At 39.8% G+C, this 144,179-nt stretch overlaps 1 protein-coding gene across 3 annotated transcripts; it reads left to right on the forward strand.

Annotated features, from left to right (window-relative positions):
- The first annotated feature begins 4,016 nt into the window (after positions 1 to 4,016).
- SLC39A8 (solute carrier family 39 member 8) lies at positions 4,017 to 84,204 on the forward strand. Of its 3 annotated transcripts, none has more exons than XM_047857093.1 (9): positions 4,017 to 4,186; positions 4,932 to 5,410; positions 30,912 to 31,074; positions 39,365 to 39,534; positions 40,622 to 40,744; positions 41,218 to 41,385; positions 79,307 to 79,514; positions 79,936 to 80,120; positions 82,538 to 84,204. In XM_047857093.1, exons 2-9 carry the CDS (start codon positions 5,192 to 5,194, stop codon positions 82,685 to 82,687), a joined length of 1,386 nt encoding a protein of 461 aa, XP_047713049.1. In that variant the 5' UTR covers positions 4,017 to 4,186; positions 4,932 to 5,191; the 3' UTR covers positions 82,688 to 84,204. The 3 variants fall into 3 exon arrangements, with proteins under 3 accessions (XP_047713049.1, XP_047713050.1, XP_047713051.1); XM_047857094.1 differs by lacking the exon at positions 4,017 to 4,186 and adding an exon at positions 4,370 to 4,504; XM_047857095.1 differs by lacking the exon at positions 4,017 to 4,186 and adding an exon at positions 4,571 to 4,685.
- Positions 84,205 to 144,179: the final 59,975 nt, after the last annotated feature.

A 144,179-nucleotide genomic window follows, 5' to 3' on the forward strand; every position in this document is an offset into this window, starting at 1 on the left:
TGCTACTTTCTTTAATATATTCACTTGTTCAATGAATCTTTTTATGTCTAGCTAATATTTTATTTCTGCTACTATTTTCTTCTCCCCAGTTCTCTCCTTCTCCTGCTTGGGTTCAACACCCTATGATTCTGCACCCAAAATTCAGTATGAGAGGGATTTCCACCCATATCTGAGCAAATCTCAGCCACCAGCTGGGCGTCCTACAATTCAACTCAGTTTTGACATTATCTATCTGGAGATAGCACCAGATCCCATAGTTTAAGGGCTCAGTCCTATAAGATTACCCCCTGCCTCCGGCAGTTACAAAGTCCAGGTTGATACCTGTGCACTGACCTACTGACTAGATTTGAGGGTCCAATGACTCACAGATCTCCTAGAATCACTTTACTTACTAGATCAGGGATAGCCAGATGGAAGAGATGTGCAGGACAAGTTATTAAAAAAAGGACTGGAGCCTCCACACCTTCTCCAGGGGCAGTCTGTCTCTACTTTCCATCAATGTCCATGAATTCACCAACCCAGAAGCTCTCTAAACTTAGTCCTTTTAGTTGTTGTTGTTCTTTTATGTTTATTTTTTATTTCTGAGAGTGGGAGAATGAGAAGGGAAGGGCAGAGAGAGAGGGAGACAGAGAATCTGAAGTGGGCTCCATGCTGACAGCAGTGAGCTCAATGCGGGGCTCAAACTCATGAACTGTGAGATCAGAACCTGAGTCAAAGTTGGACGTTCAACCGACTAAGACCCCCAGATGCCCCTGTCCTTTTGGGTTTTTATGGAAACTTCATTACATGGGTATGGTTGATTAAATCATTGGTTTTTGGCGATTGAGTCAATGTCCCTGACCCTAGGGGTCAGGGAATGGGATGGAAAGTTGTAGTCTTCTAATCACATGGTTGATACTCCTGGCAAACAGCCCCATCCTCTGGTGGGGGTCCAAAAGTCACCTCAGTAACATAACAAGAGACACCTTTGTCACTCTCATAACTTAGGAAATTCCAAGGTTTTAGGAGCTGTGTGCCAGAAACGGGAATGAAGACCAAGAACATATTTCTTATTTTAAATGACACTATCAATCTAGTCTTGAAGCCAAGACTACACTGTATGTTAGCTAACTGGGAGAATAAAAAAAAAATCATTATCACACGTGCCATGTGAGGCAGCTCTCTGCTCACCACAGAGTCTGGTACCTAATGCTACTGTTCAGCAGGGTTTCTCTCCTCACCATCAAGCACAGATGACTTTATCACCCATCCAGACTCTGACTCTCCACACTCAGCTGCCTCTCTGTCCCTCAACCCGTGTATTCCCTCCTGTCTTTGCTCTGGCTCTGAGACACCACACTAAGCCACCGTGGATGCAATTAGTCTTCTAGACTGGGCTCTGACAAACTGTACTGGGACGAATGCTCCCCTCATCATACCTGGGTGCTGACATTCTGTGCTGGGGTGCATGCACATATTCTTGCCGCATTAGGGATGCATCTTCTGATTTTCCACGTTCCCTTCACCATCTGGATGCGTGTGTCAGCCTGCGTGGGCTCTAACTGCTCACACTAAGTTTCCCTCCTTCTTGGATATCCTTCTTCTCTTGTTCAGGTTCCAACACCCCTCTCTGGGCCACTGTGACTGCCCTCCACACAGATACTATTTACCAATGCTATGCTCCACCTCATGGCTTTAAGACTGGAGGGAGCAGAAGAGAAGGGACTGGGAAGAGGGGAAAGGGTTGTGCTATCGCTTCAATTTGCTTATTCGTCCTTCCACGGGGAAATGAATGCACGAGAAAGTTTAAAAGATGCCCATTTGCTCCTTATTTGCAAAAGTAACAAAAGATGTGGACTGAGAAAAATTTGAAGCTATTAGAAAAAGTAAGACTTGACTTTAAATATCGTTTCCACTGGAGAATTGAACTTGTATTTCTCTTATAGGTGTTTCATGTTTCGTTCTGATAGATGACTCCTAAATTAGACATTTATAAATAAGGCTGGAATGGATACTTGTTCTTCTGTCCTAACTTTCTTGTTTCATAGATGAGGGAATTGAACCTATCACCAAGTTTCTCAGGTGACATTGTCTGGAAGAGAAAGCATCGTTCAAGATCCTGGCTGGTGTTCCCAGCATTCTCCCCTAAACATTATCATTTAAAATTATTTAAACTTTAAGGCAAATTTCTGAAAGAAATTATAGCTTATAGCATTCCATTTTATATTTTAAACTGGAAGTCCTTTTTTCAGTAATGATATGGCTGATACAATGTCATATTTTGGTCCCCAAAACATTATCTGAGTAGTACTTTGGTGATTATGTTTCATTAGAGTGGAAAATCTAGAAATTAGCCTTACCAATTTGGTAGTTAGTAACTCGTAATTTTCTGAATGTCCTGTCTTAATTGCATGCCTAAATTATGTTAGCTGTATTTGGTAAAGTTGCCAAGCAAGTTGATTATTATTTTTTTAATTTATTGTCTTTCGGGGTTGATGGGTAGGTAAAATATACGTACAGAGACATGAATGACTAATGCAAAAATTTCATTTAAAAAATCCATAATACAAAATTTGTATTATTATTATTTTAGAGAGAGAGAAAGAGAGGGAGAGAGAGAGAGAGAATGTGCATGTGTAAGTAGGGGAGGGGCTGAAGGAAAAGGAGAGAGAATCTTAAGCAGGCCTCATGCTTAGCATAGAGCCCACCTGGGGTTTGATCCCATGACCTTGGGATCATGACCTGAGTTGAAATCAAGGGTTGGACGCTTAACCAACTAAGCCACTCAGGCACCCCTAAATTTTATGTTACTTAAAGCCCATTTATATTTATGGAAAATCCAACATCTTATCAATGTTGCAGTTCAAGCTGGGAATGAACAACGTGGGTATGGATAAATGATCTAGAGCATTCATTAATTTCTAAGAATCACCTTGAGTCATTGAGGCCAAAGGGAAAAATAGGCAGCAAACTACACTTAAGAACCCAATAAAAATTGAGCACCTGAGTGGCTCAGTCAGTTAAGCCTCTGACCCTTGATTGTGGCTTAGGTCGTGGGCTTGTGAGTTTGAGCCCCACATAAGGCTTCATGCTGAGAGTGAGGACCCTCCTTGAGATTCTCTCTTTCTCTCTCTCTGCCCCTCCCCACTCTCTCTCTGAATAAATAAACTTTTTTTTTTTTTTTTTAAGAATCCGATAAAAATCTTGAAGAATCCCATCATCTGTGTAATTTAAGAGTTTAACTATGACATGAATTTACTTCTGGCCCTTGGGTGAAATATTTGCCCTTCTGTAATTTCACAAATTATTACTAACAAATGTTAGATTTTTATAATGGAAAGGGACACAGCATCAGGATCATTTTGCTGATATTCCTCTGAGGCAGGAATCTGTCTACCACTTACCTGTGCGTTTGAAACACCTTCAATTGTGGAGCAATCACTACCCCCCAAGCATTTGTGCTTTATATTTCACAGAAACCGTCCTCCTGGTAATTTTGCCCTGTTACTGCTGCCTTCTGCTCTCTGTAGTTAGAATACAGTTAAACATTTTCCATATGATAGCTCTTCAGTTATGTCCACCCAAATCCTCATCCTTCTGGAATTTTCTCTCTGTGTCTCTGTTTTTCTCATTCACCTCTAAGTTTCTCATGGGAGAGGAGATTTTGTCCCATTCCTCATCTCCTTGCCTTTTTCTGCCCTTAGGGTCTCCTAAGATCTGATTTAGGAGGCTGTGCACTCTCCCGGTGAAAGGCAAGAACACTATGAATTCTTCCTATTGTATTTAGCCATGTAGCAGGGAATCAAGGTTTACTTTATTTCTGGACAGTTATATCCACCAGACACAACCTTTGTCCCCAAACACCGCCTTCACTTTGCACAAACTTGTTGACCTCACACCTAAGTCAGCTTTTCTTGAACCCTCATTTGAACAAACAAACATTCATTCTGATCTGCGGATATCCTGTGCGGCGTCAGGAAGGGCCGGCTTGGGCAGTGCAAGCTCAGTTAGCCTGCCACCACGCTGGAGATTTGGTTTCCTTTTTTCCTCCGGAGTTTACGAAGTGAGACAAAAAAGCAATTCCTGCTAACCTCTTAGACAATGCATGGGGCTCTTGACTCTATTCCAGGAAGTCGGTTTCATCAAGGTAACAGATCACCGAGACCAGAAAGGAGGCTGGGGACGCCGACAGGGACGTGGCATTCAGGTAACCCCCCAGGGTGCGGGTGGGGAGCCTGGTCGGACGAGGAATGCGCAGTGCACACGAAGAGGAAAGGCCAGCGGCCCTGCGCCCCGGCGTGGACGAGCGCGGGAGTTCAGGCTAGGGGAGGGTGTGTGTGTGTCACCACGTGCTAGAGAGGAGGGGACAGGGCCCGCCTCTTATCTGTCTGTAAAGGGCGCAGGGCCGATCTCGGAGTTTCAGAGCTGACTAGCCAGAGACAGTGTTGAGAGAGAAAGAGAGAAAGAAAGAGACAGACTCACGTGGACACACACAGAGACGCAGATACAGAAACAGACAGGCGAGGTGAGAGGTTAGCAGGCTAGTTTGCCAAGCCCAGAGAAGAGATCTGGGAGAGGGAGGGTCCCGTTTAGACGCAAAGCCCAGGACTTCGAAGGGGCTGTTTCCTGCAGCTCCTTGGGGACTGCCCGTCTCACCCCTTCCAAGTTTCCTCTACGGGAATTTAGCAGCAAGACAGGAAGAGGAGGTGGGGTTCTACCGTGCGAGTGGTTTTAGTTCTTCCTAAGCAATTGCTTGGTTTGGGGCTTTATATCCGGGAGGAGCGTGTCACCACACTATGCAAATCCTGGGACATTTGCAAACCCGGCTCCGGGGCAGTTGGCCCCACGCCCGGCCGGGCCTTCGAGGGCTCGGGCCACGCAGTGCTCCCGGGGCTGGCCGGCGTTGGCCCGCTGGCCTTTATCTCTGTCCCCCTTTGTCCTCTTTATCTTAGGCTCTCCAGGAGGCCCGGGGGCCCGCTGTGCCTATCGCTCCCCGCCCCCCGGCTGCACCGCCACTTCAATGCCCCGCAGGTCGCGGGCTGCGGCTCTTCCCAAGGCGGCGGAGGACCAGGGGCGCCCGCGTCACGGCTGACTCGGACCCGCGCCGACAACTGAACCGCGCGCGGGCTCTTGGGCACCCGCGCAGGTGCGCCCAGCGCGTCCCGGTGCGCTCCAGCCCGTTTCAGGCCTTCGAAAGGCAGCCCCGGCCAGGATGGCCCCGGGCCGGGCGGTGGCTGGGCTCCTGCTGCTGGCGGCCGCGGGCATCGGAGGGACGGCGGCGGGGCCCGGGCTCGCCTTCAGCGAGGATGTACTGAGCCTGTTCGGCGCGAATCGCAGCCTGTCGGCGGCGCAGCTCGCGCGCCTGCTGGAGCAGCTGGGAGCCGCCCCCGCGGAAGGTGTCGCGGAGCCCGGGCAGCTGCACTTCAATCAGGTACGGCCCTTCCAGTGTCCGCGGACACCCATGGACTTCCATTTGTGTAGGAACGCTATTTATTTGGGAAGAGCAAGGGAGGAAGACTTTCGGGGCATTTTTCAAGTGCGGGGCGGTATCTGATTGGCGGCACTTAATTTTCACCCCACTGGGCTTCTTGAACCAGGGTTAAAGGGCTGGTGTTGTTGAGGGAGCCAGAAATTGCAGTTTTACGCCTGATGAGCTGCGAGGTCAGACGCTTGTGGTCATAACATTTTATAGAAAAGTTTATGAAGTAGTCGAGGGCGGGAAGCACCTTTATGAGATGCTTTTTAGATTGGAACGGCGTACTTAAGTCTTCCCAGCAAAGATACTGGCTCACCTGGCACCCTCATTAACAGTTGCTTGGTGCACCCTCCTCATCTAACAGCTAAGAACTGCTGACGAGATACTTTGTAGTTGTCTTTCCTATGTAGGTTTCATGAGGCCTCCAGAGCTGACGGGTCTGTTGTACAGAGATAGGGAAACCAATGAGAGCTTGACCAAGATCGTATACCCAGTTGGTGCCGGAACCGGATTGAGTCTTAGTTTTCAGTCATTTGTCAGGTCAAACGTTTGATTCTAATATTCGTTCAAAATAAAAAATATATATATTTCTTAGTACATATACAGTATTAGCTGAGCATTTGGTAATGTCTTCGATTTAAGGACAGCTATGAGCTACCTAGGAGAATTTTAAGATCATACCTATTAGTAAATTTCAAAAAGGATGCTGTTGTAGATTCCTAGTCACTTCCATGATAAATATTCTATGATTATTTCTTAAAACCGTCAGGTAGGCAAAGGGTGCTTTTAGCATCCTCCCCAAACTCCTCCCCACTTCTAAAAATTCAGTTAACTCAGTGCCTTGATTTTTTTCCCCTTCTGCTCTTGTTCCACTAACAACTGAGGATGAATAGCAGTGTGCAGTATTTTGCCTAGTGTTTGTCACTTGTGGGCAGTGTTAGTTTGTGTTACAAAAAGTTTTTGTGTTCTGAGATGTTTAGGAAATACTGCATACTATGTATTCTCCACTCTTGGGAATTTAGCATTTTCCAATGTATCTAATCTTGGATGTCAGATAGGGAAACTTTAATCAAGTAAAATCCTTGCTAATACCACTATAGGTAGGTTTGCATTCTTTTTTATTAGATATATCTTTCCTCAATTAAAACATACAATATTCAAGAAGTAGAACTTTCTGGTGCCATGGGGTATCAGAGGGCGGCCTGCCTTTGACCATGAAGCGTTTTGTGGTCCGTTTACCTATGTTCTTTAGTAAACTGTATATAGTTCCATTTCTGGCATGACATTACATTTGGTTTAGTGTCTGAGAACTTACATGTTAGAAAACTGAAATGCCTCCATAGTATATAGATATTTCAGAAAATAAAGCAAACACCTTCCTCAGTACTTTTTGTCTAGTTGCAGTCTCTTCTTTTCAATTAGGGGAAACAGCTGACTAAAGTATTTCTAGGTAGGAGTAGGAGTGGTGGGTCATATGCTTAGAAAGAAGCTTCAGGATTTCACTTGCAGCTGCATATCTGTGGCCCACACATTGTTTTGATTTAAATTATCTCCTTATCTTGTAGTGTCTGGAGGTGTAGATGAATTATAAAGTGACAAAAGACCCCTGAGCCATCTGTTGGCAAAGACACTGGAAAATATGCCTAGATTATTTAGGAAAATCAGTTAACTTTATTAGCAGTATGATCCCAGTTTATGAGTAAGTCGGATGCCTCAATAAGTAAATTATATGTACATTGACACCTTGTTTCTTGTTTCCATGTTTGCATATTTAACTACCTTCATTATGGCCTTCGTGGGCATCAAAAAGAGACATGAAGAAGCCCGTGATTACTTTGGAAACAAAGGGAAGCTGAGGAAGGTTTATCATGTAGTCAGGCCTAACACACATCAACTTGATGTTCTAAAAAGTCCTAAAGAAAACAATAGTCATCCGTTAAATGGTGACAGATGAAAGGCCATTCCTGAGAATCTGTTAATCTGCTGGCATTCATATCCATTCTAGCAGGACACCATCCAGTCTGGAACAAAAGTTAGAGCCATTAATATCTCTGTCTTAAAGAATGTATCTTCAGTTTCCTCACCTACAATGAAGTAGAATAAATAATACATGAACCTGTTGTGAGAAGCTTGACTTTCTGACTTTGAAAAAGGCTGAGAAAATAGAATTTATTTTGATGAGCCAGGGATTTATTCGGTCTTCTAAGAGATTTATTTACAAATGGCATTGCTCTTTGGATGGGGGCTGTGATGTTTCTTAGGTAGGCTTTTCTCAAGTCATAGACTACTGTATGCTGGAGGTTGGTTAGACAATTTTGGAAGGTTTTCTAATATTTTTTCCCACATCCTTAAGAACTATTAAATTAAGTTGTTGCTTTGGGAGACCAAAGTGATCTGAGTTTAAACTGGAGACAATGGAACAATTGAGTTTCTCCTTCTGCTGCTTATGGTTACTGGGGGTATAAAGAGCAGGTGGAATAGGCAACCCAGACAGCGAAGGGAGGGACCTGGGACATGAATGAGTCTCTGGGGCGCCATGACTGGGTGTAAGTCTGATCTATCTCGGGGAGTTCCTATAATAAACAAGGGCACCCCAAGGGGCGCCTGGGTGGCTTAGTCGGTTAAGTGTCCGACCCTTGATTTCGGCTCAGGTCATGATCTCACAGTTGGTGAGATCCAGCCCCATATCTGGCCCCATGCGGGGTGTGGAGCCTGCTTGGGATTTTCTCTCTCTTCTCTTTCTCTCTCTCTTCCTCTCCCTTCTACCCTTCCTCCACTCTCTCTCACTTTCTCTCTCTCAAAAAAAAAAAATACACAAAACTATCCCCCCCCCAAAAAAAAAGCAGAGGCACCCCAACTGAATGAATATCCTGGGTGATTTGATTTAGGGGATTTAAGAATGGCCTTAGTGGGACCTTTTCTTTGTTCCAGTGTTCACTCTCATTCTCCAGGTGTTCTTTTCTTTTAATTTTCTCTTCAAAAAAACCTCACCTCCTAGTTCTTAGCTGTAGATACTACCTAAACAGCATGATAAAAAGGAAGACTCTCATCCTCCAAATGATAACACTAAGCTTCAGGAAATGACTCTTTTCAGATAAATCAGTCACCCAGGGAGGGATAGTTGGAAACGAGGGAGTGGGTGTGGGACTTTGGCATGTGAGGTGAACTTGTTTCATCCATCACTCAACCTTATGTTTCACTTCTCTCTCTTAACTTTTTGTTTTTTTCTCACGGAAAACTCCCACTTTTATGTTTCCTTTCACATTCCTACACCTAGTTGCCTGAACCTTGTTTGTTTTTGTATTTAAAAAAATATTTTTTAATGTCTTATTTATTTTTGAGGAAGAGAGAGAGACAGAGTACGAGCAGGGGAGGGGCAGAGAGAGAGGGAGACACAGAATCTGAAGCAGGTTACAGGCTCCGAGCTGTTAGCACAGAGCCCCATTCGGGGCTCGAATTCATAACCAGAGTGGAAATCAGACGCTTAACAGACTGAGCCATCCAGAAGCCCCTTGTTTTTTATTTTAGATGTTTATTTATTTATTTTGAGAGAGAGAGGGCGAGCTCCAGCATGCAAGCGGGGAGGGGGGGGACAGAGAGTGAAGGGGAGAGAATCCCAAGCAGGCTTCATTCCTAGCAGTGGTTAGATTCTGCAAACTTCGAGATCATGACCTGAGATGAAATCAAGAGTCAGATGCTTAACCCACTGAACCACCCAGATGCCCCCCTGAACTTTGTTTTTAAACCTCTTCCAATTCGTATACAATCTTCCTAATGCAACACTTGGAGTATGCATCTCTCCTTTCAAAACTTAGCCATGAGCCTTCTCTTTGCTGGTGAAGTTTAAATCCTGAGCCTGGCATTCAAGGCCCTGTGCCTCTAGGTTGACCCTGAGATGTCATCCTACCTCTCCAGACCTGGCACTCACTTAACTAAACTAGTCACTCTTCTGTGAATTCACCTGAAACTTTTGCACAGCCACTTCCTAGCTAATTATCTTCCTTGTACCCTTCCTGTTTCCAAGTAGGAAGTCCTTCTTTTCCTTGAATTACCCTATCAAAATCATATGTTCTTAAAAGCCTAGCTGAACTCCTCCATAAAACCTCTCTGGGGCATCATAGCCAGCACTGATTCACTGATTTCTGTCTTTTTTGAATTCCTGAAATAGTTTTTTTTATGCTAATTACATTTAATTCTTCATGTGTTTAACAGATGTCTTGAATGACTACTATAATTAGGGTGGTCATTTTTAAAGTAGAAATCTGATCATATCACTCATCTTACTAAAACAATTAAATTCCTTCAAGATAAACTTCAAACACTTTAATGTGGCTTAACCCCTTTTATGATCTGGTTCCTGTGTATTTCTCAAGGCTTGTCCTTTGCCACTATTCTCATCTTAATGGATCTCCCTTAGTTCCTCGCTCTCCCTATATACCTGCTGATGCTTCAGGTATCCGTGTAGGCGTTACTGCTTCTGAGAAGCCTTTCTTGATCTGCTCAAGCATTTAGTAGGAACCTTTCTATAATCCTATGTTAATCGGTGCCTATGCAATCATAATATATTCTATGTTGCAATTATAATATAATATGTAAATAACATCATGAGTTGCAATACACACATGATTGTAAACAAATTGAAAGGAAGGACCTGACTCATCTCTAGGGGCTAGTGTAGTGCTTGGTACGTAACACATACGTATTACCTATTTTTTGAGTGAATGAGTGAAGATTGTTTAATATAGGTAAAATAGTTTGGGCTTTCCCATGACGTTACAGTTTATTGAGGGAGGTATGAGATATGCATACATAACCACAATGCACTGCAGCATGACATGTGTAATTAAAGAATTGCAAACAAAAGTGTAACAGGATCAGCCTTGTGTTTTCAGAAGATTCTTCCACATGAGAGTGTGGAATGTATTGGGTCGGGCCAAGACAGAATGAAGGAGGAGTCTGTGGTGGTTTGCAAGAGATGTAATGACTGTGTGGGCCTGGAGACAGTCGGGAGGTAGCATAAAGACCCTACGTCTTGGAGAAAAGCAGGCAATAAAAGTGCCCCCAAATAAATATCTTCTACTTCAATCTTTTGCCTGTTGTGTCATTTAACTATTGTTAAATCTTTTCCTTCATTAGTTTCTGGCCTAATGATGCCAGAGGGAGAAGCAGTGAGGTAACTGTAGGCCTTTTATTTCAGTGGATGGCCTGGCTAGTGGTGTGTGGTGTGTGTGTGTGTGTGTGTGTGTGTGTGTGTTCATGACATATGTATTGTATGCATAGTTTGTTCTATTGTACTTTTTCCTGGGGTGGGGGTCATGGTAGGTTAGATGAGGGAGGTTGTGGGAACCGCTGACATGAATGGAGGAGAGAAAGAGCATCTGTTCTTTTGGCTTTTGTGTTCTGAGAAATGGCTGGGGTAAGTCTTCTAGGAATGCCTTCCAGCCTGCTCGTTCAGGTGAGAAATGAAGGGCGGGACAGAGGGCGAGGTTGCATTTAGGTCTCTGGTTGCTTTTCCTTTAAGACAATGTACCTATTCTGATCTATTACATCACTCTCATTTAAGTTGACAGAGTACAGTTAAATCATTGTTTCCTAGAGGTTTTGGGAAAACGAAGGACACTCGTAATTCATTTGACTGTGATGTCAAGAATTTAGTTTGCTTCTTTGCCAGGTATGATTGGAATCTGTCCAGGAAAATGCCCTTCATTCTTTCCATATTTAACTACTCTAAGAGTCACACGAACCCTTTTGTACAAAACACAAATAATTGTGTCTAGGAATTTATTTGTCTTGTACTATGTTCCATAACTCTTAGCCAGTTTATTTGTATTATCACATTTCATACTCCCAACCCTACGATAATGGCACCATTATTATCTTCATTGTCCACATGAGAAAAACGTGGTACAGAAAGATTAAGTAACTCACCTGGTGTCACATGGGAGGGGGTAGAACCTCAGGCAATCCTCAACGCTATAGGATAGTGGATTTTTTGAATTATGGTCTTGGAAATCATACTCTCTCTACCCTGGGCCACTATTACCTCAGATTTTGAATTGTGAGTAGAAGTTACTCATCATTGATCGCTTATCAGCTTATCCATTGCTTAGCCACTTGAAGGGAACTGTGCCAAGAGTATAGAAACTACAGTGGTGATAATGAGTCCTTTTCCTCAGAGAGCTTATAATCTAAATAAATAAGATGTGAAAGGTATACAAGGCAAACTGCGTAGTTAAGTAATCGCTAAGGCAAATATGGTGAGAGATATCACTAGGCTGTCTGTGGTTAACTGTCATATGAAGACTGGTGATAGCATGTGCTACTAGTTTATTTTTCTTATTTTTAATTTTTGAGAGAGAGAGAGAGAGAGAGAGAGAGAGAGTGAGAATGGGCGGGGGAGGGGCAGAGAGAGAGGTGAGAGGGAATCTTAAGCAGGCCCCATGCCCCGTGTGAAGCCTGATGCAGGGCTCAATCCCACTATGTGAGATCATGACTTAAACTGAACTCAAGAGCCGGGTGCGTAGGTGACTGAGCCACCCAGGCGCCCCAGCATGTGCTACTAGTTTCAAAGGGTGAAGGGGGTGCCTGGGTGGCTCAGTTGGTTGAGTGACCGACTTCGGCTCAGGTCATGATCTCACCGTTCGTGAATTCAAGCCCTGCATTGGGCTCTGTGCTGACAGCTCAGAGCCTGGAGCCTGCTTCGGATTCTGTGTCTCCCTCCCTATCTGCCCCTCCCCTGCTCATGCACTGTCTGTCTGTCTCTCAAAGAATAAATAAACAATAACAAAAATTTAAAAAAAAAGAAAGGGTGAAAGATCGTCATTTTGGGAAACGTTTCAGGGAGGAGTTACAAATCAGTAAATTCTCCTTTTGGATAAGTTTGCATATCTGGTTCAGTTTCTAAAATATTTGTTGATTGAACATCTGCTTGTATCAAATGTGTCTCGTACTATTAACCACAGAATGGACTTTCCTGTGGGCAACATGAATTCTTTTATAGAATGAAATTGCCCTTGATTCTTTCTTATATGATGAATTTTTCTTGGAGAAAATATTTTGGCAGCAATAGTTTTCCTAATTCTGAGTTTTAAGTCTTCCCTCTGAAAGGCATATTAATCAACTTGTGTTTTCCTATAGGGATAGACTCCGAGTAGGAGAGAAACACCTATGCCTCCTGTTAAAACTTTCAGTGCTGTTTTCACTTTTACTCCAGAAGGATTCTGGCAATGAATTTACTCTCTCTTCTGGCAGTTGAGAGGGTAGATCCTCCTTTAGGTGCCTGTGAAGCAACTGCCTTGCTGGCTGCACAGCGCTGCAGAAAGTGGTTTGTGCCAAGGTGCTAGGAAGGATTTGAAGCAATGAGGGAAGAGTAGGTGAGCAGAATGATTAACTCTGGCTGTAGGCAGGTCAATGCTGCAGTTAGCAGGAGAGGGCAGAGGTAAACTTTTTTCCTTACTGGGGATAGATCTTTATTCCTTGCTCACAGTAGAGTAGCTGGGTGGGGAGATTTGCAGTTTTTATGCTTGCCAGGATTCATGCCATATCCTGCTTCCTGATCATACCTATCTTGGGATATGCTGAGGTGCAGGGACTTCATTTCCCTGTCATAAAAACCCATTGCTGGGGTGCCTGGGTGGCTCAGTCAGTTAAGCATCTGACTTCAGCTCAGGTCATGATCTCACGGTTCCTGGGTTCGAACCCTGCATCTGGCTCTGTGCTGACAGCTCAGAGTCTGGAGCCTGCTTCAGATTCTGTGTCTCCCTCTGTCTCTGCCCCTCCCTCGCTCGTGTACTCTCTCTCTCTCTCAAAAATAAATAAACATTAAAAAAAAACATTGTTTTTCAACTATGACTGTTTTAAGTTTTCTAAACTTAAGGGTTTTAAATTTAATGTACACTAAATTTCATGTACATTTGAGTCCTCTATGTGATCAGTTTCTTTTGGTTGTAGTAGTAGAGATTGGGGGAGAAAAATAGGAATATAAATAGGAATGGAAAATAAGGCCTGAGGTTGAGAGGGATTGATATTCCTCAGGGAAAAGAGAAGCAGCACTATATAAAGGGAGCTTATTGAGGTTGGTAATAAGAGTTTGTAAGTCACTTATATTCAGAGTGGCACTTCCTCAAGGGACTATCCATATTGCTAAGGGCAAACAGTTAATATTGGGGTCACTTACAGTGCAATTTATTTAAAAAAAGAATGTTACTAAGCTGTAGACCACCAAAGAAACTATAGTTTTCAGAAAGTTTTCCCATTCCCAACTCTAGATAACAGTAGGTTCCTGCTTGTAATTGAAGCTAATTAATTTATTCTCAAACTATTCCCAGTTGTCTATTTCAGGGGCAAATGAGTTTGCCGAGTCTTGAGATTTATAAAGAAATGAAACTATCATTGAATTACCTTTGTGATGGAGGGATTTGGGAGCATAGAAAATCTCCAGAATGGAGCCTTGTTTCAGTTGGTTTCTGTCTCCTTCCAAAGATCCTCTGTTGTTTTTCTTGGCCTGGAGTTTAAGGAGAATAAAAACAAAAATCTGTGAATCTAGATCAAAGGTGTTAACCTGAAAAGTAGTATTATGCCTTGCAAGTCCAAGTATTTAATACCTTGACTTTTTTTATGACTAACTGAATGGCTAGAGAACAAAAAACAGGTGTGCCTTGATAAGGCCTCTAAGGCTTTAGTTCTATGAACCTAGCTCAAAAATAATCCAGAGTTGTCATCGATTTATTTGGTGAGCTTCTTAGATCTCTAACTATAGTAGAGAATACAACATAATGGTTAACAATTTGGCCTCTGGAATCAAACAGACCTGGGCTGAAATTCTAATTTGTCACTTATTACCTGGGGAATCACAGGAAAGTCCTTAACCTCCTTAATCCTTAGTTTTTACATCTGTGAACTGAAAAAAAAAAAAATGAACTGTACTCATAGGATGGTTGTTTGAACTAAAATATAAAAACAATAATAACATTTATTGAGCAATTACTATATTTTAGGCACTTCTATCTTCAGCGCATTATATGTAGTAACTCAAATAAAATTTTTTTCCCATTACCTATGTTACTCCAAATAATGAATAACAAATAAAGAAATACATGTAGAACATTTAGCGTCATGCCTGGCTCGAACATATGCTCAATGCATACTTTATAATACTGTGTTACTTGATATAGTGATAACTGTTCTTAACAAAATTGTCTTTCGCTGGAGGCCTGAGCACCCTAGTGTCGGTCAACTTACAGAGGAAAGCACTGCTATAAAAAGACAGTAAGGATTAATGAAATGAAAAGTTCAATGAGAAATATGCCAGTCCTAAAAGCTCAGTAGGAAGTATGTCAGTCCATTGACTTTGGTTTCAGTGTTAGTTTCCATGACAGCTCTTACCTTGAGAAAGTCTTTGACTGTTTGCTTCTGCTTCCCTTTTATCAAACACTGGGGATAAATTCCAAAAAATGTAAGCCTTTGGTGTATAGGCTAAAGAAATAATATTGAGTGTTTCAATGTGCGTTGAAGTTAATGAATATTTCTTCTCCTCCAGAGTTCTGCTGAGGCTGTGTTGTATTGTTTTTATCCAGCATTTACATCATACTGAAATGTGAATGGTTGGGAGTGCATGGTGTATTTCTAGAAATTGATCTAATTGCGGTTTTAAGTGTAGATTTACTTCAGGATCTCTGTATGGGTTTTATAAGCGGACAGAATCCAGGGTCCTTCACGTCTAGCTGGCCTTGTTAGTTGGAAAGCAGGTAAGAGAACAGGGGCTACTTTGATCTCCCTGGGATAAGTTTGGCACGAGAGTTAGCTCAAACTTCGTATGAAAGGGAATGATAAAAAAGTAGGCTGATTCTAAGTTGGGTCACAGATCCTGCTTCGTGCGAATGTTGAACACGTGTGCTAGAAAACACACAGCCTCTTTTGTTAAAAAATGCATGCTATTGATGATACCAGGCAATTGAATTTATATATCAAATCATGATGCTCTACCATTTTCTTTAGGAGCAGAGATCTCAGAATTTAGGGATAGTCTTTGCTTACTTCACCTACACACCTTAATAAGAAAAGCTACACATTGGCTCTATTTAAAAAAAAAATTTTTTTTAACGTTTATTTGTTATTGAGAGACAGAGACAGAGCACAAGCATGGGAGGGGCAGAGAGAGGAGGAGACACAGAATCTGAAACAGGCTCCAGACTCTGAGCTGTCAGCACAGAGCCCGACGCGGGGCTTGAAGTCACAAACTGCAATATCATGACCTGAGCTGAAGTAGGACGCCCAACCGACTGAGCCACCCAGGCACCCCGGCTCTATTCTTAATCGTGGGATGAATGCCAGTTAAAGAAATATTCTGGGTAGGACCTTCACTCTAGGAGAGGAAGTAGGTTGTGTTCTAAAAGGAATGAGGTTAACATTTATGGAGTACTTATCATGTGCCAGGCACTGTGCTCGGTACTTCCTTATACGTCATCCCATTAACCCTCCTAATCTCACAGGATAAGAGTTCTAGGTATTCCCATGAGGAAAGCCAGTCTTAGCTAGGATAAATACGTCACTCAGAGTCAGAGCTCAGAAGTGGCAGAGTGAGGATTCTTTTCCAGAGGCACTGGACTTCAAAACCTATGCTCTTTCCATTTTGTTCCTCGTGCTGAAGAATATCATCCCACGGATGAGCTGCTTGATTTTCCGAAATGTCAAGTGTCCCCTACTTTCATCTATGTGCCTGGATGTCAAGGTAGAATTGATGCGAGCTTCTTGAAGTCACTGGGAACTGTACAATCATTTGAAGCAGGAAGGTGTTCTCTGCTGATATTACTCTTGTTCAGAAAACAAGAAAAAAGTTATTATTATTATTTTTCCCCGCTGAAGTTGTCTCTGCAACAGTCAGGGCTAGCTCTAAAACCTGATGTTAATTCCTTCACAGCTATTTTTCAACCTTGCAATGTTATTTTCTGATTATTGGCATTAGACACTCAAAACAGTATTGGGGGAGAATTAAGACATACCAGTTTGCCCAGAAACTGAGACACAAATAAGTCATTTGGCAAAAGTCACCAAGTATCCAGATTTGTCTTGGAGAACAGACATTCCAAGTCTGAATGCCTGTTTCTTCTCCACTGTGCTGGTTTTGGGCAGATGCTATGTTACTGGGGCCCCTGTGCTGTGAATTCCCTGAATATCTCACGGTGTTTATGCACTGCTTTCTGTATATAATGGGCCAGTGGAAATATTTGAATTGCCATTCCGTTTTCTCACCTTCCAGTCACTCCACAGCACACTGTGGGCTCTGTCCCTAATGCTTTCATGAAATTACTCTGCAGGACATCACCCAGAACCTTCTTACTGCTAAATACAATGGGCGCTTCCCAGGTGAAACACACCCTTTCCTTGCCTGTGACTATGTGTGCTTTGATTTTCTTACCTCTCTTTCTGCTTCTTTTCAATTTCAGTGTTCTTTGCTCGTCTTTTAAGTATTAATGTTCCTCAGGGTTCTACCTCAAGTCCTCTTCCTTTTGATTTTACACACTCCCTCCACATAATGTCCATCTGTCCTCCGACTGAAGTTTTCACCTGTTCATAGATGCTCCCTAAGGGGGTTGGCTGGGTCCAGATTTCTCTCTTGAGGTTTAGCCTGGCACATCCTGTTGCCGATTGATGTGCAGTCCTCTCCCGTCCCCAGCTCAGCAGGTCTAAACCTAATCCAGATGGAGCTCATCAACTCTATCCTTTCTCCATCACAGCCTCCTGGTAATTCCATTCTGCCAGTCTCAGTGATCAGCTTGGTTGGTTGACTAAGTTGAAAAACTGGATGTTATTCCTGAAACCCCTCCCCCCTTATTGCAAATGCACATAAGTCCTGTCACAGTAAGGTCAACATGGTTCTGACTCAATCTTTCTAAACTCCAGGGTTCTCTTTAGTCTGATAGGGATAATTTTACCTATTTTATGGGATTGTTGTGGAGATTAAATGAGTTATTGTATCTTGCCATTCTGTCATGTGCCTGGCATGCTGCAAGTGCTCAATACATGTCTGCCCTGTTTCTCTTGCTGCCACTGCATCCAGTCCTGTCCTGTGTCCCTTCCTATGCTCCACAGTCCTGCCAGATTTCATCTCTAATATGCAAATTTGATCATTGCACCCTCCTTAAATGGCTTCTCATTACTGTTAGAATAAAATCTAATTCGCTTGATATTCAAGACCCTGCAGTATATATTCCTACCCCTGTATTTCTCCAACCTTATTTCTCCTTTTTCCTTCACATCTCAACTTAGATAATTGCTTTCTCTTGGAAGCCTCTGACAATCCCAATACTTTCGGGTGGGTTAATTATCCTTTCTCCACACCCTAACACTTACCAGGCCATACTATAGTTATTTATATCTAAGCCCTGCAATAGTCTGTAAGACCTCGGAGTTTAGGAATCGGGTTCATTTCAATCACTTTCTCTCTTTCTATAACTAGCATAGTATCCGGCATTTAGTAGGTATTCAGAAAATATTTGTTGAATGAATGAATAGCTCCAACATTTTAACACCAAATTTTATACTAACATACTAAAATAACTTTTTAAAAAAATTTTTGTGTTTTATTTATTCTTGAGTCAAAGAGAGAGAGAGAGAGAGAGAGAGAGAGAGAGAGAGAGAGTCTATGAGTGGGGGAGGAGCAGAGCAAGAGAGGGACACAGAATATGCTGCAGGCTCCAGGCTTTGAGCTGTCAGCACAGAGCCTGACGTGGGGCTCGAACTCACAGACCATGAGATCATGACCTGAGCTGAAGTCTGATGCCCAACCAACTGAGCCACCCAGGCGCCCCTAAAATAACTTCTTAAATCAACCTAAATGTCTCATTTGATTCGAGGCAAACTAGCAATTCCTTTATTTGGTGCAGACAAATTTTTAAAATAGTATAAAAGAAATAGCATGTTAAAGTGTAACCTGTATAGCATCAGAGAAGGAAATAATAAAGCTTTTATTTCTTCTAATTTCTGAATTTTGTAAAAAAAATTTTTTTTCTCATTTAGACTTGGATTTTCTCCGTGGCTTATAGTTATAGTTCTTAGGGCAAGTTGGAAAAGTTGGTGTTAGTACAGCTTATTTGTAGTATCAGGGCCACACCGAACTGTTCCGGAAAAGTTTCATGGCATAGCAGAGAAACTTATGATTGGAAAATTTGGCTTTTCAGAGGTGAATAACTGGTAAATGACTTTCAGGTTATTGAGTTGTATTTCTCAGAATTATACTCAGATACTATGTGCGAGTAGTTTCCAATTTTTTAAATCCATCCTCCCTTTCTTTAATCTGTCAAATATGTGATTGTTATGAATTGAGTGTCTTAGATGGTCCAAAGCCTTATTAGGTGTTGAAGAAGATATAAAAGGACTACATCTATCCTTTCGAGATCTTCATGTGATCTTACTAAAGAGATATCCATTTTCATGAACAGATGATAATACAAAGAAGCACACTGTAAGTGCTAACCAAAAAATACCACGGGCGTTAAGAGTCTGGTGAGCATGCAGTATTAATCAGCGGAGGTGGGGGCCAAAGGTCAGGACAGATAGGAGTTGGATACTTTGAAGGGATATGTATCAGAATTCTAGGTAGGGATCATGGGGCATGCAAAGTCCCAATACAAGACTTGTTAAAACTTTTTATTTAGAATAAAGAGTTTGGGGCACCTGAGTGGCTCAGTCAGTTAAGTGTCTGCCTCCGGCTCAGGCCATGATCTCACGGTTTGTGGGTTCAAGCCCTGCATCAGACTCTGTGCTGACAGCTCGGAGCCCCTTGGGGTCCTCTGTCTCCCTCTCTCTCTGCCCCTCCCCTGCTCATGTGCTCTCTCTTCTCTCTCCGTCTCTCTTTCTCTTTCTCAAGAAATAAATAAAAACATTAAAAAATAATAAAAATAAAATAAAATAAATCGGAATAGAGAGTTCCAGTATGCTTCTGGAGGATGGTAAAGGCAGTAGGAAGATTGGAGACAGGCAATTGAAGTTCTTCCGTGTTAGGACTTTAGATGCTTGGCAGAAGGAAAGTTTTTTATTTTTGTGTGGGGAGCTGTTTGAGTAGAAGAGTGACAGTGGCAGTGTTTCAATAGAAGCAATCTTATGGGGATGTAGGATAAATAGGGTGAGAGGTATATTAGGTAAGATCAATTAGAAGCTCCCAGCTTGTCAGTTAAGTGGTCTCTGGAGGCCTATGTGTCAGTCTTATGTGCCAGACTCACGTTTGTACTCTTTTGTACTCTTAAAAATTATTGAGAACACCAAAGACCTTCAGTATATGTGGTTTATATCTATTGATATATACCATTATAGAAATTAATGTTGAGAAGAATTTTAAATATTTAACATATTAAAAATAACATTAATAAGCCCAGACTATATTAGCAGTTTTTAATGAAAACATAATTGTATTTTTCATGATAAAAAATTAGTGAGAAGAATGGCATTGTTTTACATTTTTGTAAATCTCTTTAACATGTGGCTTAGAAGACAGGTATATTCTGATATATGCTCCTGTATTCAATTTGTTGTGACATATGTCACATAGCTTCTGGAATAGCCATTGTTCACTCATAAAAAAAATGCAAATGCAGTCTTGATATTATTATAAAAATAAGTTTTACCTTACACATTCTCTGAAAGGGTTTCGGTAATCTGTAGGGGTGCCTGGATGACGTCTTGAGACCTACTGTCCTAAAGATTTTTCATAATATTGGGGCTGGGGTGGATTAAGTCATTCCTTGTATGCAGAGGTGAGATGACTTTGAAGGATGAGCTCACCCTTGTGACATTTGCCCCAGTCCTGACTGGAGAGCAGTCATATCTTCTACACCTTATCTCTGAAGGGGCCGAGTGGAAGGCCCTTGGTGAGCAGCAAGACCCAAAGACCTTTTGATCCTGGCAGCAAATGGGAGAAGGCTGTCCTCACAGGTGATGGAAAGTAGGGGGGGTTCCTGCTAGCTGGAGGCAGGTCAGGGTCAGAAAGTCAAGAATCCACACTGAGTGTCTGTGCTCTGATACCATGCCAGCTTTCAGGGGCAAGGACGCCTTGAGAAACTGAATGTGGATGGGACAGGTCTGAGACATGTGTCAACAGCTATGGTAAAATCAGAAAAGTCTTTAAACCTCTTTTAAAAAGTGTATCATAGCTTTTAAAGTTTCTTTTTCTCTAGTAAAATAAAAAAATTCCAGCTTGTCTTAATTGTGTTTGGAGGAACCTAGAAAAAGAGATTGAAGAAACTCCCCATGATTTAACTTTATTTTTCTAATTGGAACAGGAATACACATACATTGTCTAAAACTTGGCAAATATAGAGAAGCAGAGAGGAAAAAATAAAAATCACCCATAATTTCATCACCGAGAGAGAAACACTGTTAATATTTGAAGCATACATTTCCAGATTGGATTGAACCTTATTTATAGAGTGATGTCATTCGATACATACCGTTTCACGATAATATTATTTCCCCGAACAATGTATCACAAAGCAAGCTATTTTCTTTAAATAATATACCTAAGGCCCTTTATGTCTCTTCTTTAGGAGCAGTTTTGAGAGTGAATGTGAACGCGTGTGCGCACATGTGTTTGTGTGTGTGTGTATGTGTGTATTCTGCTTGGAAATGCATCAGCACTCTAGTGGCTTCAGTAAGAGGTGTGAGAAGAGTTGAGGGAATGATGGAAAAATGAATCAGGAAAACAGAGCTGGGATTGCTCAATTAGCCACCTCTTGAACCTAGAGATCACGTGTCTAGAATGTTCTTTGTGCAAACCTTAGAAAAAAATCCCTTTTATCTTGGTAAAATTGTATTGAGAAGATGTTGAAGAGGAAATGAAGAGGGAAAAAGTTCAAGAGAATGTTGCTTAGTGTGACTCAGTGCCATATATATATTGAGCAATACCAAGGGGGTTTGGAAGAGGTACTCAACGCTCCTTGTGACTAAGGCTTGGTAGTTCCATTATTGCATCAGCAGCAACTCTGGAAGTGGTGCTTTCAGTCATTCTGACTTTGAACACGCCTGCTGCCAGGGTGGAGCATCGAAATCCCTGGTTCCATGACATTGTGCAGTTACCCCTGAAAGGATGAACAGGTACTGTCCACTTGTTTCATGGTCAGAAAGGGCCTCCCAGTTGTTAAACTCAAACCACCTTTTCAACATTTCAGTATTTAAGTTGTTCTTTTGGGAGCTTTGGCTAGTCGCCACTTGGAACCACTCTAATGTATACCACACTTTCTGGGCTTGTTTGTTTTTTCATAATTTTCTTTAGGTTACTACTGTGAACTTAAAATGTTTTGCAGTTGTCTTTTAAAAATACTGTGAAGACAAGTGAGGGGTTCATGTATTCATTTACTCATCCATTCATTCCACAAGTATTTACTGAACCCTACTGTGTGCCAGGCGCACAATTTTATATATATATATATATATATATATATATATATATATATATGTGTATATATATATATATGTGTATATATATATATATATACACATATATATATAAAATAGCAAAATTGTTTATATATATATATATATAAAATAGCAAAATTGTTAGTATTAGCATTCGTAAATACTGTGGTAAATGTGATCTCAAGGATTCCAGAGGTTTTGTTCCCATTAAATAATTATTTTGGATCTTCACCTTTTCCTCCTCTCAATACATTCCTAACAATCTATGGCCAGTCGTGCTGGTCTCACAGTCATATGGTTATGTGATGGTAGCTCAGGTGGATGAACCAACCTGGTGACTCCTCTGCTTGAGCTGCAAAAACATGGAATTGAAAATAGTAACACGGATGCAAAGCATTCAAAATGGCACACATACAGGTATTCCAGATTTGATGATCCTGTTACAAGAGTAGCTCATGGCAATGTAGCAACCATGGATGTGTGGCTGAGGGTATGGTATCAGGTTCTGGGCTGTCTGCTGTGTGAGTGTGCCCAACATTCTTGTTTGGGTGACCGATAGAAGGGCTATTTGAGGGGCAAAGAATCACAGCCATCTTGCATTTCTTCCTTAATTCTCACCGTGGTGAGAAAACCTGGTTGAAGTTTGATTATTCGCGAGGTTTCTCCTTGGGTAGAACGCTAAAAATGATCTAAGAGTAATTTAACTCTATGACTCATGTGACTTTAGGGGCAACAAATATACTCCTTGCCAGGGTCTAAGTGGTTCTCTCTTTCATTATTTGTGTTCTTCTCATTCTCAGTGTTCAGCCAAAAAACATAGGGTTATTGCAGCAAGAGTATTGGCTTAGAAGTCAGAAAATGCAATAAGACATTGGTTTGAATTCTGTCTTTAACATTTATGAGTTGTTTCATCTTGGACAGCTTACTTTTCTAAGATATCATTTCTTTATCCCAGATTTCTCCTATAGCCTACTTTAGTAATTGATCTGGGAATTAAAAGAAATGGTATAGATTGAGCATGTATCTTTTATGTGCTTCTCAGTACTCCTATAATAACTGTTGCTTATAAAATTCATTTGCAACTAATCACATACTTACTTGTGTTACTGATTTCTGCCGACGGAAGTTTTTGTGGCTCATATCTCTCCAGCCAACAAACGCACTGACTTAGCATTTCAGACTCAGCACATGTATCTAGTCTTCCAAGAAGCCTTCCCAGACCTCTTTCCTCATAATACCTTGCATGTATCTTTACTATTCCCCTTCCCACGTTGTACTATAGCTATATCATTTGTATATATATGTTTTATCTACTGAATGATGAGCTTATTGAAGATGGAACCATGTCTTTTTCTCAGCATCCATCAGAACACCTGGCCCAGAGAAAATGTTATCGACCTGTATTTGGTGAATGAATATTCACCAGTGGCAGTGAGGGAAAAGTAGGATTGGCTTTGATGAGAGTAGAAGTGATGAAGATTTTGGATGGATTCTTATTCAGACTCTTACCTGTCACATCTCTTCAAAGAATGGGAGATGAGTCATTCACTTGGGATAAAGGGAAGGAGGAGTTGTTTGGTTTTCATCTCAGCTACATACACGGCAAATTCCAGAAGGTAGCCGTAGTTCCTGCTGTAAAACAACAGGTGTGGCAGTGCAGGGCAGGGTAGAGAAGTCACTAAAAGAAAAAGAGGTAGACAGGGTTCTTTTTCAGACTTGGATTCTTTTTTTTTTTTTTTTTTTTTTAATTTTATTTTAGAGAGGGAGAGAGAGTGAGTGTGCATGCATGTGAGTTGGGAAGAGGGGCAGAGGGCGAGAGGGAGAGAGAGAATCCCAAGCAGGCTTTATGTTCAATGCAGAGCCTGATGCAGGGGCTCGATCCCACAACTCTGGGTCAAGACCTGAGCCAAAATCAATAGTTGGACGTTCAACTGACTGAGCCACACAGGCTCCTCAGACTTGGATTCTAATCCCAGTTCTACCTCGGGCTCCCTTGGGGCTTGGTAATGAAATTTAAAGTTTGTGTGGCTCAGTTACTTGACATCCTAAAAAACTGACTGGACTAGATGTTTCATTCTAACTTTGACTGTCATTGAGTCTAAATGAATCACAAAGTGCTGCCTCTTCCTATGTTTACTAACTTCATAAGAGAAAACGTGGCACAACTAGCAGTGTCCTGATTGGGTTCGTGAACCGTTCAGTTTCCACAGAAGCACAGTTCATGGAAAAGCAGAATCTGAAATAATCTTTGGGGTGACTTTTGAATAGAATGATATTTCACTTTCAGTGTGGTGTGAAAGCCTTGGCATAGTGGGCACAGGATCCGATGTTCCTATTGTTCTTTATTGTTTAATCTGTGCCATTTGATGAGACAGCCAAGTAGAGAGAGCTGCCTATGTGTTGAGAAAAGGAAGAATGGAGAAGGTTTAAGGAGTGGAAAAGCTTATCGTTTTGTTTTCCCATATGTTCTGGACATAGCTTCATTTCCTAGCTTTTTTAAATTTTATTTTTATTTTTTTCCTTTTTTTTTAACGTTTATTTTATTTTTGAGACAGAGAGAGACAGAGCATGAACGGGGGAGGGCCAGAGAGAGAGGGAGACACAGAATCTGAAACAGGCTCCAGGCTCCGAGCTGTCAGCACAGAGCCTGACGCGGGGCTTGAACTCACGGACCGCGAGATCATGACCTGAGCCAAAGTCGGACGCTTAACCAACTGAGCCACCCAGGAGCCCCTTCATTTCCTAGCTTTAAAAATGTCTTTTAGGATGATTACTTTATAGATCAATCAGTAGTCTTTCATTTGTAAGTGAAAAAAACTTAATTTTAATTAGCTTAAGTCACAAAGGGAATTCATTGTCTCAGGTCACTGAAGAGTCAAGGGGCAGAACCAGCTTTAGGCACAGCTCTAACCAGGGGATTAGCAACTGTGTTGGAAACCTGTCATCTCTACGCATTAGTTCACCTTCTTTCACATGCTGGAAACGTGGCCTAAGGGAACCCCAGGCTCATAGCAATCCTAGTCAAAAAAGATTTTTTTCAATAGCTCTAGGAGACAGTGGACTGGTCTGGGTCACGTGTTCTCTGATCAGCCCCAACTACATCACATAGAAGGAGGCTCCCGTGGCAGGAAGATGGGCTGTTACTGGATGATGGGGATCTCAGGCAGGCAAAAACAACAGGCATTCACTACATTTTACTGGCCTAGAGGACTTCTTATGTTTTGGGCTTTTCTCGCTCTTTCTTGTTCTCTGGTTTCTCCTGCTGCTTTTGCACAAATTATATATGTGTTCCTAAACTCCAAAGCTTTTCTCTTCTTTCTGAACTCTGTCGATCCCCCCCTCCTCCACTCTCCCCCCCCCCCCTCCCCCCCCCCCCCCATGCTTTTATCTCCTCACGGAAGACAGTCACGTCCTTATCTCTGGCCTCTACCTTTCTTGGAAAAAGCTCACTCATCATTTCCATCTGGTATTTCACAGGCCTTATAACTTAAAATGTCTCAAACCAAACTGGCCACCACCCTCCCAAATGTATTTCTTTTCCTACGTCCCCCAGTCACATCTGTGGCAACAGCCGCTGTCTACTTTCTCAAAGGCCTAACCTCAGAGTTGTTTTTGACTGTTTCCTCTGCCTATCATTTCTCCCTTACGGGAACATTCCTAGCTCTTTATCATTGTGTCTCATGAATTTATCACTTTTTCTCAGGTTTTGTAAACATTGGTGTGTGATTTATTTCTGCCACAATTATTAGATTTCTTAATGGAGGGTGTTAGGACTTACCTTTGTGTTATTTCTTTCTTGGTTGTCAAACTTCAACTTCCCCCACCTTCCTCTTCTCCCATCGGTATTATACCCAGACTTCTAGGATTCTAGAAATTTTGTTAAATGAAGAAAATAATTTATGCAACATGTAGTACAATTACATGGTTATTATACTTGTAATATAGTACAACAGTAGTTGAAGCTATAAAAACAGATTGTATTCAAGAACTGTTGCAATAGGGCAGAAGGGACCTCAGTGTAGAACTGGGCTCATTTCCAAATACATCATGGACAAGTGGTGATTTATAACCAAGGAGCAAGGTGGGGTCAAGGAATGGAAAATTACTAAGAGGGAACATTAGGGATTTGGGGAGGAGGAGGATCCTAGGGATTTGGGGAGGAGGAGGATCCTACTTAATAGGATCCTTACTGAAGGCAGGCAGGAGTGATCAGATCCCAAGGATTTTAGCAGGATTCTTGCTAAAATGGGACAATGCAGACCCTGTGAGAATGGATGCAAGGCAGAGGCCTCAAAGGATTAGAGGAGCCTGACCAAAGTTTAGCCAAGTACAGGGCCTGTGTCATTATCTATGCTGTGTGATTTCAAATCTTGCCTAACTCGTTGGCATTTATTATTAGCAAGTTTTAACTGTACAAAATGTTGGGGAGGAAGTGCCCTAATCATTCAACCCTGTCCCTGTCCCTCCCTGCATCAGCATTTCCACAAAGATGTGTCCTGAAAAAGATGCAAAAACAAAACAAAACAAAACAAAGAAACGAACAACCCCCCCCCGCCAAAAAAAAAAAAACCCACAAAAAAACACACCAACAAAAAGAAACCAAACCCAAAAATTTCTGTCTAGCCAGAATTGGTGAGGAAGAAGGAGTAGGGGAAATAGAAGAAGAAATGCATGGAACTATTTGGTTAAATGATTCTGGATATAATTTGAGATCTCGTTTATGATATGCATCTAACCCCCTTTAGCTCTATATCTTCCTTACTTGGGTGCTTCATCTGAATAAGACCCGTTTGGGATCGCCTTCATGTGGCCAAGAGACCAAAGGAGTTAAAAAAAAAATTGGAGAAAATGCTTTGAGAAAACAAGTCAACCCACTGAACATTAGGGTGGCAGGTGGTTGGAGTTTGCCTCTGATAGCACAAAGCTCAAAGGGCCGGCGAGCTTCCGGTGCTACCCTTGACAATAGCGGTGTTGTAAAAACAAATAGATGCCAAGGAGGAAAGCTCAGTGCATAAATGTAAAGCAAGATGGCAAAAAAGCTCAGGAAGTTTTATCCAGACGGGTACGATTCAGGCTCATCATCCGGGATTGTTCTATGAAGAGCCCTGGTGCCTCCCGCTGCTTTCATAATTTATTCATTGTTTGTTTTGCAGGTGAAGGGGTGTGTTTGAGAGGATGTTTGACCTTCCTTAACGGTTCAACCAGTTCTGTTGTCACCTCACTGCTCTGGCATTGGGCTCTCATCCTGTTTATCCCTGCTCTGGGAAACACCGCCCTTTCTTAGACAACTGCTTTCTTTGTTTCAGGTTCAACTTTGTTAAATCAAAGCATTATGGAAATCTAGATTGTAAAGCCAAATAGGCGGTTGTGTAAAGTTATTTGCATCCTACTTGCCGGTAGATAGCTATTTTAAATAAATCAGGCCTGCCATTAATTCAGTTTTGCCACACTGCTAGGGTTCTGCTAGTACTCTGTCCTCGTTCTCATTATAAGGCAAGGCCTAGAGTTGTGGTTTTTTTTTTTTTTTTATTTAAGTTTTTCTTTAAATTTCCGTTAGTTAACATACAGTGTGATAATTAGTTTCAGGTTTACAATTTAGTGATTCAACCCTTCCATGCAACACTCAGTACTCATCACAACAGGTCCACTCCTTAATCCCCATCGCCCATTTCACCCCCCACCCCCCACCCTCACCCCTCTGGTAACTATCAGTGTGTTGTCTATAGTGAAGAGTGTTTCTTGGTTAGGCAAGGCCTAGAGTTTTGTTATCTCTCCACCTCCTCGTTCTTTCGGGGATTGAGTAGTTGCTACTGTCAAAGTGTGATTATCCGTGACCACCTGCCCCCCAAATTTCTACACAGACACTGCACAGACCAGCAAGACTTTAAGCTGTCTTACACTATTGTAGTCCTTCGGCTGCGCTATTTTTTTCTAACTGTATGTAGGAGAGTGTCTTTAATGATGCACGGTGGGCAATTAACGCATTTTTTTAAAATTTTTTTTTTCAACGTTTTTTATTTATTTTTGGGACAGAGAGAGACAAAGCATGAACGGGGGAGGAGCAGAGAGAGAGGGAGACACAGAATCGGAAACAGGCTCCAGGCTCCGAGCCATCAGCCCAGAGCCTGACGTGGGGCTCGAACTCCCGGACCGCGAGATCGTGACCTGGCTGAAGTCGGCCGCTTAACCGACTGCGCCACCCAGGCGCCCCAGTTAATGCATTTTTGAGGGTAGTGATTTTCAAACTGTTAACTGCCATTTACTGTAAGAAAGTGAATGTGACATTGTGATCCAGTGTATGTATACATGGTTTGTATGATGTGTAACTGAAGCAAAAGTGTCACTAAATGATATCTTGTTATGAGTGATACACTCCATAGTTTCTATTATAGTTTTTGCCTGCTTACAAAATGCTGACTGTGACCTTGTAAGTGGATTTTCTGACCCACTAATGAGTCACAATTTGAGCCTGAAAAGAACTGCCTAACAGTCATCAAGTTTTAGGAAGTCTAGGATGCTAATTCTGAGAAGACTTTGGAAATTATCTATGGGCGGCTTCCCTTTTCATCCTATTTCATACTTAGAGGAACTTGAAGTCCAAGTAGGTGAAGACTTCTTGTGGGGAAACAGTGCTGTCTTAGCTGCTATTTATGCTATTACCCACATTTAGTCCTGGAATCATGCAGTTTAACCACAGGAAATCTAATTTTTGAGGCTAGGAATTTTGCTCCTGGGTGGTTTCATGGTAACGAACAATGTATTCCCACTTTCCTTCCTCCTATGGAGCTATTTTCTCCCTGCATTAGTTTATTACCCCCCTCATCTCTGCCTAAGGGAAGACTGCTAACACAACGTTGCATTGGTACCCCCTGTTCTAGGGATGGCACACAGCTATCATTGTCATGAAGCCAAACCCATTGTCATGGGTTGAACAAGGAACAGACTTAGGCACGTACTTAGGCAGTAAAAAAACAAAACAGAAGTCCGAATGTGCATTTTCTTTAAGGCAATTGCAGTTTTAGTTTTGACAGCTGCATACATCTTGGTATATTTGATGTTTTTTCATCATTTCTTAATACTTAGTAGTGATATCCTTATACTCACATCTTAACATTTTTAGTGGCATTATTTCTGTTGTGAAGGAAAGGGCTTCATGGTCAAACAATTCACATCAACTTTTGAGTTCTCAAATACCATTCATAGAGTGTTGATCAGTTTGGGCTGCCATAACAGACTACCATAAACTGGATAGCTTGAACAATAGAAGTTAGTTTTCTGGGGCGCTGCGTGGCTCAGTTGGTTAAATGTCTGACTTCGGCTCAGGTCTGATCTCACTGTTTATGAATTCAAGCCCTGCGCCAGGTTCTGTGCTGACAGCTCAGAGCCTGGAGCTTGCTTCAGATTCTGTGTCTCTTTCTCTCTCTGACCTTCCCCCACTCACACTCTGTGTGTCTTTCTTTCTCTCAAAAACAAATAAACATTAAAAAAATTAAAGAAAAAAAGAAGTTAGTTTTCTTACAGTTCTGGAGACGGCAAGTCCAAAACTGAGGTGTCAGAAGGGCCTCTGTCTGGTAAGGGCTCTGTCTTTGGATTGCAAATGGCTGCCTTCTGTCTGTCTACTCACATGGTGGAGAGAGGGCAAGCAAGTTCTCTGGTGTCTTTAAGACCACTAATCTAGCTGGACTAAGACACCAGGCTCATGACCTCATCTAACGTTAATTATCTCCCAAAGGCCCAACTTTCTTTCTTTCTTTCTTTCTTTCTTTCTTTCTTTCTTTCTTTCTTTCTTTCTTTTTTCCTTTCTCTTTTCTTTTCTTTTCTTTTCTCTTTCTTTCTTTCTTTCTTTCTTTCTTTTTTCTTTTCTTCTTTCTTTCTTTCTTTCTTTCTTTCTTTCTTTCTTTCTTTCAAGTTTATTTATTTTTGAGAGACAGAGAGAGACACATTGTGAGCAGGGAAGGGGCAGAGAGAGAGAGACAGAGAGAGAATCCAAAGCAGGCTCCAGGCCCTGAGCTGTCAGCACAGAGCCCAACGTGGGGCTCAAAAGCCCCAACTTTAAATATTATATTAAGAGTTAGGGCTTCAATATGTGAATTTTGGGAGAACAGAGTCTAGACTATAGTACAAAGCTAAGATCTTAGTTTGAATATTGGCTGAAGCATGTAAAGAACTTTTCTCAATTGTACGTATTAAAGATAGACTCTTCTGTTTGAGTGAATGGATATTTTTCACACTCTATAATTCTTACAACAATTATTAACAATAGTAACACATTTACTTTCTTTTATATTCCTGGTAATGCAAGTATGTGGACTATGGTTTACAGTTAAAATATGCCCAAGAGTAAAGAGTAAGTAAAATGATACCTTTAAAAAGTTATTTTCATAAAGAATTTTTTTCCTAATGCAGGTTTTATTCCTCATTGATAGTTAATGAATTTCTATGCAGCCTAGCACTATTTTTAAAACTTTATATAGTATAGAACAGCTACCCGCTATCAGTGAGAACAATACATATTTTAGCAAACTACCATATGTACTAAAGATATGCTTTAAAACAACTTTTGTGTATTGGGATTATTATTGCTGTCTAGGAGCATGGATGAGTTTCTTAACTAAGAAACTGTAGAGGAGCCAGGTGTTTGTCTACAAGAAACATTGCAGAGAGCTACCCCAATCGCCTACACAAAATATCCATTCTATCTAAAGAAAAACAGAGAGGGGAGATTGAGAATATAGAATAGTTTTAAAGCTTTTCATTTGACACCTGTTGGTCCACTTTTAATATTTTTAAAGTCCTTGGAAATCCCCAAACTAGTTCTTACCTTTTTGGCTGCTCTAGGTAGACAAGAAGAGTTTTTTCCCCCCTTGTTTTGCTATCTTTTTCTTATTTCTAGGTTTAAAGAGTTGTGGGCTGTTTTAAAATTACAGGGCTTCTGTGTAAAGTTTGGGCTGTGTATCTAGATAAAATATCCTGGGTCTCCTTAGAGTATCTTTGCTTGCATGCTTTTACTATGCTAACACATATGTTTACTTTGTTTCTCCTGTTTCAGTGTCTATCAGCTGAAGAGATCTTTTCCCTTCATGGCTTTTCAAATACTACCCAGATAAGCAGCTCCAACTTCTCTGTCATCTGTCCAGCAGTCTTACAACAACTGAACTTTCATCCTTGTGAGGATCGGCCCAAACACAAAACAAAACCAAATATTTCGGAAGGTATGTTGGAAGGTTTTTTTTTTTTTCTTCTCCTGTTTGTTTGAAAAGCCTATAGGCTAGTTTGAAATTAAATCAACATGTTTCTTTCTCTGCTTTATTGCTTTTATTTAATCTACCTAGAAGCTGTTGGTAAAATGCTTATATTCTGAAAGTGTTTAGAATAAGAATAATTAGAACTCATTTAAGCTTCATAAGTTGTGCTCTTCTATTTGTGGAGTCAAAGTTATATTTGGTACCAATTAAAAACTTTATAAAACATTTGTGGAGTCAGAGTTATACTTGGTACCACTTAAAAACTTTGTAAAACTCAATTCTTGATTTTAAACAATAGATGCCTTATACTGTACTTGTTGGATTGTATGTTAACTATTTGGCTCATAACTGATAAGGTGATATCCCTTACCTTGTGCTTATCTTATTATTTAAAAGCTTATCAATTTATCTGTAATTTTCAGTAAAGGGATAAAGGAATATCCCACTTAGATTAAATATTAAGGTTACGAGTTATGATTGTTTTAATTTTCATTAACAAAAGAAAATGCCAGTGACTCCTCTTTAAGTGCCTATAATAGTATTGCCATACGTACTGCATTTCAAAGGAACAACCTGCTGCAAAGAAATTCTAAAATCCGAGAAAACAAGTGCATACTTACTGTATAGTTCACCTACTTAACCATGTAGAAGAATTCTTTTCCAAATAAAATAAACTATTTCTTCCACGGGTCTGTTTTCCAGCTATGTGCAATTTCTTGGTACCCTCAAATCATTAACCTGACCCACATGGATATTTTAATTCTCTTTTTTTTTTACAGTGTTCATTCAATAAATGTTTTTATTTTAATTTTTTTTAATGTTTATTTATTTTTGAGAAACAGAGGGCACGAGTGGGGTAGGGGCAGAGAGAGAGAGGGAGACACAGAATCCAAAGCAGGCTCCAGGCTCCGAGCTGTCAGCACAGAGCCCGACATGGGGCCAAAACCCACAAACCGTGAGATCATGGCCTGAGCCAAAGTCGGACACTTAACTGACTGAGCCACCCAGGTGCCCCAATAAATGTTTTTTGAATGACATGCCAAATGCTGTTCTGGGCATTGAGGATTCAGTAGCAAAGAAGAAAAATTTCCTGCCCTTTCAGGGCTTACAGTATAATGGAGAAGAGAAATAATAAACATTTATACAAACAAGCAACTAAGTAATGTAATTTCGGAGTGATAAATGCCATGAAGAAATTAAGTAGGTAAGGGATAGAAGGAGATAGCGAGTGAGTGTGATTTTCAATACATCAGAGAAGGCCTTTCTGATGAGATTACATTTGAGCAGGGTCCTGACTGAAGGTAAGGAGAGGACCACAGCAAGATGTTCTCTGGAAAAAGAACATTCTTGGTCAAGGGAACAGTCACCATAAGCTTGACAATGAGCTTGGCGTATGTAAGGAACTGCAAGAAAGCCTGTGTGTCTGGAGCATAGGAAGCAAGAGGGAGACTGGAAGGAAATGATGCCCTGGGCCGTGTAGAATGCAGTAAATTGACTGGGTTTTGCTCTGAATGTGGTATGAAGACACTGTAGGGTTATAAATGGGGGAGTGACATGATTTTGTTTGGATTTGTACAAGATTATTCTACCTGCGGTTTGAAGAATAAATTGTAATGTGGTATGAGTGGATGCAAGGGGATTAGTCAGGAGGCAGTTTCCCAGGGTTGGTGCTAAGGATGATGGGGACTTGGGCTGAGATGGGAGAGGTAGAAGGGAGCGGTGATCAGATCCACGATGGATTTTGGAAACTGTGCTAAAATGGATTTGCTTCTGGATTAGATGTGGGGGTTGGGAAAGATGAGTCAAGATTTGACCCACAGAAGCTGGAGAGATGTTTGTGCCATTTCCTAGGGTAGAGAAAACCGGGAGCAGCAGTGTCTTATGGAGGAAGCAAGTGGTGAGGATTGGGTATAATTTTTCACATGATCAGTGTGAGACACTGATGTAGACCATCAAGGAAAGTTGTACAGTAGTCAGTGACATGCACACATTTGGTGTTCAGACAACAGGTCAAGGCTAGAAATTTGTCACCTTAGAGGTGGCATTTGAAGCCACTGGTCTGAGTGAGCACATCTAACTTGAGTATAAAAGAATATAAAGAGAGAGAGGATAGAGAAGAAAAGGGACACCTCAACAAAGGAAGTGCTGATTCCACTGATTTATTCCTTTGTGAATATGTATGTACTTTGATCTCTCTCTATCTTAGTAACAAGAGTGGTAACAATGGCAAAAATAATGATAATAGTCGACTGTTACACAGTATTTACTATGTGGGTGAGTACTGTTCCAAATACTTGACCTATGTTAACTCATTTAATCTTCATTCAACTATGTGATGTGGGAACTACTGCTCTCATTTTACAGCCAAGGAAACGTATGTATGGAGAGCATAAAGTCATTTGCTCAAGAGTACACAACTTGCACGTGATAGAGCCTTTTTCAAACCCAGCTGTCTCAGCTTCATGATCCATGTTCTCTTTTATATTCTGTATTTACATTCATGTAAAGGCCCCAGATATACTTTATGAATATAATTAGCAGTTTTGTGAATAACAATAATTTCACAGCGAATTGTTTAAGCAAATATTTTTTCTAGATTATATACTAAATAGGAATATGCTTGTATTTCTACAAGTTTGTCTAATATAATTTGCATTTTGTGTTCAAAAGCAAATTCAGGAATGCTTTGTATATTAACTTTTAATAATAGCGTAACATAATAAAAACATAGATTCTGAAGCCAGTCCACCTGGACTCAAATCCCAGCTCTGTAACTTTCCAGCTATTTTGGGCACATGACTATGCCTTTCTGCCTCAGTCTTCTTATCTAAAACAGTACCTTTCTTATAGTGTTGCTATAAAGATTAAATAATATTTGTAAAGCACGTAGAATATAATATAGCATTTGCTTAGGCACTATATATATATGTCTGTTAAATAAAATATATCCACCATGTACATAATTCTGGGTATAGGAGATGAAACTTCAGAAAAAGCAAGTCCTCTACTCTGCATGTTAGTGACTGCATTCAAAAGTGTTTTTAACCCTAATTCCCAGATTTCCTCTATCTTAGGAACCGGGAGGTAGGAACAGGGAATTGGGAAGCAGGAAGTGAGGGGATTCCAGGGTCAACACTACAAAGTCATAAAATGGAAAATCAATAGTTCTAAGTTACAAGAGTAGGCAGGCACCAAATATTTGGACAGAGGCCCAAGAAAGACAGAACTGGCTCTTAGGGTATACATAATCTTAGGAATTTAAATGGGGCTGGAGTGGGTGGGATGGGGTGGGAGAAGACAGAGAAAAATTTCTGGAGAATTAAGGTAACTGGTAGAGTACTCTAAGATGTTTAATTTGACAGTATATTGCCTTTATTTGGTGCACTATCTTGTTTTATTTTAGTGCAACTATGTGTGCTTCTGTGTTGAGCAATTTATTTAATATCTCTGTGCTTCAGACATCTCATCCATAAAGTGGAAATAATTATACTACCTTCCTTCTAGAATTGTTGGGGGTATCAAATGAGTTAATATATGCAAGTGCCTAGAACAGTGCCTGGCACAGAGAAGGAAGTCTGTATTCATTCCTCGTATAAATTTGTTCATAGGTTCACTCCATTCCGTGCTCCTTGTGTAAGCCTATTCTTTTAAGTAATGAAATGCACTTGATTCTTGATGTAACTGTTTACTAATGTAGAGTCAATTCTGAGCTCATTCAAAAAATGAAAAACCAAAATAAAACTAATCCAAAGGAGTCGTGATATAAGGATTTTATACACATGTTCACACTGATGTTTCAGTGGGCAGATAAAATATTCTCATTTATCAGAGACCTCGTATTTTGTGATTTTGAAATTGCCTTTCAGGTGCTTTTCTAAGCTCTTATTGATGAATACCATGAACTGATAGTAAATCAAATTCTTGAGGAGATAGATTAATTGTTTTAACAATAATTTAATGATCCAAAATTGGTGCATTTTTTTGATGAGGTCACAGGATGCTGTTTAATGCAAATAATAAGTAAGAACAATAGAATTTTACTTGCACATCCCTGGAGATCACATTGTCCAATTCTGTAGTAGAATCGGTTACATAAATTAAGCTCCAGAGATGTTGAATGGCTTCCTCCAGGTAGGATATCTGAGGAAGGATGAGAGCACAGGGCTCCTCACTCCTAGTTCTTTATATAACAATGAGCTAAGTGAACTGAAATTTATATGGTGGTCTACTAACTAATTTATCATTTTTTAAATTATAAGGACATGTACTGGAGGCTTACTATATATACTAGGGACAACATTAACTGGCTTATTTTATTTTTGTAGAAATTCTATGAAATAGGAGAATTAAATGAGTTAGAGTAGATGCAATTTTTAGAAGAATCTTAACAAATAGTGGTCTTTCAATAAATGTTAGCTATTGTTACTAATTTTCCTTGGAAATTTATCAAAATCTTTCAGAGTTCACTAAGAAGAGAGAGAAAGGATCCTCTTTGAATCAGATCATTAGAGGGAGTCCTTTGTACATGTGGAGAGGGCCAAGTAACTTTCTTATAGTAATTTATTCTTTGGTGCCCCAGTTGAGTGGATGAATGGAATTTTTTTCTTCAATAATGTCCTGACAATACAAGAAGAGGAAGTTATGTAGTATGCTTAGAAGATGATGATTCATACCCCCCAACTTCCCCAAGTAATTCTGATAAATATATACAATAGTAACTAAGGTTGGAAAGATTAAATAGGCAAATTTTTTTTTTTTTTTTTTTTTGGCAAGAGTTCTGGGCTGTATGTGAATGAATGTCATGAAATATGTATGTCATGAAATATGACATTCACTAGTTCATTCATTAAAGAATGTGTGCTATTTTCTGGGCAATACTTTAGGCACTAAGGATGAAAAAACATAGCTCATCTCCTTGAAAATGTCTTAATTTGTATCGTGTAGACAAATATAAAAGTGATAAAACTACTTTAGCACACACGATATGGTATATGGCCCAATTATCTTTAATCAAAGAGCAATGGGGACAGCTGCCTGGAGGAGCTAGGAAAGTTTCATAGAAGAGGTTTTGCAGTTGGCTTAGAGAAACTTGTGTGAGTTTCTTAGGCAATGAAAGATAGAAGGATGTTTTCAGGTAAACAACCACAAGTAAAGGTAATTCCTTACTTGGAAAGCATTGTGTTAGCATAAAGGCCATGTTGAGAAGCATGTAAATAACACTGGAGAAGTTGTGGGGGAGTCAGTTTATGAACAGCAGTTTTGAATAGGGGCACGAGATGACCAGTTCTGTTTTAGGATGTAAGTCTGGAGGCCATGTCAAGTAGGGGGAGGAAGACCAGACAGAAGACTCATAATGCATCAGAAGAGGAAGTAAGAGAGGCCGAGGGCCTCCACTCAAGGCACTGCCAATGAGGATGGAGAAGTTGGAGTGAGAGAGGCCTCAAGAAAAATTGATAGAGTTTGGTCGCCAGTCATCTATGAAATGGACTGCTTGGGGTGAGAAATTGAAATTGATCCTAACATTTGTGCTATCTATGGAAATCACAGATTTCTCAGGGGAAGGTGATGTGTTTAGCATGTGTATGTGGTTTTTGCCTTAGTTTGGTACTCAAAAACTGTGCATTTTTATTTTAGTTTCAGCATGTGTCTTTCCTGTTTACCCAATGAGATTATAAATGTTTGTTGAATGAATGCATGCATACAGGCTTGTGAAGGGTAGAAGGCTATTTGTATTAAGGGGAACCACACATCAATATACCACGGCAGGAGATATGGGACGGAGAGCTTTCTCCACGTGGAAAGTCTAAGGAGAGTAGGTAGCTTGTGTTAGGTGATAAGGTAGTAAATGGGAATGAGGTGGGCCTTTGTAGTTCCGATGAGATGACTTTGCAGGGCCTGGTCAGGGGTCTGGAACCGATAGGAAAGCATCTGGAGAAGATAAAGTCATGGTCAGTGCTGTGATGAGTCTTGTGGTAACAGTAACATTTATTTTCTGTTCATTTCATTTGGTATGCCGTACAAACTAACTTGTATTGCTTTGTGTGTGTCTGTGCCTACACCATTTCCCAGTTCCACAAGCAGAAGATCCATGTTCCTCGTTGGCAGGAACCATGGTTTGGTCTATATCGTAGGCTCCATAAACATTTGCGAAGATTGTTTGTAGGTAGAATCGCTTGAACTAGAATAATGGTGAGCAATCTTGTATTTAGGAAGCACAATGTAAAATTTTTACAGCTTTGTTCAGTTCCTTGGTCTGTTAAAAATTAGAATACCTTCACAGGAGTAAGGGAGCATATTGCTAAAATATGTTGGTCCTGGGGCCAGACTCCCTGGGCTCAAAATTCGGCTTGCCATCTGCATGACTCAGGCAGCTCATCTGAACTCCATGTGGTTTGGTTTCCTCAACTGTTTGAAGGAGGTAATAGGAGTACTTATCTCACAGGTTTTGTGAGGATTAAATTAATTAATACATGTCAGTTTCTTGGCTTAGTGCCTGGCAATGGTGAACACTCATAAGCATTAGGTGTTACTATGGTGCTCTACTGAGGGTGTCGGTGAGAAAAGAGGTCTAACATTTAAAAATGCTTTCTCCACATTTTAAAGAAGTGGCAATGCAGAGGCAGCTTTCTAACCTTTCACGTTGTCCTTTGTGCACAGCGTGTGAGGCATAGGCAAAGCCACGTGTCGCACAGTTCCAGGGGCCCATTTGTATGTCAGCCTGCACTGCCATCCGTGACTGTCCTGGGGTCACACAGCACTCTTCACCTGCACTCTGAGTGTGTCCTGAAACCAACCCCTCTAGGATAATCCGGAGGAAATTGAGGTCACATATGCCATTAGCTGATCATATTCGTTCGTTTCATCGTAAGCAACATTTATTAAGCACCTATTGGGTACCAGGCCTTAGAGATGGAGGTCAAAGACGCGTCATCTCCTTCTGTCACCAGAGTCTTCACTTTATAAGATATTTTCACCTTACTCTGAGGTTTGCAGGGCCAGTTGTGCAATGCAGCTTCTCTCTGGCTCCCATGTGCTGCCCTCCTGAGTGCTCACTGCACTTGGCTGAGTCCGGGTCCTGGAGGCCCCAGCTGGAGGGCCCAGGTGCTGTCTTTCCAAGGAGGTGCTCTCCACAGGCACCTGCAGACAAGTGATTATGACAAGCTCAGTGTCAGCAACTATGGTCACTTTGAAGCTACATGTACCCACCCATTTCCACCCCTACCCTCCACTTATCACCTTGAACCTTTTCCCTGAAAGTCACACTGCCTCTATATTCCTCTGAAAGACTCCATTTTATTTTATTTTATTTTATTTTTTTTAAAGATTCAATAGTTTTATTTATTTATTTATTGAGAGAGAGAGGGTGCAAGTGAGTGAGGGGCAGAGAGAGAGAGAGAGGGAGGGAGGGAGAATCCCATGAGGGGCAGAGAGAGAAAAGGAGAGGGAGAGGGAGAGGGAGAGAGAGAGAGAGAGAGAGAGGCAGGGCTCACCTATGGGGTGCTCACCCAATGCGGGGCTCGTGCTCACCTAAAGCAGGACTTGAACTCAGGAACTGTGAGATCATGACCTGAGCTGAAGTCAGATGCTTAACTGACTGAGCCACCCAGGTGCTCTGAAAGGGTGAATTTTAAACCAGGCTTCAAGCTACAGATGAAAGTAGGTGACTTGGAGCCTGTGGGCCTCACACGGTTTGTCGTTATTCTAGATGTTGTCCTTGTCCAGATCCCCCCCCCCCCCCCCCGCCCCCACCGCCCCCGCCGCCCCCTGCAAGCTATAACGTTCTTTGAGCCCATAAGCGTGCTTTAGGGCTGATGAAGGCTTAAGCACTGTAACTATGAATATTATTCTATAGTAATGTTGACAGCTTTCTGTATAATTTTCATTGAGAAGATCTTGTTTTAAAGAAGATATCTGATTCGAGCTTTTGAAGAAACAAGTTGTTTCAAACTTTTTTTTTTTTAACAAATTTTTTTCAACGTTTATTTATTTTTGGGACAGAGAGAGACAGAGCATGAACGGGGGAGGGTCAGAGAGAGGGAGACACAGAATCTGAAACAGGCTTCAGGCTCTGAGCCATCAGCCCAGAGCCCGACGCGGGGCTCGAACTCACGGACCGCGAGATCGTGACCTGGCTGAAGTCGGACGCTTAACCGACTGCGCCACCCAGGCGCCCCTGTTTCAAACTTAATGTACAGTAAGACTTCATTTTTGGCCCCTTTGCTTTGATTAATTGCTACTCTTTTCCTCTCATCTACAGTTTGGGGATATGGATTCCTGTCAGTGACCATCATTAATCTGGCATCTCTCCTCGGATTGGTTTTGACTCCATTGATAAAGAAATCTTATTTCCCTAAGATTTTGACATTTTTTGTGGGTCTGGCTATTGGGACTCTATTTTCAAATGCCATTTTCCAGCTTATTCCAGAGGTAAGGATGTTGGCTCTTTGTGAATAATTGTTTCTTTTAAATGTTTCAGCACTTTGTACATTTTAAGGCTCCATAATTCTCACAGCATTTTATGGTCTGGTTGATAGTGTTGGATGAGACAAAGCTGAATCACAGCAGAAGAAAAAGCTTGTCTCAAGCTACAGGAGATGTCAGTGTTGGAGATAAAATTAATATTCTAGGAGGCCAGCCACCAGGACGTGCCCAGACAGCATTGGGACACCTCTGAGGGCCTTAAAACTTTTTTTGTCTTGCATTTGGCAGCTTTAATTTTTTCCACATACTTTTATTATTTATTGATTTTTCTAAAGAGCATGCAATGTCAAACTTACTGAAGATATACCACAAAATGTCCTTATGTATTTACTATAGCTTTTACTTAAGTTTGTGTTTCTCGTCTGTTAGGAACACCTCGATTCTTTATAGTTTGAAACTCCAGCTCTTGCCCTGTGTCCTTTAGACAGTGGATTATTTCATTCTCGTGTGTGTGTGTGTGTGTGTGTGTGTGTGTGTGTGAAAATCTTTCTTGGGCTCAGCCCTTGAGTTCTTTATCTCTTTAGGACCTACCAGGACCCTCTAGGTTTAAAAAGGTCTCTCTTGGGAAAACAGTAATCCAAGTGGCTTTGCCATGTTTGCTTTAAAAATTTGAGTCTGGATATGATGGACAAATACATTACTTTTAAGAGAAAATGGATTATCAATGTCTCATTTTTTTATTACCCAGATCTAATATTATCTATAAAGATGAGAATCAGTGCTTCTTCTTTACTACTAAAAATTCCTCTCTCAAGGCAAATATTTCTGAAGGATATCGCCAAGAAACTAGAAGATATTCTGGGTCTTTAATTAACAGAACTTTGGTTATAAGACCACTGTGTGATCTCTTACAGTTTGGTTACTTAAATTTCAGAGTTTTTGTTTTGTAATTTTTGTGGGTATTTCCCAATATTACCTCATCTGAAGATGGACTTAGAACTTTGGTAAAAATTGTATACTGAAAAATTTTGGTATCATTTTCTAAAAATCAAGTTAAAGTACTTAGTTTTACCCGAACTTTTTTCTCTCTTAGGCTTTTGGATTCAATCCCAAAAGTGACAACTATGTTGAGAAGGCGGTTGCTGTGTTTGGTGGCTTTTACGTACTTTTCTTTTTCGAAAGAGTGCTTAAGATGTTATTAAAGGCGTATGGTCAGGTAAATGGACTTTATTTAAAATATATGATGTTTGACCCCCTACATCTACTTAATAGCTGTATAGGCATATAAAGGCAGGAATTTTATCCTTATGATTCTATGAACTACTCAGTTTTTAGGCTGGTGAATGTGAGGAGAAAGAAAAGAGTCCATATATTAATAAGGGTAAGAGAAACACTTGATTCATACGGTGGAATTTGGAACAACAATTAAATGTCAAAAAATGTGCACAATTTGTATTCGTTCATGTTCATCAAAATAAGGAGGCATATGTACCCTAACATGAACAAACAGAAAAAACAAAATCTAATAAATGAAGATACATTTATAAATCTAAAAAGATTACATATTGAATAGTCATACAGATTTTCTCTTACAAATAAAAAGCACTAGACTCCCTGCTTTCTTGGATGTGTGAGGTACCATGTTTCCTTCTTATAACCTCTTCTTCCTTTAAAAATTGTTTCATGTAGAATGATCATACCCACTTTTCAAATGATGATTTTGGTCCTTCTCGTGAGAAAACTCATCAACCTAAAACGTTACCTGCAATCAATGGTGTCACATGTTATGCAAATCCAGCTGTCACAGAACCTAACGGACACATCCATTTTGATAATGTCAGTGTGGTATCTCTCCAGGTATGGCATTTTCACTTTACTATATTGCATCCTTTATACAATGTGAAGACTTCTGTGAATGCAGCCAAGTCAATATTTAGACACTGAAGTGCGTCTCACTTATTCTTGTATATGTGGAAGTAAGTGGAATGTGAGTCTGTATTCTTTTTCCAATTTTCCTCCCTATATTTACTCTAAACAAGTGAGTTAAGCAAGAAATTGTGGGTTACTGGATCTGAGACTTCACTATTCCCTAAGATCATTTAACTGTATGTATGAGTAACTTGGATTTAGTGCTATGTAGCAAACTTAATCAGAGCATTTCTCTTATTTTGCAATTCTTTCAAGATCCAAAACCAAAGAATCCCTTTGGGTAATTTTGAAACTGCAAGAAACAAAATTTGTAAGCTATTAAAGTCATGTTCATTAATTAATTGATTTAGGATTTGTATCTCCATCTTCTAAATAACGTTAATAGGAATCATTTCTTGAGTGAGTATTATGTGCCAGGTAATATGCTAGGCACTTAATTGTTTTGTCTCATTTACTTTTTATAGCAATTATTCAAAGTAGGGTTTATTTTCTATGTATTAGAACTGTTTCAGTTTCAAATGATGGGAATCAAACACAAATTATGCGTGCAGAAAGGAGAGTTTATTGGAAAGACAGTGGGCTGTCTAATGGAACAGCCAGGCTGTAGGAAGAGTGAGAACCTAGGGACCATTAGGACTGTTAGAACTCCTTTGCCCTCTCCTCCTTCCTGTATCTTAGAGCCATTCTTTCACTGTGCGGTGACTCCTTCCATAGGTGGGAAACACAGCCACCAGCAACTCCTGAGATTTATGTCTTATAATTTCAGCCACTAGAAGGAAATTTAACCTGACTCTTTCAGTTCTAAATACAAAATTCCTGGCAAGTGTCTCCTTGGTCCGGCTTGCATTAGATGTCCACTTCTAGACTAATAGAGTTGGGCCCCTTGTATGACTGCCAGGGCATATGGGTGGAGTAGAGGAGTGTTTAGGAAAAAGGGGTGCTCGGGTAACAGTGTCATTTGTGTTCATAATAATTCTCATTTGACAGATGAAGAAAATGGGACTTTAGATGTGGAATAACTTCTGCAGGGTCACTCAGCTAGTAAATAGTAGATCCAGAAGCTACAAAGTTAAACATAATGTAGAAAAGAAACATTGAATCCAGGAAAGTCTGCTAAGAAAAAACAAGTAGAAAAAAGATATCTGGAAGAGGTTATTATGGCAAATGACCTGAGTTTCCTTCTGGAAAGAAAACATGATCCATCATATACTTTGCCCCACCCGATTAAGGAAAATCTCAAGTGTGTTTGAAGAGGCAGTTTTATGTTAGCACTAAACTAAGAGAGGAAATTATTTCATGCAATGTAATGAATGATGTTTTCATTCAAGATTTTGCAAAGAATATGAAATGTTCAAGTAGATAATTTCTCACAATAATTATAGCTAACATTTATTAATGCTTAGGGACTCTGCCTAGAATTTTAAGTGAATGGCCTCCTTGGACCCTCATCATAGTCTAGGAGATAGAAACTGTCATAATTCAGAGATTGTAGTTTAGAAAGGTTAAATAACCACCCCAAGGACACACAGCTCCTGCGTGGCAAAGCCTGGATCAGGATTGAGGCCATCTGATGTTGAAGCCTGCACTCTTGCTGGACTGCCTTCCTCAGGTCACAAATTCTCTACTAGAATCAAGATGATGACATTAACTCTTGACTTGATAAATATTAATTTTCTTAGAGGAAGAAGATAATTTGACCCTAGGCTGTTGCTTTCTGAGGGCAAATAAATTGAACTGCTCGAAAGTTTGATTTTAGTTTTAAAGTTTTTGGGATCCTGATTTATGATTTACTATGGCCAGAAGACATGTTTGTATAAATATTAGCACCCTGACAAAAATGGGATCCTACACATGATCCTGTTTCACATAATTTAGAAATATCAGTTGAAAAGTTATTCTTACTCTATTTCTGGTAGTGCTAGTACACAGGCTTTCATTCATTTACTCAATAAACATTTATCGAGTACCTGTTCACTGTCCTGGGCCCTGGGGTTTCAGAAGCAAATTAATTCTTGTGAAGCCATAGTTTATTTAGTAGACAATATAGAAAAGAGTAGAACAAGAAAATGTAGCAATACTTTGGTGAAAATATAGTATGGTGATGTGGGGTGACACGTGGGGGCTTCTTTGATCAACAGAGGTCCCTCCACAGATCAGCAGAGAATTGGATAATGAGAAAGAAGAACCAGCTATGCAAATATCTGAGAAAAAACTGTTCTAAAATCTTTGAGAGTGATCAAATGGGTTATATACAAGGGAACTGGAATTGAAATGGTATTGGACTTCTGATACCAATTCTAGAGACCAGTGGCACTATTCCTTTGGTATTCTAAATAGAAACAACTGTGGAATTGTAAACCAAGGTAAACTACCAATCTAGTGAGAGGGTGTAATGAAGCTAGGATTCTGGAAATATACTTCCAGGAATTAGAAGTCCAACTCCAGTCAGAGAAGATGTGTTCCAGGATGACAGCCATGCACCAGGCTTTGAGATGAGCCATGCAAATAGTCCTGACACTAATTTCTTATGGGGACTATTTTCTGGCCATCTGGTTGAAGGTATAGTCTTAAATGAAGATAGACTTAAGTACTGAGTAATGTCTATTATTTTCAATTTGCTTTTTAAAAAATGTTTATTTATTTATTTTAAGAGAGAGAGAGAGTGCCAGCATGGGTAGAGGCAGAGAGAGGTGGGGGAGGAGAGATAGAATCCCAGGCAGACTCTGCACTGACAGCTCAATTCCATGAACCATGAGATCCTGACCTGATCCGAAATCAAGAGTCAGTCACTTAACTGCTTGAGCCACCTAGGAGCCCCATTATTTTCAGTTTTCTTTTTATATTGCATTAAAAAAATCCTAGAGGGGAAAACCAGCAGCAACCGCTTTGACCTCAGCCACAGCACTTTCTTACTAGACATGTCTCTGGAGGAAAGGGAACAAAAGGAAAAATGAGCTATTGGGACTTTATTAAGATTAAAATATTCTGCACAGGGAAGGAAACAATCAACAAAACTAAAAGGCAACTGACAGAATGGGAGAAGGTATTTGCAAGACATGTTGGATAAAGTGTTACTATCCAAAATCTATGGAGAACTGATCAAACTCAACACTCAAAAAACAAATAATCCAGTGAAGAAATGGGCAGAACACATGAACAGACACTTTTCCAAAGAAGTCATAGAGATGGCTAACAGACACATGAAAAGATATTCAGCATCACTCAGCATCAGGGAAATATAAATCAAACCACAATGAGATACCACCTCACACCTGTCAGAATGGCTAAAACTAACAAGTCAGGAAACAACAGGTGCTGGCAAAGATATGGAGAAAGGGCAATACTTTTACATTGTTGGTGGGAATGCAAACTGGTGCAGCCACTCTGGAAAACAGTCTGGAGGTTCCTGAAAAAATTAAAAATAGAACTACCTTATGACCCAGCAATTGCACTACTAGGTATTTATCCAAAGGATACAAAAATGGTGATTTGAAGGGGCACATGCACTCCAGTGTCTTTGGCAGCACTCTCAACAATAGCCAAATTATAGAAAGACCCTAAATGCCAATCAACTGATGACTGGATAAAGAAGAAGTGGTGTGTGTGTGTGTGTGTGTGTGTGTGTGTGTGTGTGTGTGTGTATGTAAATGGAATATTACTTGGTGATCAAAAAGAATGCAATCTTGCCATTTGCAACAACGTGGATGGAACTAGAGTGTATTATGCTAGAGAAATAGGCCAGAGAAAGACAAATATCTTATGATTTCATTCATATGTGGAATTTAAGAAACAGAACAGATGAACATAGGGAAAGAGAAGGAAAAATAAGATAAAGACAAAGAAGTAGGCAAATCATAAGAGACTCTTTTACAAAGAGAACAAACTGAGGGTTGCTGGAGGGGAGGTGAGTGGGGGGATGGGCTAGATGGGTGATGGGGATTCAGGAGGGCACTTGTGATGACCACTGGGTGTCATATGTAAGTGAGGAATCACTAAATTCTGTTCTTGAAACCAATACTACACTATATGCTAAGTAACTTGGATTTAAATAAATAAAAATAAAATAAAGTAAAATTGCTTTTAAAACACACACACAACAGGCACCTGGGTGGCTCAGTTGGTTAAGCGTCTGACTTTGACTCAGGTCATGGTCTCGTGGTTCATGAATTCGAGCCCCGCATCGAGCTCTGTGCTGACAGTTCAGAGCCTGGAACCTGCTTTGGATTCTGTGTCTCCTTCTCTCTCTGCCCCTCCCTGGCTGGTGCTCTCTCTCTCTCTCCTTCTAAAATAAATAAAAACATTAAAAAAAATAAATTAAATAAAACACACACACACAAAATTGAAAGCAGTAGAATTTTAGAAATACCCTAAGAGCTAAGATATTGCTTTAAGAGATAATAGAGTAATATATATGATAGTGATTTTAATAATAAAATTAAAATATTTTCTAATTTGGGGCACCTGGGTGGCTCAATCAGTTAAGCAGCTGACTTCAGCTCAGGTCATGATGTCACGGTTCATGGGTTTGAGTCACAGTTCATGGGTTTGAGCCCCACGTCAAATTCTGTGCTGACACCTCAGAGCCTGAAGCCTGCTTTGGATCCTGTGTCTCCCTCTCTCTCTGTCCCTCTCACACTCACCCTTTGTTTCTGTCTCTCTCTTAAAAATAAACGTTAAAAACCTTTTTAAAACATTTTCTAACTTTTAAAAATGTTTATTTATTTTTGAGAGAGAGGAAGTGGGGAAGGGGCAGAGACAGAGAAAATCCCAAGCAGGCTCTCAGCACAGAGTCTGATGCAGGGCTGGATCCTACGATGGTGAGATCAGGAGCTGAGCTGATATCAAGAGTTGGATGCTTAACCAACTGAGCCACCCAGGTGCCCCTCTAATTTTTATATGATAAAAAGGATTTAACCTATATGACCCCATTGGAAGAACAGGACATGGAAAATTCATGGTTCATTTCTGAGTCCAGAAATGCCTTAAGAATTTTGTTGATGATTCTTGTTGCTATTGCTTCAATGAAGTTTTTTTTTTCCAAATTGAAAATAATAAGAAACTAAGAGTGAGTTATGAAAGGTAGTCTAATTTGACATTCTATCAATAGAAAGTAAATTATATGACAATCTAGATAATAGTGTGATTCTAGATTTTGCTAGAATATAGGAAGAACAAAAGCATTGTTACAGAATAATTAAAATGCATGTCTTAGGGATGTCTATAAATATTCATCCAAACAATTCTGGTCCATCATAGAATACTCAGCTGTGCAATTTAGTTGCCTTTGGTATTTTGTCTGTGTTCAGTCATATAAAAACCAGAGCTTTACACATTAAAAAAAATGTATTGGCATGAAAGTATATTTATTACAGTAAGAGGATAGAAGATATTTTATTTAACAGTTTATTAGCTTGATTATAACTTTATCTTTAAAATTTTTTAACATTTATTCACTTTTGAGAGGCAGAGAGAGACAGAGTGTGAGTGGGGGAGGGGCAGAGAGAGAGAGGGAGACACAGAATCTGAGGCAGGCTCCAGTCTCTGAGCTGTCAGCACAGAGTCCGACGTGAGGCTCGACCCCAGGAACCGTGAGATCATGACCTGAACTGAAGTTGGACGCTTAGCCGCCTGAGCCACCCCGGCTCCCCAGTAACTTTTAAATATTTAGACAAATTAGTAAGACTTCCTTAGTACCCTTGCTTCAGATCCTGTAAATGTTAGGCACCATAATGCATGTAATGCACAGGTGTATGTGTGTGTGCCTTATTCAGTTATTGCCATTAGGTGATGTTTCACAGCTCTCCCAGTGACACTTGTTGCTTTCTTCTTTTCTCTTTCTATTATATAACCCTGTGAAATCATGTAAGTATCTGTACAGCCAGATGAGTCTTTTCCCTGGGAATCTATAGCTTTAGAAGGACTGTATTTGTTAGGTGTTGACTTCCTAGAAATGTCAGGTACTCTGGAGAGTGTTAGCTTTTTCTGGGCCACTAGAGGGACCATGTGACTTATTTCTCCTGTAGTCTGTAATCAGTCTTTTTTCTAAAGGAAACCTTTTGTGCTTCCATTGGGGAATTGATGCCAATAAAGACAAAGGGATGAGTCACCTTTTTTTCCCCTAATAAAAGAACAATTATTATCAGCCATTTTTAGAAGTTAACTATGGTGAATTTTATGTTTAAAATTGAGGTGCAAAAGGGCTGCCTGGGTGGCTCAGTCAGTTAAGCATCTGACTCTTGATTTCAGCTCAGGTCATGATTCGTGAGTGTGAGCCCCACATTGGGCTCTGTGCTGGTAGTGCAGAGCCTGCTTGGGATTCTCTCTCCCTCTCTCTGTTCCTCCCCACTTGCGCTGTCTCTGTCATTCTCTTTCTGTAAATAAGTAAATAAATAAATACTTTAAAAAACTGAGGTGCAATGAAGTAGAATTTAGCTGCAAAATGTGGTGATGTTAGAGGCACTCACTTTGTCAATAACTGACATGAAGCGATAATCTCCAAATTGAGAGATTACATTTTTGAGGTGCTTGGGTCTTCATGTGAGTCCAGTAGATGTTAAATACACTTAATTCATTCATCAAGTATTTACTGAGTACCTAATATGTGCTTGGCACTATTCTAAGTACTGAGTATACATCAATAGGATAGAATAAACTTTCTTCCCTTTCATAACCTAACTGAAATATACCAGAGTGTGGAAAGCATTCTTCTTTTTAAAAGTAAACTCCAGGGGCGCCTGGGTGGCTCAGTCGGTTGAGCGTCCGACTTCAGCTCAGGTCATGATCTCACGGTTCGTGAGTTCGAGCCCCGCGTCAGGCTCTGGGCTGACAGCTCAGAGCCTGGAGCCTGCTTCCGATTCTGTGTCCCCCTCTCTCTCTGCCCCTCCCCCATTCATGCTCTGTCTCTCTCTGTCTCAAAAATAAACATTAAAAAAAAAAGTAAACTCCACACTACACGTGGGGCTCGAACTCACAACCCCAAGATCAAGAGTTGTGTGCTCTACTGACTGAGCCAGCCAGCACCCCTACGTTCTTTTTTTTAAAGTATGAGATAGAAAAAAAAAAAAAACTGATGAGAAGCCCTGTCTATATGTGTGGGGCTTATATAGGTCTTTTCTCTTGGGTTCTTGGTTTTTCCCCATTCCTGCCCAGAGGTGGGAAGGCAGGTGTGCATTCCTGGCTGTCCATGTTGGGAGTCGTGTGGGAACAGAAGGGGACTGGGTACTGGGCCTATCTGACTTCATACCCCTGTCTTCAGCACCACACTTCATTTCAGCTTTCAGTTTTCTTTGGGTCCTTAAAGGAAAGGTCTCTCTGCTTCAATTTTCTCAAAGTCTGAGTCTCTAGTCATCATTTGGGGTGGTTGCCTTGATGCATGGTCTTGGGAGCAAAGATCTGGGGTTCTGATTGCTCCCTTAATAAACTTACAGTGAATTCTCTTCTTTTCCCTTTTAATGTTTATTTATTTGAGAGACAGAAAGAGAGAGAGAGAATCCCAAGCAGGTTCTATGCTGTCAGCACAGAGCCTGGCTCAGGGCTCTATCCCATGAACCGTGAGATCATGACCTGAGCTGAAATTCAGAGCTGGGCGCTTAACCAACTGAGCCACCCAGGTGCCCCTGAATTCTCTTATTTTTAGTTCCACTCTTCTTCCATCACCTTGAGAAGTACTTGGTGCCTCCATTCCCTAAAGTTCTCTGAGATTCTTGGTCCCACATCACCTTGTTTCTTGTTGACTTTTTTCTTGTATGAAGTCAGTTAGAACGATCCTCCACTTTTCATCTTCCAAAATAAATATCTCAATGTTGTCATATCATCTGCCATGCTTTCTGTCCTGTGACATTATGACCCTTTTATTTCTTTATTTTAAGGAGTTTCAGGAGGGACTACAGATAAATATATATATATATATCCATTCTGCTGTATTTCACTCAAAGCCTACTGATTGTTTAAAATCACAATATTTGAAGTCATACAGAGAAATATAGGTACCATATGTTTTCACTCTTATGTGGATCCTCAGAAACTTAACAGAAGACCATGAGGGAGGGGAAGGAATTAAAAAAAAAAGTTAGAGAGAGAGGGAGCCAAACCATAAGAGACTCTTAAAAACTGAGAACAAACTGAGGGTTGATGGGGGGTGGGAGGGAGGGGAGGGTGGGTGATGGGTATTGAGGAGGGCACCTGTTGGGATGAGCACTGGGTGTTGTATGGAAACCAATTTGACAATAAATTTCATATTAAAAAAAATAAAATCACAATATTTGGAAAACAGAAAATGGTTTCTTTCCTATATGTGGTTATATCAGGCACTAGTTAAAACTGAAAACTGTGTAAGTAATAAGATTATGTAAGAAGTTATATTCATATTTCTTGATTGACTGGTATTTATGGAAAAGCAGATGATGTCCCTGGACAGTAGTGAAGAGGAGTTCTGGGTAGGGATCCAACATCAGGAGAATTTGCTCTCACTGGATCTCAACGCTTCCTTGCCCTGCAGTCCATTTTATTTGGCTCTAGTCTTTGTGCTAGAAAGTCACAAAACTTGATACCTGATTCCTCTCTGAATTTAGCCCACTTATCTAATACTAACTACATTTTTATTCATTTCTAGTGAACCTTTTCAAATTTTTAGGAATATCTGTTCTAAAATCTTCTCATTACTCTGCAAAATACCCACTCCTACCTTTGCTTCTTTAGTGAGATGGAGATAGTTATTTGGAATCTGTGAACTTGGCTGTCTCATGTCATCTCTTATGTCCTGAAAACTGCTCTGTTTCCTTATCTGCTCTCCACCTTCATATTTGTGTCAGGACTTGTATCCTTTCTCTCTCTGTCTTTTTTTTTTTTTCTTTAAGTTTTTTTTTTTTTTTAAGTTTATTTTGAGAGAGAGAGGGAGGGAGAGAGAGAATTCCAAGCGGGCTCTGGGCTGTCAGCGCAGAGCCTGACATGGGGCTCAGTCTCACGAACCATGAGATCATGACCTGAGCTGAAATCAAGAGTCCGATGTGGACGCTTAACCGACCAGGCCACCCACCCAGACATCCCTCCTTTCTCTTTTTAAAGCAAGTTCCTCCAAATGTGATCATCTTTCCCATGGCTTTTTCCTGTTTCCATTTATCTTTCCTGAATCTCTACTTCTCCCCATGTCTACAAACATGGGTTCAGGTCTTTTTACCTTATTCTTTCTTCCTGACTCTGCTACTCCCCAAGAGTTTTCAACCCTCCCTCTTCCCACACTGTCCAGCCTCTTGAAAAACTAATACCGAAGACTCTGTGTCAGATACTTTCTTAAGTACTTTATGTATATTAATTCATTTATTCCTTATAGAAACAACCCTATGAGGTCCGTACAGTTATTATCTCCATGTTAACAATGTGGGAACTGATGTACAGAGACGTTAAGTAACTTAACCTAAGTCACACAGGTATTAGGTTAGGATTAAACCCAGAAACCCTGATCCTAGGCCCATCTGTTAACCCTTACCCTGTGCTACCCTGCCCATTATTTTCACTTGCTAACTAGTCTTTATGTGTGCCTTCCTCTTTTTAATCATTTCCTCAAATATTTAATCATGTCTGATTTAAAAAAAATTACTACCTGTTCTCTGAAATTTCTTATTGGGTGATACAAGTGATTTTTCTAAGTGGCACACTATATTCTTTTTTTATAAATGTTTATTTTTAGGGAGAGAGAGAGAGAGAGTGAGAGCAGGGGTGGTGCAGAGAGAGGGAGAGAGAGAGAGAATTCCAAGCAGGCTCCGGTCTGTCAGCGCAGAGCTTGATGCGGGGCTCGAACTCATGAACTGTGAGATCATGACCTGAGCCGAAATCCAGAGTTAAACGCTTAACCGACTAAGCCACTCAGGGGACCCCACACGCCATATTCTTAACATGCATTCTCATTCTTTTTGAGACATACCTGTAGTTTAGCACATACTTGAGTACTTCTTATTGGCTGGATGCTAGGAATATAAAGGCAGGTTCTTCACCGAAAGCCATTCCTTCCCTCTTGGAATGGCTTCTTAGGTGGCTTCTGTGATGCTGTAATAACCTTCACCTGTCACGTTAGCTACTACTTCCCTGGTGTTGTCTCTGAATCTCCTTTCCCTTGCAGGGCGACTGGATGTGGAGGAGGAAACAAGGGTTGTGGCGTTACACAGGGCCTATGTTCACGTCTCAGCAGTAAAATGTTAGTTGTATGATTTGGGGAAAATCAATTAATGTCTCAGAGCCTTTGTTTGCTCTTCTGTTAAATGATGAGCAAAAATCCTTAAGCTAATGATTTTTTTTTTTTTTTTTTGCAAAATTAAATAATTTGTTGCGGGTTACTTATGTAATGGTGTGTCTGATACATTGTATGCATATGATAAATACATATTTCTCTTCTTCCATTTGCCAGTTTTTATCTTTCTTTAGTTTTTAATCATAGCGATCTCATCAAATCCTATCAACTGAATCTTCATTCCTCCAGGAATAACTTCTAAATCTATATGCTTAATTATTTACACAACATCCTTTACAAGAGGGCTTTTTGTACTAAGCCACAAAGGCTTTTGAGTCTCTTTGTATTTTTCCACTGGGAAATGCAGTGAAACAGAGAGTAACACATTGAGAGGATAAAATACAAAATTTCACGGTTCCTTATCTCCTTTATTTACCTTTTTTACAATTTGAGCACTTTTCCTAAAAACTAAAGTTTGATTTTTAAAACTTGAAGGCCATCTGGTAATAAAGACAACCTTCTGAATGTAAATGCTTGCGAGTCTGACATTGACTTTCTGTTAAATAGACTAAAAGAATTTGAAACATTTACTCTTACTTAATGAAACAAAACTTTAAAGGCTAATTTAATTTTCCATTTGAATGATATTATCAGTTTTTGTGGCCCAGATTCTCTATCAGAGTTGTTCAGCTATGCACTTCTAAGTGCATTTCTGTCACACTCTGACACATTCAGTTCAGTTGAAAAGACATTCCTAAAGATGTTCCTAAGGGAAATCCCTAAGGAGGGACTTAGGGTTATCTGCTATGACTCCTTAAATTAACCAATCATTTGGGCAACTAGGACATCCCTGACTTCACGCAGGGAGGCTGGCGTTACCACTGACGCATTATATCTCAACGAAAGAACTTTGGTACTACAAACTACTAGACAGCTGGGAGAATCCAATAGTTAATGTATATGAAAGTGCTTTTCAAGGTAGTCAAATCTGTACTATTCTGTCTATTTGCTTAAGGACAGACAGTTGCTTAAGGGTTTCAGTCAGGGACTGCTACGATATCCAAATGAAAGGGGAAGATATTAGCTACTCTCTTGATAAACATTATATGGTTACTATTTTTGTGGCGTTTAAAATTTTAATCAATTGGTATATACTATCAGGTCCATGCAAACACAATTAAAGTGTTATGAACTTTGACTCTTGTGTATCATTTGTAGACTTTTAGGGCATTCTTTCCCCTTTGTATATATGTACATACACATCCTATTTAATTTCTGTTGAATGAATAAATATCTGAGAGTAAAAAAGAAAAGAGAAAAGATATTCAAAGACAAGACTTCCCACGAAAAATCTTTTCAGTCTCCCTAGAAATTGACATAGATATGTTGACTAATTCCTATCCTATTATTCCTATCCAAAGAATCTTTTAAAATATCCTCAAAGGATCCTACTCAGAGCAGACAGAAGCTTTTTATGAGTTATCAGGATAAGATGCCAAAAATGTTTTGGTTTTGAACTTGATTCATAAAATGCAGAGTAAGATAAAAAAAACAATTCTGTTTGATGATGGTGGGAAAGAGGGAAAGACAAATATGATAAAAGTTCCAGTAGTATTGGTCAGTCTTGGCAAGAATTGGGTCTTCTAGGCTTGAAAGACCAAAAATGAGCATATGAGCCTGGGTTATAGAAAAAATTATTGTGTGATTGACCCAAATTAGGCAGTTAGGAAGAGATGCTTGGAAGAGAGCTGGGTGGGGGTGGGACAGCAGAAAGGAGGAAAGATGATTAAATTTTCTCTAAGTAAACATTTTTATTGAGACAAAACATACAGAAAAGTAGATAGGTCATCATTGTACAGTTCTATGAAGTTTTTAAAATTTTTTTTAATGTTTATTTATTTTTGAGGCAGAGAGAGACAGAACATGAACAGGGGAGGGGCAGAGAGAGGGGAGACACAGAATCTGAAGCAGGCTCCAGGCTCTGAGCTGTCAGCACAGAGCCTGATGCGGGGCTCGAACTCACAGACTGCGAGATCATGAGCTGAGCTGAAGTCGGAAGCTCAACCGACTGAGCCACCCAGGCGCCCCTCTGTGAAGTTTTACAAAGTAAATTTGTTCCTGGAACCACTACCTATACCATGAAACAGGATATCACTGGCAATTCAGAACCTTTTTTTTCCCTTCTCTTGTGGTTATACCTTTCCATCCAAAGGAAACTGCTCCTATGAGCTTTAATGTCATGTAGGAGTTTTTCATAGAGTATGTAATGTTTTGTATCTGGCTTCTTTTGCTCAATAGCATTTTTGTGAAGCTCATTTATATTGTTGCTTGAATAGTGGTTCATTCATTTTCACTGCTTTATAGAATTCTATCATATGCATACATGAATTGTATCAGTATCATCATGAATTTAACCTTACCATGCCTATTCATGCTCTTATATTTTTATTATGTATCTATATATCCACAAGTATTGTATTTCTCACTTTTAAAACTGAGAAAAATAGTATGCTGGACATTTCATTGTGCAACTTCCTTTTTTTTGCCCAGATTTTAGTACTTCTATTTCTACTTCATTCATTTTAACTGCGTGATGTTACCACTCCTTGTGATCCATTTCCTCTAACGTTGCCTTTTTCTCTTTTAGCTTTTTGCTATAACAACAATGCTGCAATGTGCATTCTTATCCATGTCTCATTGTGCCTGGGTGTAGAGTTTGTCTAGGGCTGAGGTGCATGCTAGTGGCATTTTGTGTAGAACAATTCTTTGTGTTAACGCACCCTGTGCATTGAAGGATATTAAACATTTAAGGCTCTCGGGGTGCTATTTGTCAGACATAGCACTCCAGTCCTTAATGACAACGGAAAAATAGTCCCCATTACCTTCACACTTCTAAATGCCCTTGGATGACATTCTGATTCAGAGTCATTGACCTAGAGCTTTCTTCAACTGCAACTTTGTGAGACAAGAAAATGATTTAAAAATGACTGTTTTCTCTCATCTTTTGAGGATGGTACAGAGTATCATTCTACATACACAGAAGAGAAAATAATTTATTAGGCATGATGGATACCTTAAGGCATTAAGACTTGATTGTCTTGCAGAACCTCTGTGAGAAAGATTGGGGTATATAGCTAAACTCAGAAGAAATGGGTCATAGGGTATGCTCACAGATAATTTTACTGAACAGCAATAAATTGGTCTCCAAACTATTATGCTTTTTACATTCTTGTCAACAGCAGAAGAGAGTTCACATTTTCTTTAGCAATACTTAAAAAAATTTATTGCTGGACCACCTGGGTGGCTCAGTAGGTTGAGCATCTGACTCTTGATTTCAGCTCAGGTCATGATCCCAGGATTGTGGGATTGAGCCCCACAACGGGCTCTGTGCTGATTGTGGAGCCTGTTTGAGATTTTCCCTTTCTACCTCTCTCTTTGTCTCACTCTGCTCTTCTTCCCTACTCATGCACCCCCCTTCTAAAAATTAACTAAGTAAAAAAAATTTATTGCCAATTTTAATGAGTTTTTTGTGATTAAAATAAATGATATCTTTTTGTGATTTTGTGATTTGCCTTTGTATATTTCTGATTACTGGTGAAGTCGAGTGTCTCTTTATCTGTTTATTGATCATAAGCTTACTTTTGTGTTTCCTGTTCATCTATTTCCCGTACTTTTAGTTGAGTTTTTTTATTGATTTATATTAAAGAAAAAATTATTCTGATGCTTGTTAAAATGGTGAAGAGAACTTTAGTCTAGACTAGGGTCGACTCTGCAGAGGACAGGGATTGGACTCAACCTGGAATACAGCAAAGGCAGCTGAGGATTTGTAACCAACAAGCAGAGTGAAAGGGTCAGTGGATAGGAAATTGTTAAGAAGAGACATCACGGGTAGGGGAGTCCTTATAAAACTGATTTGACAGGATTCCTGCTACAACTGGACCCTGCAAGAACACACACAAAAGCCTAAGATTGAGGCCTCGTTGAGAAGAGGGCTCAGAGGAGCCTGACCAAAGCCTGATCAGAGAGTCTTTGTCATTTGTAGGAGTTTTACATATATTCCAGATCCTAATCTTCTTTGAGTAAATGGGCTACAAATATATTCTTGAAGTCTGTGATTTCTTTTTTCACTTAGTTTATATTTTGTTTTTAGAAACTTTTAATTTTCATGCCAATATATTAATACTTTCTTCAGGCTTTCTACACTGAGTTTTGTTGGAGAAACTTTCCCTTTGTCAAAGTAAAGAAGATATGTTTCCATACTTTAAAAAAAGTTTATTTATTTTGAGAGAGAGACTGTGAGAGAGCATGCAAGGGAGAGGCAGAGGGAGAAAGAGAGAGAGAGAGAGAGGAAGAGAGAGAAAGAGAGAGAGAGAGAGAGAGAGAGAGAGAGAGAGAGAGAGAATCCTAAATAAGATCCATGCTGTTTGCACATAATTTGACATGGGGCTGGATCTCAGGAACTGTGAGATCATGATCTGAACAGAAATCCAGAGATAGATGCTTAACCAACTGAGCCACCCAGGTGTCCCTTTCCATACTATTTACTAAAAGTTTTAAGTTTAATTTGTCATGTGGAATTTATTTTTCTATATGATATAAGAAAAAGATCTACTTTTTTTTTCTGTATAGATAGGCATTTATCTTAGCTTCTTTTATTGAATAGATCATTTTTATCTCTGCTATATATGATGTTTCTATTTATCAACATGTCTGTATGTGGGTTTTCTATTCTTTTTTGTTTATCTGTATATTAAAAAAGTTCCTGGCTTAATACCACATTACCTTAATTGTTATAGTTTTTAGTAAGTGTTGAATTTTCTAAAATAAGACTCTGCACCCTGTTTTTTTTCATTGAAAATTATCTTTGTTCTTCCATATCAATATGGTTTTTTTGGATTTTTATTGACATTGCATTGAACTGAGAGATCAATTGAGGGACAGCTGACATCTTTATAATATTTCAGATTTTTCTTGTTTTGTGATTTTCAGATATATTTATTCCTAATTATTTTGTAGCTTTGCAGGTATTCTAAGTGGTATCTTTTTCCTACTATATTTTCTTTTTATTTTTTAAAGATTTTTATTTTATTGTTATTTTTTAATGTTTATTTATTTTGAGAGAGCGAGACAGAGAGTGCAAGTGGGGGAGGGTCAGAAAGAGAAGGAGAGAGAGAATCCCAAGCAGGCTCTGTGCTGCCCGTGCAGAGCCTGAAGTGGGGCTCAATTCCATGAACCATGAGATCATGACCTGAGCTGAAATCAGGAGTTGGACAATTAACTGACTGAGCCACCCAGCAGCCCCTAGATATTTTTATTTTTAAGTAATCTCCACACCCAACGTGGGACTCAAACTTAACAACTCCGAAAGCAAGAGTCTCATGTTCTACCGACTGATCCAGCCAGGTGTTCCTCTACTATACTTTCTACTTGGCTATTGCTTGTATGCAGAAGTGATAGATTTTGAAAAGTAACTGTATCCTGTAGCATTGCTGAATTCTCTTACTATTTTTTGAGTTTTATTTGCTTACTTTTTTTGATTTTGTATGTAAACATTGAAGAGCAAATAAGCACATTTTTTCCTTCTTTTCTAATTGTCCAAAAAACTCTTCTTTTTCTTGCCTCATTACATTGGTAAGGATTCATGAGATAATGCTGAGTAGAAATTGTGATGGTTAGTATTATGTCTTTTTTCTTTTTAATTTTTTGACAATGATGTCTTTTTTTAATAATTTTTTTTCTTTTTAACGTTTATTTATTTTTGAGACAGAGAGAGACAGAGCATGAACGGGGGAGGGTCAGAGAGAGAGGGAGACACAGAATCTGAAACAGGCTCCAGGCTCTGAGCGGTCAGCACAGAGCCCGACGCAGGGCTTGAACTCATGGACCGCGAGATCATGACCTGAGCCGAAGTCAGATGCTTAACTAACTGAGCCACCCAGACGCCCCTTATGTCTTGTTTTTGAGTTTGATGGGAATGCTTTTAAATTCAGTAGGTTGCTTGCTTTAGTTTATTTTTTTAATAGGTATTTTCAATTAGATTAAGAAAGTTCCTTCATATTCATAATTTACTAAATGTTGTTCTCAGTGTTAGATTTTATTGGATTTTTTCTTTTTCTATACTATAACCAAATATGGATTATCTATAATAGTGAATTTTTTTTTTTGCTTTTAGAATTGAGGACTGTTCAATCAGGGTGAAAGACTAAATGAATAAATAAGTTATTTTTTCTCACAAAGATTGTGTCATTTCTAGACTACAGTGTTGTTCATTAGAGGTAATTGATTAGTAACTTTAAAAACTGCCATCAAAGAACTTGAGTCGGATGGATTTGAGTTTAAATTTGGATTCTGACAACTAATCAGGTTCCTTTACTTTTCTAAAACTTACTTCCTCTGTAAATTGAAAAAATGTCTACCAGTCATGATTATTACTAGGATTAAATGAAATATTTTAGAAGTAATAAATAAGCATAGGTATGCAGTAAATATTAAATCGTATTACTACTACTACCATGCTATCAAACATCACCATATTCCTGAGAAACAATGGCGGGTTAAGTGAGGATAACAGTGGACAGGATTGTGTATGGACTCAAAGCCACAAAGTCCACTCTTTCAATGGCAGAATCGAGCCGCTCTTGACAGGGGATTTGGTAGACAGTTGTGGCATCACATGTCAGGTTTATAAGCACATGTCAACTGAAAAGAGGAGAGCATTTTATGCATATTATCTCTTGTGAAGATATGGTGGAAAACATTTTAAAGGTTTAAAAATGGATGACGTATTTCAACGCGGGGACCAATTTATAGCTAAGAGTTGTATTAATGAAGGTTTCTAGAATAATGGAGGAGAACAGAGCTTTCATGGCAGTTTGCAGAGAACAAAACCACATAGCAAGTTTGAATAAAGGATCTAATGGCAGTTGAATTGAATTGTAATGTTGATTTGCTTACTTTTCAAAAAAAATATCCTAATGTCAAGGTTCATTAGGTGGACCACTTTGGTGGTCTGTTAGGTGCACTTCGGTGGACAGAGTCCTGTACATGAGGCAATGCTATCTACAGGAACATTAAAGAGAAAAAGTGGAAGAAAATGGCCAGGGTCTGGGGGGGGAGGGGGCGGATGGGGTGGTGCTATGTTTCCAACTGTGAATAGAGGAAACCCTGTGGGTCCCCGGTATATAGTAGATTCTACTTGATATGATGTGTCTTTGTTTACATTGCCCAAGCACAGTGTAATGAATGAAAATAATAGATCAGCTTACACAATAATGAGTTTATTTGAAGATGGAAAACTGGTGTGGGGTGGGAAAGAAAATTTTGGAAGAGTTTTTAAGAAAGAGGAGATTGGGAGGATCTGGCCTGATGGCTGAAACTGTGAGGAGAAAAGACAGAGGGATATTAAAAGTGTGAGCTAGATAAATCTTTCCTCAGTGTTTCGGAAAAGGCTTTGGTAAATAATACATACGTTTTCAATGCTTCTGAAGCCAGATATGGGCTGTAAGGAGAGGAAAAGCTAGACTTGATAAGTAGAGAAAAAGACTAGGAGAATGAGCTATTTCAGTGAAGGGAAAAACAAGATTTGGGAAATCCAAGGGAGATTTCATACAAGGAGGAAATTAGAGTGGACAGGTAAAGCTTGAGGATGCAGAATAGAATGGAAGTCACGGTAAGAATGTCTGTTGGAGCAAATTCCTAGAAAAGAAACAAAGAGGGACTTCGTAAACAGATGGAGCTGTTAATTATGAAAGGAGAGTTCTAAGATGGAATTCAATGTTGGAGCGATTTATATTCTGTTAGAATTCTATTCCAAGATGGAGTGGAAGGTGGAGAACGTGTCTGTGGTTAGAGGAGAAGGAGTATGTGTCAGATGGCTTCCATCTCAGGCAAAGGGGGAGTAGCAGTGAACGAGCGTGGGGTTGGGGAACAATGGAAAGGGTTTGGATTGGACTCTGTTGATATGGGGGAGGTGACTAGAGATCATAACAGATTGCTGGGCAGAAAGGCAGAATTCTCAGCCCTGAGCTTGTGTCTTTACTTTCAGGGTTGAACATGTTGAACTTTATAGCCCAGGGCCCACAGACGTGGGCACCACTCTGCACAGATGTGAGACAGAGAGAGCAATAGTCCATCTGGGTAGAGTTCCAAACTATTGCAGACAGAGAGAATGGCATGCCTGCTATCTTTAGAGGATGGAAAGTGCAAGGAACCAGGCCATCACATATGAAAGTAGCTTGCTCCTATGCTGAAGTTCCAGAAACATGATTTTGCATTCTCCTTCCTGGAAAGCTGTTTCTGCACAGTTTCTTTTCTCTAGTCTCTAAAACATAGTCAGTGTCAAGTACATGTCAGATTTCTATTACTTGTCACTCCTGAATAATTGACAGCAGTGATGGTGATGGTGGTAGTTGGTGTGTGACGACGGCGGTACCCAGCACGTGCAGGGAATATACTCAGTACTTAACAAACACTATTCATGCACAACCTTGATTGGTAGGCGGGATTATGTCCATTTCACAGATGAGGAAACTGAGTTTCAGAGAGGTCAGGGTTAATTTGAACTTAGAGCAGTCATATGCAGAGTGCTTTTAACACAGCTAAGTTACTTCCCGATTTGCATGCTTCTCATCAGCTAAAATGAATACTTTTTTTTTCAATATATGAAATTTATTGTCGAATTGGTTTCCATACAACACCCAGTGCTCATCCCAAAAGATGCCCTTTTCAATGCCCATCACCTACCCTTCCCTCCCTCCCACCCCCCATCAACCCTCAGTTTGTTCTCAGTTTTTAAGAGTCTCTTATGCTTTGGCTCTCTCCCACTCTAACCTCTTTTGTTTTTTCCTTCCCCTCCCCCATGGGTTTCTGTTAAGTTTCTCAGGATCCACATAAGAGTGAACACATATGGTATCTGTCTTTCTCTGTATGGCTTATTTCACTTAGCATCACACTCTCCAGTTCCATCCACGTTGCTACAAAGGGCCATATTTCGTTCTTTCTCGTTGCCACGTAGTACTCCATTGTGTATATAAACCACAATTTCTTTATCCATTCATCAGTTGATGGACATTTAGGCTCTTTCCAAAATTTGGCTATTGTTGAAAGTGCTGCTATAAACATTGGGGTACAAGTGCCCCTATGCATCAGTACTCCTGTATCCCTTGGGTAAATTCCTAGCAGTGCTATTGCTGGGTCATAGGGTAGGTCTATTTTTAATTTTCTGAGGAACCTCCACACTGTTTTCCAGAGTGGCTGTACCAATTTGCATTCCCACCAACAGTGCAAGAGGGTTCCTGTTTCTCCACATCCTCTCCAGCACCTATAGTCTCCTGATTTGTTCAATTTGGCCACTCTGACTGGTGTGAGGTGATATCTGAGTGTGGTTTTGATTTGTATTTCCCTGATGAGGAGCGACGTTGAGCATCTTTTCATGTGCCTGTTGGCCATCTGGATGTCTTCTTTAGAGAAGTGTCTATTCATGTTTTCTGCCCATAAAATGAATACTTTTAATGAAATCCAAACATCACAAAAATGTGAGAAATTGAAATCACAAAAATTTGAGAAAAAAATTCTTGCCTACTTGACAAGCAAGCATCTATCATGTACTTGGTACTCCTTAAAGGTACTTATAGACATGTAAAAAAAAAATTGTAGGGGCGCCTGTGTGGCTCAGTTGGTTAAGCAGCTCAGGTCATGATCTCACGGCTCATGAGTTCAAGCCCCACATCGGGCTGTGTGCTGACAGCTCAGAGCCTGGAGCCTACTTCATGTTCTATGGCTCCCTCACTCTCTGTTCCTCCCCAGCTCATGCTGTCTCTCAAAAATAAATAAACATTAAAAAAAATTGTACTGTAGTGTGATGAGTACTGTAGTAGATGTACGCACAGTTGCCAAGAAAGATGTGGCACACATTAAGGTGGGTGGCAATCCAAGTGAAGTCGGCATGGGTACTCTCCTGAGAAGGTGATGCTTGTACCCATCTTTTTTTTAGAGTTTATTTTATTTTGAGAGACAAAATGAGAGAGAGAGCATGCACGAGGGAGGGGCAGAGAGAGAGAGGGAGAGAGAATCACAAGCAGGCTCCGTGCTGGTCAGTGTAGAGCCTGACGCAGGGGTCAATCTCATGAACCATGGGATCATGACCTGAGCTGAAATCAAGGGTCAGATGCTTAATTGACTGAGCTACCCAGGCGCCCCGATGCTTGTACCCAACTCAAAGGGTGGGTGGGAGGCTGCTAGGTAAATAAGATTTGGTGAAATGGTAACCGAGATGCAGAGGATACTTCCAATTATTATTTTTAAACATTTGGCCATTTAAAATTTTGAAAAATTTAGGGAAATGTGCCTATAGAGTATTCTTTTTTTTTTTTTTTTAATTTTTTTTTTTCAATGTTTATTTATTTTTGGGACAGAGAGAGACAGAGCATGAACGGGGGAGGGGCAGAGAGAGAGGGAGACACAGAATCGGAAACAGGCTCCAGGCTCTGAGCCATCAGCCCAGAGCCCGACGCGGGGCTCGAACTCACGGACCGCGAGATCGTGACCTGGCTGAAGTCGGACGCTTAACCGACTGCGCCACCCAGGCGCCCCTGGAGTATTCTTAATCATTCCCCTCAGGAAGCTTTTTGATGAAGCACATTAACTTTTGCAACAGAAGAATATACATGCCCACCAATTATTATGTACAATATAAAGGGGTTCATGAACCCATTGAAGTGCTTCTAGAACCTCCTAGATAATCCCTCTGATGTAGAGGGATACTTGAAAGAAGAAAAGAAATGCCTAGGGGTAAAAGTAGGTAGCACTGAATAGTAGGTACTTTACAGCTCTTATTATGTTGGATTCTTACAACAGGCCTGTGAAATAGGTATTAAATTTATTTACAGATGAGTAACTTAAGACTCTTAAGTCACTCACTCAAGTTCACCCAGATGATAAATGGCGAAGCTATGATGAAATCCCCTTCTGGGGTCCTGATTCCCAATTGCATATTCCTTTCGGTACACATGACACTAACTTCCTAAGGGCTGGGGGAACATTGCTATAATCAGTTCCGATTTCTAACAATGAATTTACAAGTGAATTTCTGAAATACAACTTGAAGTGAGTTGAGGATTGCCTGCACAGTGAAACCTCCTTAATTTTGACTCTACCAATCTGTCGTAGCTGATGAATTATGACTTGTTACATTTTGTTTATATGCTGGGCTACATGCTGGGCTGTAGAGTATCTTGGTAGTGTCTGTAAGAATTGTTTTGAATAATTCTTATAAGGCAAGGTGCTCCTAAGGTTTTTAAGTGACCTAAAGAAATAATAACTGAGTTGTGATTAGGTAATTAATACGCTACATTAGTTTTATCCCTACAATGTGGCAGGTTTTCTTCAGGACCTCTACCCACCCCCCACCACGCTTGCTGTGGGAGCCATTTGCTGGTGTGAGTTGTAGAAAGCAATAAAAGTGTATTTATCTAAACATGTTCTGTACTAAATTGCTTTCACTAATCAAGCAGGACTTATCCCTATTTAGAAGAATTAGTGAGGTTTTACCCAATTAAGCTTGATGTCAAGTTAATTTTCCCCCTATTAGTATAATGAAAAATTTCTGTGTTGCTCTGTCATGCATGCTGATTGGTAAAAAAAAAAAAAAAAAAAAGGAGAATGGATGTCAACACATTTTTCTTTTGATGAAGGAGGAAGAAATTTAAGAGGTTCAAGTAAATTATTCTGGACATCAGAAAGTTGCTTAATTCTATTGTAAAGAAAGCCCAGTTGCAAACCAGCATAAGCAATGGAAGAATTTAAATATACGTTCTATTCCTGGTGTGTCCTGATGTTAAAACATCAGTTTTTCTCAGCATTTTTAAAGATTGCATTATAAAGGATGTTCAATGTCATAAATACTGGACTGGCCAAAATAGGCCTCTGTCTTTTCTTTGACTTCTGCTATCATTTGAAAATACTTATAAAGTGCTATATTCTTTACATGCTCCATCTTGCAGTTTGGGAATAATGGATCAAGACCTGGTAAGTGATTTTTACTCAGTAGATTGCGTGATGGAAAATATGTCAAAGCTTGAGTTGTTTTATTGTAATAAATGGAATTTATGTCCCAGGGAGAAGTGCTTGGGGAGATAGAATTTATTCTATATTCGGTTATTCCGGGTTATATTTACTCCATATATTTTAAAATAAAGATCCTAAATTAGAAAGATCACAAAGTGAAAGCATCTTGCAAATGACGTGTGGACTTGCCAAGATGTTTTTTGAGTTTGATAGTACTATACTATATAGTAGAGTATTAGCAGATTGTCATACACACACACACACACACACACACACACACACACTCATCTGTAGATATTTATCTGTCTCTCTATTCATATATATTCATTTTTATGTCTCAGGCACGTGTCCAGATCAAAAATACCACTTTCAAAACAATACTTCACTGATAATCTTACTCAATAAAAAAAATAATTGAGGGTGTCTGAAGACCAAATTAGATGCTCATTTTTAAAAAAAATTTTTTTTAAGTTTATTTATTTTGAGAGAGACAGAGACAGCATGAGTGGGGGAAGGGCAGCTAGAGAGGGAGAGAGAGGATCCCAAGCAGCCTCCATGCTGGAGCCTTATGTGCTGGCCCACAAAAGCCGTGAGATCATGACCTGAGCCAAAACTGAGTTGGATGCTTAACCGACTGAGCCACCCAGGCCCCCTGTAAGAAATGTACCAACAAATTAGAGTCAGAGCATTGATTGGGTGGTGAAATTTGATTTTACAATATGCCTGCTTTTTAGGTAGGGAATTTCAGACCTTTTCTGAGGCTCTCATTCCAATTAAGTTAATAACTCATTTATTTTCGTAAAGTAGTGACTTTCTCCTGTTTTTACCTTTGCTTGCCATATTAGTCAGTGGACCAATCTATTCAGATGTATTATAAATTTTGAGTTCTTATCAGTAGAAAAGAGAGAGCCCAATGTGTGAGCCCAGTTATTTTTACAATGGTTGGGAAATTATTGCTTTTTATTTTTGTTATCAGGCATCAGAATATTAACAGTAAAAAAAGAACAAACTTTATTTCATTGAATCTTCTACTTAGGAATATTGAATTGCTTAATGAAAAAAACCTTATTGGGAGGGGGACAAAACATGAGTCTCTTAAATATGGAGAACAAACAGAGGGTTGCTGGAGGGGTTGTGGGAGGGAGGATGGGCTAAATGGGTAAGGGGCATTAACGAATCTACCCCTGAAATCATTGTTACACTGTATGCTAACCAACTTGGATGTCAATTAAAAAATAAATAAATTATAAAAAAAAGAAAATGACTTTTTTTTAACCTTTAGAGCAACTTAGTGAAAGTAGATTATAGTCGAAAAAAGTTCCATAGCTGAGAAAGCACCAATAAAGATTATCTTTGCAGGTTCAGTAAACCTTGCAGGTCTCTGGTCTGATACTTTCTAGTTCATCTGCTTTAATTAGTAGGTAATAAGGTACATATCAGAAAAACTGAAGTGAGTTTTCACTAATAGTTTTCTAGGCTGCAAAACAAACACCTAAATCTAGAGATTGTTTTACCTTTTTTTTTTCTTTAAAAATGTTTATTTATTTATTTTGAGAGAAAGAGAGAGAGAGAGAGAGAGAGAGAGAGAGAGAGAGAGAATCCCCAGCAGGCCCCATGTTGTCCATGTGGAGCCTAATGCCAGGCTCAATCTCCTGAACCATGAGGTCATGACCTGAGCCAGAACCAAGAGTCAGATGCTTAACCAACTGAGCCACTCAGGTGCCCCAGAGACCCAGAGATTGTTTTACTTTGGGGAAGTAAAATGACAAAAATCCATTACTGGAAAGAAACAGTCCACATCTTCTCTGGATTCTTTGTAGTTTTGGTGACTTTGATAAAAATTTCAGAGTCATGTAACTTGTATATTAAAACAATAATGGCAATCTTAAATTGGGACTTCTTTTGTGATAACATTTCATGTTCTGATTGACGTTCTAGTCTATAAGTCAAATCAGTGAAGCTACATTAAAAGACAAAAGGCTGACATTCATTTATTCATTCTGTCATTCACTCACTTGTCATGTATCCTGTGATAACCTGCCCAGTGCCAGGCTCTGTTCTATGTTTTTGGAAATACGTTGTGGCAAATTAGAATATGTTCCTGCTTTCTGGCACTCTTTTTGTTCCAATGGGACTCACAGCTCAGTGTCCTAGGGTTGCATATGATATTGAGGAAATTAAAAGTTGGTGATGTGATGATGTCTGAGTGGCTACTTTAGTTTGTGTGGTGAGGGACATATTTAAGCTAAAATTTGAATGATAAGAAGCAACTATCCATGCAAAGATGAGGGAGAAGAAGGTCATGGCTGAGGAAACCGCCAGTCCTAGGTCTGCAGGGTGGGAAAGAGTTTGGTGGGTTTTAGGAATAGAAAGAAGGTCAGAGTAGCTGGGGCACAGTAGATGCCGGTATAAAATGATATTGGAGAAAAATCGAGATGTAAATCTTTCTACAAAGTGTTACTGTGTTCTAATATTTAAATACATCCGTAACCTCAAATGAGCTTCTGGTCCTAAAATTACATTTTGTTAAATGTAACAAACTCAGGAAGGGGCAGTCAAGAAAGCAACTGTATTTTTCCATCCATAATGTCTGTAAACAACAGATTATATGGATTTGAAAGTCCAAGGATGGTGTCTTTTCCCCTCTATGACTGGAAGTATTTTTGGTGTGTGTCAGGTGTTGGCAAACCTCACAACATCAGCTTGGTGTATTTTACTCAAAACCAGAGATTCTTGAATCACCGCACCTAACAGGATAGAGGCTGGTGGCAGCAATAAACTAATCCATTCTTGTAATAAGGAACTACTGAACTCAGAATTTCTTGTTTGAAAAACTCAGTTCTTTTGAGCAGTCTCTGGCTTTTATTGCATGGGCCTAGGAGGCAAATCCTGTGGGTTCAAGTCCTGGCTTTTCCATTTTTAGCTGTGTGGTTTTTTTGGTCAGGGCCTTATCTCTAGTATCCTTGTTACTTTGCCTGTGATTAGGGTGTTAGAAGTACTCATCCCATGGCATTCAGGAGAGTGCCTTGGAAACAGTAAGCACTCAACAAGTGTTAGTTGTGTTTGTTGCCACTATTCTTATTTTTATGCCCCTTTCTCCAACAATCTTCTGAAAGTGTGTTGTCTCCTAAAGTTAGATGCAGGGTGGCTGCTGATAAGTCTTCTGCCCTTTAATGGTCACTGGGATGGGGGTAGGAGCACTCTGAGATCTGTCCATTACAATGTAATTTCCACATTCCACTTCTCTACTCGCTTTAGCAAAAACAAGGCCCATTTCCCCATCTTTTTTTTTTTTTTTTTTAAAGAAAACATTTATTAAGCACCTACTAATGTTAAACTCTGGGCTGAAATGAAAACAAATCCTTGTCTTCCAGGAGCTTTTGGTCTGGCTCCACAACTTTCATTCACAAAGAAATGGCAAGGAAAAAAAAAAACAAACAACAAAGGACAACAAAAACACTTCTGCACTTTTAGAGTTTTTTAATATAGATGAACCAATTTGGAATTGATTAACGAACATTCTTCTATGCACACCCTTCTCACGTTGTACGTAAGTGCCCGTATGTTTGCTCTTTGTAGAGATTGGAATAGATGCTTCATGTGACAGTGATTTGTGAGCCTGTCATGAGAGAAAATGTACTTTACTATTATTATGCCTTCATTTCTTCAGACAACAAACATTCAGAGTGCCTGCAGTACTAAATGTTGGATGAATAGGGGTGAACAAGAAAGAGAACAAAATTCCACGTCTCCTAGAGATCATGGTGTGCTTGTTTGGCATAGGCATTTAAATCCTGTCTCTGCTCCTCTCTAGAGGTAGGACTGAGCATAGTTATTTAACCTCTTTATACCTCAGTTTTCTCACCTGTAAAATGGGAATAGGAACCACATAGGGCTGTGGGGAAGATTAAATAACTTATACTATTGATGTTATCATTCTTACTGTTCTGTGCTAATGATTATGTCCTGTGCCTTCCATGCTCAATTCTCCAGTATAAAACTTCCTAAACTGGGGAACAAATCTTCAGAGGGTCATAGTGACATCGTTAAGAGGAACGAGGTCCTGGTGCCCTTATCTCCTGTACATTTGTACTCCTCACTTTCCAAATATGAAGTAGAAATGGGCTCTGATGTCTATACTGAAATATAGACCAGCCTGCTGGCTGCCCCCTCACGGAGAACAGCTTTTTATTTCTTAAAAATTTTTTTTTTTTAAATTTTTTTTTTCAACGTTTATTTATTTTTGGGACAGAGAGAGACAGAGCATGAACGGGGGAGGGGCAGAGAGAGAGGGAGACACAGAATCGGAAACAGGCTCCAGGCTCTGAGCCATCAGCCCAGAGCCCGACGCGGGGCTCGAACTCACAGACCGCGAGATCGTGACCTGGCTGAAGTCGACGCTTAACCGACTGCGCCACCCAGGCGCCCCTTAAATTTTTTTTTTAATGTTTATTTTTGAGAGAGACAGAGACAGAATGAGAGTGGGTTAGGGGCAAAGAGAGGGAGACACAGAATCCGAAGCAGGCTCCAGGCTCTGAGCTGTTAGCACAGAGCCCGACGTGGGGCTCGAACCCACGAGCTGATGACCTGAGCCGAAGTTGGATGCTCAACTGACTGAGCCACCCTGGTGTCTCAGGGTTTTTATTTCTAACTCTCTGTTGCTCATTTTGATCTATCCCAGCAGATTGTTTATTTCTTAACACCTCCCCTAGTGTCCTAGTTACCTGCTTGATCACAGTGACTGCAGTTAGTCCTTGCTCTTGTCCCTTCTGTCATCTCTCCTTGCCTCTTCTCATGTTTCCCAAGCTTCTTGCTCTAAGGGGCTTGCATTTCTAAATCTCCTCTGCCAATCAGAGAGCACTCCTTCAGCTGTCGAAGGTTGGTTAATCAATAATTTGTAGTACATTGGGTGGGATCTTCTACATTTCAGTTCTTTATTTTTTTTTAATGTTTATTTATTTCTGAGACAGAGAGAGACAGAGCATGAGTGGGGGAGGGCCAGAGAGAGAGGGAGGCACAGAATCGGAAACAGGCTCCAGGCTCTGAGCTGTCAGCACAGAGCCTGACGCAGGGCTCAAACCCACAAACTGTGAGATCATGACCTGAGGTGAAGTCGGTCGCTCAACCGACTGAGCCACCCAGGCGCCCCAACATTTCAGTTCTTTTGACGTAACTCATGTCAAATGGTAGTTACACAACAGGCAGTTGCCACATGGGGCCGGTTCCTCTACCACACCCCATCCTAACCCTCTGTCCTTGTCTGAACTATTCTGGAAGCTTTGATGCTGAGCAATGTAGATATTCATGTATTTTGGGAACACTACTTTTCAAGAGCCTAGCAACATTCTCCAGCTTACATTAAAACTTAACCAGTTTCCTGGTGCCTCCTGACTCCCTTTAAGACTTCTCAGTAACAGTTCAGTAACAGTGAGGGTTGTGCTGGCCCAGGCACACATTATGCAGGCTTTTTATAAGAATGATATCCTGCTTCCCGAACGTACCAGAGCGTTAATGCTATCTCTATCTGTAGTAGCAGTAGGCAGCCTTTTAGAGTGGTGTAAATAGTCCATTAGGATAACTGCAAATACTTAATTAGTGTATACTTTCAATTCCATTGGCAAAATAGTAGCATATTTCTTGAAAACCTGTCAGATTTCTCCTAAGTTATTTTTGTCTAAGACAGTAAAATGATATGGTCCCAAACTGAACATGAAAGGCAATTATTTCAACTCCTAAAGACCAAAACAACTTTACTCCCATTCCCCTGAAGGGATGGAGGGAAGGGAAACAATTTTCAAGGTTTCTGGAAATTGTTATTTTCCTGTTAGTGGCTATTTTCATTAGCAAGGAGAGTTTTGGAAATAGTTACGAGATTTTCCTAAAACCAAATGACTAAAGACTGAGCACATTTGAATTATATTTTGTGAAACACATTAAAGATAAAATTGATTTCTTCTTTCCAATATGAAGTTTCATTTTGGTTATAGTGATCTGAGACTGACTTTTCTGGGATGGAGGAAGGACAAAGGAATCACCAACTATGAAATACATTAAGACTACTAGAAAATACAGTCTTAAAGTAAAGCCCACTAAAGTGTGATATTTGTATGGCACTAACTCTTTATGATATATTTATATCTATTTAATCCTTTTTGTAAATTTTCCCATTAAGATATATTTCATGGTTTATGTAGAGTCTGTGAGCAGTCAGTGTAGAAAGAGCATTAGACTTTTTATATCAGTCATGTTCTTTCCAGAAAGAGGTGGCACATTCAAATAAGGATAAATAATAAGTACGAAAGGGACACTTTAGAAAACTCTGAGCAAGGTATATGTGAACCACAAAGGACAGTGCAGTAAAAGTGGGACTTGGAATCATGGAGCTATGAGTAATCTTACCAACTATGAATAATGAAAGGGAAAAGGGAAGGAAGAAGTTGGTAGAACCTAAGAGGTAGTCTTGTACAGAAAAACACTGTGTGTGGAACAGTGATCTTTACTGAGGTACGTAACCAGCTCAAGTTACCCCTCAAGGAAGGAGCCCATGGAATAAGTACCTTGGTCTCCCTCTCCTCTTTCCCTCCCATTTTATGTTAGAGCTCTCTGTTTGGAACCAGCTAGAAGCCAGGCACATGGGAGCCCTTTGATGCAGTTGGTACTGGTCTCATAGAACAAAGAACTGGAAAAAGAAGGGTAGAAAGTGGGTCTGGAGTGGGAATTGAAAGATATCTGGTATACTCCACCCCTTTTTTTTCTCTCAGCCTCCACTCTTGCCCTGCATCTGGGTGAAAAATGCATGTACCCAGCACAGAGACTGCATAAATCCCCATCAACTACTGTGTGCTGTATCATCCTTCTGTGATAACAATTCAATATGCAATCTAGAACTAAAATGTTGGCCACTGCCAGTATTCTTCATATAAAATACCAGGGGAGGGAGATGGGGGGAGAGATGCAATTAAGGAATATGAATTTATTCCTTAATTCTTAATTATTCTTTATTCCTTAATTCTTAATTCCTGACTTCTGTAGATGGTTATAAGGCCTAGGTTGGTAATTATAGCTGCCTCCTTCCACTAAACCTTCTGTCTTTACCTCACTGTCTGGCATCACCTTGACTGATGAGGTCCTTTTCCAACTGAAGTGACCCAGATCTTCATTCCTGCAAGATCTGAGTCCTGGGTGGTCTTGTCCTTACTGGGTTGTTGCTGTTCTTCCTTGACCAGGATCACTGGAAAAGGAGTATTAAGAAGTGCCCCACTGAATTTCCTGAGTTCCAAACATTATTCTTATCTTTATTTTGTAGCAGAAACTCAGGTTTTCCTGATCACGGTGTGTCATCATCTTAGGCAACTTAGTGACTTCCTCATCTACCTATTGGTTTAGGGATACAAAGAACTTTAAATTTCCTGGAGTTAATCTCTACTTCCAATGAATCAGAAAATGATGACCATGTTTCCTGGTGGAAGAATTATTCCCTTGGACATGAGGACCTTCAAACTCACCAAGTCCAAGGTGTTGGGGACAGGAAGCAAGAATTCTTCAGGTGGGTTATTAGGTGTAAACATGCAGTGGGCCACCTTAAGGTTTCTGGATCTGTGCATCCTCTATAGCAGTGATAGCCCCATATATTCGGCTGCTAGTGTCAGCCACGTATCTACAGCCTACGGGCAGAACTCCAATCTCTCAGGGTTTTTCTCTTAGCTTACATTCTAGCTGAGCCCTCAGCAGGTCATTCCATATTTCTATCCAGTTGGTTTCTTTGATGAAGAGACAAGTGATATGACTTGTGAATTCTGAGGATTGAGCCCATTGTCTCATTTCTTTTGCTACAAAATGGTTTGGAGACCATTTATGAAGGTTATCTTGGCTATTTATCAGGTGTACCATTAAGTCCATGAATGATGGTGCTAGCAGAAACACTGAAAGCAAGGAAGGCATATTATATATGCCTATATTTGTGAGTCCAAAGAGTACCCCCTGTATGATGAGGAATCATCGATGCAATCATCCTGCCTCTGTGTACAGCCAGCTGGGCTTTCCTGCCCCATTGAGCAATGATGCCTTTTTTGAGGGATTCAGCATTAATCCTGGTTTTTGACAGGTTGGACATTCTTCAGTTTTGGCAAGCCAAATCACTTTGGCTAGAGGAAGAGAATGCTGAGCTGTGAATAGTCTCCATCCCCACTATTCTGACCTTTTTGTTTATGGGCCCATTAAACAAACATTGAGATGGCTGATGAAAGATACCAGGTGAAGTTTACAGTTAGATTATTATTTTTTTTTTTTAGAGTTTACTGATTTATTTTGAGAGAGAAAGAGAGAGTGTGGGGAGGGGAGGGGTAGAGAGAGAGGGAGAGAGAGAGAATCCCAAGCAGGCTCCACACTGTCAGGGCTAAGCCCAATGTGGGGCTCAACCTCATGAACCATGAGATCGTAACCTAAACCGAAACCAAGAGTCAAATGCTTAAACGACTGAGCCACCCAGGAGCCCCTACAGTCAGATCTTCTTATTCACTTTGTTATCGAGACTACCCTTATGATAGCCCCTTATGAGATTTAACGGAATAGAATTATCTTCACACTCTGCACCTTTTACAAGAGGTCCATCTGTATGTTTCTATCCAGATCTCCTGTCTACCAATTTCCAATTTTGGTTTTTGGAAGTTTCTGGCCACCTAGCCAACTTTTTAACCCCCACTCACTAGTTAGTGTAGATCTATATCTCAGTCATTTCTTCTATGTGAAGTTTAACACTACACTCAAAAGTTCTGCCCATGTGAAGAATTCTCCTTTATCACTGTATTTTAAGTTTATTGTGAGTAAAATTGTATAGCTGGCTGGTGCCGCAGCACTTACAGATCTCTCCATAGTTAACTGGCTTTAGGGAACTCTCCATGAAGCCTATTGTTGCTGAAGGAAAAGAAATGAAGCATAAGGTTCAGATACCACGGAGTTCTAAGTCACCTGCCATTGCAATTTGTTTGTATCTTCAAGACTGGTGTGGGGCTGTTCTTATATATACAATTTAATAATGGAATGCTGATGTGAACAGCTGATTTTATGACTTACTGGCCCAGATAACACCCAGTTCAGAGAGCAGTTACTAAAATCTGCAAAGAGAGTTGTGACCTTCATTTGAGGATCATGGACAGCCTTAGATGACCAAACAAATGGGTATCAGAAAAATAAATACCCTAAATTCTCCCTCCTTTCTCCCACTGAACTCTCTCTAGAGCTACCCAATGGTCAATGTCAAATGAAAACCAGAGGACGAAGAGCCTGTAGAGATGGCTCATTCAGGACAGAGCAGGGTGAGAGGGTAGAGAGTTATTCTGGAAGGGCAGATAAGAGCTGTTTATTACAGGCCTGGAGTTTGAATCTTGGTTGTTCCTTTCTGGATTATGAATTCCAACAAGACAGAGATTCTCTGATTTATATTTCTGTCCACAGTTCTTAGCACAGTTCTCAGCACAGTTCTTGCCAGCTATAAAATAGGTGCTCAGTAATAATTAAGTAGCCTAATCCCAACGGCTCCTGTGTTGTGTGGCTTTGACTAAGTCATTTGTATTCTTGATTGTCATTTTCATTATCTTTAAGAGTACCAGTGTCTGTTCTGTTTCCCTCATGAGGATGTTGTAAAGGTCAAAAAAACAAAGACATTAACATATGGGTGCTTTGTAAACTGTTTTAGGTTCATAGCAAAATTGAGAAGAAAGTATAGAGATTTTTCATGTGCCCTCTGCCTCCACACATGCATAGCCTCCCATATTATCAACATCCCCCACCAGGTCAGTACATTTATTACAACTTATGGACCTACACTGACACATCATGATCATCCAAAGTCCATAGTATGCAGTTCACTCTTGGTGTTGTACATTCTGTGAGTTTGGACAAATGTGTGATGACATATATCCATCAATGTGGTATCATGTAGAGTATTTTCACTGCCCTGGCAACCACTGATCTTTTTACTGTCTACATAGTTTTGCCTTTTCCACACTGTCATATTGTTGTAATCATACAACAGGTAGCTTTTTCAGATTGGCTTCTTTCACTTAGTAATATGCATTTAAGATTCCTCATGTCTTTTCACAGCTTAATACTTCTATTTTCTTGATCTATTTGTCTTTCACCATTATCACACTGTTTTGATTACTGTAGCTATATTAGTAAGTCTTGAAGTCATGTAATGTGATTCCTCCAACTTTGTTCCATTCCTTCAAAGTTGTATTGGCTATTCTAGGTCTTTGGCCTTTCTGTATAAACTTTAGAATCACAAAATACCCACAAAATAACTTGCTTGGATTTTGACTGGGGTGGCATTGAATCTTTAGGTCACATTGGGAAGAACTGACATCTTGACAATAATGAATCTTCCAATCCACAAACATAGAATATCTCTCCATTTAGTTTTTCTTTGATATCTTTTATCATAGTTTTGTGCTTTTCTTCATATAGACTGTGTACATATTTTGTTAGACTTATGCCTATTTCATTTTGGGGGTGGTGCCAGTAAATGGTTTTGTGATTTTAAATTCCAACTCCACTTACTCATTGCTGGTATGTAGGAAATAACTGGCTTTTGTACATTAGTCTTGTTGTACAACCTTTCTATAATTGCTTATTAGTTCTTGGACCTTTTTTGTCTATTCTTTTGGATTTTCCATGTAAACAGTCATGTCATTTGCCAACAAGAGAGTTTTATTTATTTCTTCCCAGTATGTGTATGCCTTTTATTTCCTTTTCTTGTCTTATTGCATTAACTAAGACCCAAGTAACTTTCTACAGGACACAAAGCTATGAAGTAGCCATGCCCATTTGATGCCAAGACACAGATCTTTTAATCTTTAAGCTAGCTTGCATTCAGTGCTCCTTTCCTTAAATATCAACCCTCCCCCTTCTTTACAGCTTCTTAAAACGATATTGTATCATTTTTATTTATATTACATTAACTTTTGTTTCATGGGCACAGAGTTTATATATTTCTTTGCATATAAGTTTCATCTGTTGTTTGTTGTCATTTATACTTCCTTTTGCCATCTTCATTATGCTTTTTAGTAGGTTGTTCCTTTCCTCTTGGTTTGGTTTTATTTTTATTAGAGTGCTTCCTCTGAAAAATTCTTTCAGCATGGGATTTAGAATTTGGAATTTAACTTTTACCTGCAATAGTTGTTTACTTTTACCTTCTTATCAATGAAACATATAGACAATAAACTATAAGAACGTTTTTATTAATCATGGTTCATCTTGACTCTCCCAATGAAGAATGAGGTCTGACTGTGCTCATGCTGGACTTTGCAGCCATTAATCCAACAAAAAAGTTTCATTTTAGTGGGATAGCACATGCTTTTTTTCAATGCAGATAAAATCTGGTAGGCAGCCTGTTTTTCCAGCTTTACCTTGTTTGCTGATGATAATTCCTGAATAATGACAAGTTCACTTTTCCCTCTTGCTAGTTCTCATCCTGTGGCTTGAATGTTTTGTTTTCCAAGTATTAAAATGATATACAATAAGTGCAAAAAAGATCCAGGACACCCATAAGAGATAACAAGAAAAAGAACCCTCAAGGATTATCCATAATGGTGCTGTCTCCCAAGGATAACTGTGATTACCAATTTTGTAAATACCCTTCCAAATATGTTTGCACTTAGACCATCATGGAATTACAATAAGATGTATTTTACTTATTTATTTAATTTGTCTTGACAAAATATTTAACAAAAATATTATATTTATTTAAATTTTTATTTATTTTAATAAAAGATTGGCCATGCTGAGAAATATATATTTACCTCAACACTGTGTTTTGGGCATTTTTACATGTGGAATAGACATTCATCATCCCCACTACTCTGCATAATACTTCACTGCACACATAAGATGTATTAATATGATTCATATCCTACTGAAAGATAACTAAGTCCTTTTTTCTTTCCTCATTTTTCTCCTCCTCACCCCCTTGTTCTTCTCTGCTTCCTCCTTTTTATTCTTTTTCTCCATCCTTCATATCTTCCTCTTCCTTCTATTTGTCTTCCTCCTCTTCCCTCCTCATGCCACACCTCCGCGTCTTCTTCTTTTTCTCCCCCTTGTGCCCTCCTCCTCTTTTTGATGGCCCTTCTCTTTGCTTAAATGTAAAGGGTTCTGCAATAAGTCTACTCGATTTTTTCATTTTGATTTTTTAGTACTTTAGTACAATCCCAACGGATTGTAGTCTCTCCTCTGCTTTTATAACTTTGGTCTGTGATATTCTTTCTCCCTCAGTTCCGATTAGTGTGCACTTTGCTTTGACTTTTATTTCCATTAATAACTAAGATGAGAGATGTTAAGAACCTTACTGATGATTCCACAGTAATTCTTGTCAAAGCCAAGCTAGGACTTGGTTCTCCTGGGCTTTAGACCTAAGATCTTTCCACTAGATTGAGTTGCCTCATCATGGGTGAACTTAGAAATAGCCTCAGATTTATTGTTTAAGTCACACAAGGAAGCAAGCAAGCAAGCAAGCAAACAGTGAAAACAGTAAACAAAAATAAAAGAGAGAGAAGAATACCCAGTAACTTAACCAGAAGAACTTGAATTTAGTGTTTCCTCTGCTCAGTAACTTAGTACTTGGTGAATTAAAAATAAGCTCTTTGTGAATGTATGCCTACTTATGTTTGTTCCAAAATTATTAAAAATGTATGACTGTTAGCCTACCCAACAGTGTCATTTGAAACCTAAGTTTATAGAGCTAGAAGGAAGCATAATAAACACAGTAATATCTGTACTTAGAGGTAAGAGACTCATGCCTGATATATTAATTTAATTTCTTTTTCAGAATTAAAGGAGTTTGTATACAGACTTTGTACATAATATCAGGTAGTCAAAATTTAGTCTTTTATTCTTTTCATTAAATCCTCACAAGTAAATAAAGAAATATAAATATTTGATTAGGTAAACCAAGTTGGAAGATGAAAACAAGTGGTCTTATTAAGTGTCACTTGGCACTAAGTTTTTGTAAAGCCAAGGTCTCTTCCTCAATGGCTTTTCTCATGCCCACTTCTGTTTCTTTGGCAATTATTGCTTCCTGTTCTGGGGCATTTCTTACCCAAGTCACCCATATGACCTATACTAAATTGTGATTGTTTAGTATGTTGTCCATTTAAGATATATTGACTATTAAAGTAAGTAAACAAGGAGGCCATTAGACTGAGGTGGCTCTAATGCCTTGGCAGCCTATGTAATCAAACCAAAATCTAAGCCTGTAAATGTCTCAAAGTTATGAAATCGAAACCTAAAGACAATTGGTCACAAAAAGCCAATGGGTCTTTAAGTTATAGCCAATCAGTACTTTTCTTGCATTGCTTCTGCCTTGTCTCTGTAACAGTCTCTCCCTTGCGCTCTTGTCCATGGAGCACTCCTAACCACACCTGGTTTGACAATGCCCAATTGGAATCAATTTTCGCTCAAATTCTTTGACTTTTAAATTTACCTCAGTTTATCTTTTAACATTGTAAAGTAAAAAGACCACATTTGAAGACCAGATGGAATTCTTTTTATGCCGCTGAGATTTACCTTTAAAACAAAGGGAGACTGAACACTTATTCCAACATTGCTTCAAGTGTTTAGAAGAGTTTTTTGGGAGGTGGCTCCGTCGGTTAAGTGTCCGACTTCGGCTCAGGTCATGATCTCAGGTCCATGGGTTCGAGCCCCGCATTGGGCTCTGTGCTGACTGCTCAGAGCCTGGAGCCTGCTTCAGATTGTGTCTCCTTCTCTCTCTGCCCCTCCCGTGCTTGCACTCTGCCTGCCTCTCTCAAAAATAAATAAACATTAAAAAATAATAGAAAAATGAGTTTTTTGAGAGAAGGGGGTATTCTTCTTGTGAATTGCCTTCAGAACCTATTTTGGACAAGAAGTGTCCCCTCCCCACCCTCCCACAAATTTGGAGTAGTAAAACAGTTACTAAAATAGTCCACGTATTTCCCTTGCATCCTTGGATAAGTTCAGCAACATTTCTGTATTTTTAGTTTCTTCAACTCTAAAATGATGATAATAGTAGTCCTTAATTCACAGAGCTGTTCCAAAGGAATTAAATATCTCAAGTGCTTAGAGCAGGGCCTGGCACATGATAAATACTTTATGCCTTTACTGTGTCTATTCCTACTACGATCACGGCTCAGGCTACTTCTACAACCACTGCTGCTACCAGTAACAACCCCCGCCCCCCCCCCCCCCCCCCGCCCTTGCCCTTTGCATGTTCATTTAAGAACATAGTGGCTCCAAATGACTTTTGGCTGTGTGTACAAACAAAAACATTCCCCAAAGATGAAAATTTGCCACTAACGACACGGTGAAAGGATGTAAATTGCAAGATCTAAAGTCAGCTCTGAAAGAGCCAGTCCCCAAAGTGTTTTGAGCAATGAAGTGGCATCGAAACAAATCTAAAACCTTGCAGATGATGGCTCTGAAGGCAGCTCCTCTCAGCCGGACGTATAATGAATGTTTTTTACAAAGTCAATCATATACTTTACATCACGTTTCTCTAATACAAATGCGCTTCTTGAAGATAGAAGTTGCATTTTCCACTTGTGTGCCCTTCCCATAGCATCCAGGACACCGCTCAATAAATGTGTTGATTAGCTGTTGAGGTAGAGTTGAGGGGAGGAGAATTAGGAATAAAACGCTCTCCAGTTAACTGCAAATTGCATCTCTACTTAAAAGTAAATTTGCATTTTAGTTTCTTTTTCTACCCTTTCTGGAAAATGGCTCGAGTTGGTGTTTGGCATCTGGTTTTATGCAACTTTGTAAATTTTATGGAAATCTAAATTCTTTCAAAGGTTTTGTTGTAGGCTTTTCTGTTTTTATTCTTGTTTCAAAACGGACAGAGGTGTGAGTGCAAAGGCACGCCTGTTCCAATCACATTTCCTGAGATGTAAAAGAATCGTTGAAATTTAGAGATAGCAGGGAATGCATTATTACAGTTTAATCACTCAACATACACTACCTGGAACACAGCAGAAACTTAATAAGTCATTGAAAAGTAAATGAATCATGTAGTATGTTATCTTCATTTCACAGTTGAAGAAACTGAGGCCCAGATAACCTGCTCAGATAATGTAGGACGGATTACCATAAATGTTCTTTGATGTCATTGTGCTTTAAATGTGGGTTTCACATTTACATTGTAGCATGGAAAAAGACTTTACATTTGGTCTGTGAAAAACTTCCTTTATTTTAAAGTATGCAAATGAGTCAAATTCTTCAGTTAGTATCTGTTGCATTTTAGGAAAGCAATAGTAAGAACTGTTTGTACAAATCAAAAGGATTTTTTAAGGGGAAACCAAAGTAAAATGTCTTTTGGGTAGCTCATTCAAGGCCTGTCAGTCTATTCATTTCCTTTCTCCCTATGGTAAGTTTTTGTTGTTATAAATGATTAGGAGTTCTTAGCCACCATGAAAGACTTTCTGTTGGAACCATTTGTCTTTCTCAATACATAACACATCTCCTACTCCTTTCTGTGTAACTCTCAGACTTTCAAGAAATGTAGCTTAATTTGTTGGTTGATTTTCTGTTATTTTACAGGATGGAAAAGCAGAGTCGAGTTCATGTACCTGTTTGAAGGGACCCAAACTGTCAAAAATAGGGACAATTGCCTGGATGGTAACCCTCAGTGACGCCCTCCACAATTTCATCGATGGCCTGGCGATTGGGGCTTCCTGTACCTTGTCTCTTCTTCAGGGACTCAGTACCTCTATAGCAATTCTGTGTGAAGAATTTCCTCATGAGTTAGGTAAGGGGCTCTGATCATACTGGAAAAGTTGGTTACTTCTTGATTTCAGTGGAGTGAGACATTTTATTTTATTTAAAAAAAATTTTTAGCATTTATTTATTTTTGAGAGAGAGAGAGTGCACGCGCGTGAGTTGGGGAGGGACAGAGAGAGAGGGAGACACAGAATCCGAAGCAGGCTCCAGGCTCTGAGCTGTCAGCACAGAGCCCGAGGCAGGGCTCAAACCCATGATCATGACCTGAGCTGAAGTTGGACGTTTTACTGACGAAGCAACCCAGGCGCCCCTGGAGTGAGACATTTTAGGTGACACACTTAAAAATCCCACTGATGCATCTAAATGAAGGAGCCCTTGTTGGATATTGATGCTTATCTTCTGTCATCCAAAAATAGCAAAAACTATTTGGTATTTTCTTCTTTTTCTAGGGGACTTTGTGATCCTACTCAGTGCAGGAATGAGCACTCGGCAAGCCTTGTTATTCAATTTCCTTTCTGCATGCTCCTGCTATGTTGGGCTGGCTTTTGGCATTTTGGTGGGCAACAATTTTGCTCCAAATATTATATTTGCTCTTGCTGGAGGCATGTTCCTCTATATTTCTCTGGCGGATATGGTAAGAAATTAAAATTTTTTATCTTGTTTTAATTTAAAATTTAGAAATAAGCATCTGGGTTGTGAGTTGACTAAGGGTGACCCTTCTACTTTCCACAGTGTGGAAATTCTGTCATTTAAAACATTCCTGGCTCAGCAGATCATTCTTCTTGTACTCATAGTAACTTGAAAGTGATTCTCATTGATCGTTTGATCTATGATCTAATTGATAAAAGATGAAATGATTTACTTTTGCCGAAGTAGAGGTATTGGCCCCGGTTTTTTGCCTTGTGGTAGGTAAGCCTTGTACTCTATTATAGTATGTCCCCATTGGACCTTCTCCCCCTCTTTTGTGAGGATGTCACATTTTTTGTTTAAAAAATTTTTTTTAATGTTTATTTTTGAGAGAGAGAGAAAGAGAGAGAGACAGAGTGCAAGCAGGGGAGAGGCACTGAAAGAGAGGGAGACACAGAGTCCAAAGCAGGCTCCAGGCTCTGAGCTGTCAGCACAGGGCCCAATGAGAGGCTCAAACCCATGAACCGTGAGATCATGACTTGAGCTGAAGTTAGATGCTTAACCGACTGAGCCACACAGGCACCCCAGGATATCACATTTGGAAGGGAATAACTTGTTAGAATAAATAGCATTTTGTTATTTCAGAGTTTTAAACAGTGAGAGTCTTTTGGATTAAACTAAAACTGGCAAATTGAAATTGGACAATATTTACATGGGTTGGTATACATTTGTATCTGTGTTTATGCTGTGTCTGTGTCTTTATATATGTGTGTGTGTGTGTGTGTGTGTGTGTAAAAGAGAATATCAATGATCCTGTGCCCTGTGCATTTTCAAAGGTATCATGGACAGCTTTCTAGAAAATGAGAATGTGCTACAAATAAGCAATTCAAGGAGCATTTCCTTTGCGTTTGGAACTGAATATGTATCACACACATAATTTAATAATTTAGTTTCCTTCATCTGCATTCTCAGCTCCACATGATAACCGTCTCGCTCTGCTCACTGTTCTGTGCAGGCCCTGATCAGAGCAAGAACGTCATCCCTCAGAACCATCACTGCATTATAGTGTTCTTCACACAATTCGTGTCTCATACTGTATTTGTGCCAGGCCATCACTTTTCTGTTCTTTGTTAGAAGAGCAGAATATCAGAATTGTTCCATTCAAGGAAAGGATACTCATATGTGACGTTGTATGTCCTACAACAGTTTGCTTTTTTCAGAATAATTTCACAGCTTTCACTCATTTTATCCTGGTAAAACAACCTTCTTAAATCAGGCACATGGATTGATTGGGTTCTGGAGGCCTCTTGGATGCTTTGGTACAATGCACCATGGTGTGTGTGTGTGTGTGTGTGCACGTGTGTGTACGTGCGTGTGTGTGTGTATGTACGTGTGTATATATAATTTTGGAATACATTTTGAAAAGCTGGCATTTACAGATCTATTGGAGCCTTTTCAGTAGAGTTTATCTGCTGAGAAAAGGTAGATTTTAAGAACAGAAGCTGGAGTTTTAATTGCACTCACTGTAATGAGATTGTTATAGCCTTCAATCCTAGAAGAGTACATAATTTATTTGAAAACGTTATGATTTTGTGAGGGGTAGAGCAAGCAGAAAGACACAAATTAAAGAGAACAGAATTAAATGTATAGCGATTCCTAAAGATTTATTTAATCAGCCACTATTGATTGATATTTCTGTGCCTGGCCTGGAATTTGCAAGGTGCTGGGGACACTGGAGTGAGCAAGAAGAGGCACACTCCCTGCATCTGTGGGGCATTCTGTCTTTAAAGAGAGGAAACCAGAAATTCAATGAATAAAATCATACACATGACTAAATAATTACAAATAAAAAAATCCGTGAGCTAAGGAGAAAAGCAGTACATGTGGCGAGAGATGAAGTTAGGGGACTCTAGTGTAATTTAGGAGGGGCTAAGGGAAGCCTTGCTGGAAAGTATGATTTGAAGCTGGAACCTGAAGGATGGAGCTTATTGAGAAATTAGAGGGGGAAGAGGTCAGATAGCGGTTTGGGTGGGTGTGATGAGTTTGAGGATACAAAAAGTTTGGATGCATTTGAGATCCTGAAAGAATGGTGTGAATGGAGCATAGAGAGTAAGGCGGGAGAGAGACAGACAGGCGGACAGACAAAGAGAAACACAAGGCATAAAATGAGGTAAATCCTGTCCCACTGATTAACTCAGGTGGGGAGCACTACTTCTAGACTTTTATTCTTGTTGATGTCTGGTAGGGCTAGATATCCCTTTTATGCTATCTATGTTATGCTATATCTATATGCTATGCTAAATAAAACATTTAAACATCTGAATTAAGTCATCACTGCCCCAACCCCGCAGAAATCTCTAGGCGGCTGTTTTATGTTTTACCACCAGATGGCGACAGTTATCTAACAATGTATCTTTCTCTTAGTTTCCAGAGATGAATGATATGCTGAGAGAAAAGGTAACTGGAAGAAAAACCGATTTTACTTACTTCATGATTCAGAATGCTGGAATGTTAACTGGATTCACAGCCATTCTTCTCATTACTTTGTATGCAGGAGAAATTGAATTGGAGTAATAGGAAATGAAAGATGCTGTTGTCAAGGAAGGCATTTAATAAATAAAAACATCTCCAAAGGGATTTTGAAGCTGATCCTATTTAGTTAAAAGATAATTTTGTTTTCAACTGTAGGTCAGGAAAACTGATTATTGTTTTCAGATCTGTGAAATAGGCCATTATTTGTTGTTAAAGATGCTTCAAAGGGTTTTCGGTTCCAGTCTGAAAAGGCAGGTACACGAGATCTTTGGTCAGTACCCACTTCTTCATGTTTTATGCATTCGACAATCATTTAGACATGAAGATCCAGAGAGAGAAACACAGGCTAGGTTGTATAAGCCTTTAAACCTCTGTGGCAGGCTCAAAAGCTCAAGCGGTTTCAGAGTGGTTTTCTTTCAGTTAATTTGTCCTAGTGCTTTCACAGGCAAGTACATTAAAATGTGGAAGAGAAGCAAAATGCATGCAACACAGATCTAAATGATTCCAAGGCCTTAATGAACCCAGGAAAGAAAGATTGCTCATAGCTTTTTTTTCTGTTTTATATCTCAGTTAGGGACTTGTAGGCTCGTTTTAAAAAATTATCCTAAAATAATATGAGTTATGCAATCAGTAAAGTTTTGTTAGCCCTACTAAGTTCAGACTTTATCTGACACCTCATCTCCAAGTGGAAGCTCTCCCTGCTCCCACACAAATGCAGAATTGCTTTTTTTATGGCTCAGGTGTAATTGCATCGCAACCCAGGGCAGAAAGCGTGGGGCCGGGGACCACTCGGCTACAGCGTATCATGTATTTGCATCGTGAAGGGAAAGACTATGTTGGTTTATAGAAAGAAACTGAATGTAAGTTTAAGCAATTTTCTTTTAAAATTCAACATAACTGTTTAGCAGAGTGTATTTTAAATAGGTGCAAAATAATAGCTGGACTGCTGTATGTCAAGGACTGATTAACTAGAAAACCACATTCCTTCTGGGCGATTGAGAGCAATCATAGCATTCCTCTTCTGTGCTCAGTCCACATTTTTCCTCTATGGCATACCTTGAAAAAAAATTCCCCACACCGTGGTTATTTTTGTGCCTTTTGGAGGTGAGACGGCCTGCTTGCTCATTTAGCAGATGGAGAAAGTTGGTCTGCAGTTGAACATCCTAACCCCAATTCACACTCCCAAGTCACTTCAGGAAAGATGACTGACAGTGAGGAAAGTGATTGATAAAAGCCAACAATGATCTCAGGAATTAACATTTTCCCACAGACCATGCGATGGTGTCACCTAGCAATAATGCAGAGTAGATGAATATTTAACATGTATGTTAATGTAGATTTCTCTTTATAACTGACAATTAAAAACATGTTTGTTTGACCAAATAGTAAACACCTTTGAAGCCATGCATTGTGTCGTTTGTTATTCATTTTAATATATATCTTTTTTTGAGTGACTTCCCTATACCTGGTGTTACGGGGGAGAGAGAGAAATAGGAAATTGGTGATGTGTTTATTGCAAAGATATTCAGCAAATAAATATGGAAAGATTAATCAGTAAACATAGAATCTGTTTTTATCATTTAATCTGTTTACATTCAGTCTTAAGAATAATCATTACCTTTGAAAAAATTTTTTTTAACTTTTATTTATTTTGGGGACAGAGAGAGACAGAGCATGAACGGGGGAGGGGCAGAGAGAGAGGGAGACACAGAATCGGAAGCAGGCTCCAGGCTCTGAGCCATCAACCCAGAGCCCGACGTGGGGCTCGAACTCACAGACCGCGAGATCGTGACCTGAGCTGAAGTCGGCCGCTTAACCGACTGAGCCACCCAGGCGCCCCAATCGTTACCTTTTTATTTTTTTTTTTAATTTTTTTTTCCAACGTTTATTTATTTTTGGGACAGAGAGAGACACAGCATGAACGGAGGAGGGGCAGAGAGAGAGGGAGACACAGAATCGGAAACAGGCTCCAGGCTCTGAGCCATCAGCCCAGAGCCCGACGCGGGGCTCGAACTCACGGACCGCGAGATCGTGACCTGGCTGAAGTCGGACGCTTAACCGACTGCGCCACCCAGGCGCCCCTCGTTACCTTTTTAAAGCACAGACTGTATGTCTGGGTTAAGAAGCTATTTACAACATGATATTAAAACAAGATAGTTTAACAAACTCTCATTTGTTGCATGTGGGTTATCGGGGTGCTTTATATTACACTTTCTGTGTGTTGATCTTTTGGCCGTTTTCCTCAACTGGGAGGAGAACAGAGGCAATAGGGCAGGAAGGCCCAAAAAGCAAAAAGAAAATTGCTACTTACTTGAGGTTATGGTTGCATGTAGAAGGTAGGCTATATAGAAAGCCGTGAGTAAATTTAAATCCCAGGTAACAATTCAAAAAATCAGTTAACATATCTTATACAGAGGCATTCATTATACTCCTTGAATATTCTATAATTTTTAAACCTTAAAGATGCTACTGTGGCACACCAAAGATGATTTCAACGCATTATATTTGGGGTTATGTACTTTGACTTTTGCGTAACTGAACTTTTAAAAATGCCTACCAATAGCTGGCATTTTTTGAGTACCGAATCAGACCCTGTCTTAGTACTTCCAGGCTACCAGACTGGGGGGGCGGGGGGGGGTTATAAACAGCAGAAATGTATTTCTCACCGTCCTGGCCCCTGGAAGTCCAGGTCCAAGGCACCCTCAGGTTTGGTGTCCTCACGTGGTGGAAGGGTAAAGGAACTCTCTGGAGCCTTTTGTTTAGAGTACTAATCTCATTCATGAGGTGCTCCACCCTGATGACCTAAGCATCTCTCAGAGCCCCTGCCTCCTACTACCCTCATCTTTAGGGGTTAGGATTTCAACATATAAATATTTGGGGGACACGGTAGACCCCTATTAGCATGCCGATGTGGAGAAACAACCCACCTGAAGAACCCGAGTCTCACAACAGGTTATTCTCATGCTCACAGGTCTGCCGGTGACGTTTTGCTGGTCCAGCCCGGGCTCTGCTGGACGGCTCAACTTCAGACTGGGGGTCGTCTAGGTTGGGCCCCCGTGGCAGGAGGTGCTGCAGTCATGTGGCAGAGGGCACAGACGTGCCGTTCTGGTACAGGAGACTGGAGGAGTACAAACGGTTTCAATTTGCTTTAAGTGCTCTCCAGAGACTGTTACTTTACCTGGTAGAAAACAGCTTATATCAATACTAATTCACCCAAAGCTCCCAGAATTACTTTTTTTGACAATATTATTCCTTCTAGGAGAATATTATTTTCTTTCCCTTCAGTGTTATTATGTGCAAATGTGTGGATGCAACACTGCTTTACCCCAAGTCAAGATAATTTGTTTTTCTTCAGTTTGTGAGTCGAATTCTGCCACGCTCATTTCTACGGGCAGCTGCTTAGCATAGCCAACACGAGAGTCCAGTTATGTAACAGTCCCTGAAAGGCATTTTATAATGATCTGGAGATGCTTAGTAAACCCCGCCACGCCTAAAAGTTTCTGCGACTGGAGCTCAAATTTTTAAAAAATGAATTAATTGACAAGAACCAAGACAACACGATGGGTTTACCAGGCAATTAGCGTAGGTGTATTAACAGAGCTAATTACTGATGGCCTGTGCCAGGGGAAGAATCGCCAGTCTGCTGTCCATGCTCTGATTGGCATCGCCTTCCTTTGGGTCTCCCCTTGGTCTTCTTCAGTGGGCTACCATGATTTCCAGACTCCGTGTTTATTTAAGGTTCATTACAGGACAAAAGATTCTTAACCCTGCAATAAATCAGGTCCCTAACACTGATGTTGCTATAGCTGCTTTCTCACTGACGCTCTGCCTTCCCCAGCTGTGTGTGTGTTGCAATAACTGTGCAAAATTGCATTTCCCTTCGCTGCCTCTCTGTGCTGAACACACACAAGGCATTCTCTCATGGCCATTTCACTTCCTATATGGGAGGCTCCCCACTTCTGTATATCTCATAATCGACGACTTTACTAGTAAAATTTCAGGTGAGCTATGGCAGCAGGATGAACTAAAAACCCCAAATACCCATCCATTAATTCTTTTTTTTTATTGTAATTTCTTTTTAACGTTTATTTATTTTTGAGACAGAGCATGAACGGGGGAGGGGCAGAGAGAGGAGGGAGATACAGAATCGGAAGCAGGCTCCAGGCTCTGAGCCATCAGCACAGAGCCCGACTCGGGGCTCGAACTCACGAACCGTGAGATCATGACTTGAGCCGAAGTCGGACGCTTAACCAACCGAGCCACCCAGGTGCCCCCCCATCCATTAATTCTTAAGAGGGGCATTTCCCTCTATATTTTAATGTTTCCAAATGCCATGCTGCTGTGCCTGGCAACCAGGTGGCATTGTTGAGATAGAGTTGAGTGAAAATGAAAATCATCTGTTGGGATCTGGTAAGGCCACAAAAATGCCAGAACCGTAAATAATAATAGGCGTCTTACACATGTCAGGTTTACTTTCCTTTCTATAGAATGCAGAAGCAGTGTGGGGCTAACGTGGCAGTTCCCTGGTCATTGGGGATCCAATCTGTCATCTGTGGCTTCTGACTTCAAGATGACTTCATGTTCTAAGATATTTGCTAGAGAAATCCAGTCTTAAATTCTAAAGTCCACATAGCAGGAGGAAGAATAGGTAGAAAACCAAAAAATTCCCACCTAGCTCTTCATTCCCCGTAAACGAGCTTTCCCAGAACATACAACAATTTCTACTCACATTCACTGGTCAGAATTAGTCACTGGCCACATTAGCTTACAGGAGAAGCTGGGAAACATTGCTTTTAGCTGGATACACTATAACCAATAAGATCAGGGTTCTGTTACCAAGAAGAAGCAAAGAGGGATGTTGGGTAGACTAGAGACCATCTCAGGTCTAGACAGGTTTGTGTCTTGGAGAACTTAATATTCTAGATGGTTCTGACACAACCAGTTTGGGGAAATCGCTCTTTTAGGGATTCTCATGACTTCTTTCAGATTAATTCCCTGTCACCCTGACCATTTTCTGGCCCACCTGATGCGTCTTACCTTTTTTTTTATTAAAAAGTTTAAAAAAATATTTTCATTTATTTTGAGACAGAGAGAGACAGAGGATGAGCAGGGGAGGGGCAGAGAGAGAGAGAGAGAGACACAGAATCCGAAGAAGGCTCCAGGCTCTGAACTGTCAGCACACAGCCCAATGCGGGGCTCGAACTCACGAACCATGAGATCATGACCTAAGCCAAAGTTGGACGCTCAACTGACTGAGCCACCCAGGTGCCCCTGATGGGTCTTACCTTACAAACAGTAGTGCTCATACACATTTGTACTTCCCTTTATAGTTCCTCTGTCTCAGCCTATTGTGAGTACTATTTATTTACCTGGAAGACATCCTAGGTCTTGTACAGGATGGTCTAAATTCTAAGGAAACTGAAACAAAACTCTTTTAATATGGACCTTGATATTTAAAACCCTTGATTACCAGACTGATTAAGCCTGATTACCAGGCTTATATCGAAACTATGAAACTAAATACTATTAGCAGATTTGGGCAAAAATAAAATAAAAAAAATCATTTATGTATTCTCTCCTCCACCCAGGTCCTCACAGCTATTTAACATAAGCAAATTTGGAACAAAAATGTTGTCTGTTACTTGATTTTGTAGATAATTAGATGGGCCACTGGAGACCTCAAATCTCAAGGTCATTTAGCTTGGATGTGCACAGCAAGATTACCAAAGAACAGTGTTAATGGTAGGGGTTGCACGTGTTAAACTTCATATGATGGCTTAATTCCTACTGCAGTGACTGTGCACATTATCCCCCCAACTGTATAGAACAATCTGGTAAAACTCCAGTAAGGCAACAGGCAGGTAATTTATGACCATGTTTGTGGTCACCAAAGGGATGTTGAGGAGGGTCATGAAAAAGAAAAATAAAGATGTAAAGTTATGAATTACAGGGGAAAGTCTCCTGTAGGAAGAATTCAAGTCAGAAATGGCTCCTTCCCTCAAAACGCTGAGGACGTGTAGAAAACCTGTGTCTTTCTGTATTTTGTGGCAAGCTGCACCAGCGGGCCCCGCAGAATGCTGGGCATGAGCTAGCTGCAGTCAGGATGAACCTGGGGGACTGGCGTGTGACACCCCCCCAGGAAACAGAGAGGCTGAGAGTTTGCTGGCAAGTGGCTTTGGAGGCCATGTGAGGAGAGTTGCTGCTGCATTCAGCTAGACCTTCAGTCCTACAGGGTTTTGGACAAAAGACACATGAATATTCCCTTGACCTAGTGTGAACCACGTGGTAGGTAAGAGATCCTTTTGATCTGGAACAATTTAAGGTCATGACTAAGAGGGTTACCATCCAGAGAACAGAGAAGGTTAGTACTGGGTGGGCTTCCCAAAAACCGAGACTTTGGTGGGACAGCTGGAGAACTAGAACATGTCTTTGAAGAAGAATCCTAAAAGCACCAACAAGAGAAAGGGTTAACCTTAAGTACCTGTCAGTCCCGAAGGCATGAAGCTACACGTTTTGTACCCACCAAATAAGAACTTTCTGCCTCTTTTTCTCTTCTCCATCCAAACACTTAACTTGGTAGGGGCCAGAAGCCACAGTGAGCGGACAGGGGGAGTAAGAGAGGTAAAAGACAATGGTTTCTTCCTACGTGTCTTATCTCTGAATAAAGATGGAAGTACTGAGTCATATATTGTACTAGATTCTTTCCATAATTGACCTGAGACTGCATGATTGTAGGACTTGATGTCCCCCCCCCCCCCCCCACCAAGTCCTGTGTCATAACAGTCATTTTGCCAGCCCCGGTTTCACTCAGGGGTAGAAGGGCTGCCCAGACCCCAAGCCCCAGGTTCCAGCAGGTGGGGAATAAAATCAAAGTTATTTTTGATTCGCCCTGTGAGAATAGCATGTCAATATAATGATTACATAAGCACTGGAAAAATTAGTACTCACGACAACCCTGGGAAATGGATTCTATTTTTTTTTAGTTTATTTATTTATTTGTTTAATTTATTTTTAGTTAATTAATTAATTAACTTAGAGACAGAAAAAAAGAGAGAGGAGAGAGAGAGAGAATCCCAAGCAGGCCCCTCACTGTCAGTACAGCCCCTAATGCAGGGCTTGAACTCACAAACCTCGAGATCATGACCCGAGCTGAAATTGAGAGTTGGATGCTTAACTGACTGAGCCACCCAGGTGCCCCTGAATTGATTTCTGTTTTTAATACCAGGTCAGGCTGGAGCTGAGAGCTTGCAGAGGGACCACATGATCTGGGTGCATGGTTGGGGCAGAGCCTGAACGAAGTCCTCCCACATTCAATGCGGACCCCATGCAGCAGCTGCAAAGAGCAGAAGAGCCCCCTCCCCCTGCAGTAGCCCCCCGGGGCTTTCTACTGAGAGAGCTCAGCATGGTGCTTAGTGTACAGAGAGGCGTGTAAGGAATTCTGTCCACTAGGGCAGCGCATGTATTGAAGGGTGAATCTGGAGCTGAGGGGTAATAAATTGGTAAGTGGCAGAGGGAGTATCACCAAAATGACATTACTCTGTATGATGGCCCTTTGTGCATTTGTTGTTGGGGATGGAAACTGTACAGAAAGGAGATCCACACTCCACACTCTGTATCCTGCTCTTTGTCCCAGGGGACTGACTTGTATGGCCACCAAAGGGCTTCATCCATGGGGAACCTCAACAGGAGATTGGAGGGAGAGAGGAGCATGAGGATAGGCTGTCAGTTTCCTTGACTCTCTTCCCACTGGGTTCCCTTGGGTTGTCCGTGGTGCATAACCGAGGGGCAGATCCTCTCTAGACAGTCTTCTCCACAGCAGGGCTTTTTACATTATCCACAGTGAAGGGCCAATTTGCTTTTCTTATTTCCATTTTGTCACAGGTTGGTACTTCTGTAAATCGGGTGCAGAAGAATTACCAGAAAAATGAAATCAAATTTAAAATAGAGACATAGATAATCCAAACCATTTTTATTCTTCGATACTGGTGACAAACAAGTATTCTATCAAATTGCCATTGGAATTTGTAAATGCTTACCCTCAATTTCTGCTTCATCTAACAGCTACTGGGCCAGAACAATCTGTGGATCTCTCTCCTTTGCTTCTGGCAAGCACTCTCCCTGTACCCTTGGTCTGGGGATAGTAATAGCTCAGCTGCTGTAAGCCCCAGATCCACACAGCAGGCTGCCCTTCCCCTCGGTCCCACTTGCATATTTGCAACTGGACTCTTGGTGAATAAATGAACCCACTTCACCTTACCCTGGGTTCAGTGGGCCATTTGTTTCCTTTGTGATTATGAATGATCAGCAGTAAATGTCTTAGCCTGCAAGAGGAGGCCACTCTGTGAATTAGGGGGAGAGAGTAAGACACTGAAGTAGGTAAAATAGGAGTAGAATTAGTGCAATTTGGAAGCAAACTGAAAATTCAGTTTCAGGCTAAAGATGATTAGAAGACATGCATGAATGTTCTTAGGTTAACAGGGTGGAATTGGGTGAGACTAATTTGTATGACAGACTATGCAAACAGAGAAGAATATCCAGGATGTTTTGAGAGATTAGGTATGAAGTGGACGTACCACACTTCTGGAAGATGAATATCTTTTGCATAGATGAAAAAATCCCAACTACCTGTGTGACAGTGTTTCTTAACTGTAAGCATCACTTCTTTTTAAATAAAGATAGATTTCTAGGTGGGGAAGAGTGAATGAATACATTTCTATAAATACTTACTGAAGTTTGTGCCTTATGAGAATCTTTCCCATGTAGATGTATTATATTCCTTCATCGAAAATGTACTGTGAATTATTATGAAGCATATCTGAGTGAGGAAACCAGAGAATCCAGCCTATGACCACAGATGGGGGTCTCCTCCTATTCTCCACAGAAACCTGTAATGGGATTCATTATATTTGTTAGCTTTAATGTTGCAATTCTTTTTTTTTTTTAATGTTTATTTTTGAAGGAGAGAGAGACAGAGTGCAAGTGAAGGAGGGGCAGAGAGTGAGAGAGAGACACAGAATCCGAAGCAGGCTCCAGGCTCTGAGCTGTCAGCACAGAGCCCATCTCGGGGCTTGAACTCACAAACCGTGAGATCATGACCTGAGCCAAAGTCGGGACGCTTAACGGACTGAGGCATCCAGACACCCCTAATGTTGCGATTCTTGTCATTTAAAAAGGGATTGTCAATGAACTTGGAAACATTGATTTTAGAAATCTTAGAAACTGGAAAGTACTTCCAATGCATCTTTCTTCACCTTTGCTTTTTGTCTTTCAATAAAAAAGTCTTAATGTACAAGAAGAGAAACTTCAGAAAACTATGTGAGCATTTTATAGATGCACGTGAGAGCAATCAGCTGCATTGTCATAGTGATCCCTTGCTGTGTTAAGGTGAAAGAAGTTGATAATATTTTATTTTATTTTATTTTATTTTATTTTATTTTATTTTATTTTTTAATTTTAATGTTTACATTTATTTTTGAGACAGAGAGAGAGACAGAGCATGAACAAACCGACTGAGCCACCCAGGCACCCCAACAACATTTTAGAATAGTGAATACTAGGGATAAGATTGTATAAGATAGGGGTAGAGTTGCCCTAAAGTCTTGTATTCACAAAACCAGTGAAAGTGGTATTAAAATCACTGCCAACACAGTTAGAGCAATAGACTTCTATTGATGTTGCCATCAGCTCTTCTGGTCACGGCTTCACTCTTCGTCTTAGAAATTATTGTTGCTCCCTCCCCAAGGGCTCTGAAGGGTCTTTCACCCACAGCACCTACCCCACCTCTGTGCCAGGAGCTAGACAAGTGGCCCCGGCTGGGTCAATCGTAATCTTTCCACACGACTTCCCACAGCTGGGGTGAAGATTCGGAGCTCTCACCTTGACATGACTCCAGAGCCACTGGTGGTTACATCCCCAGCATGCAGAGAAACTTGGCAGACTGAGGCTGATGCCCAGAGAGAAGGAGAGCTGGGGACTAGGATGGAAGGAGAGTTATTCCCTCCTCAGTGCTTCTAGCCTCTGACATCCTCATTCTTCTGCAATTCCTTCAATTCTGTGAGTTATCCAAGTCTAATGTCTATCGAGTCTAATGTTCTCTATTCTAATATCTCCATATGTCTTTTTTTTTTTCTTTTGCTTTAGGTAATTTGAGTTTCTCTCACCTTCTTAAAAACTTTTAAAAGAATATAGCAGTTAATATTTATACATCAAGCACAATTTCTAGCTTTTCTAGCTCTTGCATTTAGCGTACCCTAAGTACTTTTGGGACCTTCCATTGTCAAGGTTTGCGGTTGACTTCCTATTTGGGGCAGAGTATAGCAAATCTCCATTATGTTCCGCCAGCGGTAAACTGAGGTCCTTCAAAACGTGCAGATAATATCCACTTTATTTTTTACTTCACTTTGGAACACAGAAACATTGTGGGTATTTTAATTTTTGTGGTTAGCTCTGTTAGTGTATCAAAAGTGATGACTTTTCCTCAGTAGTGACTCAAAGAGAAGGTAGCATTCAATGACACCGAAACTCTGGAACTAAGGGGCCCTCAGTCTGTAATCTAAACAGGCTGAGGTTCAGAACAGATAATGGTGTTGAAATCATATTCTATGTATAGAGCTATGATTTTTAATACCAGGAGCAGGATAACAGAGGGAATAACTCATATGCCTTGACAAGCCATGCAAAATCAGACTTTTTAGGTAACTCCAAGGAAGATGTTTTATGTAGGATATGAATCTAGGCCATACTTCATACACCATGTGTTCACAGAAAAATGTAGTTTCTTAGCAACCATCACCTGGTTGTCAAGTTCTTACTTGATTTTTATAGACACTTGGCTTTTTTAGGCACATGCCTCTCTAATACTTAAACATAATATCCAGGTTAATATTGGAATAATTACATTTCACTTTCTTCCAGAAGATACTTTAAAAACTAACCCTTCAAACTTTACCTCTTTTTTTTAAAGGTAAACTACCGCAGGGAATCATTGCAGGGAATAAGAAAAAAAAAATCTGAGTTTGTTCTCCTGTTAATGAATGAACTCATTCATTTGTTTAATAAAACATATATCTGATGTCTACTGATGCTAGGTCCAGAGGATACAAAGGTGAGAGCTCATGTCTGCTCTCAGGAGGATCATGGGGATGCAGTCACATAAAACAACAACAACAACAACAACAACAACACACACACACACACAAACACACACACAATGATAACACTTTTCAAGGTATTATGATAGTAGACACGGGCAGTCAGATAAGCAGACACATAGACAAATAATAATTAAGCACAATGGGGAATTCTTAGGCTGGACTTAGAGTCAGATAAGCAATAATTCACAGAGGAGATAATATTTGACTATTTGACCAGCTTTCGTGAGTAATGCTTAATTCCTTTCTGAACAGACTTTCTCTCCCAATCCATGGCTGGAACCCAGAATTTCACTCTGTGACTTAACTTGAGATGGAAGGCTTTTGCAATCAATGATATCAAATGATACATTTGGTTTCACCAGAGTAATACTTTTTGGTATCATGACACTGGTATCATTTATCCTGTATCTACCTGATGGATATCCATTGGTACCAAATGTATATATTTTGATACTTAAAAAAATTTTTTTCTTAACGTTTATTTATTTTTGAGGGACAGAGAGAGATAGAGCATGAGCAGAGGAGGGGCTGAGAGAGAGGGAGACACAGAATCCAAAGCAGGCTCCAGGCTCCGAGCTGTCAGCACAGGGCCCAATGTGGGGCTCGAACTCACCAACCGTAAGATCGTGACCTGAGCCGAAGTCGAACACTTAACTGAGGGAGCCACCCAGGTGCCCATATGTTTTGGTATATTTGCACTGCAGAGTGTACATATGTTGGAGGTAAGGTGTTCCAGATAAGATGATGGTATCCATTGATACTGAATGTATATTTTTTAGTATCATTTACCCTGTAGACTGTAAATACATTTGAGGTGAAGTGCTCCAGATAAGATGAATACTACTAACACTTTAATGAAAAAGTAAATGTAAACATTAAATTAATATTAACTAAAAACAGCAGGCTACTTAGCAGTATACACTCTATAATCCCAATTTTTGTTTATGTACATATATATGTATAATATACACAGATAAGAAATATATTTTCTAATGCATCAGCAGGGGGTATCTCTGTGGGATTATGAATCGTTTTAAATGGGTCCTTTGTAAAATATTAAATTTTTTCAGTTTCCTTCAATAAACATGTATATAACAGTGTTTCAGAAGAAGAAATCTCAGTTGTTGTAAATTTGAATCATTCAAAATTTGTCCTTATTAATACTTTCTTAAATTTCCCCAGTGAACATTTAGTCTAAAAAAGCTAATAAATGCAATCAGCAAAAAAAGAGAAATGCTCCCAACTTAGATGATGGGAAAATTTACGGGTCCATACATATTACATGTGTAACATCTTGCTATGCTCTTTCTCCTTGTCTATCAGTTGAGGCAGTAATCGCATTCTCTGGAGCATTTTGCCTTCACATCTGCAATTCTAACCCCTTCACCAGAGATTGGTTAGGCGTAGGCATATGAAACAGCTCTGACCACTGAGATAAGACAGGACGTGTACTGAGAACTTTCTTAAAAGGCATGAGGAAGAGATATGCTCTATTTCTTTGGGACATTGTATCTAGATGTGATATATGGAGCAGCTGTTTTTCTACTATTATAGGTCGAATTGTGTCTCTGTCGCCTCCACTCCCCCCCAAAAAGATATGTTGGAGTCCTAACCCCCAGCACTTCAGAATGTGACCCTATTTGGAAATAGGGTAAAATTGCAGATATATATAATTGCAGATATAATTAGTTACAGCGAGGACATATTGGAGTAGCGTAGGCTCCTAATCTAGTATGCCTGATGTTCTTACCAAAAGGGGAAGTGTGGATACAGATATACACACAGGAAGAATGCCATGAAAAAATGAAGGCAGAGAGATTGGGGTGATGCTTCTATGAGACAAGGAATGCCAGAGATCATCAGCAAACCACCAGAATCTAGGGGAGGGGCATGGAACAGATTTTGCCCTTATAGCCCTGAGAAGGAACTAACCTATGCACACCTTGATCTTGGACTTCTAGCTCAAGAACTGTCAGAAAATACATTTCTGCTGTTTAAGCTATCCTGTCTGTGGTACTCTGTTATGGCGGCCTCGGCAAACTAATGCAGGCGCCCTGAGAGGAAATAACATGAAAGTGAAGGTGAGTGCTGTAGAGGTGAAGTAGAAAGTGCAATGTCGTCCAATGTGCTATCCTTGGCAGCTGAATTAACAAACCTACACCTTGCAGTTCCACTTCCTTGGGACTTCTTGATGTGTGCAATATCACTTTTCCTAGTTGTGCAAATCCTTTTGAGTTGCTTTCAATTACTAGCAATTAAAGGAAGTTAACGGATTCATCCCTCTCTGGTGTTCTCTTTTGCAACCCAAATTTTGATGTCCAACACTGCCTCCTGTCCCCCTTCTCCACAAGCTCCCCGAGATGTCTCTCCATATGCCTGACTCAGGAGGAATCATGCCATATTTGCCCTTCTGTGGCTTTTGATTATTTCACTTAATATACTGTCCTTCAGGTTCATTCATGTTGTCACATATTGCAGAATTTCCTTCATTTTTTAGGGCTGAATAATATTCCACTGTATCTATGTACCCCATTTTCTTTGTGTATTCACTCACCAATGGACATTTGGGTTGTTTCCATATTTGGGTACTGTAAATCATGCTGCTATGTACATGAGAATGCTAATATCTTTTCAAGATCCTTATTTCAAGTCTTTGGAATAAATACGCAGAAATGGGCTCGCTGGATCATATACTAGCCCCATTTTTAATTTTTTTTTAGGAACCTCCATACTGTTTTCCATAGTGGCTACACCATTTTGCATTCCCACCAACAATGTACATAGGCCCCAATTTCTCTACATCCCTGCCAACACTTGTATTTTGTCTCCACCTATCTAAAGGTATCTTATCTAGAGTTATCTAAAACAGTCGGAATCATAGAATTGAAGAGTAGAGCCATGGCTGTCAGGTACAAGGGGAAGGAGGTACTAGGCAGTGGGTAATCAATGGGCACAAAGTTTCAGTTCAGCGAGAGGAGTAAGTTCTAGAGATCTGTGATAAAACATTGTGACAATAGTTAACAATATTACACTGCACACTTAAAATCTTGTTAAGAGGGTAGAACTCATGGTTAGTGTTCTTACCATAAAATAAAATAAAAATCCAGGAGGAAAGAGGGATAAGTCATTTTTTTTTCCCCCCTGAGATTGCCCTGCTTCTGAAAAACCCAGAAGGAAGGGTGGTATCTTTCTTTTCCCACCAGTAGGAGTCAAGTGTAGCCATGACCACTGCTCCTCCATTTAGACAGCAGCATTTAATGAGGAGAGCCCAAACAGACCTGCCTCTCGAATTTTTCATTGTTATACATTCTTTACTTAATGCTTTAGGGAGTGCCCAATTGTTGCAAGGTAGAAAAAAAAGCAATTTCAAGCCTATGCTCTAGCTCCTCAGTTTTTAGAGTTGGCTTTTGGGCCGGACTCTCTAGGACTGAAGAAAAGTAGCTATTTTCATACACTGCTCTGGTGGAGAGAAGCTTTGGAAAGCTGTGTGGTTGGACATAATCTCCAAGAGGAAAAGAGAGAAGAAAGTGCCTAGAAAATCAAAGAAGTCTTTGAGACGGGCTGTTGCTTCTGAATGCCGGCCAGTTGGAACTCCCCTCCCTGTACAGCCCAGTTAGCTGCCAACGTTAGCGGTCTCTGCACAGGTACAAGGGCCACAGGACCACGACCGTGCAGCAGCGCCTCTGCCTTTTGCTGACAGGATGGATTCCTATGACTTCTTCACCTTCACATGGCTTCCCCAGGTCCTTAACTTGCTCAGCTGACTCACACCTCCACAGGGAAATGGGACATGGGTTTTGAGGAAGAAGATACTCACATAAACTATCCAGCCCCTGGTTTCCACGTGGGACTCCTTGTTAGCTGTCCAGCTTCCATTTGGTGCAGAGTAGGAGTGGGGTGGGAGGGTGGTACCAGGAGCCTCTCTTAGTGTAGCCCTGCTTCATCGTTACCTCAGAACAAGAAGGTGGTGGTGGCTGACTTTGGGCTGGCATGGCTCATGGTAGAAGAGAAGACATAGCCCAGAGACCTGCGAAGCCTCAAGAAGCCAGACCGCAAAAAGCAATACATGCTGTTGGGCCACCCCTCCTGGATGGTACCTGAGATGATCAACGGTGAGTGGGCTGGCCCCACCCGGGCAGGGCTGCGGCCCCCAGTGCCTAGCCGCCTCCATCCCCTCAGCTTCTCCTTTGGGTCCTCGTTTCCTTGCCACTGTAACAGATCACCACCCACTTGGCTTAAAAAAAAACAAATTATCACACAGTCCTGGAAGTGGGAAGACCAGTTGGTGTTGGCGGCCTGAAGCCAGGTGTCACCTGGGCTGGGTTCCTTCTGGAGGCTCAAAGGGAGATCCCGTTTCCTTTCCAGCTTCTAAAGGCTGCCTCAGTCCATGGCTGGAGGCCCCTTCCTCGGTCAAAGGCCAGGACCCTGGCACCTTCCCGGACATCCGTGTCCATTGTCAAGTCTCCTTTCGTCCCTGCCCCCCTCATAAGGACTTTTGTGGTTGTATCAAAGGTATTCTCCCCATCTCCAGATCCTTAACTCAATCACGCCAGCAAGTCCCATGCAAGTGACATCTTCACAGGCCCCAGGGATCAGATGGCGGACACCCTGCCCCGCCTGGGTCCTCTCTCCCACTCCATTTCTTTTTTTGTCAGGCCTGTAACACAGTGGCCCACGTATGCCCACACCCTGTGCAGGTAACATGCAAACAGAGTCAAGGCAGGCAGAGCCAGGGGCATCTCAGTGCCGGCACTGACCAGTTGACGTGGCCCCCTACATCCCACTGTGATATCTTAACCTGCAAGCCTGACAAAACTTTGGATTTTTTACCCTGGGATGTTGGTATGGACTTTCATCTTATTTACTCGTTCATTGAAAACATGGTGATAGGGCTTAGGAGGACGCTGGGCTCACCGCACGTCCTGCTGATCACTTAGATTCCATCTACACCTGCCTAAATAACCCAGAAAACCGCCAGAGGATTAGCAGAACAGAGTCGCCGGAGCCAAACGCAGACGAGAGGCCCACGGAAGAGGGTAGGAAGGGCGGCGAGGCGGTGCGCGCTCCACGGACTGGCGGGAGGGAGCCGGGGCGGAGGGGCGGCTCGCCGGCCAAGCAGAGCCCCCGAGTCGGGCTTGCAAAAGCGGAGGGGCCGGGCGGACTGTGTTCCGACAGCAAGCGCGACTTAGCGTCTGGGAGGTCAGAAATTAACAGCGCTGCTCGGAAAGCGGGAAGGCTGGAGGACAAAGGGAGGGAGAGCTGCTGAGCCCCCTGACAACAGAGCTCAGTTTGGTGGGGAACAAAGGCGCTCGCCAGCGCCATTTCCCCCGCCCATCCCCCAGCCGAAATCCCAAAGGGAACCGGTTCCTGCCAGGGAACTTGCTCGCTCCGCGCAAACACCCAACTCTGCGCTTCTGCGGAGCCAAACCTCCGGCAGCGGATCTGACTCCCTCCCGCTGCCACAGGGACCCTCCTGAAGTGGATCACCTAAGGAGAAGCGATCTAAGCCTGCCCCTCCTGCCCCCGAGCACCTTGCCTACCCACCCCAGCTAATACGCCAGATCCCCAGCATCACAAGCCTGGCAGGGTGCAAGTAGCCCAGACGAGCCACACCACCCCACAGTGAATCCCGCCCCTAGGAGAGGGGAAGAGAAGGCACACACCAGTCTGACTGTGGCCCCAGCGGTGGGCTGGGGGCAGACATCAGGTCTGACTGCGGCCCCGCCCACCAACTCCAGGTATACACCACAGCACAGGGGAAGTGCCCTGCAGGTCCTCACCACGCCAGGGACTATCCAAAATGACCAAGCGGAAGAACTCCCCTCAGAAGAATCTCCAGGAAATAACAACAGCTAACGAGCTGATCAAAAAGGATTTAAATAATATAACAGAAAGTGAATTTAGAATAATAGTCATAAAATTAATCGCTGGGCTTGAAAACAGTATACAGGACAGCAGAGAATCTCTTGCTACAGAGATCAAGGGACTAAGGAACAGTCACGAGGAGCTGAAAAACGCTTTAAACGAAATGCATAACAAAATGGAAACCACCACAGCTCGGCTTGAAGAGGCAGAGGAGAGAATAGGTGAACTAGAAGATAAAGTTATGGAAAAAGAGGAAGCTGAGAAAAAGAGAGATAAAAAAATCCAGGAGTATGAGGGGAAAATTAGAGAATTAAGTGATACACTAAAAAGAAATAATATACGCATAATTGGTATCCCAGAGGAGGAAGAGAGAGGGAAAGGTACTGAAGGGGTACTTGAAGAAATCATAGCTGAGAACTTCCCTGAACTGGGGAAGGAAAAAGGCATTGAAATCCAAGAGGCACAGAGAACTCCCTTCAGACGTAACTTGAATCGATCTTCGGCACGACATATCATAGTGAAACTGGCAAAATACAAGGATAAAGAGAAAATTCTGAAAGCAGCAAGGGGTAAACGTGCCCTCACATATAAAGGGAGACCTATAAGACTCGTGACTGATCTCTCTTTTGAAACTTGGCAGGCCAGAAAGAATTGGCAAGAGATTTTCAGGGTGCTAGACAGAAAAAATATGCAGCCAAGAATCCTTTATCCAGCAAGTCTGTCATTTAGAATAGAAGGAGAGATAAAGGTCTTCCCAAACAAACAAAAACTGAAGGAATTTGTCACCACTAAACCAGCCCTACAAGAGATCCTAAGGGGGACCCTGTGAGACAAAGTCCCAGAGACATCACTATAAGCATAAAACATACAGACATCACAATGACTCTAAACCCGTATCTTTCTATAATAACACTGAATGTAAATGGATTAAATGCGCCAACCAAAAGACATAGGGTATCAGAATGGATAAAAAAACAAGACCCATCTATTTGCTGTCTACAAGAGACTCATTTTAGACCTGAGGACACCTTTAGATTGAGAGTGAGGGGATGGAGAACTATTTATCATGCGACTGGAAGCCAAAAGAAAGCTGGAGTAGCCATACTTATATCAGACAAACTAGACTTTAAATTAAAGGCTGTAACAAGAGATGAAGAAGGACATTATATAATAGTTACAGGGTCTATCCATCAGGAAGAGCTAACAATTATCAATGTCTATGCACCGAATACCGGAGCCCCCAAATATATAAAACAATTACTCATAAACATAAGCAACCTTATTGATAAGAATGTGGTAATTGCAGGGGACTTTAATACACCACTTACAGAAATGGATAGATCAACTAGACACACGGTCAATAAAGAAACAAGGGCCCTGAATGAGACATTGGATGAGATGGACCTGACAGATATATTTAGAACTCTGCATCCCAAAGCAACAGAATATACTTTCTTCTCGAGTGCACATGGAACATTCTCCAAGATAGATCATATACTGGGTCACAAAACAGCCCTTCATAAGTTTACAAGAATTGAAATTATACCATGCTTACTTTCAGACCACAATGCCATGAAGCTTGAAATCAACCACAGGAAAAAGTCTGGAAAACCTCCAAAAGCATGGAGGTTAAAGAACACCCTACTAACGAATGAGTGGGTCAACCAGGCAATTAGAGAAGAAATTAAAAAATATATGGAAACAAACGAAAATGAAAATACAACAATCCAAACGCTTTGGGACGCAGCAAAGGCAGTCCTGAGAGGAAAATACATTGCAATCCAGGCCTATCTCAAGAAACAAGAAAAATCCCAAATACAAAATCTAACAGCACACCTAAAGGAACTAGAAGCAGAACAGCAAAGGCAGCCTAAGCCCAGCAGAAGAAGAGAAATAATAAAGATCAGAGCAGAAATAAACAATATAGAAACTAAAAAAACTGTAGAGCAGATCAACGAAACCAAGAGTTGGTTTTTTGAAAAAATAAACAAAATTGACAAACCTCTAGCCAGGCTTCTCAAAAAGAAAAGGGAGATGACCCAAATAGATAAAATCATGAATGAAAATGGAACTATTACAACCAATCCCTCAGAGATACAAACAATTATCAGGGAATACTATGAAAACTTATATGCCAACAAATTGGACAACCTGGAAGAAATGGACGAATTCCTGAACACCCACACGCTTCCAAAACTCAATCAGGAGGAAATAGAAAGCTTGAACAGACCCATAACTAGCGAAGAAATTGAATCGGTTATCAAAAATCTCCCAACAAATAAGAGTCCAGGACCAGATGGCTTCCCAGGGGAGTTCTACCAGACGTTTAAAGCAGAGATAATACCTATCCTTCTCAAGCTATTCCAAGAAATAGAAAGGGAAGGAAAACTTCCAGACTCATTCTATGAAGCCAGTATTACTTTGATTCCTAAACCAGACAGAGACCCAGTAAAAAAAGAGAACTACAGGCCAATATCCCTGATGAATATGGATGCAAAAATTCTCAATAAGATACTAGCAAATCGAATTCAACGGCATATAAAAAGAATTATTCACCATGATCAAGTGGGATTCATTCCTGGGATGCAGGGCTGGTTCAACATTCGCAAATCAATCAACGTGATACATCACATTAACAAAAAAAGAGAGAAGAACCATATGATCCTGTCAATCGATGCAGAAAAGGCCTTCGACAAAATCCAGCACCCTTTCTTAATAAAAACCCTTGAGAAAGTCGGGATAGAAGGAACATACTTAAAGATCATAAAAGCCATTTATGAAAAGCCCACAGCTAACATCATCCTCAACGGGGAAAAACTGAAAGCTTTTTCCCTGAGATCAGGAACACGACAAGGATGCCCACTCTCACCGCTGCTGTTTAACATAGTGCTGGAAGTTCTAGCATCAGCAATCAGACAACAAAAGGAAATCAAAGGCATCAAAATTGGCAAAGATGAAGTCAAGCTTTCGCTTTTTGCAGATGACATGATATTATACATGGAAAATCCGATAGACTCCACCAAAAGTCTGCTAGAACTGATACAGGAATTCAGCAAAGTTGCAGGATACAAAATCAATGTACAGAAATCAGTTGCATTCTTATACACTAACAATGAAGCAACAGAAAGACAAATAAAGAAACTGATCCCATTCACAATTGCACCAAGAAGCATAAAATACCTAGGAATAAATCTAACCAAAGATGTAAAGGATCTGTATGCTGAAAACTATAGAAAGCTTCTGAAGGAAATTGAAGAAGATTTAAAGAAATGGAAAGACATTCCCTGCTCATGGATTGGAAAAATAAATATTGTCAAAATGTCAATACTACCCAAAGCTATCTACACATTCAATGCAATCCCAATCAAAATTGCACCAGCATTCTTCTCGAAACTAGAACAAGCAATCCTAAAATTCATATGGAACCACAAAAGGCCCCGAATAGCCAAAGGAATTTTGAAGAAGAAGACCAAAGCAGGAGGCATCACAATCCCAGACTTTAGCCTCTACTACAAAGCTGTCATCATCAAGACAGCATGGTATTGGCACCAAAACAGACACATAGACCAATGGAATAGAATAGAAACCCCAGAACTAGACCCACAAACGTATGGCCAACTCATCTTTGACAAAGCAGGAAAGAACATCCAATGGAAAAAAGACAGCCTCTTTAACAAATGGTGCTGGGAGAACTGGACAGCAACATGCAGAAGGTTGAAACTAGACCACTTTCTCACACCATTCACAAAAATAAACTCAAAATGGATAAAGGACCTAAATGTGAGACAGGAAACCATCAAAACCTTAGAGGAGAAAGCAGGAAAAGACCTCTCTGACCTCAGCCGTAGCAATCTCTTACTGGACACATCCCCAAAGGCAAGGGAATTAAAAGCAAAAGTGAATTACTGGGACCTTATGAAGATAAAAAGCTTCTGCACAGCAAAGGAAACAACCAACAAAACTAAAAGGCAACCAACGGAATGGGAAAAGATATTTGCAAATGACATATCGGACAAAGGGCTAGTATCCAAAATCTATAAAGAGCTCACCAAACTCCACACCCGAAAAACAAATAACCCAGTGAAGAAATGGGCAGAAAACATGAATAGACACTTCTCTAAAGAAGACATCCGGATGGCCAACAGGCACATGAAAAGATGTTCAGCGTCGCTCCTTATCAGGGAAATACAAATCAAAACCACACTCAGATATCACCTCACGCCAGTCAGAGTGGCCAAAATGAACAAATCAGGAGACTATAGATGCTGGAGAGGATGTGGAGAAACGGGAACCCTCTTGCACTGTTGGTGGGAATGCAAATTGGTGCAGCCGCTCTGGAAAGCAGTGTGGAGGTTCCTCAGAAAATTAAAAATAGACCTACCCTATGACCCAGCAATAGCACTGCTAGGAATTTATCCAAGGGATACAGGAGCACTGATGCATAGGGCCACTTGTACCCCAATGTTCATAGCAGCACTCTCAACAATAGCCAAATTATGGAAAGAGCCTAAATGTCCATCAACTGATGAATGGATAAAGAAATTGTGGTTTATATACACAATGGAATATTACATGGCAATGAGAAAAAATGAAATATGGCCTTTTGTAGCAACGTGGATGGAACTGGAGAGTGTGATGCTAAGTGAAATAAGCCATACAGAGAAAGACAGATACCATATGGTCTCACTCTTATGTGGATCCTGAGAAACTTAACAGGAACCCATGGGGGAGGGGAAGGAAAAAAAAAAAAAAAGAGGTTAGAAAGGGAGAGAGCCAAAGCATAAGAGACTGTTAAAAACTGAGAACAAACTGAGGGTTGATGGGGGGTGGGAGGGAGGAGAGGGTGGGTGATGGGTATTGAGGAGGGCACCTTTTGGGATGAGCACTGGGTGTTGTATGGAAACCAATTTGTCAATAAATTTCAGAAAAAAAAAAAAAAAAAAAAAAAAAAAAAAGAAAACATGGTGATAGATTGATATGCAGAGAAAGGTATTTTTGAAGGTGGTATTTTCCTGCAGAAGAGTAAACAGTGGGAAGTGTCTTCCCTGAATACTTTGTTTATCGGAGCTGAAATGAGTGATTTGTGAGGTATCCACACGGGACTTGTGAAGATAAAAACTTTCTTAAAAAGGACTCAGAGGGTGCAAAGAAACTAGATCATCCTTCAACCTGGTTTTAAAATACAGAACTTGCTATTGCTATTTCAAGATCAGTATAAAAATAGATTATATTGAGCAGAGAACATTTTATTAAATACAACACTTGTATTTTTTTTAGCGCTGATCTATTGTCAATCAATCAATAAATATTAGCCATTAACTGCTTCTGCTATTTTAAATTACAAGCTACACTATTTCTTCCATATATCATTTACACACACCACTTACTAAGTAGTACTTCTGTTAAAAGTAATTTTCCCTTTGAAATTTCTCTTATGTATATAATTATAAAAATGAGGTTTGGGGATAACTATAGAAATATTTTTTGTATTAAAAATTTACTATGAACTTATTTTCAGCTGCTTTTGTACACTAGATTTTTTTCCTTCTATCACCAAAAACATCTGTTTTTGGTTTATTAATTTTTAAAATTATTTTCTTTCTTTAAAAAATAACATAGAAATAGCAGACTTACTGAAGGGGAAAGGATTTTGGAACCAAAGAAGCCAGCCTTTAGTCCTAACTTTGTTATGTATTTGTTATGTGAACTTGGTCATACATCTCTGAACCTCAGTTTCCTTATCTGTAAAACAGGGATAATAATTTCTATTTCACAGGGTTAAATGGACCATCCGTGAAATATATCTGGTGAGTGGTGGACACTTGACTCATTATTTTATAAGCTGCTTTATTCTCTAACACTTAGGTATAGTGAATTGTTTCTATTTCACAGTAACAAGGCCACAGAGCTGTTATCATTTATTAAAAAAATTGTAATTGAAGGTATTTTTAGGGTTCTACCATCATGTTAGATTTGCTTTCTTTGAAAGTATTATATGGGTAGCAGGATCTTTAAAAGAGCAATCCTTAAATGCCATTTTCACTTAAAATGTTGGAGTTTTGCAATAGGTTCTTTAGATCAATAGAATTCCTGCGTTGATTCATATGGATTCAGCAAATGACTTAATTGGCATCTTGACCTTACCTGACAGAGAACTTTGCTTTGGTTCTTTGATGATTTCCATTACTTTGTAGTTTGTGGTGGTTTTCAGACACACGTTACTCAAAATGTTACAGATTTTTTCCTTTCCTATATAGCCTCTGAAGGGAGGAAATATGATTCTATGTTACAATAATAATAATATAGCACCTGATGCTCTTCAAAGTTTTTCTTTATTATATTATTTCATTATCATATTAACTCTATACAGTACACAAGACCAAGAATATTCAGATGAGGAAACTAAACCCCAAAGAAATAGTGATTTGTCTGAAATTATAAGCAGAATCTAGAATCCAGTGTTAATATCACCTTTTTAAGATTATTTTTCCTGCATAAGGTAGAGTTGGTTCTTTGTTTTTTAATTTTTTTTTAACCTTTATTTTTGAGACAGAGAGAGACAGAGCATGAATGGGGGAGGGGCAGAGAGAGAGGGAGACACAGAATCGGAAGCAGGCTCCAGGCTCCGAGCCATCAGCCCAGAGTCCGACACGGGGCACGAACCCACGGACCGCGAGATCGTGACCTGGCTGAAGTCGGACGCTTAACCGACTGAGCCACCCAGGCGCCCCAGGTAGAGTTGGTTCTTAAGCTTTTTTGGATCCTGGAGTTATTTGAGTTTCTGATGAACATGAGGTGTCTCTCTCCACATGACAGTGGAAATAAACATATGCGCACAGATTGTCTGTACTTCATCTCCCCTCCCCGATTCAGGTAGTTCATAAACCTCTGGTTTTAATAGTCCACTTATGGCTCACATTGCATGGAACCTGCTAAGGCAGCCTGGTTTTGCTGATTTATGATACTGCGTTATATGTAAGTGTGCGGGGATGTGAGTACCTGAGACCCACAGCACAAAACCAATAATGCGCTCTGTTATCTTTCACCACAGAGGAAGGATAAAGGTTGGTTAATTCATTCATCCTGTGTTCTATGGAAAATGGGCAATCTACAAAATGTTAACATCTTTTCCTAAGAAAAAAGAATGTTTCACTCAGAAAGGCTTAGGAAATGCTGCCTATTACAGTTGTCTCATGGAGATTCACTTGAGTTTATCAAAGGCCCTGGCAGTCTTTCAGTAAAGAAACCAGTGTAACTCTTTGACCCTGCTTCTCCCCATGTTATCAAACGTCATAGCCTTCCCCCCTTCCCACCTCCCCCCACCCTTTTTGGAGAGCTCTTATACCCAGTAAAGAACAATTTTTCTTCTTGCTTATTTGAAAGAATTTTCCTGCCAAACTGGACCCAGGGATAGAAAAACTATGTGTGTGTGAATGTGTCAGGATGCATCTAAACCAGCTTCAAGAAGGGAGAAGAGGCAATTATGTTAAACCTTCTGGAAATGCACAATCATCAAGAAAGTCACACTTAATGGAAAAACAACCTGGTCCCTATTCCTGTGTTTATTTTTTCCTTCTTAAACATTTCATGACATTTGCCACAGAGTGAAGAAATAGCTTTGGTGTAGTTTACTCTCACAACCTAAATAAATAGTCCAGAAAAATGAAAGGAATTTGGCCTACATCTTCTGTTCATTGCTTATTTTTCCTTTTGAATTTTATTTTGCTTCTCTTACTGTGGGAATAGTTGCTGAAGAGTTTTAAGTGTGAAATACTTTTGTGAGTCAAGTCTGTTTCCTCCTGAGGGGAGAAAAAATTACCAGTACCAGTTTGGATTTATTTGTAATGGTCATTAGCCATTTTCATCAACCAGAAATACAAGCTTTTAAAAAGTGGAGTGGTTAGATTTGAAAGCAGGTTGGCTGGGGTCTCTTGGGAAGTGCCTACTGTGAGTAGTCACCGGAAGAAGATACCCAAAGAAGCCTCTGGCATAAGGGAAGCCCCATTCCATGTTAGGAAGCAGTTTTCAGACACTTTTTTTTTTTTTTTTTACAGTAGGACTAATTATTTACATGAAATCTTATTTGGAAGCGAGATATGAAAGAAGAGACAATAAGACTGGTTGAAGTGTGGGGACTTGTTGCCTGCTTCTTTTGTCCTCATTTTTTTCTCCCAAGATTGTCTCTGGGAAAGCTGACAGCTCCAGGTTTGACATCATATCCTTGATAAATTTGTCAGTTTAATATATTAAGTGGGAGACTTAAAAATACGTTTGAACTTTCATAATTGTAATTGGGACTCTAGAATGGGAGTTGGCAATTTTTTTTTTTTTTCGATAAACAGCCAGATAGTAAGGATTTTATGCTCAGTGGGCCAGGGTGTAACATTAAAAACATTGTGGAGATAATTATATAACATGAAAGCAAATGGGTTTCCACAAAATATTTTGGAAAAACTTAAAATATAATAATGGTTATTGGGCACAAGTTTTTATAATATAGGTTGGCTAATGGGAAGAATTGAATTTTTGAAAATAACATTTTGCTTAATTGGAGTTCGAGTTAGCAAATCAATTGCAAGTGTTCATCTGTAAAAACATTTCTTAGCTTGTGGATGTACAAAAATAGGCAACGAGTGAGATTTAGTCTGTGGGCCATAGGTTGTCGATTCCTTCTTGAGAATAAACTTCGACTGGAAAATAGCAATTAGGAGATTTCAGTTAGCCATTAAAGTGCTTTTATTTTCCAGCGACAGCAATGAAACACTTTCTCACCGCTATCATATTGGCAATGCTTTTTCTCTTTGAAGGTGAAATTACAATATCCAGTGTTGTGGATCGTCAGAAAAAGAGAATTTCACATTTCCTCAGTGGGAGTCTGATCTAGGATAAAAGTTGTCAAAATGTGTCAAAAAACCTAAAAAAGTGCACATTCACTTTGTTTGATCTGGTGATTTAACTTCTAGGGATTTAATCCAATGAGGATTATATTGAAGAATTTATGGGCAAGGTTATTCATCATGGCACTGCTTATCATAGCGAAAATTTGGGTGCGTCTTAAATGCTCAGCAATAAGAGGATCAGTGAAATAAATTATTGTAGAGCTATAAGAGAGATTGTTAGGCAACCACTAGAAATTACATTGTGGAACTTTATTGACATGGAAAGATTGTTTTCAAAAAGTAAGCTATGGACATTATGCATAGTATGATCCTATTATTGAATGGAAAATATGTGAAGCATACGTGCAAAACAAAATGAAAGACTCCATGCCAAAACATTAATAGCACTTATTCGTGAGATAAGAATATAGATCATTATTAGTAGTAGCACAATAATCAGTACTATTTCTTGGGTGCTTAGCAACCGCAGCCACTCTGGGAAATGCCTCACATGCATAATCTCTTGTAATCTTTAAATCAATGGTATGAAACAGGAATGCTTATATCGTCTAATATCATGGGGATGCTGAGGCTTGGAGAAGTTAAGTAGCTTCCCCAATTGACACAGTTGGAAATGACGGGTCTGGGTTTTGTTCTCAGAGGCGTCTGATCCTGGAATTTGTACTACCGTCTCACATGCCATACTGACTCTCTTATTTTCTTCAGGCTAATTTCTATTTCTAATCTTGCTCTAAAGTATCAGTAACAGAGCCTGTTTCCGATTCTGTGTCTCCCTCTCTCTCTGCCCTTCCCCCGTTCATGCTCTGTCTCTCTCTGTCCCCAAAATAAAAAATAAACGTTGAAAAAAAAATTAAAAAAAAAAAGTATCAGTGCTGTTTTTACAAAAGTTGAAGATGAGAACATTGGGTGCAATTACACTAAAACCACCGAACTGCCATGTGGAACATTTAACTGTTTCTTGTTCCTTTACTGCTGATTCTGGGCATTTCCATCTACCTGTCTGTTCCATTGGCTCAGGGCTTCCATGAAGATTTGGAGGACAGAAGTCATTACTCTAGCTACCGTAAACAATAGGTGCTCCAGCTGCTTCTAAGTCTACAACCAAGCCAAGAAAAATTTGTTTTTTCCAAGATGAAGAATAATCTTCCATACTCTAAAGGTAAATTCCTTTGCTCCAAGAGACCATCTGACTCTAAGAGCTTTTTAGAATCAGTGCAAGAAGTGGGAGTAGTTGTCATCTGGTGACCAAGAAACTTCCTCTCACTTCCTCACTATTCCCCGCCTCCTCACCACATTCCCTCAAAAGCAAATAGGAACAGCATTAGCCCAGGAGGGGAGTGTTAACTTATTCAAATTAACATCTTAAGTGCTTACTTAATAATGTGTCTATCAGGCATAAATTATCACCTGGATTCAAACTTCATGATTTTTTTTTTTCTGTATGCTAGGCCACAGGTGTTATAAAAATGATAACTATTAAACTCCGACATTTTCCATTCACTGAACAAGATGAACTGTTCTTTCCTGCTAAATTGCTCCTTAAGATAATGAGTCCTGTCACCAAAGGTCTGTGATCATCTTGCCACTTTGGTTTGTGTGATTACTGGGTTACAGAGCACAGTCAACATGATCAATTTTTTTTTCTGACCTGTTTTGTCACATCTTTTGTTCCCAGCTCCTTGAAAATAGGATGATGGGTAAATTTATCCTTCTTAGGAGTTATAAAGAACCATAGCTTTATTTACTGAATGCAAGATGCAGGGGAAATGGCCTATTGTGAAATGATGCCAGATCACAGATAGACAGGTAGGGCCATGTAAAGCTATTGCAGGAGATACATGAAGAATTTTGAAACACCGGTAAATTAAAAGTGATTATAAGTATAAGTCTAGATATTGAATTGAACTTATAGTAGTCATTATTCACTCTGAATCATTTTAGAGTAGGCAAACATCAAGTTGTACAGTAAAGAATAATAAATAGTAAGTATAGTAATTGAAGGTGGGGTGGAGGATACAGGGAGCTAGTATATAAATATAGCTCTGAAGTCTTTTTACTTCCCATTCATTTAACAATTAGTAGTTCTTTAAAATAAATTTCTTTAAAAAATAATTTCTGTTTGGGGAACAATTAGTCTGATTTTGGGGACTTTGCTCTCTTATGTTGTGCACAGTCTCAGAGGGGGAAAAGGAAATCAGTTCTGGAGGACAAGATGGCTGCAGAAGCTCTAAGAATCATGACCTCATATCACAGTATTTGAAGGAATGTGGCCTTTTCTTGTATTCCTTTCTCCAGAGCTCTTTGACACTTCCCTTCAGGTTCATTGACCTACACTGAGGCCAATCACTATAAAAGGGAGTGGAATTACTGTGTTTGGCTTTTAGGCCAATCATGATTCACCCCCAAGGTCTAGAGAGTTCAACTTCCCTTGTGACCAAAGGCTTCTTGAAGAAGGATGGACACAGTTTGGCTCCTATTGGCACAAAGGAGAGTGAATGGTTGCTGGGTAGACAAGCTATGGTTTTTGTCAAAGTTGTTTTTGGCCAGTTAATATTACCAATTCTGGTAAAAAAATTTTTTTTGACTCTTATATCTTTTAAAAATTCTTCTCAATTCGCAGTATTCTAATTCTTTTTCACATTATTAATTTTCTTATCAAGCTCATTATTTTTTTTTTAATTTTTTTTTCAACGTTTATTTATTTTTGGGACAGAGAGAGACAGAGCATGAACGGGGGAGGGGCAGAGAGAGAGGGAGACACAGAATCGGAAACAGGCTCCAGGCTCTGAGCCATCAGCCCAGAGCCCGACGCGGGGCTCGAACTCACGGACCGCGAGATCGTGACCGGGCTGAAGTCGGACGCTTAACCGACTGCGCCACCCAGGCGCCCTGTCAAGCTCATTATTTGTAGACAACAAGTCAAATATTTTAAAAACATATGACTCAATATATAATGTTTTATTGTAATGATATTTTTAAACATGGATTTTATTAAGGTGTCTTTTTAGAATCACTACCTAAAATTTCAAGATCTAAGAAATGAAGTAGGGGAAGGGAAAAAAATTATAGTTTATTGCAGGAATAGAAAGTTATGGTACACACACAAACTTATCTATTTCTTTGGGCTGTGCTAATGGGAGCATTTAAATCCCTACAACTTTGCATTGTTTGTTTGTTTGGTAGTTGGATTATCTGAGAGGAAGGATAATGTTATGGGCTGAACTGTATTCACCCCAATTTTATATATTGAAACTAACTCCCCCCTCTTTTTTTTGGATTTGTCTGTGGTTTATTGATTATAATACCCAAGACATAGACATTAAAAGAAAAAATGCATAAATTGGACATCATCAGAATTAAAAACTTTTATGCAAACTACACTGTCAAGAAAGTGAAAAGGGGTGCCTGGATGGGTCAGTCAGTTAAGCATCCTACTCTTGATTTCGGTTCAGGATGATCTCATGGTTATGAGATTAAGCTCTGTGTCAGGCTCTGTGCTAACAGCATGGAACCTGCTTGGGATTCTCTCTCTCCCTCTCTTTCTGCCCCTAACCCACTCGTTCTTTCTTTCTCTCAAAATAAATAAATAAAAATTGAAAAAAAAAAGTGAAAAGAGAGCCCACAGAATGGGAGAAAATATTCACAAAATATTTGATAATGGATTAATATTGCAACTATATAAAGAACACCTACAACTCAACAACAACAAAAAAATCAATTAGGGGGGCCTGGGTGGCTTAGTTGGTTAAGCGTCTGACTTTGGCTCAGGTCATGATCTCACAGTTAGTGGGTTTGAGCCCCGTGTGGGGCTCTGTGCTGACAGCTCAGAGCCTGGAGTTTCCTTTGGATTCTGTGTCTCCCTCTCTATGTGCCCCTCCCCCACTTGCACTCTGTTTCTCTCTGTCTCTTGAAAATAAATAAATGTTAAAAAAATGTAAAAAAATGTTAAAAAAATGTTAAAAAAATAAATGTTAAAAAATAAAAAAAACAATTAAAAAATGGACAAAGGACTTGAATGTTATTCAACCCAATGAAGACATACAAATGGACTATAGGACATGAAGAGGTAGTCAACATCATTAGTCATCAAGGCAATGCAAATCAAAACCATCATGAAGTACCATTTCACACTCACAAGAATGAATATAATCTCTAAAAATGGAAAATAAGTTTGGTGATCTTGTGGAGAAATTGGAACTCACACATTGCTGGTGGGATTGTAAAATGCTGCAGCCTTTGTGGAAAACAGTTTGCTGTTCTTCAACAAGTTACATATAGATTCACCATAAGATCCAGCATTCAACTTTTAGGTGTAGAGCCAAAGAACTAGGGACAAGGGGCTCAGATGCTTATAAGATATCTTAAAATAAAAATAATATATGTCTAAGTCTCATGAAATGGGCTTTGATATATCGTTCCTCCCCTTCTTACTAACTTTAAATTTCTTTCTTTTTTTTAAATTTCTTTTAATGTTTACAGAGCCCACTGTGGGGCTCAAACTCATGAACTGTGAGATCATGACATGAGCCAAAGTTGGATGCTTAACTGACTGAGCCTCCCAGGCACCCCTAAATTTCAAAAAGATGGTACCAGGCATATAATGGATACTATGGAAAAGGTGCAGAAGAATCAGTCATTCCTGGTGAAAACACGTAGTGTCTATGAAATTACAATGCAGCTATAAGTCTAGGTTTTTTCCCTGAATGCCAGCTATACCTTTCTCTCACAGCTTACTTGAGTCACTGCCCAGAACCAATGGATGAATGGGAAATGCAGCAAGATGTGAAGCAGAGTGTTAATTAGTAGCAATGAATGAAAACTCATGATTTGTGAAGAAATCAGAAGCAGAACTGACTGTAGGAATTCCTGTGATTCATATAAAACATCCTGACTTTCTGAGCTATAAAATCCTTTCTTGGTTAATTTGAGTTTTATTTCTCTTGCCATTAGTAAATTATATATAATATGCCATATGGTCTGGAACTAAAATTAATTCAGCTTCAAGAATTTTGTATCATTCTTTGGTATAAATATCTGAGACCTTGAGTGGAAGGAAAAATTCTTCCTCTATCCTTCAAGGTCTTCCAGCTGGACTAAGAATTAAATTGACATAAGAAAGATTAACAGGAAAAACTCAGAGTTTTATTATGTGCATACAGAGGCCCAATAATGAAATTGAATAATAAATTGATCAAGGCAGGCAGTTTTTAATACTTTTTAGACAAAGGAGACAAAGACAAAGATAATAAATCTGTGAGGAATTGACAGCACAAAAGAAACTTAACATTGGAAGCTTGAATTAATAAGGAATTATAAACAAAATTTGGGCTGGGGTATTACACTAGTAAAAAGTAACAAGAGTTGTTTGTTATATATCCTTATATATCCTTATATTGGCTCTAAATTTTCCATCTCTGGTGATTGGGACATCTCTTTTCCTCCTGGTACAGGGAGTGTACCTATCACATGGATTTATTTCCTGCTTTCCAGAGGACAGAGGAGGATCTGAGTGTCCTTCTGCACAGGCTGTCTTTTAAGTAACTTATTTAAAATAATCAATATGGGGGTTCCTGGGGGGCTCAGTCAGTTAAACGTCTGACTCTTGATTTTGGCTCAGGTCATGATCTCAAGGTTGTGAGATTGAACCCTGTGTTGGGTTCTGCCCTGGGCACGGAGCCTGCTTAACATTCTCCTATTTCCTCTTCCTCTGTCCCCACTGTCTCATTTTCTCTCTCTCTCTCAAAAATAAAATAAAACAAAATAAAATAAATCAGCATGCCAAAGTGGACCATCTTGGAGCATCCTGCCCTTGGCCCGTACAATCTCAAAAGTTCGAGATTGAGAATGTTTTCCTTTGAGTTGCATTTAGCATAGTAATGGTAGGAATAAACTTAGAAAGTATGTCAGCTTAAATCATACCATAGAGACTTTTATACCGTAGAATAAAGGAGGGGGTTGGAAACAGTGAGGTATTTAAAAAAATATATATACCTCACTATCTTATAAAGGGAAACACCAATATATTCAGCAATTAACTCTCCAAAATTCACATCCAGCAGGCAGGGGTAATAATCATGACTCAGCACTTCTAAGAAAGAATGAGAAATACTCAAACTGACTTTTGTCAAGATTAACTGGAGAAATTTCTTAACTGAGTTGGAAAGCTTTTCATGATGGCTAATTCAGACTTCTTGATTTGACTCTTAAACTCCTGCTTCCCCTGGGTATTTAGGCCACAATGGCTGACTAGTCTCACCTTACAACATCAAGATGCCCCCTGGGGCTGCTGGCAGCCACATCACCATGCTCAAGTCCATTTCCTCCCTGGCTCCTGGACCACACACAGTTCTCAGCCTGTGCCTCTTCGGAAACCTCCAAAACCCTTTATCTTCTTCTAGATGAGCGTGTTTCCTGTTTTCCTGAGAAAAACAACAGAGAACTTCCATAAGGTGCCACAACCACTTCTACACAGCTGTATGCATCTTCTTTCTCTTCTGATGTTATAGATGTTACCAAAGAAAAAAAATTCTAATGCCTCCCCTTGTCTATTCAGACTGCTCAGCAATTCTTCCCTCCTGTTCTTTGTAATCAAATTGGTCCTTTCTACCTGAATATTCTAAGACTGTAAATATACTTTTAAAAAAAGTTTATTTATTTTGAGAGAGAGAGAGAGGCCAGAAGCAGGGGAGGGGCAGAGAGAGAGAGAGAGAGAGAGAGAGAGTAACAGATAGCGAGAGAGAGAATCTCAAACAGGCCCCAGTCTGTCAGTGCAGAGTCCAATGTGGGGTTTGAACACACAAACCTCAAGATCATGACTTGAGCCGAAACCAAGAGTGGGCCATTGAACCAACTGAACCACCCAGGTGCCCCGACTGTAAATTTGCTTTAAAGTGTCGTATATATTAAAAAAAAAAAAAAAAAAAAAAAAAGGAAAAAAGAAAAGAAAGGAGGGAAAATAAAGTCACTTCTGTTGACCTCTCATTTCCTTCCATTTTCATACCATTTCTCACCTCCTATTTAGAGCTAAGGTTTTGAAATGAAATTTTGATATTGTTTCTCTCCAATTCTTCTTCTATTCTGTCTGGAATTCAATAAAATCGGGATTTTGATCCCACCAGTACATGTAGCTGCCCTTGTGAAGACCATCATTCACCTCCACGTTGCTAAATAAAATTGTCAATTTCCAACTCTCATGCTGCTGACTTCGAAGCATTTGTCATCTTGTTCATTCCCACTCTTTGAAATGTGCTCATCACTTGGCTTTAAGGACACTCCACTTTTCTGTCTTTTCCGATTACCTCCCTGGCCACTCCTCAGTCTCTTTGAAGATTCCTACTCAGACCCTGATCTTTAAATATTGAGGTACTCCAGTATTTAGACATTGAGCTTCTCTTTTCTTTAAAAAAATTTTTTTTAACATTTATTCATTTTTGAGAGACAGAGGGAAATAGTGTGTGAGAGGAGGAGGGACAGAGAAAGAGGGAGACACAGAATCTGAAGCAGGCTCCAGGCTCTGAGCTGTCAGCACAGAACCCAATGCAGGGCCCAAACCCATGGACCACAAGATGATGACCTGAACTGAAGTTGGGTGCTCAACACACTGAGCCACATAGGCGCCCCCCAGCTTCTCTTTTCTATTTACACTCACTTCTTAGGAAATAGCACCCAGACTGCTGATTCACAGTTTTTTGTCTCCAGACCAGATATCTCTCCTGAATTTCAGACTCATAGACCCAACTGCCTCTACTGGACAATGCTATCTGGGTATCTAACCGATGATTTAATATTCATGTCCCCAAACCTGCTTCTCCTATTCTTCCACATCTGTCTTTCCAATTTCTTGGATAAAAAGTCATGACTCTTCTCTTTCTTGATCCCACATCTGATTCTTCCACAAATTCTTTTGGCTCGGCCTTTAAATTTTTTTCTAGAATCTTACCATTTCTCACGACCATCACAACTGCCAGTCTAGTCTTATCCAACATTGTTTCACAATGAAGTACTGGAATACCTTCTACCTGGTATCCCTTTTTCTGTTCTTGTGTCTCTGGTAGTCTCAATTCAGATGCCGGAATGATCTTTTTATTTATTCAAAACAATTTTTTATTAAATGTCCATTCATTTTTGAGAGAGAAAATGAGAGCGTGTGCAAGCAGGGTAGAGGCAGAGAGAAACAGGGGGACAGAGGATCTGAAGTGGGCTCCGTGCTGACAGCTGAGAGTGTGATGCGGGGCTCAAACTCATGAACTGCAAGATCATGACCTAAGCTGAAGTCGCAGGCTCAACTGACTGAGCCATCCAGGCACGCCCAAAGTGGTCCTTTTAGATGTAAGTCAGTTCATGTAATTCTCTGTGCAAAATTTTCTTATAGTTTCTTCCCATCTCATTTGGAATAAAAGTCAAAGGTCATGTTATGTGCCTCCCATGCTGGAGTTATTATGTGTCACCTCATCTATTTTCTCCCTCATTCACTTCCTTCTAGCAGTAGACTCAGATGTTCCTCTGACAGGCCAAGTATGTTTCTGCCTCCGGCTTTTGCAGTTGGTGTTTCCCCTGCTTTGAACATTCTTTTCCCCAATATTTGTAAGGCTTGCTCCCTCATCATGTTCAGACTTTTATTTAAATGTCATTTTTAAAGGCCTTCTCATATCAGTTATTAAAACTTCTGCCACCTCGGGGCACCTGGGTGGCTCAGTTGGTTAAGTGCCCAACTCTTGATTTCGGCTCAGGTCATGATCCCAGGGTCATGGGATCGAGCCTAGTGTTGGGCTCAGCACTGAAGGTGGAGCCTGTTTAAGATTCTCTCTCTCTCCTTCTGCCCTCCTCCCGTGCTCGTGCTCTTTCTGTCTCTAAAAACAAAACAAAACAAAACAACCCAAAAACAAAAAAACTGCAACCATCTTATGCCTTGCTTTATATTTTTCCATGGCACTTTTAACCACCTGACCTCGGGGCGCCTGGGTGGCTCAGTCGGTTGGGCGTCAGACTTCAGCTCAGGTCATGATCTCACAGTTGACGAGTTCGAGCCCCACGTCGGGCTCTGTGCTGACAGCTCAGAGCCTGGAGCCTACTTCTGATTCTGTGTCTCCCTTTCTCTCTGCCTCTCCCCAGCTCATGCTCTCTGTCTCAAAAATAAAGATAAACATTAAAAAAAATTTTTTTTAAATAAAAAAACAAACAAACAAACAAACAAACAAAAAACCAAAAATAACCACCTGACCTGGTAGCTATTTTACTTAATCGTTTGTTGCCTGTCTCTCTTCTAAAATGTAAGCTCTGTCATGGTAGAGGTTTTGACTTCTTTGAATCCAGCACATAGAGCAGTGCCTGGCACTTAATAAGTGCTTAGTAAATATTTGAATATATGAATGTATGAATAAAATTGGATGGTCATCTAAATGTGACCTGTACAATTTTCCAGGAGATATGAACTAAGTTAGTGTTGTAGAGCATTAGGTTTCTGTTTTTTAACACAGGAATTCTATCTTATAAAAGTAAAAGGCATTCTTCACATTGATTAGATAGACATTATTATAACTGGTGAGCCAATATAGGGAATTAAATAAAATTAGTCAAGCCAAAGGTTACACTTTTCATTGTTCATTTATAACTCTTTTTCCAAAATAGATTTTTGTTCCCTGTCACTTCAGTGGTTTTGAATGCTTCCCTATATTTTTTGGCTCAAAAATGGATTATCTCTGTAGGTCATCTGTAGAAAAGTGGAATTTGTCACATTTATAAATGATCTTTTGAATGCCAACACAGATAGCAGAGTAGAGGAAAGTTAGCTAAAGTTAGGTTTTTGAGTAATTCTCCAGGTCTGAGTGGTTTCAAACTGTAGGGTGCATAGGAACCCCCTGGGGCTGGTCGTTCAATACAACTTCCCTGGCTCCACTCCAGACTTGCTCTTCTAGAATTTCTGACAACCGGCCCTGGGAATCTGCACAATGCCCCCAGGGATTCTGATGTAGGAGCTCCTGGACTTGGCTTTGAGATACGAAGCTTTGATCATTCAAAAGATGTCTAGTGTCTTTCCTAGAAATCAAGCAAAGGTTCGTGGTAAGAAGAAAAGTATCATAAATTTCATACCTGTGGAGACCAATTATCTTGCTATGAATGGTGGCTTGTCTGCAAACTGTCCCCAATCCCCAGGGTGCCATCTTACATATGTGCTGTGGTGTACAAAGGGAAAGCAGTAATTTCAACTAAGCTCTGCTTGATCAATAGTAACCTATCACCTTTACTGAAAAAATAATTCTGAGGAAATGTCACATAACTGTAGGTGGTTAGAATCACCTCCTGGCCGTGTTTGCTGACTTATCATGATCTACTCCACAAATGACTGCATTTTTTTGGTCCTAGGGTTTTGTCTCCTTGCTCTTTCTTTGTCCTAAGGGAATCAGGTGATGAAAGGGGTCAGAGTATGACACACTGTTACCATGGAGACCAGAAGCTACTCAGCTCCTGTGTGGGTTGTTTCACCACCCACCCCCCCTTTCCAACCAGCTGTTATTTCACCAGAGTAAAAGGTTTTTACCAAGTGGATATATGAGCCTTTGAAACCTTTTCCTTTAGCCGTAGCTTGAGTGAGAGAGGAACGCCACAGATCACTTTTCATTATTTTGAGACAAAGTGCCAAGAAAATGTTGGGTTTGGGGTGGTGAAATTTCCTGTCATCATGGTGTTTGGTTTCTGGACTTGTAGTTATTTTGTTTTAAGCTTTTGGTTAGCATATTATAATCATGAGTGGGAAGACGTGGAGTGCTTTTAAGCACTCACCTCCTGCTATGAGAGAAGGAAATGGCTATGTTCATAATTGCAAATTATTTGATAAAATTCTATCCACCCCTTTGAGGACTTACTATATCCAGGCACCCTTCTAAGTACTTAACATGTATTATTTCATTTAACCCTACCTCAGACTATGAGGTGAATTTTATTACGTCCATTTTATAGGTGAGGAAGCTGAAACACACGGAGTGTAAGGGACCTGTGCATGCAGACTTTCTAGTGAGGAAACCAGGAGAAGAGTAAGGGACACAGAGGATCCACACGTGGACTAGGATCACTGCTCCGGAGAAGCTACTGCTGAATCCATTGTGTGTATTGTGATAGCGCTGCTCTATAACTGTAACCAAGGTCATGTTCGTGTTAGATATGAGTGTGTAAGTCACAAGGCTAAATCAATAGCTATTCCAGCAAGTTGTGAAATATCCTGGACTTCTGGTATAGCTGACACTCTGGTGCCTGGACCACAGCCTCTGGGCCCAGCTCTCATTTCAGTGGTAGTTGTGGTGGGCAGGTCTGCTGTAGCTTAGTCTCACCTCAACCCAGCCAACCACCACCTGGAGCCCAGTTATGGGTCTTTCTGTGCTTTATCCTAGGGTCTTCTCTGACTCTAGGGGCTTCTTATGTTGTGCACAAGAGCATCCAGATATTGCAGGAGAGTTCATGTGCTTAGGGACAACTCTTAGACAGTGGGGGTGGAGGTGGGAGATTAGTGCATAAATGCTCCAGCCTCCTATTGACAGCTGGGTAATTCCACAAGGCATTTTATATGCTTCTCCAAGGTCCTGGTAGAGACAAGAATCCATCCTTGAGGAATTCATCTGTGACCTCGAAAAGACAACTTACAATAATTTGTCTATCTCCTGTCTCACTCTCTCCACTTATTTGCTCCTGTTTCCTGGGATCAGTTCCTAAATCAACTATGTACAGCCAAGTCTTTGTCTCAGGTTCTGATTTCTGGAAGGAACCCAAACAAAGAAACAGAGTCATTTATCAGTGTTCAAAATTGTGATGATTATGCTATAGGGAGAGTATAGAACCAAAGTATGATCAAGTCCATGTGCTCAAGTCACACTTGTGTGTGTGTTTGGATTCTGGCTCCGTCACTATATACTTCATAACACTGTCAATCAGATATTTTGAGCCTCAGTAACCTCAAATGAAAAACTGGGAAAAAAACTACTACCTTGTAGAATTGTTGTGAGCTTGCTCAGAACCCTGACAGACCAGTCTTGGTGTGGCTGTTACCCTGTCCCACCTGTGGACTCCCACCCCTCATGACCAGGTATTAGGTGATGCTAAGCTGGGAAGGAGGGAGAGCGTGAGATAGTCATGAAGATGTGCATGTGACAAATAAGCACTCAGAACATGCATTTTGTTTTTTTGGGAGAATAAGGAGAACTAAATGCTGGCTAGTGATCTCTGTTTATAAAATATGGCAGAGGATTTGTGAGTCTATGTTGTCTCAACATTCTTATAAGGAATTTTATAAAAAGTATATGGTTTCTTCCATTCTTCTTAGACAAAAGAACTCTGAGTCTACTGTAACATACAGAGAACTCTAGAGACTCCCAAAATGCCAAGAGCTTCTATGTAAATTACACCTCCATTTATTAAAATGCTTCTACTTTATTAAACTTTCTGTCTCTTGCTGTTAAAGAGATGTTACAGTGAATGGGAACAAAAGTGGGTGAGTGTGAAATGGATCTAAAGTTGCCATGGAAACAGGTGGTAAAACCAATCAGTGAAGAGATATGTGTTCATCCAGGAAGTCTTCAAATTGCCCCCAAAGGCCATCTGACTATAAGTGAGCTGCATAACCAGAGCTGATGCCCTGTGCCCACTGTGCAGCCCTAAATCTAGGTAAGGGTAAGACAAAGCTTATCTTTCACAGACAGCTATATGACTCTGAAGATAATAGAAGTCATCTATGCGTCAATTCCCTCCTCTGCCTTTGCAAATAACAGGAGACGTAGTGAGGAAGGCAATAATAATGACTTACATGTGAATTGCTCCTTCCGTATTTCCAAGGGGTTTTGTGTTCACTGACCCATTTGATTCTATAAGACAGGCAGTCTTGGCCATACGACACCAGTATCACAAAGAGCACAGAGGCATAGACAAATTTGTTTAAGGTCATACAAATAGTAAGTAATTAAAATGGAAATAGATTCCTGAACTCTTGTTTGTGCAACTTGTTTTTTTTTTTTCTGCTAAGACATAGCCCAGAGATATATTGGAAGAGAATAGAAGACTTGGGTGTCAGTTCCTCTGCCACTGGGAAGAAATCCTAACGGTGCTGTTGGGAGCTCAGGTTGGAGTGCTAAACATGGGTCCTCTTCCTCTCCTTTCTGTCCTCCATTTCTGTCCTTATCCAAACCTCAATGTTTTTTTCCCCCTGCAGCAGTTTTTCCTCCATAAAAGTTTTCTGAAGTTAAATTATAGCCACATATATATCCTTCTCAGAGTAACTCAGGTGGTAGTGAAATATTGTGATTTATATATATATATTTTGTGATATATATATATTTATATATATATAAATAATTTATATATTATATATATATAAATATATATTTGTCATTCAGATGACCAAATCATCCAAGGTTCCTGGCTTAAAAGTTCCCCAAACTCTTGGAATTCCTTGAGTGATACAAATAACAGAAACATAGTATTGGGTCTCGGGCCCTCAGTTTCTGAAAGTGCATAGAGCCATAAAGGTGAAATGGGTATTAAAGGAGTAAAAACCAAAGCAAACCACCACCGCTTTATACAGGTAAAGGTCATACACACTGCAATATGCTTTCTTACTTTAGTCCTTCTCTATACTTAGGGTAGGTGAACTGCTATCACAAATACACTCTCAAATGAGTAATGGCTTAAGCACAATAAAAGAATATTCCTGACTCATGCCATAGGCCTCAAAGGGTCGATAGGTCAGAGATGCTGTTCTCCACTTATCCTTAGTCTTGAGGCTAATGGAAATCCTACCTTCTTCAAGGAGTGGCTTCCAAGTTCATCCTGAGGGTGTTTCTATTTCAGTAAGCCAGAAGAGGAGAGGCTTAGCTTGTCTTTATGGGCCAGGCTTGGATCACAGGCATTCATATTCAGTGGCTTCACCTAATTGGAGGGGAGTGGGAAATCCAGTCTGGGTGCCTAGGAAGAAGAAGAGACTATGGACTCTGGAGCATAGCTTCCAATCTGGGATAACTTTCCCCTTCATCACCCCAATAACCTATGTTTCACTGTAAATAGAGTGTTACATGGAGATACCAAGAAAAGCAAAGAAAAGCAAATTTATGAATGTTTTCTTTATTCCGAAACAGAAGTTTATCTTTGGAGGTATCAACCAGTAATCTTGTGGTCTCTTTACTCCCCTCCTCCCTTCAGCGGCAAAATGTTCTTGGGGGAAAAAATAAACTGTCACAGAGACTCTGCCTAAAGGCAAACAAAAGAAGGGGGAGATACTGGGTCACCAAGGAAGGTTTGTAATATTCAAGATTTTCAGACTTGGGTGGACAGTACATCTCATCTCAAGTTTGTTTGCATATTCATTTCCCCAGTGACTGGTTCTAAGGGAGAAAGCCTGAGGCTTTTGCAATTGAAGGGGAGGAGGACCAGAACAGTTAAGGGGCTCTGGGAAAGGAGACATTCTCAGGGCTTGGTTTTGAGTGGGGACTTATGAATCGTCCCGTAGGGGGTGTGACTTGTCAGGTTCCTTTGAAATCACTGGTGCCACAAAGTCCAACACTTCTTTGTACTTCCTCATTAGGTTGATGGCACCACTGCATCTTTTGCCCACCATGCTGGGTTTTGTTTTAATTTTTACTTCTGTCTCACAAATGAACTCCCTTCCTTCCTTCCTTCCTTCCTCTTCTTTCTTTCTTTCTTTCTTTCTTTCTTTCTTTCTTTCTTTCCTTATTTATTGTTACATAAATTAACCCATTTATTGTAAGCTAGCAATGTTTCAAATGGTGGAGCTTCTATTGCCCTTTCAATTCCTTCAGCCTTCGGATGGCAGATTTTCCTGTGACAGCAGAAGTGATGTTATAGGCTCAGGCACCACCAGCTACACCCTAGTGTCAGACCCCCACAGCTCATCTTTTCATTTTGGTTTTGCCACAGAAGGAGAAAGTGTGCTCTGTATGCTGGGTTATTGCAGTTTTCTTCACCATTTTTTTTTCTGAAGGAGGAACCATAGTGGGTCCTGTATTTACCTACAATTCCTACTTTCTTGGTGCATTTAGCCGTGTCACTAGAAACCAGTTCTGAGCCCAGAGAGACAAATGAACTCCTTTAAAAGCAGCTCTTGATTTCCTCTTCTCATTATGTGTCTTTCAGAAATGCCTCTTACAACCTTCTGCAGAGTGTCGTGTGTACAATTTCCTTATATTAGGAAACCATAAACTGGAAGGTAAATAACAAATATAACCAGTATAAGACCACAAACACAGGTAATGTGTAAAAATTGTGATAAAATATATGTGCTTGGAGAAATGTTAACAAATCATTAGCTGTAAAGCAGGGATGAGATTACACATATTATTTCTTTTATATTTACAACAAGGTATGAAGCAGATCCTATCCCATTTTTTAATACTTTTTTAATACAAGGGAAAATTGGGACATAGAAATTATTTAGTCATCTTTCCAAGGTCAAATGGCTAGGTTATATAAAGGATTTGAACTCAGCTTTCACTCCAAATCCTGTGGATTTAATCATTATACAAGATTATTTCAACCTGGGGATTCATACACTAAAATATTTTCCATTTGCTTTTAGCTACTACTTGAAAGTATAAAATAGGGAGTTGGGTACTTGATGGAAATGATTGAAAATGATTATCTTCAAAGTAACTTCTTAAGTTCACATCTGTGCATCGTATTGGACAAGGTGTTAGGAAAAAATCCTGCCTCTAGAAGCTTATGCTTGAAAACACCAATACTTGTCAGAGCTGTGTTTTAATTGTATGTCAGTGTTAACATTTGATTGCTGGCTTATCCTTTGAGATTCACTTTGGATACTACCACTTGCAAGAATCTTTTCCTAGGTATTGTCAGAAGAAAATTTCTTCCTTTTTTTATACTCTAAATATTTTGTCAATATTTTACATACGCCATGGAGTTCTTACACACGCCTCTTTCTCTCACACAAGGGTTTTTGGAAGCAGGGCCATATATTGTACATATTTTTACCCTTCATGGTGCCCTTGCCTGGAGTTTTATACATGATAATTGTACTATAAACGTTCGTTGAAATGAGACTGAATATCTTCCTTTAGCTGAAATATGACCCCTTTTTTAGTTTTACCTTTTAATGGAGAAAATTATATCCTGAATTTAGGTTTTCTTCAACCTATCTTTCTCCAAGGAGTCTTAGGAAAGAAACACTTGAACATAAAAGTGGTATATAGGAGAAAATTTGATTGATTGGATAATTTAATCTTTCCAGGTTTTTCCAATTTGTGTCATCAAATTTTTTTGGCTTTGATAGTAGATCGGACTGGATATTTATTAAAGTCATAACTTCTAATGCTTAGATTTTACTCGTGTAGGAGATACACAGCTATGTAGACACTGATTCTAGTGTCATTAAAAGCAGTGCATTATCACATTGTAAAAATTGAATTATGTTTTGTGAAAAATAAGTAGACTCCCAGGCCCAGAAGAGAGAGTGTTCATTCACTGGATTCATGTATTTGCTTCTCTAAGACCATTTTAGAAAGAAGATGATCGAATTCCATTTCAAAGAATTTGAGGGTTAAAGATTTTACATCTTGTAAGCAATGACAAGAATATTGATCTTCTTAATACTAGTGTGCTAAAAATAAGGAAAAACTTCTCCTTGCTCTAGAATTAGAATTAATGTTTCTTTGTTCATTCATTCATTAAATTTTTTTTTTCTTTATTTATTCCCTGACTTTTGCTTCAAGGGAGCTTTGAATTTCTAAGGTAGTTTCTCTTCCAAATTGGTTAGAATCAATTCAATGCTTTAAGAAATAATTGGTCTCTATTACATGGATCTTTTGATTATTTCCCCGAAGTCTTTCTTTTGAAGAGGGAATGACAATGATATTCCTTCCACACAAAGAAATCATATTCATTGGTGTGCAGTTACATGGGTGAGTAACTGTAATGACATACACTCTCCAAAAACTATAATAAATGTCTCACTCAAGTTATCACATTATAAGTAGGACAAATGTAAATTTGGAGAATTTATAAAAATGTGAATATTTATTATTTTGTAATTAAAATGTTTATTTATTTTTGAGAGAGAGAAAGACAGAGCATAAACAGGGGAGGGTCAGAGAGAGAGGGAGACACAGAATCTGAAACAGACTCCAGGCTCTGAGCTGTCAGCACAGAGCCTGACGTGGGGCTCAGACTCACAGACCATGAGATCATGACCTGAGCCGAAGTCGGATGCCCAACCAACTGAACCACCCAGGCACCCCAATATTTTGTAATTAAAATGGATAATAATGTGGTATGTTTTCTAAAAAGTGCTTGTGCCCATCTTAGAGGAATCTTGAATCCTTTAAGTTTCCATGTTTCTAAGGTGCCTTTTACATTTCAAATATAAGGCTTCATTTGTTGACCTATCGATTGGTCATCCTCATTACTGGGCGTGTTGGCAGAGTTAGAAGTGTTCTGCACTGTGATGATGCACTGTTGTTTGCTGTCTTCTGGCAAAAGACACCAAAAAAGAAGGAAGCATAAAGTGGATCAAAGTATCTTTGATAGAAGCTTCTAGCAGGACCAATTGGGGATGAGACAGTATGTCATTTTTCTGAGTATGTACAACTTCAAGTGACTTATTGAAAATTACATACTTATACCTAAGTTCTTACAAGGGAGTGTGGGGAGACGTTTTTAACAGTAGGTCAAGGAGAGAAAAGGATTTTATGGGTCTCTGGGAGAACTAGACAGGAATAAGAAATCACTTAATTAGCATTTAATCCACATGTATTCTGACACCTGAAAGCAGTGTTCTGTTTTAGAATGAAATGTGTCCCCGTTTACCTTCCACAAGTTTGAAAAGATAAAGCATTACATTTTTAGAGAATAGGTTGATTGATTTCCTGTTGGCTTCCCCTCCCTCATCATCCATGTCCCTGGGGTGGCCCTCTCCTTAGGGTGGTAGGAAAGCCTGGGAAGGGAGCACAAGTTCAGCAGTGAACTTACTGATTGCTCTGAATCCCTGCTCAAAGTGCCTCTGGGCTTCCCGAGCATCTGGTAATTCCTTCCAAGAAGTCTGGATTAGACCAGACGTGACACTGAAAGTGTGAATTTACATGACTTAACCCCACTGATTCTTTGTTTCTTTGTTTATTTTTGAGAGAGAGAGAGAGAGAGAGAGAGAGCATGCACACACTAGAGAAAGCAGGGGAGGGAGGGGCAGAGAGAGAGAGAGAGAGAGAGAGAAAGAATCACAAGCAGGCTCAGCTGTCAGCGCAAAGCCTAATGTGGGGCTTGAACTCACAAACTGTGAGATCATGACCTAAGCCGAAACCGAGTTGGATGTTCAACCGACTGGGCCTCCCAGGCGCCCCAACCCCACTGATTCTGATGGCAGTCAGCATGAGAGGCTAGAGGACCAAAGAGCTTCTTTCTCTTTATTTTTTTAATTTAAAAATTAAAAAAAATATATATTTATTTTTGAGACAGAGACAAAGCATGAGCAGAGAGGAGGCAAAGAGAGAGGGAAACACAGCATCAGAAGCAGGCTCCAAGCTCTGAGTTGTAAGGACAGAGCCTGACGTGGGGCTTGAACTCACAAACCATGAGATCATGACCTGAGCTGAAGTCACACACTTAACCAACTGAGCCACCAAGGCACCCCTAGCTTCTTCCTCTTTAACTGACAGGCTCAAGTTGTCACTTGTAAGTACAGTGAGTCATGAGACCATGACCTGAGCTGAGATCAAGAGTTGGATGCTTAACTGACTGAGCCACCCAGGTGTCCCAAAACTCCATACTTTTTAGAATGAAGGTAAAGAGTTTTTGTTTCATATTTTTGTTTGTACTCCAGTAATTTTATTTGTTTATTTATTTTCTTTTCAAATTTTTATTTAAATTCTAGTTAGTTAACATACAGTGTAATATAAGTTTCAGGATCAGAATTCAGTGACTCATCACTTATATGCAATACCCAGTGCTCATCATAACAAGTGTCCTCCTTTTTTATTTTTTTTTATGAAATTTATTGACAAATTGGTTTCCATACAACACCCAGTGCTCATCCCAAAAGGTGCCCTCCTCAATACCCATCACCCACCCTCTCCTCCCTCCCACGCCCCATCAACCCTCAGTTTGTTCTCAGTTTTTAACAGTCTCTTATGCTTTGGCTCTCTCCCATTCTAACCTCTTTTTTTTTTTTATTCCTTCCCCTCCCCCATGGGTTCCTGTTCAGTTTCTCAGGATCCACATAAGAGTGAAACCATATGGTATCTGTCTTTCTCTGTATGGCTTATTTCACTTAGCATCACACTCTCCAGTTCCATCCACGTTGCTACAAAAGGCCATATTTCATTTTTTCTCATTGCCACGTAATATTCCATTGTGTATATAAACCACAATTTCTTTATCCATTCATCAGTTGATGGACATTTAGGCTCTTTCCATAATTTGGCTATTGTTGAGAGTGCTGCTATGAACATTGGGGTACAAGTGGCCCTATGCATCAGTGCTCCTGTATCCCTTGGATAAATTCCTAGCAGTGCTATTGCTGGGTCATAGGGTAGGTCTATTTTTAATTTTCTGAGGAACCTCCACACTGCTTTCCAGAGTGGCTGCACCAATTTGCATTCCCACCAACAGTGCAAGAGGGTTCCCGTTTCTCCACATCCTCTCCAGCATCTATAGTCTCCTGATTTGTTCATTTTGGCCACTCTGACTGGCGTGAGGTGATACCTGAGTGTGGTTTTGATTTGTATTTCCCTGATAAGGAGCGACGCTGAACATCTTTTCATGTGCCTGTTGGCCATCCGGATGTCTTCTTTAGAGAAGTGTCTATTCATGTTTTCTGCCCATTTCTTCACTGGGTTATTTGTTTTTTGGGTGTGGAGTTTGGTGAGCTCTTTATAGATTTTGGATACTAGCCCTTTGTCCGATATGTCATTTGCGAATATCTTTTCCCATTCCGTTGGTTGCCTTTTAGTTTTGTTGGTTGTTTCCTTTGCTGTGCAGAAGCTTTTTATCTTCATAAGGTCCCAGTAATTCACTTTTGCTTTTAATTCCCTTGCCTTTGGGGATGTGTCAAGTAAGAGATTGCTACGGCTGAGGTCAGAGAGGTCTTTTCCTGCTTTCTCCTCTAAGGTTTTGATGGTTTCCTGTCTCACATTTAGGTCCTTTATCCATTTTGAGTTTATTTTTGTGAACGGTGTGAGAAAGTGGTCTAGTTTCAACCTTCTGCATGTTGCTGTCCAGTTCTCCCAGCACCATTTGTTAAAGAGGCTGTCTTTTTTCCATTGGATGTTCTTTCCTGCTTTGTCAAAGATGAGTTGGCCATGCGTTTGTGGGTCTAGTTCTGGGGTTTCTATTCTATTCCATTGGTCTATGTGTCTGTTTTGGTGCCAATACCATGCTGTCTTGATGATGACAGCTTTGTAGTAGAACAAGTGTCCTCCTTAATACCTATCACCCATCTAGCTCACCCCCCACTCACTTCCCTTTGTCAACTGTCAGTTGGTAAAACGTTTTTAAAAATGCATTTCATGCCCACCATATTAAGTATTTAGAATATTTTAAAAAATTATTATTATTATTATTATTATTGAGAGAGGGAGAGAGAGAATGAATGGGAGGGAGAGGGGCAGAGGGAGATAGAGAGAGAGAATCCTAAGCAGTCTCCATGCTTAGTACAAAGACCCCCCCCCAGGGTTTGATCTCACAAACCTTTGCTCACCAAACATCCCACCCAGGTGCCCATTAAGTATTTAGAATCTAATTCAGTTATTCCCTGCTCTTCAAAAGTTTGCATTATGCCACTTCGCTTTTATGAAAGACCTACATTAGTACCTGTTTTCACTGAAAAAAATCCAAAGAGGATTTCTCCTTTTACAAAGAAAGGTGAAAAGTGAAAAACAGCCTTCGGTGTTATATTTGCAGCGAGCAGTTATAGAAGCAGCCCTCACCCAGAGCAACAAGAGTGGCCCCACCTAGCCCCTTCCCCAGAAACTGCACTCAGTATCTCAGCTTTAAGCTGCCATAGCTTTGAACTGTGTCGTGAGCATCTGTGCTTTATTTCAATTTATTTTGTGCATCCTTTAGCAAAACATGTCCTATCAGAAAATCCTAAGGTAATTTATTTTTGGGGTCTGAGGATGCTTGAATATTTTTTTCATATAATTTAATGGTAATTGTTTCTGTGCCTAATGCCATTTCAGCTTATGAAAATTTTCATAGGAATTCTCTCCTTTCAGATAGTGGGGGAAACTTGTATGAAATATGTTTTTGCCTCAAAGATGTAATAATTTTGAATAGAATCTGAATAATTCTAAAATGACTTGCACACTAGTAAAAGCAAATTGAAAGGTTCTAAGAAAATGAAAATCAAAAGATGGCTATTATACTCTATATTATGTATTGACTCAGGTAGTTTTTCTTGTTTTCCTTTTATGTCTACTATTGAATATAGGTAAATCACTTTATTTTGTTTTACTATTTTCAAATCACAAAGCTAATAATATTTGACATGGAGAAGAATAGGTTATGATATATTATTTCTATCTTGGTGACACTTACATTTATTTTTATATAAAGTTATTCTTAAAATGATGTAGTAAGAAGCACTTCCAGAAAATTGGACCAAAAATGGATTTCCAAAAATGCATTCCTCTGTAAAAGCAACAAGAGCAAACTCTTTCTTTGCCTGATAAACAAGGACAGTGCAAAAATTATCAAGATCGACTTTTCCAGAACTCTGAAAATTAACTAAAAGCTTGCCACAATCTAAAGAGGATTTATTCAAGTATTTTTTCAATAGAAGTTTGGTAAGAACCGTGAACTTGGTGGATTTAAAATTTTCCCTGTCCCATCACTGTCTAACTTTCTCTAAGATTGGAAGGTTGCTGGTTTTCAACAACTCCAGAGAGTTAACTATGTAACGTGTCTTTAGCTTGCTTGCTGCTAATGACAGCATTACCAATGGATAGGTGAAGAGCACCAAGCTGGGGTGGAAAGAAACAGATGCAGACACCCTCTAAGGATTCCTCCCAATTTTCTCCTTTCTAAGAAGAAGGTGACACGATTTTAACTGGGAGAAACCACTATTGCAAAGGAACAGTGCCAGGACAGAAATGTAGTCCTTAACACCAGAGGCTTTCCATTCTGAGGGGGTATCTTTCCCCTCTCCATTAAGTAAAGACCCTGGGCTCACACCCTCCTTGGAGGAATCCATCATTAGCTGAGCTCTCCAACACTGCTCCCTTCCAGGCAGAAAATAAGACACTTTAAGTCTGACATTGTTTAAAAACACCATGAAGTTAAAAAAAAAAGTATACTAGATAAACAGATACATGAACCAAACAAAGAATTTAGAATAAGCAAATAAAATCTCAGAGAAATGAGGATTGTGGCAGACAGTGAAGGTTGGCTCATTCAATGTTCTTGCCAACCAGCTTTTGCTTTGTCTTCATCTACTATAAGAGTGTGGGAATTCAAAACCTACCATCAAGATGGCCTTGCAGAACTTTGGTTGGATATGTGACACAATGGTAGATCATGAGATATAAGAAGTCTGTTAAGGATTTCTGGGAAACTCTTTGTTTGCCTATAAATGTATTGCTTCTTTTCTTCTTCCTTGTTTTTGCCCTCCCTTCTTCTTACTACCACCTGCAAGATGGCTGGAGGGCATTCACCACATACCTTCCATAAGGGAAAGATAAGGGGAGGAGAGACTTTGCCCCTAACACTTTGAACTGCCAGCAACCACTTCTGAATCTTTTGCTGTTTGCGAAAGGTAAGCAGTTTAATTTGTTTAAGACACTATTACTTAGATTTTCTGTTACTTAAATGTATAAGTAATGCAGATAGGAAATTGGACATAAGAAAAAAATTAGTTGTGAGACAACTCATTGGTAATATTTAGTATGAAAAATACAGCTTAAATAAAGAACTTAATGGATACAATGGAAATAAACTAAAGAGCTAGAAGAGGAGGTCCAAGAACTTTCTCGAGAAGCATCAGAAAGAGATAAAGATACGGACCATATGACAAAAATTTAAGAATTATGGAAAATAAGGTATTTCAGATGTCAAGACAAGCAATAAATAGAGAGAAAAAATAATTGAAAACATAATGAGTAAGATTTATTTAATCTAACAAAACATGTTCCTGCAATGAATTGACAGATTTCATGTGGTGTGAAAAAAAATAGGTAAATGATAACTTATACATCTGCATATTATGATGCCATGTAAGAACATCTAAGTGTAAAAGAAAAATTCCAATAGCTTCCAGAGATTAAAAGCTGATTGCCTCAATCTAACAGGAATTTCATTGTTATCAGTTTGTGCAATTGCAATGTTGGATAATGGAACACTATTTTTAGAATACTGAATAAAAAGATATTTGAATCTAGAATTTTTTCCAGCTGTATTATCATTTAAATGTGTGGAAAAAAAAAAGCCTCATGTGCACAATGCTTCAAAAGACTCACCACATAATGACCCTTTTTGAAAATACTCTAGGACAAGAGTCAGAAACCATGGACCATAGGCCCAAACTGGTCCACCACATATTTTTGTAAATAACGTTTTATTGGAACACAGTTCTGCTCCTTCTTGTATGTAGTATCTGTGGCTTCTTTTCAGCTATGATGGCAGAGTTGAGTGGTTGCAAGAGTCTGTATAATCCGCAAACCAAAGCTATTTGCTCTCTGGTCCTTTGCTGAAAAAGGTTTGTCAACTCTTGCTCTAGGACAAAGTACTCAAGCAAGGAGAGAAACAAATCTAGGCTGCTTCAAAATAGAGAAGTTAGGATGAGTAACTAACTTGGTTGGGTTCACTGTTTAAATAACAAAGGATGGAAGCAAGCCAAAATAGATCCCAAACAATCCAGAACTGAAGTGTTTTATCTGATGAGCACACTGTTGTGGAAAGGCCAGAGAAGGCAAGTTGATGTTAAAGTATTTGGCTTGTTCAGCCAGCACTGTAGCAAAAGGGTCCTTAGGTTTGTGTTCCACGATGGCATCACACCTAAGGAGGCATCATTTACATTATAGGTACATCTAGAGAGATCATTAAGACTTGAATTCCAGCCCTCACATTCCTACCTTTCTTGCTGAAGGGTGGAGTGGGGGTGAGGCCAGAAGTATATGAGTTGCCACACTGTGATGCCTGAGATATTGAGAGGGCAGCACCTGTGGGCATACAGCTAGTGGGGCTGCTGCCTGGCAGGCTCTAGAAAATCCTCCTGACTAATTAAAAATGATTTTTTTCTTTGAGGAAGTGTTGTCTTTCCTTAACTCATACAAATTTGCCTCTGAGCTAGCAGTTGGTGTTTTAAAAGGGAAAAATCTAGCTATGAATAGGCTTAAAAATAATAGGAGAAAGTAAATGGATATATGCTATAAATAAATTAGTGATACCCACCAGAAGCATGGAAATAGACCAGCAGAAGAATAGTCTATCCATCCAATGGAAGATAGAAAATGAGGGGGAACCAGAAAGTATGGTAAATAGAAATGCAAAATAGTCTGTAAGAAATACATCCAAATGTAACTATAATTACAATAAATATAAATGCAAAAATCTGATCCAAAGACACAGATACTCAGATCAGATTTTAAAATGGCAATTGTTAGGCAAGAGAATCAAATGACTGTATCTCCATGGAAACACAGACATGACATAGTAGTTGTCAAGTGATCATTATTACTGTGCTTTTTCTGTATTGAGTTAATTATTCAGAATCAAAGCAATATCTGATATCCTGGAGTCAAAGGTAGATATCCTAAGGTTTTACTTTCCAATTAATTATCTGTGCCAGCAGTGACTCTGCTTAGTAAAGTCTTACCATGACTTAGTGATCAGAAAGAAAACTTTTAGGATAATTCTCAAGAGAGCCTTTTACATGGAAAAACTTTTGCCTTACTAAAAATAAAACTTAATGAAACAATACTAAATATCATAATTTTGACAATTTTGGTTAACTTACTCGGAACCAAATTTGTCAGAAAAGAACTGTCAGCTGTGATAAAAAGGGTGATTAAAATGTGTACAGCGTCACAAAGAAGTTCACAGTGTCACATATTTTGCATAAAAGTTCACTAGGTCATTATGAAGAACAGAAAAACTATAATTCAATGAGCTTTTTTATTACACGACTACTTGTTTATTTATTTTTTTATTTTTTTATTTTTTTTAATTTTTTTTTTTCAACGTTTATTTATTTTTGGGACAGAGAGAGACAGAGCATGAACGGGGGAGGGGCAGAGAGAGGGAGACACAGAATCGGAAACAGGCTCCAGGCTCTGAGCCATCAGCCCAGAGCCCGACGCTGGGCTCAAACTCACAGACCGCGAGATCGTGACCTGGCTGAAGTCGGACGCTTAACCGACTGCGCCACCCAGGCGCCCCACGACTACTTGTTTAAAGTACTGGTAGGTTTCTTCTGTAAACTTGACTGTTTTGTTTAACTTTGGGTCATTAAGTTGCAAACTACTGAATATGATGTAGTTTTGGTCCAGATGGTAGGAAGTGAAATTTTCTCCTGTTACTATGATTAAAAATCACACAAAAGGAGTGAAACCCACAATGGGTAATATGAGACTGGAGAAGAATTACTAATTTTCACAAACAATAAGCACCTACTCCAAAAATGCATCTTAGTGACAAAACGTAAAGTCATACACATGGTACATTCTATTTTTTTGGAATTGGTGAAACAAAAATCATTCTAAACAATATTACTGAGATTGATCACCACTGTGGTCCTTCACAATGTTGTTTAATATCTAAGAATGTTTACACTGCAGAATTGCAAAATTTCCACTGCTTTGCTGCACCTGGACTGGTAATGGGAGAGAATGATAACATTCAGGGAATAGTCGTATTGTAATAGTAACCATTTCAGTATCTTGTTCGTCTACAAATGTTTTCTACAACAAAATTGTTAAACCTCCAAATATTCCAATGTCATGAAAATTTATAGCTAGAGAAATGGGAGGAAATTAGTTTTGGTGGCTTTACAAAGGACATTAAACTAGAAGCCGGATAAAGCTATTCCTTTTGGCTAATGCACTAAAAATGCCAAAAGAAAGACATACTATCTGTGTCTGCTTAGAAGAATTTGGAAGCCAAATATGTTAGATTCAGCTATATAGTCAATATCTTGTGTCCAATAGTGAGTTAGATTGAGCCCAGGGCAATGGGAAGGACTGAAGAGAGGAAATAGATTGGCTGGTGAGGGCAGAGCATCCAGTGAGTTAAACCTTAAGGAAAATAGGAAGGAGGAGAGCAATAATGAGGTCCTCTTTGTTCTACTACTGGCATTTTAGCATTGTTTACCCAGGACACAGCTGGAAACCTTGTGATTACTGGTAATATTGCTGAGACTTATTTGAAAAATGGTAGCTTTAAGTGCAGCACACTTACTTGACATTAGGCTGCTCATAAGTAAGTACAAAATTTCTAGCGGCTCTGGCTTCCTAATTAGGCTAAATTTTGGTTGCCTCTTTCTAGTAAACAATATCAGTGTTAAATCAGAGATGAAAACAATTAGAGCAAGTTCTGTATCTTCTTTCTTTACATACATATGTAATATATTTTTTGTCATTTAAAAAGTATTTATTAAAAACCTAGTATATGTCAGGCATTTTGTTTGGTGCATTAGTTAACTCTGGTTAGAATAAAGTCCCGTCATTCAAGGAGTTAACATTTTAGTGTGAAGACAGGGAAATGAATAGGCTATTACTATACGGCATATGGTTCTAAGATGTTTTGGGAGCCCATAGGAGTGTCACTTGACCCAATTGCAGCTACCAAGGATGGCTGCTTGGAAAAGTGCAATTGTTAGCTGAAATCCAAAGCATGCAAAGATTAGCCAAAGCATCCAAAGCATGAAGGCTGGTGGGGGTATGTAGCAGGTGTGGAAGTGTATTCCAGGCAGAGAAAACAGCCTGTGCAAGGTTCAGTTGCTAGAAACACTGTGGTTCATCCAAGCAACTATAAGGAATTCATTATAATTCAGGAATAGAGCAGCAGGTTGGAGGAAGGGGAGAAAAGAGATATCATTAAGAACTACTCTGTAAGCCAAGGTAGGGAGTTTGAACTTCATGAAAAAGGCTCCAGAAGCCAGTGGAGGGGTTGACAAGGGATATAAGGTTATTTGCACTTTAAGAAGGTCATTTTGGGAGAAGTTTGAAGAATGGCCTGGAAAGGAGAAACCTGGGGGGCCATACCAGAAATTGGGATACTATAGTGTAAACCATGTAAGAAATAGAGGTGGTTCATTTCATATAAGTAGTTGAGTGAATGGAGACATGAGAGGGAGAAGGGATGATTGGAGTTGATGACTGGTCAGACATAAGGGAAGAAAGAGAAGTTAAAGCTGATTGCCAGAATCTGTGATTTGGGCAACTGGTGGATGATGATATTCTTGAAGACAGGGAAAATCAAAAGGAGACTTTCATCTCACGAGAGGTTTTAAACAGCATTGTATGCTTGCCATTGTGCCTGAGCTGCCTTCTATTTCAGGGATTCTTACTGTTCCTCCTTCACATTCCACAGTTTGGTTCTCATTACAAGACTTCCCCCATTATTTTGTCTATTTTCTCTGTCTCTCATTGGGATATGTTTTCACTTTTATTGCTGCAATGTAATGTAATGTAATTCAATTTAGTTTAATTTTAGAAGGGGGAGGGGAAGAGAGACACACACACAGAGAGAGAGAGAGAGAGAGAGAGAGAGAAAGAGAGAGAGAGAATCCTAAGCAGGCTCCACGCTCAGTGTGGAGCCCCATATGGGGCTCGATCCCACAACCCTGGGATCATGATCTGAGCTGAAATCAAGAATTGGATGCTCAACAGATTGAGCCACCCAGGTGCCCCTTATTGGGATATGTTTTGTTTTTATTTCATTAAAGGATATTGCTGGTCAAAATTTTTGTTGTCAGCCCCAACTCTAAGTTTTCAGATGCCCCAGGAGCATGAGAAAACTGTTACCAACGGCTCCCTCAGTGCTGTCTCTCAGATCTCTACTTTAAATTTGCATTTCTAATCCATTTAGGACTTTGAGGTACTTAGCAATAATTGTCTTCTTATTGAGCTCTTTATTGCCATGATGCACCAGTTGCTTGAAAATTTGTTTTTAGATTGATTGTGAAAGATTAGCATCGGCTACACTCAACCACAAATACTCTTGTCATTTACTTGTGACAACATTGAGGCCTTAAAGGCTGAAAACTGAGTGAAAGCCTTGACACAATTACCAACTTTCTTATTGTGTTAGTTTCCTATTGCTACTTTTACAAATCACCACAAATTTAGAGGCTTAAAACAACGTAAGTTTATTGTTTTATAGTTTTTTTTCCTTTTCAAGCTTCTAGAAACTTTCTTTCTTTCTTTCTTTCTTTCTTTCTTTCTTTCTTTCTTTCTTTCCTTCTCTTTCTTTCTTTCTTTCTTTCTTTCTTTCTTCTTTCTTCTATTTTTCTAATGTTCATTTATTTTTGAGAGAGAAGGAGAGCATGAGCAGGAGAGGGGCAGAGAGAGAGGGAGACAGAGAATCTGAAGCAGGCTCCACGCTGTCAGCACAAAGCCCAACGTGGTGTTCAAACCCATGAACCATGAGTTCATGACCTGGGCCTAGATCAAGAGTTGGACACTCAACCAACTGAGACACCTGTATTTCTTGACTCAGGTCCCCTTCTTCTATCTTCAAAGCCATCAGTTGTGGGCCAAGTCCACTGTATAACTCTGACCTCTTCTACTTTCTCCTCTTCCCATTTTTGCAGACTCTTGTGATTACGTAGGGTCTAGTTGAATAGTCTATGATAACCTCTCTATTTTAAGGTCAGATTAAGTATTAGTAACCTTAATTCCATTTGCAACCTTAATTCCCATTTGCCACTTACATAACACACTCAGATTCCAGGGATTAGGGCATGGGTGTCTTGGGTGTGTGGGTGGATCATTATTCTGAATACCAGGCTTATGAAATCCCATTAAGCAACATTTTAATTGTCAAGGTTTTTCTTCTGTTTTTTTTTTTTTAATTTTTAAAGTTAAAAAAAATTTTTTTTAATGTTTATTTTTGAGAGAAAGAGACAGAATGTGAATTGTGGGAAGGACAGAGAGAGAGGAACACACAGAATCCAAAGCAGGCTCCAGGTTCTGAGCGGTCAGCACTGAGCCTGACATGGGGCTTGAACTCACAAACTGAGATTATGACCTGAGCCCAAGTCCGACGCTTAACTGACTGAGCCATCCAGGTGCCCCTCTTCCGTTTTTCAAATGTAATTGTATCAACGTAATTAATAACTTTCATGAGGCAAAGTACAATGGAGAGTTCTCAGTTCGCAACTTAACCTTTGATTCATGAATGGTTTACTTCTCTCTAATGCCCATTCTTCACCTGGCTTCCAGGGCATTACACCCTCACAGCTGTCCCTCTGTCTCATGGACTACTTCTAAGTCTCCCTTTCTGGGTGTCCCCATTTTCTCTGAGCACATAATGATAGAGTGCTCCAAAGAGTTCTTTGTCCACTGCTTTTCAGTATTTATACTCACTTCCTTGGCAACCTCACGGACTCTTAAGGCTTTAATATCACTCATAAGCTGACAATTTCCATACTTTTATCGCTGTATTTAGACCTCTTAAATTCCAGACTTCTGTATTCAGCTACTTCCTCTACATCTTTATGTGAAAGTCTAACAAACATTTCAAAGCCAACATACTCATAACTGAATTCCTGGTCTTCCCATTGAAACCTGTCCCATTTGTGATTTGCTTTATCTCAGTTGATGTCAACTGTATCATCCCAGGATCTTAGAATAAACATCTTATAGTTTTCCTTGAGTTCTTCTTTTCTTCATACCCCATATCCCTTCTGTTGGAAAATCTTGTGGCTGTGCCTTTAAAACATATTCAGAATTCATCACTTCTCAACACCTTAACTGCTATCACTTTGGTCTATAAACTATTTTCAGGACCTCAAGACCTACATAACACTGGTGGAGGTTGTCTTGTAATAAGGAACACTGTACTCAGAAGCATGGTGTACAAAATTGAAGAATCTGCTATTTTACATGCAGGCAAAATCTTCATACTTTTATCATATGCTTATATACCTTATAGATTCCTGGATACATGCACTATCAAGTACAAACTTTCTTCAATCCTAGTTTCTAAGATGTTTCATTCTTTAAGAAGAAAGGAAAGTCATCTGGCTTTAAAAATTATAGCAGCATTTCAAATTGCTTTCCATGACTGGCCAAATACAAAAATGTTCTGAATATGTTTCTGGTCAAGGTAGATGCAGATATACTTGGATTTAGATTATACTCACTTTATCAAACTGTATTAACACTTACTTTTAGTGGTTTGAATAAGAGACTGGGAGCACTACATCCTGATTATGTAGGCAGGCAGACATCAACCCACAAATATTTTATGCATTCCTTTATATACATCCCAAATACCTGATAGTTCCTGACCAGAGTAATAGCACTAGGCTAAATTTGATACACTAAAATAATTTTTAATTACAGACAAGACTGCTTTTGATTAAATTGTCAATTTGATCTCCCATAAAAAGAAGGAGAAAAGTAAAATTTGCAGCCTGGGTAGAGATCACGTCAAACTTCCTGCATCAACGCATCAACTGATACGGTGATTTTGCATTAGTATCTTGAATGCTTCTTTATTACTAAAAAAGTTTGTGTTTCTAGTTGCTGGTTCTGATTAATTTCTTCCTCCTTATTGCACCCTGTTGGGGATGTTTGTTTGAGATAAATATTCTAGAAAAAATTTCCTTGCTATTCTTTAGCTATCTTTGCAAAGTTTTCTTCATGGTGTTCGTTTTTTTTTTTAACAGAAATATTCAAAATGAATTGCTATGGCAGCTTGCACACTGGAACTTCCCAAATCAATTGTAATGTTTCTTAGAATATTGATGAGAACACACTGTCTGCCCCCAGTGATGGCCCTGAACTATTTTTTGTCTCTTCTCCAAAGAAATCTATCAAAGGAGAGAAAGAAGATGACGTGGGCCCTCTGAAATAAAACACCACTGAGAAAACCTTCAGGAATAGAAACAATAATAAACAAACAAACAAACAAACAAACAAACAAACAAATAAAGGCAAAGTACAGAAGATCCTAAAATTTAGGAAATGAATTTGAAGGAACAGTTAGGAGGGAGAGAGAAAAAGGACTCCTATTAGGCACATCAGTTACTCTTCCTCCATTTTAGAATACTTTCTACATTAAGCAATATAAGCCCAAAGGACTCACAGAAAAGGCAGGAATTATGACCTCTGCTCTTACATTTATGCATCCCAGTGGCTATCCTGCTGACTTAGCACAGGCTGCAACATTCTCTTTTCATTTGGGAGCTGATTCTCCAGCTCAAGAGCATCTTTGGAGACCTACCTGACATTAAAGACAGAGCAATTGCTCAGCCAGATTTAGCGTCTCCATAAAATAAGTGACAATAATTTTCTCGATACTTACGTAAAGTGGCAGGTAGCATTTCCCAAAGATGATTTCCATAGCTGCTCTCAGCCCATCTTTTAAAATACTAAAGGTATAGGTCCTAATTGGCCTCTGGTACACATTTCTCCTGTGAGTGATGCTAGGGTGAACGTAGACATTAAGTGTGACATCTCTGGGGCTAAACTATCTGGGTTTAGCTGTAAGTCACCGGTCACTGGTTGTACAACCTTGGACACATTAGATAATTTATGCTTCTCAGTTTTATTATTTATACTATGGGAATGGTGATAGTAATAATACCTGCCTCATAAGATTGTTGACAGGATTGGATTAACGCTTTCAAATGCTGGTCAATATCATTGGGATGAGTGGTTCAAATTTTAGCAATGAGAATTTTTCTTAAAGGTTTAAGCCAGATTATTTACTCTAAAATAAGAAGGAGACATTCTGAGGGAAGTGGACTCTTTTAACCCCCAGAATTCTGAAGAATACAGGATTGAACATTTTTACCAATATTGAAATAAATTGTATTGTAAGAAGGTACCCTGATGATCAGAAATAGATGCCTGAGACTTTAGTAAGGTAATCACAGTATTTTTACCTGGAAGAGTAAGTTCTAAATCTCAAAACACTAGAGTTGGTTTTGTATAAGTCTGTCAAACAATACGGATATCCAAGAGCTTGGCGTTCTTAATTGCCAGGAACTATCTAAAAATTAGATAATGTTATTTTGAATCTGTCCTCCTATTACTAATAAGAAATTGGGATAGTTTAACATACTACATGTGTGTTTGTTTATATACAAACTATAATATTGTTGATGAACAAAAACAAACAAACAAATAATTATCTGCCTTTTTAATTCTTCTGGCTATTAAAAACTGCAAGCCTTTGCTTGGATTCCCATGAGTTTCCCTAGAAACTCAATTTCCAGGTTGCCCTCACCTCACTATCCAGGGACTATGTGCTCAAGGAAAGGAAACTGTAGTTAAGCTTGTTTCAACTGAATTCAATTCAAAAGGTTATTAAGTGGCTACTATGTGCAAAGTTACTGTCAAGGACTGAGAAGAAATATCAAGGGAAGACAAATACAGAGGCAAATAAATTCATTAACAAATATTTGTTCAGAGCTGCAAGAAACTTAGTCTATGCAGTGCATAATATGATAATATGGCACACTTAATATTATAGCAATATGTTATACCTGATGGTCAATGATGCTAGTGAATCTGAGATATTCTGTTGTTTTTTAAGTACTATCACGTGGAGACTGTTTTACTGTTCTTGACCCTCTCCTCCAACCTAAAATTCTCTGAAATCCAAAAGCAATTTACTTTTTCCTCACTTAACTCATCAAAGCCTACGATTTTTGTAGTTACTTAATTTACAAGATTAAATTGTATTTAATGTAGTTATTAGTTGTATTTAATGTGGTAATTAATTAACTAATGCATTGATGTGGTTATTGCTACATCAATATCTGATATCAGATATCAGAATTACTAGAAACATTCTCAGCTAAAACACTTACTGTGTAACCTTGAGCAAATCCTCTAACCATTTTGCGTGTGAGTTTCCTTCTGTTTAAAATGGAAGGTAATAACAGCACTTATCTCACAGGACTATAAGGATTTAAGTTATTAATAACATGTAAGTATACTTAGGAAAGTGCCCTTATTTTGTAATCATTCATTATACAGGTTGAATTAGAACTGAAAAGTGTTTTTGTTACTCTTTTTTGAATCACACTGAAAACTAAAAATAATCATACATTTAACTGACACAAACTGACATAAACCATGTCACTAAATAACGCACATAACATTATCTTGAAAAGCTGGAAATGAAACGATATTGGAGAAGACTGTAAGGGAGACTCTTATAATTTGCTAACGTTGCATGTATGACCATTGATTTTATTTTCAACTTGATTTTCATAAAGTGTAACTTGCAAACTTGCCTACAAGAAAACAATTAGAAATTATGATTAAGGTATAATTGACAGGGGTGCCTGGGTGGTTCAGTTGGTTGAATGTTTGACTCTTGGTTTTGGCTCAGGTCATGATCCCAGTGTCGTGGGATAGAGCACCATGTCAGGCTCCATGCTGAGTGTGGAGCCTGCATGAGATTCTTTCTTTCTCTGTCTCTCTTTCCTTATGCCCCTCCCACCTTTGCATGTTCTCTCTTTCTCTAAAATAAATAAAAATAAAAAAAAAAACAGTGAGGGTACAATAAACATTCTTTTGAATGTATAGCTGAATTTATAGGAAATTTAGTGATACCCACATGACCAAAACAAAGAATGAACTAATATACAGCTAATTTCGTGGTGCCAAAGTGACTAAAAGAGCCGGACTCAATGGTCACATGAGGCAGGGAATTAGACTTGGACCTTACCATCACAGAGAGTAGGAACTGGGACCTCTCTACTGCATCCCTACTCAAGTATGAACAAGAAAAAAAGCTGCTTACAAAGGGTGGAGATAATGAGGATGTTTATTTCTATTTAGTTCCTTTTTTTTAATATATGAAATTTATTGTCAAATTTGTTTCCATACAACACCGAGTGCTCATCCCAAAAGGTGCCCTCCTCAATACCTATCACCCACCCTCCCCTCCCTCCCACCCCCCATCAACCCTCAGTTCGTTCTCAGTTTTTAAGAGTTTCTTATGCTTTGGCTCTCTCCCACTCTAACCTCTTTTGTTTTTTTTCCTTCCCCTCCCCCATGGGTTTCTGTTAAGTTTCTCAGGATCCACATAAGAGTGAAAACATATGGTATCTGTCTTTCTCTGTATGGCTTATTTCACTTAGCATCACACTCTCCAGATCCATCCACGTTGCTACCAAGGGCCATATTTCGTTCTTTCTCACTGCCACATAGTACTCCATTGTGTATATAAACCACAATTTCTATATCCATTCATCAGTTGATGGACATTTAGGCTCTTTCCACAATTTGGCTATTATTGAGAGTGCTGCTATAAACATTGGAGTACAAGTGCCCCTATGCATCAGTACTCCTGTATCTCTTGGGTAAATTCCTAGCAGTGCTACTGCTGGGTCATAGGGTAGGTCTATTTTTAATTTTTTGAGGAACCTCCACACTGTTTTCCAGAGTGGCTGCACCAGTTTGCATTCCCACCAACAGTGCAAGAGGGTTCCCGTTTCTCCACATCCTCTCCAGCATCTATAGTCTCCTGATTTGTTCATTTTAGCCACTCTGGCGTGAGGTGATATCTGAGTGTGGTTTTGATTTGTATTTCCCTGATGAGGATCTTTTCATGTGCCTGTTGGCCACCTGGATGTCTTCTTTAGAGAAGTGTCTATTCATGTTTTCTGTCCATTTCTTCACTGGATTATTTGTTTTTCGGGTGTGGAGTTTGGTGAGCTCTTTATAGATTTTGGATACTAGCCCTTCGTCCGATATGTCTATTTAGTTCCTTGAGTGGAAAAAACTCTCTTAATAACTTGTAATCATGTTTCCGCCACTTATGTGTGAGATTTGCGTTTATACAAACTGCATTATATATAAATAACCAAGCTGAGAAGTGTTGCATAAAAAAATGCTCAGCTAGTCTGAGAGTGGCTGGCAGAAGTAACTGTGTACTCTTTCGAATAGCTGAACCTTAAACTTAGTCTGCACAAGATGGTCACAGATAGAGCCCCTCACAATCCAAAACTCAAAACAAACAAGGAAAATCTACTTGTGGTTAGTATCAACAGACAGACAAACAGTAGGATCAGATGCTTAAGGGCTTTACATATAAGAATTATTAGCAGACACTATGAGCTATAGTTTCAGCATATAAAGATGAATTAAAATCAGAACAAAAGAGAGCATTATGAATAAAAAGTATGTTTAAAAGGAAAATAATGAAATTGCAGAAATGAAAAGAAAAAAACTATTAAAAGTACAATGGAGAGGTTAAATAGATATAGCTGAAGAGTGAACTAGAAAATAGAAACATAGATCTGAGGAAATTAGCCAGAGGCAAAACAAGGGTTAAAGTGACAGAAGATATGAAAGATAAGTTGAGCAATATGCCAGATATTACAAAAATATCAAAAGTACTTTAATAGGACCTTAGAATGAGTGAGAAGGGTTAAACAAATACTAAAAGCCTCCTCTGTACAAGTATTATTCTAGGTACTTGGGATACATCAGT

Source organism: Prionailurus viverrinus, chromosome B1, assembly GCF_022837055.1.
Source record: "Prionailurus viverrinus isolate Anna chromosome B1, UM_Priviv_1.0, whole genome shotgun sequence".
Classification (NCBI taxonomy): Eukaryota; Metazoa; Chordata; class Mammalia; order Carnivora; family Felidae; genus Prionailurus; species Prionailurus viverrinus.

Coding starts and splice junctions, on each gene's coding strand:
- SLC39A8 (XM_047857093.1), top strand. CDS start 5,192: ATGGCCCCGGGCCGGGCGGTGGCTGGGCTCCTGCTGCTGGCGGCCGCG. Junction 31,075..39,364: donor AAAACCAAATATTTCGGAAG/GTATGTTGGAAG, acceptor TCTCATCTACAG/TTTGGGGATATGGATTCCTG. Junction 79,515..79,935: donor AGAATTTCCTCATGAGTTAG/GTAAGGGGCTCT, acceptor TTCTTTTTCTAG/GGGACTTTGTGATCCTACTC.